Consider the following 144,179-nt stretch of genomic DNA (forward strand, 5'->3'; position numbering starts at 1 on the left):
TGTTTTACTATATTTTTGATTAAATAAATGTGGCCTCGGTGAGCATAAGAGACATTTATTTCAAAAGCATATGATAAAAAAGGGGGTCAAATCAGATCGGTCAGTGTTCATTTGCAGATAATTAGAATAGCCAAATATTGGGCATTTATTTGCCGGACTGATATATCACGATTATGTAAGTAGTTCAAGGTCCACCTAGCTCTACACAGGTTCTTCAGTAGATTTCTTTTTTTGTGGACACTTCATTAAGCTGAGAATCCTGCGAACAAAGAAATGTTTTAGTGTTCTTTTAATGGAATTCGTTGGCTTGAGGAATCGAAATGTTCCTTCAGCTCTTCACACTGGTGTGACCCGCTGTTAGGCTGAAGACTGGGAGGATGATAAGGATATTGAATGGAGCTGTTGCCTGTCAAAGCACCCTGCTGCTTCAACAGGAAGAGACTGATCAATACTACACTCTCTCTCTCTCTCTCTCTCTCTCTCTCTCTCTCTCTCTCTCTCTCTCTCTCTCTCTCGGTGTGTGCACGTGTAACAATCTCACAGAGGCTGGCAAACATCCTGAGGACGAGTTGCCCAGCCTATCCAAATAGTTGTTCATTTGAAAGTGTCGGAATTGATTTCCTTGGAATAAATAAATAGGCTCTCATTAAAGTAATAACGACCACAAGATCAGGAATGAAATGAAATAAAATAGAAAACAAAAAGGAGAAAGGTTCGCTTTGCAGTAAAAGTGCTCAGCATCGATCCAATTTGTGCAGAGCTAAAAGCATTGGAGTGCTTAGACCAGCTATTTGTACAGAAGTTTTATATGTTCAAATAAAAAAAAAAAAAAAAAAAAAAAAGAGAGAGACAACCTTCAATTCTACTGACATTTAAAACACTTAGTTGTCTGGAGGCGTACTTCAAAGTCAGCTCAGCATGGACTCCATCAGAACAATCCTACTAGTCTTGATTACAGGCATGCTCAGGAAATATATTAAACACCCTCCTGAGTACCACTCGCATACTCATTTGAACCACAATCACTGATGGAAAGGTAAAAAAGGGGGTATACCTTATTAGACTATTGCTTTTTACCAGCTAGGCAAGCTTGTGCTGCCATTAACGTGCTTAAACCCACACATTTCTTCTTTTTCTTCTGTCTTTCTCCCCTTCTGTCTCGGTGATTTACCTCACATTATTACTATCTCTCTCTCTCTCTCTCTCTCTCTCTCTCTCTCTCTCTCAAAGCAGCCTGGTGTATGCCAATGTGGTTTTCAATTAAAACGAAGAAGCCTGCAATTGTTCTCATTTCAGTAAGCTGTATGATAGCAATCGCTGAATCCAGTTGCGTAATTCGTGTAATCACATAGCAGTTTGTTAGCGGTGATAAACTGCTAGCAGGTGAAGGCATGCTGAGAGATACACTGAGAGGAGGCACCTATAGCATAACCAGCATCTTGCTTGAGGGATTCTATCAGGTGCACATGGTACATGGCTATAGGATATAGTTGTCACAGTCTGTAAAACAGCACCTGTTACAGATCTAGAGTAGTATGCATTAGTTGTGCCTCTGAAAGACACAGAAGGTAGTGTCATTTCAATGGTAGTAATCAGTTGTATAACTTCATGAAAGATGTTTCTAAAATCTATAATTTAAAAAATATATATATTTCTATACACCAAGGATGCATTAAAGGACTTCTTTCGAAAACATCTTATCAACCCCAAACCTTTGAACCTTATAATCAGGAGTGTCATGTCCTTGTGATTAAGTTTGAGCCATTATCGTTTTGAGTAAAATTTGAGCAAAATGAATAAAATGAGAATTTCTCAATATGAGTCCTGTGGTGCACAACAGAAAATCATCAACAACAACAGTAATCTTAGTAGTATTTATTGCTGTTGTACACCCAAGAACTATCAGAAAAAAAAAATTACATATTTTCATTTTTGTTTCTTTATATATATTCCATTTATTTTGCTTCTCCTTCAAAAGATTACATGGATGACTAGTAATGTGACAGGGCTCCGCTGATGCATATACAAATAGATCATATATGATAGAATAAAATAATACTTCCTCTGATGGCTTTTTTCAGTAAGTATAGCTAATCAACACATTATCATTATCACGTAATCAACACATAGCCTTATATTTGGTTTCTGTATGTGCCGAGCCACATACATGCTGTGAGTTCACCTGTAGGCATGGGATGCTGAAATCTATTCAGATTTTTTTTAAACCCTCTCTTTCCTTCTGCTTTTCACTTTGGCTTGTACCTCATACCCACTGTTTGCTCCATCCCACAGTTTTGATGATTGTTTAGACAGCTGTCCACAAGCTCCACTTCACATGCATCTGGAAACTGGCACGAGAAGCATCAGAGGCCCGTCTCACAGATCCATAAATATTTCATTTGCAGAGATGCAGAATAAATTGACAGTGAAATTGACTCTGAATCCTGCTTTTAATTTTTCAAATGAAGAGAAAGAGAGGGCCTCTCCGTGCTGATGTGACAGGGAGCGTTATGTGAGAAGAGGTCCAGACCTCACCGGCGAGGCAAGGGGAGGAAGGAATTCACTTATCCACAGTCTTGCTGTTACCATCGACACATCACATTCTGATTATTGCCGGGGGCCGAGGCTTTAATTACTAGCCTGTGTGTGGAGGTGAAATTAGACCTCCAGCACTGTAGGTTAATGCGGGAGTGTAGAACACACAGCCTGCAGGAGGATACTTGTGCTGATGCAACACATCTGATCTGCATGCAGAATTCCCTCTCAGCTGTCAGCTCCACTCACTGATAAGAGAACTGAGAGAGTCTGAGTGCCAGTGAAGGTGTGGTGTTAATATACCTAATTTCCATTTGTTTCGTGTCTGTTTGTTTGTGCCTGCTGACGCATGTCTGTGGGCCTGTGTGAGCTCTCACTTGTAGGTGTGTACTGCCACGCAGAATACGTTAACATTCGTTTTGGTTATAAACAAGTCTGGCGACTGTATTCTAGAATTGAACTTAGAGTGAACGTAGGCTATGTCAGGGGTTTTCAGACTGAGGGGCTACAATGGGGTCTGTAGAACATAAAGATTTTAAAGTATGTGTTTTAAGGCCTGCTTGATATTTTATTTAATTTAATGTATTAAACTATTTGCATAATTATTTGAAGATATTCACTGTCAAATAGAAAGTAAATATTCACAGATAAATTTACTTTAGCACAAGGTTTATAGCATAAGTTTAAAACACAAGTTGAAATATTACTGTACATGCATTTAAAGTAGTTGTATAAATTATTATTTTTAAATTACTGAATTTTTTATATCTCCATTTATAAAGTGAAAAGTAGCTAAATAAACTCATATTTTGATTTAGGCATGATTCAAAATGTTTTATTATACAGAGAATAAAGAATGTCAGACCAGTTTGGAATGACATTGGGATGAGTAAGTGATGACAGAATTTTCTATTTTAATCCGAACTATACTTTTAAGATTCTTTGTACACGTTAGAAAGACCCAGAAGCAAAGGCAAGTCAAACAGAGGATTTTATTGTCCACAACAAACTAACTCAGGCAGTCAGCCTTTCACTGGCCATATCAGGTGGTTGCAGATCTGGACATTAAAGGGCTCATATGACATTGCTAAAAATAACATTATTTGGTGTAATGCAATGTGTTTATGCGCTTTAAGAAAAAAAAAAAATAAATCCACATAATATACATTATTGGTGCTCCTCTATGCCCCACCTTTCTGAAACGTGTATATTTTTTTACAAAGCTCATCGAACTGAAACGCATGGTGTACGCTGATTTGCCATCTATCCAGTGCATTTTATTTGGCTGAATACCTCAAGCATGTGATGGAAATTTTACGCCCCTTACTATACTCTGATGCCATCTCCCAGCACGACGAAACAAAACAAATAAAACCACATTACAAACGAGGCATTTGTTGCATCCAATGGGGACATAATTACTGATTATCATGACTTATACGGTCTATGCATTGTGTATCACGCTGTTTAAACAGAAACCTATGTCTGCATTTGTGATCGAAGTAATGACAAACAAGCGCTATTCTACACTGCTCAAAACCGAGTGGCAACCTCCCACTCTCATTTGTGAAGCCAACACGGAAGTGACTGAAACTGTAATTCAGCGACTGGATGCTTGAGGCTGGCTGCAAAAGGGAGTCAGTCCCATGGTACAGGCTATGCTCAAAACTTGCGTTTGAATCATCAGTGGCAAATTCTTCAAATATGTAAACGTACTTACAGGCTGTGAGTCAGAAGTATCAGACGGTCCTTACAAAGTTGGAACTGCCCCACTTTATAGAAACAGCCTTTGTGCACTGAAGTATTGTAAGCTACAGGTTCAGCCAACAGTCCTCGTCCTGTAACATGTGCTGCATCATCTGAATCTTTTGGTTGAACTGTTCTGGAAAAAAAAAAAAAAAAGTGTTGCAAATACTACTTAACCACTGATTTCTAGTTTCTAGTCTTTTTGCAAGGCCAAACAAAGTAGTCTCACTTTCACACACAAAAAAAACACAGCGTCTCCACAACATGGCAGCAGCGGCAACAGTGAGAATAAAAGTTACGCCTCTTTTTTTCGTAAACATTTGGGCAGCATTGTGCAAATCATCCCACTTCATGATGTAAACATGGCATGTTTAAATGAGGCGTTTACCTCTCAGACTGTACGGGCCAGAGGACAGCGTCCAGAGAAGACGCTGGCAGCTAGTAACTGGGAGACTGGATCGACTAGATCACACAATTGACAGAGTAGAGTAGCCAAGAGACTGACATCAAAGCACAATAATCTGGCAAAATACATCGTAACACGCAGAGAAAAAGAGAGGAAAATCAGTGTAAAGAGGGAACAGGTGCAGTCCCAATCAGTGCGAGCGCTGATTGTGAGCGCGAACAGATGAGCATATGAAAGCACAGCAAGAAATAGAAAAGAAAAGCAAACTAGAGTCAAACCAGGCTCATGACATTAACAGTCATTTTTAAATAAAATTATAATAATAGTTGTATACAGTATATTTTAGGAAGGGAGTTCTCAATATGAGATCTTCATATTTTCATATAGTTCTTTTGAGTCTGAAATCCCCTTTCCTATGTGATGGTGTTTTTGTCAGATACATCTAAAAAGCTACCAAGCACAACTAAAAATTATTTTTAACATATCTGGCCGTGAAGTGAATGCGACATTATCTTAGACAAGCAGTCGTCTGTCTACACCGTTGCGCAAAGGCCTCTATTTCATTTCAATTTCAGAGAGAATAATCAATGTGCCTCCTTATCTTGTGTACAATCCAGAACAGGTGAATCAGCAGAAGTATGTATCGTTCTTTTCTTTTCTGCTCCAATATTCCACAGCCACACAAAGTGAGTCATCACAATCTCTATGCTCATCAGCTGCATTACTGCCTGAGCAATTACCTACTTTTCCCCTTGTAAAGAATTAGTTTCAGTCATGGCTGTTCTCATACTGTTCAAATCACCGCATACTAGGCTTGAGTTTCTGTCAATAATATACCATTAATCAGTAGCGTACTCTCCAAATTTTCCAGAGGTACCCTAACAGGGTCTGAGCGAAGGTTTTGATTGAGTTCAGATGCTTGATTGCACGTACAGCTGCACAATATGCCATAATTAGGCATGGAAGAGGCGACAGAGATACTATCTGACAGCCGTGGTTGTGTTGCCAGCTTTTAAGAGCAGACAGGACTGTGATGGTAGCGTCCTGGAAAGACATGTGGCGGGAAGCTTGTCGGAAGGCATTTTGTTGAGCTCCATCCAAGGTGTTGTGCTAATTACTTTGGATGCTGTCCAGAAACCCTCAAAGAATTCAGAGAACTGTGACATTCAATTTGGTACAATTCAAATATTTTTCATGGTTTACAGTGAACCAAACTTTTTTTTTTCTTCTCCAGTGTTTCCATGCAACATATAAAAACTCTTGGGTTCATGAGGTATGGGCTTCTATTATTTTTATTCATGTTTGCCTGAAGGGAAGTATCATTATTTGGCACTCAGATTGTTTCATGGAGATGAATGTTAATGATGCAGCCCTTTATTTTTACTCCTTAAACCATTGAATACTAGGGTTGGGTACCGAACTCTGTATTTTTAAGGGTCCCGACCGAATTGCGCTGTACTACCGAGTACCAATTCCCTTTAAATCAATCAGTGCCAAATTTCATTACCTAAGAATGCATCTGGGCGCAAACACTACAGAGAGAGAAAGAGAGAACCTGTGATGTGATGTTACCCCTGCAACTTGTTCAAACAACTCACAAGGCAAGCTGAAATATTCTGAAGTGTGGTTAAATTTCTAGGCCCATACGGTTTCTGCAAAAAAGTGGACTGGATCCTGGAGTCCATTTATAAAAACGTAATTTACTCTATAGTGTGGATTGCCATGGAATTAGTAAATTTTAGGTCTTCCATTTAATTCGAATTGTGATATGAACTAGTGTCTGTGAATATTAAAATGCAAAAAGACAATATAAATATGAATCCTGCATGTTCCGCTTGCCTTTGTATGTATGAATGGTGGAAACGCGGTTTTATTTACTACACAAAATCACTCGTTGTGATTTTTGGCCTCTACGTTTTCACTATATGATTCATTTGAGAAATCTAGCATTGTCATACTCCAGGGTTCCTCAATAGGGGGCCCGCAGGCTGGAGGAAAATGTTTGGCCCATGCTAATTTCAAATAATATGGCAAGAAAATTCAAACGCAGCATGAGAAAGCGACATTAACTTACATTGTGTCTACACCGGATGCAAATAGCACGGTGTGAAGCAACAAAATACAATAGAACTTATTATAATCAGTGATACCATCTGATACCAGTGGCCCTTGACTTGGTATTGTTGGCAGCATTCGGCCCTCTGCGAAAACTAATTGAGAAACCCTGTCATACACACACAAACTTCATAGCACCCTGTCAAAAAAAGTATGGTTTATGATGTAACAGAAATATATTACTCTTATATTACTTTGGTACAGTATAATCTACATCTTGAAATATTACATTTTCTATGAAATTTAAATAAAACATTTAAATGATAAAAAATAAATATTACAACCAGATGTATCACTTAATTGTAGGGAAAAAAATATAATACAATTATTAGCCTATTAAAAATGTTTTAAAGGAATATTCACACCATCTTCATTACATGTATTAATTTCAACAGTAAACCTCAGTTTATCTGCAAAAAAAAAAAAAAAAATCTGTGAAAAAGAAAGAAATAGTTTGTAGGGCCCTATTGTTCAAAATGTTGAAATTGAGAAATAAATGTTTTTGTAATTCAGAGAGAGTAAAGTAGTGAAAAAAGATACCCTTTGGTACCTGTACCGAATTTCAGTTACCTGTACTGGTTAAAAAGTGATTTAAGAGGGTGGCACTGTTCATTTTCTTTGTCATAAATGATGCAAGTACACAGTAAATGCCATTCAATGATTTAAAGAGATAGTTTACCACAAAATAAAAATTCTCTCTCAGTTTATTTACCATATTTATTTACCAACACAAAATTGTCATATGGCATTGTATGCTGAAACGTTTTTATTTTTGACTGAACTTCAAGGCTTGATTGAAGTATGTACAGTATATATATATATATATATATATATATATATATATATATACACAGTGGGGCTTGAAAGTTTGGGCACCCTTTGCAGAATCTGTGAAAATGCGAGTAATTTTCAAAAAATAAGAGATCATACTAAATGAATGTTATATTTTATTTAGTACTGTCCTGAGTAAGATATTGTACATAAAAGATATTAACATTTAGTCCACAAGACAAAAAAATTGCTGAAATTATTAAAATAACCCCACTCAAAAGTTTGGGAACCCTTGGTTCTTAGTACTGTGTTCTGTTACCTGATGATCCTCGACTGTCTTTCTGTTTTGTGATGGTTGTGCATGAGTCCCTTGTTTGTTCTGAACAGTTAAACTGAGCAGCGTTCTTCAGAAAAATCTTTAAGGTCCTGCAGATTCTTCAGTTTTCCAGCATCTTTACATATTTGAACCCTTTCCAGCAGTGACTTTATGATTTTGAGATACACCTTATCACACTGAGGACATTTGAGGGACTCAAACACAACTATTTAAAAAGATTCAAACATTCACTGATGCTCCAGAAGGAAACACGATGCATTAAGAGCTGTGAACACAATGAAGATGGCCAAATTTGTATTATTTTGTTGAAATATATATTTTTTCCATTTAGTTCTGCCCTTCGTAAGCAACAGAAGATACTTGTATGTTTCCCGGTACACAAATTAAGTATAATTTACCTTGATCTTCAAATTCTTAAAGTTTTCACCCCCCAGCTCTTAATGCATCTTGATTCCTTCTGGAGCATCAGTGAATGTTTGAATCTTTTTAAATAGTTGTGTTTGAGTCCCTCAAATGTCCTCAGTGTGATAAGGTGTATCTCAAAATCATAAAGTCCCTGCTGGAAAGGGTTCAGATATGTAAAGATATTGGAAAACTGAAGAATCTGCAGGACCTTAAAGATTTTTCTGAAGAACGCTGCTCAGTTTAACTGTTCAGAACAAACAAGGGACTCATGCACAACCATCACAAAACAGAAAGACAGTCGAGGATCATCAGGTAACAGCACACAGTATTAAGAACCAAGGGTTCCCAAACTTTTGAGTAGGGTTATTTTAATAATTTCAGCATTTTTTTTTGTCTTGTGGAATAAATGTTAAAATATTTTATGTACAATATCTTACTCAGGACAGTACTAAATAAAAAATAACATGCATTTAGTATTATCTCTCTTATTTTTTGAAAATTACTCATATTTTCACAGATTCTGCAAGGGGTGCCCAAACTTTCGATCCCCACTGTATATATATATATATATATATATATATATATATATAATACACACACACACACAAACATGCCATTAGTTGTCCATAAAAAATAAAAAAGGATGCTTTTCCACCCCATTCTGCTTGGCCGAGTGGTCTAAAGCCATGAATGCAGTCCCTGGTGCTGTCCTGGTGAGATTCGGTCATCTTCCACTCCAAGCTAAGGTGGGATGCATATAGTTTGGCTGTGGGGCTTGAGGGGGAAAGACAATCCACACTAAAAGCTTAGTTGCTGCCTTTCAGCATAGAGCCAAGAGGCACATAGAAAAGCATTAAATAAACATTAATGGAAGTGGGTTAGGGGAGATTTATTAAGGGGGCTTTTTGGCCTTGCCTAAGGGAGCCATGCACCATTTTATTCACTCATACAAGCACACAGGTAAACAAACAAGGTAATTTATTGCAGTCTTCAGCGATGGTAGTGTTCGGAATCTACTTTCTGGTCATTTTTAAGGATAAAACAATTGTTTTCACAACGTTTCACAGAGTTTTAAACATTTATCATATACTGAATGGATGATGTGCAGAATCTCTTCTCCAGGCTTCTCTGTTGGAATTTCATTAAAGTAGTTTTGTGAAGTAAAATACGAAAGAGGATTGGGGCTAAGCAGTAATAAAAAAAATATAACCATCTCAAGATTAATATCATTGTAATGTGAGATTAAACTCAGTAAATTTAAGAAAAAATGCTGCAAAAGAAAATCATGTTTCGAGAAAAAACTTGTTAAATTTAGAGGAAACAAAACTCTAAAATGTTGAGAATAAACAAATTAAATTACGAGAAAAAAAAATGTATTTTGAGAAAAACTCATTCAACTTTGATGTAAAATCTAAATAAAATCTTGAGAATAAGCTAATTAAATTTCAATAATGAAGTGTAAATAAAATGTTGAATATTTCAAGAATAAAAAAATGTCTAAATAAAAAGTTGAAAATAAACACATTTGTGTCATGTTGATTTGAATGTTTCAATCATTGTCTGCAGTGGCATTGGAGCTCCTGAAAGTAGTCTGACATGATCAACTAGAGTTTGAGTCTCATTTTTATGAATTAACTTGCTATTTAGGATCTTTTTCTATTTTACATAGAACTAAAAGAATGTAGCTATCTGTACTGCCATTAATGGCAATGCTGTATGGTTTTAGTTCAGGGCTGCAGCTGTTTGCACTGAGTGAAAATAGCAGAAGATATTGTTTACACTGTAAGTACATTAGCCATAGATGCTATTTTACACTAAGTGAAAATAGTGATTCTATTTATTCTATGTAAAAGTAGAAGATCTTTGCAATAGCATAAATAGTCATTAGATGCTCTTTATTTTTATAAATTGTGACAGATACTATTTGCACCTCAGTATTGTTGTACATTTACAGGATGCAATAATAACAGAGCGTAAATTATTTTATTTATTAAAATGATTAAATAGACGCTGACTTATTGGGACAACAAGTCCTCCCTATTTTCTACCTACCCAATTACTATATAATTATTAAACACTCATTAGCCAATTAATTCCTCAAAAAATGAGAGTTTAATCTTGTTTTATAATGACTTTAATCTCAAGATGGTTTTATTTTTCTTATTATTGCTTGGCCCTAATCCTCTTCCTTGATGTGGTAATGAGGTTAAAGGGACTTTTTACACTTTTTGCTATCCGTTCTGTATAGAGAAATATGGGATGTTGCTGGGGAAACTTGTGTTTCTTGAGAGAGAGACAGAGAGAGAACCAACAGACGGCGAATAATGTTTTATCCAGGAACTTCACTCCACCCCAGCATGTGAAGCAGAGGTGACATAGGTGACAAAGAAGTGTGAAGATTGTACTTTGAAAGTTCTTACAGAGGTAACGGAAAAGAGCGAGATTGAGGCAAAGAAAAAGCAAGAGAAAGAGTTGAAAGTATTGCTTTTGGAGGAGAAGCTGGGACTGATATTGGACTGTGCATGTCAGCCTTTGTCAATGTGACAAAATCTATGATGTGGAAATAATAGCCAGTGAGGGCTTGGCCCAGTCCAGTGGAACTATGTAAGACTGTGATGAGCTGTTGTCAAACACACCCACATATACTAAAAAACGTTCTTTCAGGTACAGGCAGTATTTTTGTCACTGTATCCAATTGAGACTAAACCACAAAGCTCTGTTGCTTTGATTTTGCTATATCCACATTCCTCATCTTAAGCAGAGCTTGCTCAAATACAAGATATTAAAGTATGTGGGGCTGAAAACATTACACAACCTTTTGAGGATTTTTGCTTCATTTTTCGGCTTGAAAGAAACAGGAAGTCATTTTGCACTTGTCAAAGGAGCTCATAAAACTCAGCCCCAAGGACAAGGATGTGTGCACATTCAGAAACTATTGCAGGTATTCAGACTCAAACACAGTTTCCACTTGGGCTTTTAGGGCTCCCGCAGTGAATGGCTGGGATTGTGAGAATAGAGTATAGTTTGTGTAAGCCATAGCAATATAATAGGCCAGCACTGAGTATGCACTATCCCTTATATTTGTATCATGCTCTTCTTATTGTAATCTTTACTCACCATCACAGGCACATATGGCACATATAATTATTCTTAACGGTTGGGTGAAATGGAATGATAAAATTGGTTTAATGAGGTAATAGAATGATAATTACCCCAGCAATCAATGTAATTTATTTATTAATTATTATTATTATTATTATTATTATTATTATTATTATTACTATGAAGCTATGAAAGTTTCATACATTTCGAAATCTGTTGAATTAAAATATGTTGAAATGTAAATTTTTATAAAAAATATTAAGGAGATTGATGAATTTATATTCAAATTAGGTGTTACATTTTCAAATTTACAATTTCTGTTAAACACCTTAATATAATGAATAAAAGTCCTAATATGCATGTTGAAGAAGAATTCAACCTTTTTTACTGCACTTGATGAAACCTCCATAATTTAGCTCTTTACAGGCTGAAATGATGTTTTTGCACCTCTAGTGTCACCAAATGCATTTGTAATGATAAATAATGATCATTTTCATGCAGGTTTCCTGAACTCTCTGCCCATCTGCTATTAGTTGGACAAACAGTCCATCCCCAGATTCAGTGTTTCGGTCTTGGCATGGTGGTCAAACTCAAACAAACAGAACAATATTTTGATAGTGTTGCAGAGCCACAGTATTTACACTTTAATGGGAAATGAATCTACAACTGGCATTGTTGACTCTACATATTCTTTATAAGGGAAACACTTCAGCTTTAATGATAAGGCAAATCCTTTCCTTTCAGTTCAATTTCTCATCAGAAAACACAAGAAGAATAGAATTTGATGGTTCGATTCAACCTGTTGCAGAGAGATGTTTTGGGGACAGGATTCCTATCCCATAATGACTGTTAAACAATCTGACTCACATCTGAGCGGTTGATATGAATTGCTTGAATAAAATGCCATGCATGGCTTTTAAATAGCTTCTCTATTCCTTCAAAAGGCCAGACTCTGGCCATCAGCACTACTTTGAATCCAGGAAACACAATCGCCTGGAAATGGGGGCTGAATACGTGCAGCTAAATCACAGAATGCGAGGCTCTATTGACACATTCTACCTGTTTGTTTGTCTATGTGTGTGCGGTTCATGAGAGCTGCAAGATAGCACATCCCCGACAGGAGCTGTCAATAGCCATTCACTGAGAGAATGTGCCTTCATCTGCTCTTTAAATTACAGAGCGCAACTCTCATAGGGGTTCAGCTCTCGCTGACCCCCACTCTTCTTTTGAAAAACAATGAAACAATGACTGCAATCAGCTATTCCCTCCAGCATCTGTGTTAGTCCCCCAGACTGCGAAACGCTCCTCTATCACTCCTGCACCTGTGCTAATAGCTCAGTGCGCCAATGACTCCAAATTTAGATGGAGAGGTTATTGAATGCCTCTGTTCGTCTCGCTTGACCTCTGCAGAGAAGTGGTGGTTTTTCTCAATTTTCCTGCAGGTGACCTCTTTGTTGAAGGATTGCGGGCAGGATTTGGAGGGCAGCTAGTTGCTTTGTTTGTCGTTGTTTATCCATCACTGTACAAGCCCTTGTGTTTTAACATTTTAACTCTTATCCTTCCTTAACCGTATCCTTCCCACGGCTTCTCCAAGCATTCGCGAGAGCAGTATGAGAAGCTCTCCACCATGCACAAGAATATGCAGAAGCTCTACGAGAGCCTAGGGAGCTACTTTGCCTTCGACCCCCACACCGTCAGCATCGAGGACTTCTTCGGAGACCTGGCTAGCTTCCGCAACCTCTTCATGGTGAGTACAGCAGCACTGTCACTTATTTATCCTCAGAAGAGTGCTTTTATTCTTCTGCTCTTTGCACTCCTCAAGGCTGAAGAGAGTTGAATATTTTGTTCTTTCTCTAATGTGTATAAATCTGACTTTCCAAAAGAGTCCTCGAGAGCAGGTGCAGATAATATTCTAGTTAATACTGCCAATGCTTTCTCCACAGCTAGACAGAACAGGTCAGGGTTGCTGGATGGCTGTATGATTAGGTTTTGGATTGCTTTGGCAACTTCTATCACTTGGAATGTGAGAGCGCAATTCTCTTTCTAACTTCATCACTTACTCTTCTTCATATATATAAACAGTTTTTATCAGTACATAGTTTAAAGTAAGAGCATACTACTCCAAACTAAAGCTGCTGGCCTTGTCTTAAGTGCTTATTTATCACATTTGATAAAAACATTTTCCTCATGGTGCGAGGAGATGGAAGGACAGGCTTACTGGGCAGATTAAAGCATACATAAACTGTATGTATATGAATGTATAATGTATGTATGAATGGAATGTATAATGTATTACCAAACGTGTGGCTCCTATGCAGATAAAAGAGTCTCAGAAGCGTCTTATCCTTTCAGAGTTTCATTACCTTCTGTATTTGGCGGATATCAAGGCAACGCCTCCTTCGTGTCACCAAAAAAAATAAACTTAAACCTGCTTGGGGTTTAAGCAGGTAGGACTAGGTTATTGCTGATAGGATGGGATTTATCAAGACTGAGTGTGAAACCAAGGGAGGCGTTTCAAGTACTTCTCACTGTACAAAGAAGATAGGAGATTTTCAGCCAATTGATATTTTTTTAAGGTACTTAGAGCCCGACTTTGCTTATTACCTATATGGGTTTTAGGGATTATACAAATAAAACGTTATGAAAAATGTTATGCAGAATATTTACCGAATATAAGCTTTATACAGAATATAAGCTTTACAGGAAATGAGTCTTGAATTGTGGGTGTAAAATTGTTATTTCTATTTGTTATTTAATTATAAATATAATTTTTCATAAAATTACGATTTTAAAAAGTGTTTCAAACTTGTATTTAAAATATTAATGTTAATATACATGTTATAATACTTTAATATTGATATTTCATAATAATTAATATAATAGATGTTAATATTATAATAATCATTAAAATTAGTAATTTGTATGTGCACTAGAATCAGTTTTCACCCAGAAATTAAAAGTAAATTAGAAAATAAGTTTTTAATATATTGATTTATTTTGCTGCACATGCTGAGGATTTCTATTGAATGGAGAACATTACATGAAACCATTTCAAAGAACATGTCCACTCTCTCTATATATTTTAATTAATTTATTGGATAATTTCTTAATATTGGCTTGAGTAGGAGAGCACAGCGCCTCAACACAAAACAGTGTTTCTCTTGCTTCTGCCTATATTTTTATTGCTTCTTCTGCTTATGGGATAACATGATGTCCAGAAGGTGTGCTCAAAGTCTCCAAAACCCATTACAGTGAATGGCAAGGTCTCCTTGTCTGTGGCTTCTCGCTCACCCCCTCTCACAAGCAAATATAAAAACCAACTTTCATTCGCCCTGATCAAAGTCTAGCAACACATGACACGATGCTTGAATGCTGGGAAGAGCAGAGCTGGTGGAGAACACAAACATGGCTGGATATCCAGTGGCACCTTCCCCTTTGTGGTATTTTACTCCTCCTGTATGGAAATGACTCTTTCTTTCTTTCTTTCTTTTTCATGTCAAAAATCCATATACATTAGTAAGAGCTGAGGGCTGGTAAGGTTATATTGTGTTATCACATGATAAACTGACAAGCTATAAAAGTTGTTGGCTGTAACTGGCCAATCAGGAACATTTTTTCCCTCACTTGGTTTTGCTGGGAAGGCCATTTGGAACCACTGGTCCAAAAGCCTGCTGCTCATAACTCTACAATAAACCTCAAATATATCTGGATCCATTAAATTGCTTGTCACATCACGTTGCCTTATGACATGATGTTAATCACATATTTCCAAATGTACTTTGTGACTGTTTGTGAAAGAGAAAGGTTATTAAATGTATTTCTATTCATGATAGAGCCCTCCACATAAAATACATCCCACCATAGCATATTTATGGCACCTCTTAGTTTTAGCAACATTTATCCTCAGAAATGACCCGCATTGCTGTATGTTAAATTGCTGTATGAGTGACACATTCATTTGGTAGGACAAAAACAGCGCCCGCCTGCCAGTTCTCATGAAGCGCTCCCTCTCAGATAAAAGAATCTATTAGCTCAATTTCTTTTCAGGGTCAATAGAAATGATATTTGATTTCAGCATGTGAAATTTGTTTCAGATCGTCCTATCAGTTTATCCATTGCGCTGCCAGATTTGAACTAGAGAGAGAGTGAGAGAAACTCCCACTGCGTCATCTTCTTCTGTATGTAATCCTGACTAGCGGCTGTGGATGAATATCAGTATATTAATGCCTTATCAGAGCACAGCAGATGGTGATGAACTAACATTCTCACTTGTTAATTGAGTGAACCACTGATTACACCAATTAAGTCAGCAGAGGTTGAGCCACAGTGATGGTGCATGACAAGCGTGACTCAGCTAATCAATAGAGAGCATGTGTGTGCATTGGTGAGCGTGCATATCTGTCTGAATACGTGCTGCTGGCACAAAACAGTCATCGAGGGCCACTGGCTTTATCTATTATGTCAGCTCTGGAAATAATGATAATGCTAGTAATGGAGATTGTGATATAGTGTGATGTCATCACTGCTGCTTTTTCATTTCCACGGCACAGCTACTGCAAGTAATCACAATCAAACCCAATGGAGTGTCCCTTCAGATTAGTCTAATATTTGAGTCAATTTTGTTGGCCTCTCACAGCCTGTTGAAAACTAATGGGGGATATGATCCAATAAATAAATAACTAACTCAAAAATCATCAAATGTGGTTCAGTTAGTGTACATTTTGTGTTGGCCAAATAGGCCCATCTGTGGTGTGGATTTTTGTCCTCCATTTCACTCACTCTCTTTCTTTCGCTTTCCGGAAGCCAAGTGTGTATGCATTGCATGTAGGGCGATGCATATATGATGATTCCAACCAAAAAAAAAGAAAACTGAATATGAATTATAGAGGCCCTGGCAGTGGGATGAGCCACCCTTTTTTGTCCATGAGTGGAAGACATGGCTATTCAGATATTCTATTCTGAAGCTGGGCAAACAGGAGAGACTACAAAGCCACCTCCACAACACAGGATTGCAGCAAGAGCGTGCTTCCTTAGTGTCACTCCGCTGCACATGTACCCAGCGAATATATTTACAAAGACATCTAGTCCTTAGTGGTTGCCTGGAAGGACACCATCCTATCCTGTGCTTGCCAGCATGCATAAACACACCCGTGGTAGATGGAGTCCATATTGGCAAATTCAATTCCGCAGCAATCCCTCTCCTGGAGTAGTGCAAACACCACTGTGGAAAGCCGAGCATTGCCTTACCAATCTAGAGATTGCACAACAGCGTTTTTCCATAAAATGTGCTTTTGCCAGGCGTGTTGATTGGTGTTAGATGTAAATTGCTTGTTTATCATCATCTTTCATATTAGCAGATAGTTAGTGATTCATCCAGCTGAAACTTGAAATCCTCCCACATTTCTTCACTCAAGACGGGTGTATTTATAAATTGTTAATATTTTGTGTGTCTGGTTTTATTAATATGAATCCTTCTACTAACTTAGGGGTTTAACAAAAATATTCAATCAAATATGAAAACTCACCCTCATGTCGTTCCAAACCTGTATGACTTCTTTTCTTCTTCAGAATACAAAAGAAGAACTCTTTTTGTCCAGACAAATTTTTTTTCTATTTCTTGGTTCCACAAAATAAACAAAGTCATACAGGTTTGAAAAGGCATGAGTGTGAATAAATAATTTTTGTTTGCTACGACGTACTTTTAAAGACAGACAGACTGAGCGCCGTCTCTCTCATTTTTAAATAACCCATCATGAGTACTCCAATTAACCAAAAGACTTTTAAGGAAGACTTCTTCCCCTGTAATCAGCTATCTTAATGACTTTGGATTATTTCGTGTGCAAACACAATTATCCGGCCTAATTTGCCTTAACATATTGATTGGTGGCCACCACTGACAACCACAGGACTTCTTGTGGATTTCAATCCTTCCTGTTTACTTCTATCTATCTTTTTCTTTTTAAACTAACCTTCACCTTTCGTTTGTAAAGAGCATATCTGCAGCCGTGAGATATCAGCTTTCCTAGGCAGGGAGGACCGATGGGGATGCGATTTGAATTACCAACAGTCAGAGGCACTGTGACCACAAGAAACACATTTCCGTGAGACCGTGCGGCTCGGATGAATGCTTTCCAGGGCCATCCATGAGCAAGAACATGATAATGGGCTAAATTGTGCATTTTATTCTCTTAAGCAAACGTACATGCTGCATGTAGAAACACATCCCACCATCATTCTTGCTTTATTCTAATGCGATTCTGTCCTTTGTAGTCAATAGTGGGATCGTTTTGCGCTATGAGAATAAAATTCAGAAGCACTCCCTCTGGGTGTTGTTTATCTCATGTAAAGCTTCTTAATACCTAAAACACAATTAAGAAAATTGATAAAATCATAAATACTGCCCCAGGCTAATTGGATGAGGAAAAGGGTTGAAAGCATGTTTGTTGCCATGATAATTAGGGTTTTTGCATGTTTGATGAGAGTAAGATAATTATCTTGTGTAATCGTGTTTGCAGTCAGAATTGTTTGTTTGTTTATGAAAAACTTTTGCCAGCAGGAATTATTTTTGTCGCTATGAATAAATGATTTTTCAATTAAGGATCCAGCGCTTGACGACGAGTTTGATGCTATCTCCAATTACAAGACTGAGATTGAACTGTCAGTTTTGGAGACCCATAATCCAGTGGCTTCATAATGCTCTGTTTGAAAATGCGAAATCACAATAACAGGAAGAATTGTTTATGCTAATGTTTGTTGTCACACTGTGTCATGAATAGATGAATATAGAATTCTTTTTCGCACTCTTTGAATAGACGGCCATATGCATGCTGACTCAATTAGTTTTTTCTTAGAACAAGTATTGTGTTTATTCATCGCTGACTTATAGTTTTGTAGCATAATGCAAATTTGGAACAGGGGCTTCTCTCTCTCTCTCTCTCTCTCTCATATGTTCATCCTTGTTCTTGTCGTCTCAAGAAAAGACAGTGAGCATGTGGATTGTATTTTCCTGTTCTCGGGTTTGACGGCAATTCCACTATTGACCTCCATGATTAGCTGTACTTTTCTCCTCCCACACTGTACCCATGATCCTTGTGTCTCAACACCAAACACAACACTCACGTCGGAAACCCTAAGGGAGTCTGAAAGGGCCAGACTGTCGACACTTATTATATCATACCAAGAAAGAACAAGACACACATACATATACGCATACACAAAACACTCATTCCTGCCTTTAAGGCAAGGCCTGTCAGGTTAGTGGTGCAGGCTTGGGGTGAAGAGACCTTTGCTGTGCTGGAAAGGTTATGTAGAAGAGGCTTATTCTCTCTTCTCTGCTGTGTTTCCGTGCCCTCTGAGCGTCTCCGTCCTGATCTCTCGCCGTCTTTATACTGCCTGACACCTCTATGACATTTACAGAAGAAGAGAGGAGAAGGACGATATCTCTGTGTCTCTGTAAACAGGCCTCTCTCCCACTCACTGATGCCCTGCCAGCATTGCCGCAGCAGTATCCTGGCATTCAGTCGCTGGAAATATGCCGGATGGACGCCGTGTTATCTGCTTCCATATTAATGTGTATGGATATTGTAGCTCAGTGGGGACAACTGCAGTATCAGGAGCCATCTTGATGTTCAATTAGACAATGTCTATCTGCTTCCTCTTCTCAACACTCATTGTTTCTTTTGCTGTAAGCACAAAGGCTGCAACCGTGTCCCTTTAACTCAAGAGCAGATGAAATCTGGGAACTTTCTTTTCAATTTCCTTGCAGATTTGGGAATTTAAATTTGGTCAAATTAAGTTGTGTGTGTGCGCTCTTATTTTTGTTACATATCAGGACACAACTCTGTATAATGGCGTGTGTGTGTGTGTGTGTGTGTGTGTGTGTGTGCACTTATTTATTTATTTGTACCTTGGGACCAAATTTGTAATCAGAAACCTGATCAAGCCACCCAAATCAAATTTAGGGGACATCCTTATGCTTATTTGTTAAAAGAAAGAAAGAAAGAAAGAAAGAAAGAAAGAAATATATTCTTCTCATTTGTTACAATTTAGAAAGTTTTCTGTTATTGTATTTAGACCTTTATTTTTATCTATCTATCCATCTATCCATCTATCCATCTATCTATCTATCCATCTGTCTGTCTGTCTGTCTGTCTGTCTGTCTGTCTTTCTGTGTGTGTGTGTGTGTGTGTGTATGTATAATATGTTTTATACACTTTAAAAAAACAAGGCAGTGCTATGCATCTCTAATGGCAAAAATTTGCTCTGAATTTTGCAAAATTCCTGACACTTTTGTATTTTAGTATTATTATTTTATTTTTATTTTTTTCTAGCAAATACTTTTCACTAAAGTGTATCAAATGATGTGTTGTTTTCATGTTAAAATGTAAGGCATCCTCCTCAGGCATATTTTCCCTTTCATAAATAACAAGACGTTTGGATTGTGTGGAGTTCAGCAAGTGTAGATTCAGTGTGTGCCTGCAGCTTAGCATTGTCCTCAGTGTGTGTGGACTCACTGTTATTACTAGTGCTGTCTATACTGTTTGTTCAGCGATAGAATTGTGCTGGAATTTTCCTCTCTACTCAATTGCCATCTAATTTCATTGTTTCACTCTCTCTCTGACACTTCAGGATGCTGTGCGGGAGAACCACAAGAAGAGGGAGATGGAGGAGAAGATCAAGAGAGCCAAGCTGGCAAAGGAGAAAGCTGAGCGGGAGAAACTCGAGCGACAGCAGAAGAAGAAACAGCTGATTGACATGAACAAAGGTACGACGCTACTGTCCCGCCGGGGCCCGACTGCAGCCTGGATCACGATTTTAACACGGTGCTAGGCACTGCAGGGGTGGTGATGGTGATGGAGGTACAGGGCCACACTTCATCTGTGAAAAATCTCACTCTTTTCCGCCCGTTCACTCGTACTAAATGTACAGGCACATTAGATGTGGCTGAGAATGTTTTAATGAAAAGTCTCTATTTAGTAGTCGTGTCACAGTTTAAGAAAGTGACAGGAATATGAATCTGTCAAGTAAATGTTGATGACAACGATAGTAATTACAGTGCCAAACACAATAGTGTGAAATCGAGCTAGAACCAAAGGAATTTCAGCAGCGATAACCATTAAAACTGTTACGAGAAAGTATAAAATAAATCAATTATGTGAATGTGCCTAAAACTACATTTTGCCGCACCTGCCAAAGGCGGGTATCTTTAAAAGAATTACACGCCATAAATATTTTTTTACCAGACAGAAAACTTCACGTGCATTGTTTAGTTAAAAACATGCAGAATAAACTGGGCAAACACATTTAATTGCTTTTATTGTTGTTGTTTTTTAATTCATAAAATTATTGAAATTAAGCAAACCAATGACGATTGTTAATTATAGGCCCTGTGTGTATGTGTTTTGTTAGCTAGAGCATTTGTAACATTGCTACATGAAGGTGTAGTTCAACTCAGCAGTATGAGGCTGTGCTGCTGATAGGCCCCCGCCAGACAAGATGTAGGTCACATGTAAAGATGAGCATCTAAGGTTCACTGCTTTTGTAGAGCAGACAGATAATGGATTGGCAGACTGCCATTTGCCTAGTAAATGGAGATGAGAGTTAACTATTAAGTTTTTGCAAGCTTGCTCAGTTTATTTCAAAAATGAAAAGAGACCATCAACAATATCTTAATTCAGTTTAGATTACAACAAAACTGGTTGGATGTGAAGAACAAATTGTTCTCTGTGCACCATATTTCAATATGTACGTGCATAAAAACATGAAAATTGTGTGTTTTGAAAAGAAATGTGCAGTTTAGTTGAAAAGTCTGAAATCTACAGTGTCAAGATGTCTCACGCAGCTTGCAAATTCAGGGCAAATTCTTGCCATGAGAGATATGAAGTACTTACTGCACTGCACTATTCTAATCCTTACAATGAGACAGAAATTCCTGCCTCTGGCCAAAAGCCTTTTTCACGAGCTCCAACTTAAAATGTCATACTGAGCCCAGCACTTACATTTGAGAAAATGACATATAGAACTTCGTCTCTGTGTGCTTCTGCAGGATGACTGATACATGCTACTGTAGTTTCCTAAGAAGTGACCGCATTGAATGCTGAGCTTGTAATAATGCGGATGAAAAGAGAGTGGATAACAAACCCTCTAGTGCAGTCAAGAATACCTTATCTTTAGTTAGCTCTTTCTCCCTATCAGAGCCTATAAAAAACGTTATCATTGACCTGCTGTAGTCATCACTAGATTTAAAGAGTGAATGTCAGTGAGTTCTGTTGTGCATTTGGCTCTGTAGACATTCAGATGCGTTATATAATGATTAACAGATCAGCCTTTCTTTTGCATTCAAATATGAATATGAAACTATAGCGCCGTTTTACCGTTTGAGGTTGCTAAATTGATATCGAAGGTTTTTTTTATTTTTCTTGTTTTTTTTAATAAGTCTATTATGCTCACCAAGGCTACATTTATTTGATCAAAAATGCAGTAATATTGTGGAATATTGTTACAAGTTAATGTAACTGTTTTCTATGTATTATTACCTATTTCTTTTTTAATGTATTTTAAAAGGAATTTTAAAATTAATTAATTGATTCAGCTGATTATCACGCTATCCAGAACAATCATTATACCTTTATTTATTTACATTTTTAATAAGAATGCTATATAGATATATACATACACACACATACAGTACTATGCAAAAGTCTTAGGCCACTAGTATTTTCACCAACAAAGAATGGTTTTAAGGCAATTATTTCTATTTTTGCTGTAGTGTGTCAGTAGGAAATATCAGTTTACATGTCCAAACATTATTTTTGCCATTGATTGTAATAACCCAGTGTGATTTTTGTTTGCACAAGTAGTCTGACAGCAGCCAGTGCTCCACACAGAGATCTGATCTCACCATCATCAGTCTGTCTGGAAAAACATGAAGAAACAGAACAAACTGAGACAGACTCAATCCAGAAGAACTGTGGCATTGTCTCCGAAACACTTCAAGAAACGTGCAAAGCTACAGTACTGTGCAAAGTTTTAGGCACTTTTCTAAAAATGCAGTAAAGTGAGGATGCCGTCAAAAATAAAGCCATAAATAGATTTTATTAATTAACTGAAACAGGGGTTTATCCAAGAGTAGGAAGGGTCAAACTTCTATTAACTTGGTTAATGGTATGGCCCACACTCTGCGTTAAAAAGCTTTTGTCCTAGGTACACTTGCGCATTGTTTTTCAGGTAGCTTTGCAGGTCGATTTCTTGAAGCATTTTGGAGACTCTGCCACAGTTCTTCTGGATTGAGTCTGTCTCAGTATATTCTGTTTCTTCATGTTATTCCAGACAGACTGGATGATGATGAGATCAGATCTCTGTGCGAAGCCCTGGCTGCTGTCAGACTACTTGTGTAAAAAGAAAAAAAAAATCTTAATGGATTATTAAAATTAATGGCAACAAATTATGTTTGGAAATGAAAACTGATATTTACTACTGATACACTACGGCAAAAGATAGAAATAACTGACTTAAAACCATTTTTTGTTGATGGAAATAGAAACCAGAAATACTTTTACATAGAACTGTATATATTGTTATTCCAATCAATCCAGCCTTGATTGATAATGCCATATCATAGCTTTGTGTTCAGAAGTGTTCAGAAATGTTTTATTAGACAGACAAAACATTAATTAATCCAATAACACTATAATTAAACATCATTCAGCAGCTCCGTTGGGCAGAAAATAAATCATAAACAGTAAAAATAGTGCAAATAATGTTCTGTTGTGTTGCATGTTCTCTCCATATATATGTGAAGGGCAGAAGATATCGATTTGCAAAATAACTTCAAAAATCTCTTTATGATTCACCCTGATGAAAGGGGGTTGTGTGCCAAAAAAAGAGGATATTATATATATATATATATATATATATATATATATATATATATATATATATATATATATATATATATATATATATATATATATATATATATATATATATATATATATATATATATACACACAGTACAGACCAAAAGTTTGGAAACATTACTATTTTTAATGTTTTTGAAAGAAGTTTGTTCTGCTCATCAAGCCTGCATTTATTTGATCAAAAATACAGAAAAAAAGTAATATTGTGATATATTATTACAATTTAAAATAATTGTTTTTAAATTTATTATACTTTAAATTATCATTTATTTCTGTGATGCAAAGCTGAATTTTTAGGATTTTTTTGGTGGGGAAATGTGTCCTTGCAAGGTTTTACAAGCAATTTTGAGTGCCATGTGATTGATGTGTATGGCAAGTGGGGCAAAATCTGTTTTTCTTGTAAAGTATTAGAAATCCTAATATGGGAGATTGCTCATGAAATCATTACCCGGCCCCCCATTTGTTTTAATTTCCTCTAAATGGATTTCCATATTCTCTTAGACTGACCAGATGTTCAGCATTCACCACATTGCTTAACCCACTGAAAGTAAATGTGGAATGATGTAAAATAGCCTTAAATCCTCCTAATCCTTCTATCTTTATTAGAAAAATCTATTTTGTCCTAGTGGGGCAGCCATTTTGCCGTAGGATATGTTGTGTACAGGGTGTCTTACTCATTGCAAAACATCACTGAGGGATGATGTGACTTCCTGTGTGCATGTCTATCCTGTCTCTCAGCCTCTGGCTTTTTCAGGGTCACAGTTGCGGGTCACTACAAGTGTTTGTGGCCACATGTGGCATTTGAGATGAAAGAGGTGAGGCGTAAGGGCTTCCATAAAACACAGGAATCCTTCTTGCCATATTTTTAATGAAGTGTAGCTTCTGTATATCCCAAACCCCCTTTGTGGGTTTGACCCTTCCTACTCTTGGATAAACCCCCACACTGAATGTGAGTGCTACTCTCCAACATTTACCCAGCTGTTTCAGGTCTTTTTATACAGATGTAATGTTACAGATTTGGCTCAGTCGAGACATGTTTTGACTGAGCACAAAAATAGACATGACCCTGTCCAATAATTCTGTTCATCTGACCCAGTTCAGTAACAAACACAATACAGGCAGAGGAGAAAATCTGTCCACTCATTCTGTTCGATTACTGGCCTCTAAAAATCTTCTGAAGTTCTAGTTGTGTTGAATGTTGTAATTTTTCCCCATTGCTGGTGTTTCAAATCTGTAGGTCAATTTGAAAACGGAGAAAGTTGTTTTTGTTGTTTGCGGTCACTTTCTGAGTCATCGTAAATAACATCTTTCATGCGCCATATAAAAACCAGACGGTACAATAAATGATGTTGTTAAATAAGACTGGCACACATCTGCTAGTCAGGAAGAAAGTAGCTTCACTTTCAAGGATGACAGTACAAATGATCCCTTTAAAGGTTTAGAAAAAGAAAAAAAATTGTGTAGGATTAAAGGGCTAAAAGGAAGATTAGTGTGTTCTTTTGAATATTTTTTCTTTATGTGATGATAGCTGTCATTATCTATGTGGTTGAGCTCAGTTTTGTAAGGTCTGTCCGCCAGTGGGTTTCAGAATGAATACAGCTTTTTATCTCTGAATATTTTCTATAACCCATTACTATTCATTCAATTCTTTCTGTGCGTAGATTTGTGTTCACCTTTATTTTTAGGCATCTTTATATAGTTATATAAATGTGAAGTGTAATTTTTTGCACCAACAAAGGTACCAAATTGTTAGGATAATGTTTTCAGACATATTTGAAACACCTCCTCACAACTAATCAGACTTGATTGTCCTGTCCAAATCTTACAGTATTGGTTGAGGCAATGTTTAGCCAGTTGAGTCACTCAAAAAACAAATGAAACTTCATAAACAGACTTTGAATAATTCCTTCAAATAAATTGATTTGTTAAAAAATTCAGATTTATTAAGGAAATAAGTTAGCGATGTACACATTCATCCAAATGTTTGGGAGTTTTTTTTTTTTTTTTTTTTTTTTTTTTTATAAAATACCTTTTTATAGAGAAAAACATTGAAAAATATAAATTGGCCCTAAACTTTAAACTTAAGTGTATGCTGAAAAATAAATATCCCTCAAATGAAGAAAATTCAGAAAGCACATATATATGACAATACACATGTGTCAGTCAGTCAGCAGGTGACTATGTGCAGGTCTCCTGGCTGAAAGGTCATTCTGATAAAGTTCTTGACTTTAGAATATGTTCATCTGTGTGACGCAAACAGAGAACCATGAGAAGTCACACACCCCACTGTCTCTCCTCTAATTATCATTACACTTTTTAATTAGTCATTGAGATATTCCATCTACCTCGTTGGTCATTATGAATAAGTGGACCAGATAAGTACTGTTGCATAATGCTGAGCTGACTATGGCATGTCATTATTTGTATTTTAACTATCATATTAAATCTGGGCTGTCTGCAGGCTTCAGTGTCGGTACTGAGAAATGAGTGTCTGTCCTATATGCATATCAGCTCTCCCCATCAGCTCTTCAATGTTATTTACACCCACTGTCAAGGAGCTCAGTCCTCTTTTTAAAGAATGCCACATTACATCTCAAAGCCTGCTGGTTCCCAAGCTTTAGCAAACTCCACTCAGGAAATCTTAGAGCATGCGACTGCTGGCATTGTGATTTATTTTATTTTTTTTCATTACCTTGAAAGACACCAAGAAGGGCGCCAAGCTTATCTGCTGTAGTGCATCAATTCTAATAAATAACCGCATATTCGCTTGTGCCATATCAGCAGCCAGATGCCCGTGAGCCTTAAGGCGATGATAGCATGGTGAATTTTGCCATCAGTCTGGCCAGAGACGCGTTAGCCGTCTCTAAATATCTAATGTGCGAGGAGTGAAGTCATTGATTTACGGAGATAAGCATCTGTGTAAGTCATGGTGACATCCAGGAAACCCAACATATTCCCATTAATATGTTCCCGTCTGACTCCACGTTCTGAAATGAATAGATACACAGGCCATGATTATTCCATGATAATATGTTCATTTTCATCTCCCTGGCTATTTCAATCTTCAAATATATGTATTTTTTCCCCCCTTTTTTTTCTTCTTTTTGTAATGCTGTTTTTGGTAACCATTCCTAATTAGGGTAACACTTAATGTCCTAATCACTTTAAGCCTCTTTAACTTAATTTAGCCCACTCTCCCTCAGGTCATAGCAAAAATGAGCGAATACATCTGAGAATCCCTCCACCGCCAGCACCCTCCCACTCTCCGAGCGCACATTTGCGCTGTTGCATGTCATTAATTTACAGCCATGGGTGGTCTACATTCTGATAATTCCTCGTCAAGAGTTTGGACCTGGAGAGCCACTCCACAGTCACTCAAAAATAATTAAGCATGCAGCACTGAGCCCGGACATCGCATTTTCAAAGCCTGAATCCTCAGAGAAGAAAACTAATGACAGATTTTGGAAAGGACGAGAACAGTGCTTGAAACACAGGTGTTTTGTTTGTCATACATGGGGATTACACTATTGTGAGGAAGGCAGTGATCTCTTTGTCTCGTTCCTTATGAGATACAGTAAGTGTCCGACTCGCTGGATGATTTATGAAGTGTATTTTCAGATAAGCCTGGCTCATGTGGTCTGTGATCTCAGCAAGCAGATGGCAAGGAGAGCAGGGAACAATCACTAAGCATCACCAACCTGATAAACCACTGCAGAGATTCATTAGCATACGGAAGATGGCAAGAAAAATGTGGAGCACGTACAACAGATCTCAGCTATCTTATATATCTCCTTGTGAGCTGAATATGCAAATGACTTGGCCTCTCAAAAGACAGACCTGTTGTATGATAGTCTATTCCTGTAGTTTACACTCTAGCCTTTCTCTCTGCTCTGTCATTTTCCTGCTCCCAAACCAAACATGGCTGACATCCTCTAATTCAGAGCCATACAGCATCCGTCCACTTTATTTTGTTTTCATTTCTTCATGTATGCATGCAGCTTTCTGGGGCATTGTAGCTGTACTTTCTGTCTCTGTGATGCATGCAAAATAGCCACGACATCTAATCCTCTGCCATCTCCAATCAACTGCCATGAACGAGGGATGGAGATAACCTGGGTGGCCTAGTTATCTGCTTTGGCCACCTCTAAACGCCAATCTCATTGGACCCCTGTTCCACTTCTCATTGTCTAAGACCCAGACCCCTTGGCGCCTATGTGAACTCGAAGAGGGAGCGCCCCGCTCAAGGAAGGGATGTGTGAGCATCCCTAATTAAATTACACACAGACATAAGTGGGTTTTCACATCAAGCTGTTCCAGCAAAACGCTCCAAAATGTCTGTCTGGTGCCACATCCATCTTCTTCATTACTCCGGAGTCCGGGCTCATTCTCTCTGAGTGCTTTGGAGCTCGCACTCCAGCAGGCCAGCTGACAGGTCACAGTGTCATATCTCGTGTCAGATCCTCCAAAGAGACAGCACCTCGTAACAGGTGCGAGGTTGGAACTGGCAGGACTGTTGACTGCTGCTGATGCACACTCACTGGCTGCGGTGAAAGGGACTCTCTCAGACAAAGAGTGGCAGGAGGGAAACAAGCCCAAGATGCACCTGGCTTCTCGACGCAGGGCTTTGTTTGCGACGCAGGCACAAGGTTAATTGCACAGGTGCCTTTTTCCAGGGTAACAGATAGATGAACATGTTTTCCAAAAAAAAAAAAAAAAAACCTGAAGGACAGGAAGGGACAAAGATGGTGAAAACTTCTAATATTTTTTAAAGCAGGGAGCTGTAAGATGCTTTTTAGCTTCTTTTAATGTGGAAATGAGAGCTGGGGGGTCTATGGCTGTTGGCCGGTCACTGGGAGGACACAGTAATGGATATAATGTCCTCTGGATGGGTCTTTGTTGTTTAGATTTAAGAGGTAAAAGTTCTGTTGTGTGTTTTAACCTCACTGTAGCAATCGTCTTCATGAGAACCAACAGAAAATAAGGATCAATCGATCCATGGACAGATAGCAGGTTGAATTTATAAACAGGTGTTGTTGACAATACTGCATAATTACTTTAAAAAGAAAAAGAGCGAGAGAGAGAAAGAAAAGCTATTTTCACAAAAAAAAAAAAAAAAAAAAAAATATATATATATATATATATATATATATATATATATATATATATATATATATACATACATACACACACACACACGCATACACACAAACACACACACTGTGTATATATAGTCTCATCTCGTGTTTCCATCCACATATTTTATGAAATTTTTAACTAAAATGTACAATTTAACAATGTGCATAAAAAATCTAAAATCGTACCCTAATACATATATACCCTAACAGGTTCTACCCCTTTTTTTTATATAAATAAATAAATTAGCGATTTAGCTAAAACATAGCACCTAATCTCAATATTTCAGTGGTCATACTGCTTCATTTTGTTTATTTATAAGAATTTATGTTCTTCAAAGCTTGTTTGGCATTTGATGGGCAGTTTAGTGACACAAAAGGCATCTGGCTCTTTTAAGTGTCTCTGTTCGACTGGCGTTAATGTGTGATGAATACATCACTGTAACCTTTTATCCTCAGCCCACCTCACTCTTTAATAGATTGAACTCTGGTCGTGCCGTTATGGCACAGCAGAAGAAAACAGTTTCTGCTTCTTTTAACACACTGGTGAATGAGGCAATTTCATATACACCGTAATCTCCTAATCCTGATGATTTGCTGCAAAGTCAATGTTCTAGCAAAGCTCACTTACATAAACAGTGGTACACAAGCATTACTAGACGCATGGCATGGATACCAGCTACAAGAAAGGAAGAGTGCGAGTCTAAGCGTGCATGTGCATACGTTGTAGAAATAATTAAATGTCAGCCAGTCCGCTCCATTGAGTGTCTCACTGGGGGTTTTACGACCTGCGCAGTCTCGCTTCGACAGCCCTTCTCCATGACTCTGTCCTCCAGATGTTGTGATGCCACACTTGCGCACACACTATGAGAATACACAAGCCTGAGTTTTAACACACTAACCCTTCTCCCCCACTGCTTCTTCTTACTCATTGTGACACTTGACTTTGTTTCTCTCCTCCCCCGTTCCTCTCCCCCTGTGCCGTGGAAGATTAGCTCCTACCCTCTGACAGGGTGCATGTTGGGGAAGCTAATCTGATGTGTGAAGTTCACAAATCCGGCAGAGGGCTGTACTTGTTATCCCTCTAATTAAAAATGTGATAGTGCACCCATAAATATATTGGAGAGACTGAACAGGGCCCCAGGGCATTCTGGTACATTTGACAAGAGCCTGAGGGGCAGAGAACCACCTGATACCCAGACAGTAAAGAGATAGGTAACAGAAAGGGACAGACAACAGAGGATATACAGATAGAAGGCTAGCTGTTATAAGAGTTCACTTTATGTTGCTGAAGTTAATAGTCTGAAACATTTCTTTGCAAATAAGCCTGGGTGGTATAGCTAAGCATTTTTGTATTTAATCTAAACAGCATGTTGCTTATATCTCAGTAATTATATGGCCTAAAGAATAAGAGTAACCATAACTTAAACCTGAAACAAAATTTAGTTAATCGAAACATGTTTTTCACACATGAAAAAATAAATCTATTTAATATTTTAAATGCATCAATGCAGCAATAAATATTAATAAGCAGCAATGTTTACATATATATATATATATTTTTTTTAATAAATTGCTATTTTATTTTTGAATATAACCTTCATAATTAATAACTTTTCAATTCATTGTTGCAAAATATGTACACTGGTGTGATACCCTTGCGGAACTAGTTTGGAAATTGTCTAAAAATTGCTGTAAAACTGGATGTTTGGACATGGAGGAGTAAAACTTAGGAGTGAGTCATTGTATCATTCACTGAACTGATTCATTCAAAAACACTGATTGATTCAGGAAACAAATCTAGAGACTGGTTTTAATTAGTGAACCACTTAAGCATTATACTTTGAATCATTCTCGTTTATTCAGAAACTAATCAACACTACACAGAAGCACAACAGAGTTTTCACTGGTGTCATGTGAAATGTTTATTGATAAATGAATTGATAAAAATAAGAAATAAAATAAAATAAAAACTGTTGTGTATAAAATGTGTTACTCATTATTAATCTCGTTTATTGGACTGTCTTTAGGAAAGTAGCATGTAAATTAAAAAGCCCTAATTTTGATAATGACAATGGTGATTTTGGTGGTTGTTGTTGTGTAATTTCACACTCCCACAACAATATTACATATTTCTGTACATTTTTAGTATATTATGCAGTGCTGTTTGAAAGGGTGTTTATTCAGTTGTTTTAATTGCGTTGTTGCTGTTTCCTTGAAGATGGATTGTCAAAAATGCAGAAAACAAAAAAAGGATTGGAAGTTTTGTCAAAATGGCAGAAAACAAAAAAGGCACAGTATTGTTGGTTAATCTTAATAAGAGTTAAATGCATTCCTTGAATAATATTGCATTAGAAATCTTCTGTTTTCTAGTTGTTTGGTTCTTTCAATAGATTCTCTGCTTTTACTACACCCTGCAATGATGATACTGTAGACCACATGCTCTGGCAGTTCCTCTCAGATCCGTGTGGAGAGACCAAAAGTCCAGCTGGTTCTTGTGGAAGCATGGCCCAACAGGACATTGTTAATGGAGCAGTCATGGTTTGCTTGGGAGCATGATTCCCATTGTAGTCATTTTGCTTTCTCGTGTCTGAGATCCCGTGAACCCAGCCTTCCCAGCTCTCCTGTCCCCGGCCAGTGCAGATGATGAATTGCGTTACAGTTAAGCAAGCAAGAAGTAGGACAAATTGATCAAAGTGTCAGGAGCCCCTTGTGATGTCTAGGTCTCCAAAACGAAGGAAATGAGGGAGCTGTCAAGAAGTTTCCGGATTCATGGTGCCTCTAATAAATGTTTACCTGCCCTCTGAACACCCAGCTTGAGGGTCAGATGGATGTGGGTGTGTTTTGGGGAGGCAAACTTTGAGATGCAGCTACTTTAGGAAGTGTCATTGCTTTCAGAGGACGTTGGCAGGCTCCGTGGAAGGAGCCAGGGAGAAGCATGTCCTGGTTTAAACCAATGAGCAAAGCTATCAGCCAAGGTGTTGAAGAGCAATTAGAGATAAGACATGCTTGTTCTGCTCTGGTTTGTTCTGGAACAGCTAGTTTAATTAGCTTGATTTAATCTGGGTGGCTGTTAAATACAACACACTGTTTGAACCGCTTATTTGATTTTTGAGTAATGGTCTCGAGTATAAAGTGATACAGTACAATCAAGGCTTGAAAAAAGCATAAATCGTTTTCATTTGATCCCACTGCTACTGTTTGTTTATTCTTTTTAACTGTAGCATTTTGCCTTTGTTAAATGTGTACAGTTATATCCCATATAATTATTCATGCTGCTGCTTCCAGCGGAAAATGAACTTGTGCAGTTCTGCCTCAGTGTAGCCAGTGTGTGGCATTTTCTGAAATTAATTTTGTAGCCGTGTCAACTTTCTTCCTCTTTATAAATTCAATTTGCTGACTGTCATCTACTTTGAATGTGCGAGAAAACAAAAGATTGATTAACACGCCTGAAACTGCTGCCTAAAGCTACCGGCGTCTCCGCCACGGACGTTTTCTCTCTGCCAAGGCAGACGTCAAATCCCAACCCATTCACTAAATATTTCCACAGAACGACTCGATCATGCACACAAAAGAATTGAAACGCGATCCCACATGCAACAATAAGTCACCGTAACGATTCTAGTTTAAAATAATGCCTCTGCTGGACCACTATGATATAGTGGGGAGCCTCAGTCTCATTAATGCTGGGTAAAGACAGATGACCCAGATAAAAGACCAAAAGATTATTTCTGAGCCCCATCGTTGACCGATGCCTTAGATGTTCTGTGCCATATGCCCATCCAAGTAAAAAAAAAAAAAAAAAAAGAAAAAAAAAATGCTTTAAAAGGAAATACAGTATATTAAGTCATGGAAGAATGTGAATTCATATTAAGGAATGAGGTAACAAATGTAATTTGAGAAAAAAATATTTATTGATTTATTATTAATTATATAACAATATTTTGAATGAATAATAATGAATTAATAGTATATGTAATTATATCTTAATGTTATTTATTTATTATTTACTTTTTTATTTATTAGATGATTAAAGGGCTCTTATTCCTCCATATTATGCTCAGAAAAATAAAAATCTAAAATCCGATTGTTTCTTCCAGGGATTTGTCCTTGCAGTAAGTGAGTCGCACGTCTTACTGTCTTTTAGAAGTCAAACCCCGTTTGCAGTAGAGACGTGTTGCACTTCGGTGGTATGACCACTTTCAAAGCACATCCTACTGTCATCGAACAATGACAAAAAGCCCCTGTATTGACCGGCTCCACACTAAATCTTGGTAAAGAGCACTTAGCTCCCCTGTGCAAGCCGCAGAGCGAATACCTGTCAATGGCCATCAGTGAACACTTTCATCCTCTGGCTCCTCTCCATATGTTAGCTGCTGCCACCGCTGCCTCGGAGTGCTTGTGCATGTAGGGAGTCGCGCTGTTCTCTTTGCCCTCTGCCCCATTTGCTTTACCCTACTGCTGTTCTGTTTTCCCTTTTCCTTTTACTGCCACACTTCGTTTTTGTAGCCTGACCACAGTGTGTGGAATTGTGTATATGAATGGAGTCTATGTGGATGTGTTGTGCATGAAACTGAGCTCAGACAGGCAATTTTGTCCTTTCTACAGAAGGTGATGAGATGGGCGTGATGGACAACCTGATGGAGGCCTTGCAGTCTGGAGCAGCCTTCCGTGACCGCAGGAAACGAACCCCACGCAACGGTAAGACTGCTTATACCTCCTGTTGCTTTACATTTCACGATGCCTTCAAATGAATAGTTCACCCACAAATAACAATTTTGTCATCACTTACTCACCCTCGTTTTCTTACAAAGCTGCATAACCTTTCTTGCGTGGAAGTGGAACACAAAAGGAGATGTTTGGAAATATGTACCACCATAAAAGTATCTTCAGTTTTAGTCTGTTCTGTAATGCACTATTCATATGAACTACTTTTATGATATTTTAATGGTGCTATTGCATACTTTTTAAAACATGGAAGCATTTCCTATGCTTAGTAATTGCTGAAAAAAAAAATATATATATATATATACTACCTTTTTTTGGTGTGGGGTTGGTATTTTTTCTTTCTTTCTTTTTTTCTTTTCTTCTTTTATGATCACCAAGGCTGCATGTATTTGTATAAAAATACAGTGAAAATATTATTAAAATAAAAAAATATTCATGTGATCTCACAGCTGTATCCTTACCCCTAACCCCAAATTATGAACAGTAGTGTACTTTCCTCAATAATTAGTTTTCTGTGTTCCACAGAACAAAAAGTCATAAATTGTTTGGTGTGTGAAAAAGAAAATATTCATTTTGGGGTAAACTATTCCTTCAACAACATAAAACCTGAAGTAACACTTATTGCCCTTCTTAGAGGGTTTCCCCCTCTAAACTAATTTAGTATTGGATTCAATTCCACATTATCTTTCATAAGTCACTGGTTACAGAAATTGACTGTAGACTCTGGGTCCTTAGAGGATGGTTTAACATAATCTTAATGTCAACATATTCCATCCTGCCATGATGAATCGCTCTGACCCAAGGGAGGAGAAGTGGACCACCTGCTGTAGGTGCCATGTTGAATTGAAATGCCAAAGAAAGGCAGACGAGTGTCTATAACTGCTGTAGATTTTCAGAACAGCCTCGCACGATGTCCCCAATAAGTCACTCTTTTCCCAAAGTCCTTGTCCGTGCATGCTTACGGTGCATAAACCTGCTTCTGTCATTAGAAATTTGCCTGAGATGTAGTGAGATATAGGTTTTGTACAGACTGACAAGAAAACAAAACAAAACAAAAAACCTCAGCATCATTAGAAAAGCCACCTAAGAAAAACATGCCAAAAGACATCAGGAGGAAATACATGGGGGAAACGTAGATCGATACATCAATGTACCTAATATCCATATACCAGCATGCTCAGCAGCACTGATTTGTCCCTGCACTGTTTTTCTGGCTTTACTTCGTCTCGTCTTACAAAAAAGTTCTTTCCATGATCCCCTGTGTCAGTGTGGAGGTCTAATAAGAGGGCATGAATAACTAAGGTGTCATGGTGTATCAAACCTGTCTCCCACTCAGCGGGGTTGCGAGGCCCCCAAGCGCTGCCCCCTGACAGAGCCTGCCAAGCAGCCGCCGCCAGGAAGAGAGCGCCGCATGCTCAGAGCTCACCGACTCCATCCAGCTCTGTGGCCCGGTCTCCCTGACATCTGTTTGAATAAGACTGACATTTAGGAGAGAAGAGAGTGTGTAGATTAAACTTCTCTCTCTCTCTCTTCTGTCTCATACTCTGTCTCTTTCTTGCCGCTCGCTTTCTTGTGCTGAGTGCCGCTCACCTTCTCTCTCTCTCTCTCTCTCTCTTTCAGCCTCTCTTTCTTTTACTGATGAGTGTGTGGGCTGAGAGTTTCAGAGTGGATAATTGGTTACGAACTCCTGAAATACTTCTTGTTTGACATCTCTCCCTCTTTTTCTTTCTCTCTCTCTTTTTCTCTTTGTCGATTTCCACTTTGTCATTGTTGCAGGTGATCAAAGCCCTTCCTGTTCTGCACCTTGGTGGCCGGGTGCTAACCATGGTAACGAAATGAACCTATGTTTACCCCACTTGCCCTGCTGTTCTGTCTAACACTTGCTTATAGCCTGGACTTATAAAATAAAATACTTTGGTTGAACTCTTAAAAAAAAAAAAAAAAAAAAAAAAAACTATACTGAGCTCCACAACTGGATGTGTGGGTTAGAAGAAGATGGCTTTCTCTCTTAGGCTTTGTTCAGACAGGCTGCCTGAAATCAGATTTTTTTTGTTGTTGTATTTTTAACTCATAACATTTTATAGTTTGTAGTTTGAATATTAGAATCTGATTTTTACAAACTTGAATCAAAACATATGCACATGCATTTTTTTTTTTAAGTTTTAGCTAATTTTTATTCTCGTTTTGTTTCATTTTTAAAAACTTTTTATCATTTTGAGGCCCCCTAGTGGACCCCATCCCTCTAGTTGAGAACCCCTGATATAGTCATTGTATGTCAAGATATGCAAATGTGATATATATAAGTAACTATATATGAGTAACAAGCTAAAATTAGTGAACTTGGGGGCATGAGCAGAGGGAAAGATTGTCTGAAAGTTCTGATTTGATTTATTTATTTCAACATGTCGGTGTGTTTAAAGAATACATTTGAAAAATCTGATTTTAGTGCAGACTGAACAAAGCCTTAGAAATATTTGACTCCCAATAAGATTTCCATTAGTGCATTGATTTGAGCATCATCTAAAAGAGTGTGACGGGTTGTTTTGTTCACATATATTAGGTAAGATTCATTTAGAGGAACTTTTGATTTAGGAGAACAGTGGCTTCTTTGTGTCCTATCCAGTAGCTGGAGCTCAGGCTAGTTTCTCGCCATAGATGACCTAACTAGAGCACCCTTGCAGTGATGAAGCATGGCAGCACGTCCACGCCTGTGAACGGCGAATAGAAATTATCTGTCTGAAGGGTCATTGCGTTCCTTAATTCCCTTTCATGGATTTTTTTTTTCTCTCTTTCTCTATTTACTCTTTCTGTAAAGCTTGCCATTCTGTTTAAGTGTCATCCTATGCACAGAGCACCAAAAGTGCTCACTTTTTTAATAGATTCTAGCCTTTCTCTGCCCTGGCCTACTTTAGAAAGGCTATGACAGAGCTTTATTGCACACAGAGTCTTGTGCGATAGTGTGTGGGTCTTTAAAGCGCATGAATGCCAGCTTCTTATATTCTATATGCCTGAAATGACTTTTTAATGTGTGCACGACATAGAATCTCCTCTCCATTATGCTTTGCACGCCTGTGAATGACACTGCTACAGAAATGCCGGTGAAAAGCATATTCAGTACCACACTGAGCCCTTTGGTGAATATGTACATTATTTATGATGTTGGTGAATGTGTTTTATTTTGTAGCTTTCTGTTGTTTTACTGATATGCTTCATGAACCATTCAAAATATCATTATGAATTCAGCGTCTGGATCAGTGGGGTTTGTACATGTCATAATGCTTTTGGGCTACAGATTCAGTGACCTGATCCTAAACATAGCTTTTGTAAGAATCAGAGATTGTCTCAGCTTTTAAGAGGACTAACTTCAACCCTCTATGCAAATGTAGGCAATTGAATCAGCTTTTTGTATGATAGAACTTTAGTAATGGAATTAAAATATGACATGAATAATGGTGTAATAATGCACATTTGTCATATTAAATAAAACAGAGAATTAAGAATTGGAGAATTGTTTCTGTAAAAAGACTAGCAATAATCCTAAAATAATAATAATAATAAAAAAAAATACAAATACAATGAATAATAATATAAAATTCCCTAAGGTCTGACAGGCTGCTATGCTCATGAATATTTATCACATTTTCTGTGTTCACTTGAAGTGCTTTGCTGAAATCAGTGTGGACAGTGATCGGTGAGAGTTAGCGAATAGGATTATTACTTCTCCATCAATCCCACCCACTGCCAATGGAACCAGCAGGAAGAGTCTTAAAGATGCAAAAGGCTGAAATATTGATTCCTAAGAATTCTGTTATTTTGACAGTAAAAAAAGTTATAGTAAAATAACAAATACCACTTACATGTAGAATGCCAATTCTACATTGCATGTAGCTATTTAACTTTCTCTTTTTTATGTGCATTTGAGATAAATAGAAAGCTCTAGCAGGTTGAGTAAAACTACTGTGAGTTGTGCACAAATACACTAGAGGGTACGCAACACTGCAAATCCATTGATATCAATGGGAATCAAGAGGTAAAACGCAACTGTCTGTGGTCCAGTTCACTGTTTTTCTACTTTATTTAAATATCAAACAGCCCTTCCCATGCCTTCATAAATCCAGGGTATTTATTTTCAATATAAATGTCCTTGCAATTTTTGTAAAAATAATTTTTAGCTGATCTATTCATTTAAAATGCAGCTTTAGATTAGCAAAACCCTTCAACAAAATAGCATACCCATCATCTCCAGCCAAATAATTTAGTGATAGTCATTTAGCATTTGCAGCTTTTGCAGTATACTGTAGTTGCATTAATCATGCATGTAACAATACAGAAACCAGCCAGACATGACAAAACGCTAGGTTTACAAGTTCTGCTAATTAGGCTCTGAAGCATTAGTGCATTGATGTAGGTCAACGTGCTACAGCCTTAGGGCAGCAGACAGCCATTTTACTTGGGTAATATGGTAACACAACCGTGAGCATTGTAGCCAATTCAGCTCTAGATCAGGCCCTAGCACTGTGACAGTAGAGATACGGTACATAGTTATTCCATTTTAAATAGTGTCACAAATTTTAAACCCAGGGGATGTAAAAGAGGCCTGATTTAATGCAGGATCGCTGGTCAGATCTGACCTATATTTTGCTATCAGGTTTGGTAAATGCTGTCAGTACGCCTAGCTTTGCTCACCAGAAGTATAACAAAGATGGAGTGGCTTACACAGTAGCATGAATTGACTAAGTAGCATTGGCTTTCTGCGATTTAATGGCCTTCGGTTGTTGCTTTGATGTGGAGCTGTACAGTCTTCGAGTGCATGTATTCTTGTTTGGAAACTCAAATCGGTTTATCTCATTTGTTTGTTCCACTATTTTTTTGAATTGATTTGGCAAACATGGTTTTCCTAGTTGTTACAGCCAATGCGTTTAGAAATTTGTGATGGTTTCCATCACAATATGTTTTTGCTTATGTTAAGGTTCTGCACTGATCTCAGAGGTAACCTTGAAAGGGGTATTTTGTGATGAAGTCTTCCACCGGTTCACTCTACACTGAAAAAAATCTTCTGTTTGAATGCCAAGGGTACTCTAAGAGATTGTTGGATAGAGACAGGTAACTGCTCATACATCCTTGGCATCGATTTCTCTGGTCGCAGATGAAAGCCACAGGCTGAGTAGCTCTTTCATATGGGGCATCCCAAAAGGCACATCAATCAGATTTCTGAGGGAGGCAATTTTATTTATTTACTGCCTTTCCAAGTCATTAAAACCTCTAACCTTCCCTTCCTGGGCTTTCACCTTCATTCTTTCGTCCATCAAAAGTTTCCTAGGGTTCAAGGATTCCTGTTTAACTTTGATTTGTGGAGAAATGGCTTATTAAAAACAGATACACTGATATAATGTGTGCTAGGGTTATGGGATTTGAACCCCAGTACCTATTCTGCCGCTGGTCTACTAGTTAATTCACTCAGGCAGAGGAGAAAGAGCCTTGTATGTTTAATGAAGATTAAATTACCTATTTTCAGTCATTAAATTTTAAAAGCAGAAAAGGGATGAATCTGTGAAGTAGCAAATGAGAAAGACAGGAGGAAGACGGCAGTGAATACGAAAGCTGGACAAAGATTAATTTTTTTTCTCCTTCCCTTCCCCTATCACATAGTAAATCATTGCTCCATAATTTGTTCCTTACCTCTGCCTCTTAATGAAGCAAGACCATTTTTTCTACTTCCTCCGTCTTTCCCCCCATTGTTTTTGCTGTCATATTACTTCCTCGCAATATTGACAAACACATTCTTTGTTACTGCAATAATTAATCTGTGCTATCATATTACATGCATGAAACTGTGATTGTAAATCCCTGAGCAATTAATCCCTGGTCCTTCACTTCATTTTTACACACACACAACCAACCATCTACACACTTTATCTTCACTCTCACACCCACAGCCGTTAGATAGAAGTGTTGTCTGTAACACTTTTCGATCCCTACTTCCCCAAACCTCAAGCTTTCCACTTCAGGGTGTTGATAGATGTTATTCATGTAGCTCACCCCAGGGCGCTCCTGCAGGAAGAAGGGCTAACGTGATTTGCTCAGGGCTGAAGGGACCAGAGGGTAGTGCACTCAGCAATGGCGTGGATGACTTGAGTAGATCCCAGATATCAATAAAGAGAAGTGCTGCACAGTGACGCTTTCTGGAGACTTATCACCTGCTCGTGAGAGATAAGGATATTTTTATTCAGAAGAAAGGGTGGAGCCGTGTGGAACGGGGATGAGGGGCTGAGAGGCCATGGAAAAATGGTGAAAAAAAGTTTCAATCCCAAAGTAAAGATGTGTTCTGTCGAAGTTTAGATGGATAGAGAGGAACGCAGGACCCTATGAGGGTCATCTGTCGATGTGGGTGAGGAACCATGATAGAGATAAAGATGAGGATTTTATGTAGCGTTTGAACAACCACAGAGCATTTTTCTGATGTGAGGTTTTATCGAGGCACTTAAACAAGCTGACCATGTGACACACATCCATTCTTAAAGAATAAATCACATCTTGGTAAAACGCTACAGTCCTGTCTGGCTCCTCTCTCCATTTGTCATTGTGTGTCGGCCTGAGCCATTTGATTTCTAACAAGAGCCTTTCGACCTCTAAAGTCTGCTAAAAAGAAACTGGGGGCTGCTTGTTACACTCACACTGAGCACACAGCATTGGCAGTGGATTCAAGGAGCTTGTGCTCTGTGTGTGTGTGTGTGTGACGAAGGCCAGGACGGCTCCCGGCGACAGCCCATTCAGGAGGAAGTCAATTGCACAGCACCATAAAGGACCTCAGGCTTGGCCGCTTTTGTCAACTGCCTTCTCCCCCAGTGTGAGGGGAGCTTCAATTGATGCAAGTAGAGACCAAGACTGAAACATAGGCCAAAAAAGCATTCTGGTGTCACCTTTACATTGCTATTGTAAAGGCTTTTAGTCTTGAAGGGTTTATGTTTTGTTTTTACCCATCTCTTTTTGTCACTTGCAGAAAGCGGAAACAAATGGCCCTTTTGAAAGGTCACCTTAAGTGCTTATTGTCAATACTGAGTCAATTTGCCAGGGCAGATATTCCTCAGCAGTGCATAATTGAGAGTTTGATCTGATTTTATCCCCACATATTTTCACTACGGAATTGATTTTACTCCTGGCTTAAGATGTTCTTAATATAGTCATAACTCACTTTGGGGAAAAAGTGAAAGCTGTATCTTTCAAATCAGATCCATTGAGCTTTTAAACGCAGCCCTCACTTCTCCCATCCTTAAAATATTGGTTTGATAATACTCTGAAGGGACGTCCAAAGTCGAAAACCTTGGCAGAGTGAATTAAGCCGTAGTCATGATGAATTGGAGAGAGAGCGTTCCAATAACGATCAGTCTAGGCCTAAATAAATAAAACCGTGTTCAGCAGAAATTCGCTTCTGCTAGAGGAGAATAAAGGACAATGCTTGCTTTCAATGGCGTTTTTGGTGGCACCCCACAATTAAACGGTGTGAGGTATCTATTACCACAGACAAAAAGCGGCTGAAGAGCCATCTGTGTTTGTGTGTCCTTACTATCTGGGATCTGTCAGGTGCTGCAATGGGAATTAATATTTTACCTTTCCATTTGCAGAGGTGGATGTATGTAATAATTAGGTATGGAGAATTATAGGAGTAAGTAGGCAGCTAGTGCGCTTTTCACAAATGTCTTCATGGGCTTTGACAAGTGCTCTACGTGCTACCAGAACACACAAGTTTGTGTTTGATGCATTAAATAGCACGTACATCCCATAGGCAGAGATTCACAGTACCTGTTTGACTGAATTACTGTCAGATTGTCAAAGTACTATACACTTTAATTTCCCCCTCACTTCAGTATACAGTAGAAGAATGTGTTGCGCTTTGTGTGAGGAATATATTTATTCAAGATGATGTAGCCTAAGGGGGAGTAAAAACTATACTTTCTGAAGCTCAAATGTAGAGTTGGGCAGTCAAGCTCAGTATTGTGGAAAGAAGTCATTAACTAATAAACAGCTCAGCACTGTGAAACGCTATATATGAAGATACTCCAGAGACACACTCTTGTCTGCTGAAATGTGACCCATCACAGCTGAATGTAGAGTAAGTGTCTGGTAATTGTCCTTTTGGAAAGGAAAATATACACTGCAGTGTGAGTGGGGGTTGGGGCGGGGGTGGGGGTCTTGCAGACCTAAAGTACAGTCTGAGCTCCACACTGCCCCTGGTGTATTCTGCTGTGTATTGCACTCATCTCAGACCTTATTGTGCTGCAGTTATTTGAGAAGTAACAGTGGTCTGCATCTTCCCTCCCATAGTTTCATTAGAATCACTTCTGGACTATATTTGTTTATTTATTTATTTTGTTTAAATTAAAGATATTAATTCATTCATTTAAAAATATTTAGGATGGATGGTGTGGTGTACTGATCATTGTCATTGATAAGCACTTTACATAAAGGTTCAGTTCGATGACATATTGATTGCATTATGACACAACAATGAACCATTTTTAACAGCATTTTTAATTAATCTAGGTTAATGTTCATTTGTAAAATGTATGATTTATTATTAGTAATGTATGTTTGCTTAGTAATGTGTGTGTGTATATATATATTTATATATCACAATAGTAATAATAGCCAATGCTAGTCTAAGGTTTAGTTGTTTTTTGTTTGTGTTGCCTAAGGGAGCAGACGGTTCAGAGATGTGCTGAATGGGGCAGAAGCTGATGATGGCACATAGCTGTAGGGACACACAAGAAATTCCATCAGACCTGTGGCTTTCAAAGCACTGACACAGCACAAAGACACACAGCTCCACTAACACCACTGCCTCTCAGTGCAGTCCTCTTGAAAGAAGCAGAGAGGAGGGAGAGAGAGACTCTTGAAAGAAGGAGAGAGGAGGTAGAGATAGTTTGTAAAAGAAAGACAAAAATATGATGTAAGGAAAGAGGCAGAACACAGCTGAGGGCACCAAGAGGGCAAAATCTGGAAGCCTAGCGAGGGGGAGGAGACAGGGAAGAAGTAAAGGGAGAGAGAAAGAAACAGACAGAGCTTGAATAAAGCGGAAGAGGCTTGTGTGTCTGGTCAAAAGCTGATCTCAGGGGGAATTGTGCGTGCGTATGCGTGTGTGTATGCAATCAGCAGGAATCTTCCCTCGCACAGGCACTTCCCCTCTAGTGAAGCGTGGTCCTGGCTCGCTCCATCACTAATGCTGACGGATGCCCATTTGCCATTCGTCTCATATTTATTTATTTATCTGTTTATTTGCGTCTGGTTTATTTATTGATGAAGCTCAAAGATGTGACGGCAAATTTCCATTTGCTAAAAAAAAATAAAAAATAAAAGTTGAACAGTGTGTAACATTTACACTTGAATGAACATCCACACTAAAGCTGTGCTCCACCTTTTCATTTAGATTTCTGCCATCCGAATAACTATTCCTCTCTGGTAATGGAAAAGTGATATGGTCCATTTAGTTACTTAGCACTGATCCCACTGGTTTCATTGCTCCAGTGCCCTTCTCTGTCCTCCTGTTCTGGCTCAGAGGAAGTTGTGATATGTGACTGTGTGCTGTGTTCTTTTCATCTTTACCTGAAAAGCAGCAAAAGTGTCAATTTTTTTTTTGTTTTAAATACTCTTTAACAACACTAACATCACCCAAACATTCCCACTGTCTGTCATTGGTTAATTAACCACATAATCCGGCCAAAACTCACAACATTGGCTGAACCAGTGTTGTTCAAACAAACAGAGCAATGATTTCACAGTGCATTTTATTTCAAGAGAATCAACCTACGAATGTCTCATTTACAGTCTTTGCATACTAATCTGGAATTGCAGAGTATTTTCACATCGAAAAATCATGCATATCACCATTAAAGTTTAATATGGGCTTAAAAGTACATCAAACATCAATGATCGTGATGATATCTTATGCTCTCTATTACCTCCCTAGAGTTCTCAAATCTAGGTTTAATATCTCTGCAGTGATGCAATGTGTGCACAACATGTGTCAGTGTAATTGTTTTTCATTTTCACAACATCCGCAACATTTACTCTCCTTAGAAGGAAGGCTCACCCACACGATATTAATCTTCACATGACCATTTTGGAGCTCTTAAAGAACAAATGAAATGACACCTTCGCACTTTTACCAAGAACCCAAGCTTGTGTAGACACATTAGACACATTTATACTTGATGTTATGTGGCAAAATTAACCTGAAGTCACTTAGTAAGAATGTTATTTGGATGTATATTTGGAAGTATGTTGTATATTTTTCATTGCATCAATTCTGGACCAAGATGTCATATTTAATATATTAATACTTGAAATAGAATAAATAGGCTGTCTTGTACTTTTACAACAATGTTCCAAAGTGTTGTTATGGAGACGTCTAGACTTTGAATATTTTTTAACCTTTTTTGGTTAATCTTTCCCAAAAGCAGTATGCATTTTGTCATGTTTTCCTTTGCTTGAATCTATAGTGCTATGCTAAGGGTAATATTGTGATGTGTTTCCCGACCCAAGCAATGTTGACATTAACAATGTTTACAGCGGTTCTGCTCAATAGTGAAACTCATGCATAAACACTGTGCAAAAATATAATGCAGAAATGTTTCCGCTACATTTGCCCCTAGTTGAGAGCAAAGGAAACAGAGACAGATTACTCCCCAGCAAGGGATAAATGCACATGTACCATTTATCTGCCGTTTTCTGTTTGTGAGCAAATGTTTAAGAGCGTAAGTGTCACTGAACTGCAGACATGGTAATTGATCAAGAGAAGTTCCACTCCAACGTTGGCGTCCAAGTGCTCTCTGGAATTGCAAATGAGCTTTTATTTTATTCAAATTCAATTTCATTAATGCTCTTGCAGACCATGACGTTTTCGAGTAGGTCAAGAGGTTCCCACTAAGTAGTCTGAATTTGTTTAACAGGCCACATAGGTTAGTAAGAGGATACAAGCTGGTATCATTTCAACCCCGCTGTAAGTGATCTCAGAGCCCTGAATTGGACTTATGCTAAATATACAGCTATGGGTGAATATCACCAGTTATCAAAGGTTATGGGTTTTAGCCAGTATTTATCCTTGTGCCTCAGTTTTGGCTCGGTTAACTCACTGACTTGATAGACCAATTGATGAATGACTAATGTCATGTTTGGAGTGCCAAACCACTATTAGTAGTAAGTAGAATATAGACTCTGCATTAAACCATTGTGATGGGTTGATAGCAATACTTTTGAACAGCACAAACCATGAACAGAACGTCATCTCGTTTGTTCCAAAATTCAAAGGGGCATAAACAAGGATGATAACAACTGTAGCAAACCTCCAAGAGATGCCTTTGGTATTTATGAATTCCATAAATGACTATTTTTGTGGCTCCCCTGTAAGAGATGACTAATGTGTGGGTTTAAAAATAGATGGTGGGCTTGAACAAACCCAGTCTTTAGAAACGACAAATTGAGAATAGGAAGCGTGGATGCATGCGTGAGGCTGTTGTGCAATGGGAACACAAGGCAGGGGTTCGCGGACAGTGAATCAGCCAGAATCGGTGTAGCTAAGTAACCTCTCTGCCCTGGAGGGAAAATAACTGCAGGATGAAGAGATGCACTACATTACCTCAACTACAGAGCTCTTTTCCCAGCGGATGCGCTTTCTTCATTGGGTCAGGTCACCTTTTTTCCCCATAGTCCTGCACAATGGCTGAGGAATGAGGAGGTTGTGCCCACTGAAACATGTGTTCATGTTGTTTATTGTGGCACAACCGTCTCTTTATGTGATATGACAACCTGGAGGTGGCTGCACTTAAGAAAAATGCTGTTAATCGAACTCATGCCCTCCGTCAGCCTCTGTGACAGGTATAAACATACTTACAAACGCTCACAGTAATGCTCATTTGCACTTTGCATACGTTTTGATTAGCTTAAAAGCATGTAAAAATCTCTGGAGCTGCATGTTGTAAACTTGAGTTTTAAAGGCATATCATATTCCGTCTTAGTTATTTTCATTAATATGTTTATAGTGGTGCTAACCAGCTGCTTGAAGGATGGCTTTTTCTTATGCCTATTATAAAACTTTTATGACTGTCGATAAGGCTGATGGGGCAGTTATTCATTTTTTACGGGATCTTTTAGTAACAGAATAGATGGTTTGTGCCTATGAATCCTAAATAATTGAAGAAAGGAAACAGTGGGTGAAAGGGGGCTTTTACTGAAGGCGATGTCTTTGGTGCACAATGAGTGCCATGAGCTTCATGCAATGAAAGTTAAACGTTTTACACTCTTACACTGACTTGTCTTCTATCTGTTCCCATATCTGTACCCGTATCTATTATTCCTACGGGTGGACGTTGGCTTTGTCACATTAAAAAGGGAATATTTTTGTGGTGCTTTAGACCCCCAGTGGTTCACTCTACCAGTCGCCATGCTTTCTGGCTGTGCAATGGAGCAGATCCTTACTAAAGAAGAGCCCCTGCTCTAATGTGTGTTACATTAATTATATTAAGATCTGACATCTGACCCAAACGTTCACTTAGCATGTCTGCCGTGCCCTGACCTATTTAAATGGCTGATCAGTCACCCCGACCACAAGGAACAAGGAGATGACAATGACTGATATTGTAACTGAAAAGCGGCAATGTTTTGCAGCATGCATTTTGTTTATATATCACTATTTGCAGAGCTGCCAATGAGGAACAAGCTTTCAGATCTAATAAATTAGAGCCAAGTGCCATCCATCCTCAACCGTCCCGCTGTTGTCAGTCATCGCCCCTCATAATAGGAAAGCGGGTCTCTACAATAATTGCTTTGATGGTCCAGTCTGAACAAATCACTTCTGGGCATAGAAAGAGGCCTTGGAGATGGCAGCCAGATAGAAAAGGTGGGAATAAATTAAAGCACTTTATGTTCTTTAGGGGCATGTGTCCCAGATTTCTTCAAAGAATAATATATATATATATATATATATATATATATATATATATATATATATATATATATATATATATATATATATATATATATATATATATATATATATATTATGAGGTGGGGGGGTATGCTTCTTTCTTTGCTTTAGGAATAAATGTAGCAATACACATTCATCGGCCATCGTAGTGAAATGGGTTATTCACAAAGAGACAAAAGACACTAGTTAACTGACCTGTGAAGAAAGGGGGATTTGAGTGGAAATAATCTGATTTTGTATGGGGTTTGCTTTATAGAAGTACCTCTGGTTGGCTCTTTGTATGGCAACAAAAGTTGTTCTCTCTAAATAGAAGGCTTTGAATGTTTGAAGGCTTGTGAAAGGGAGACTAGTGGATGTTCCAGGCTAAACTTTGTAAGGGTCCCCACTGCTAGGCCTTAGTCCAGGATTTAGCCCGGGCCATTAAGATGGTACTAAAATGGATTGATGCTGATTTCCATTTTGTGTCTTCAGTGCCCGATCTCAGTGGCAGATTTGAAAGGGGTTGTCACAAAAAACACTGCATAAAAAAAAATAATAATAATTGTGACATTTAATAATACCCTTGTATTTGTGTGTGTGTTGGATGCAAAAGTGTTTTTAGTTGTGTGTGTGTGTGTGTGTGTGTGCGCATATATATATATATATTAAGTATTGTGTTATGTTCTAAAGAACACACATTTAGTTTATTTTAACTACTGCTACTTATTTTAATATATTCAAAAATGTCAATTATCCCTGTGATGGCAAAGCTGAATTTTCATTACTCCATTAATTTTTTTGCCAGTCTTCTGTTACTTCTGAAACTTTCAGTTATTTGGTGCTTATTTATTATCAAGTATTATTACACGGCCCTGTGTAATACTTGATTCTGATTGGTCAGTCGCGACATTCCGAGTGTTTTCCCTCTATAACAACCGGTGACAGCTGATAACACAGGCTCATTCGGGTAACAACAGTTGGTGCTGTACTCTTGCTAGGGACAAGCAAGAGTACAGAGTAAGAGTTTTTCTTGGTGGAAGCTTTGCGTTTGTTTAGCTAATAAAATATTACAACTCGATTCAAAATGGTGTACAGTTATTTAATTTATGTCATCCTGGTATTGCGGACTCTCTCTCGTTTCATACAAACGCAGCTGCTGCAATTTTGCTACGATTGTTTTGTACGTTGTAATGGATTTTAAAATAACTAATAAGCTGGTAAGGTTTTAAAACATTTCCGTCTTAAATCTTTTATTGACTTAATTATTCCACTGTTTCCCTTAAATGTCCATCTAGTTTGAACTTGGTTTTGCAGGATTCTTTGATGAATGGATACTTCAAAACAGCAGCATTTATTTGAATTTTGTAACATTATAAATGTCTTTACCGTCACTTTTGATCAATTTAATGCAATCTTGCTGAATTTTAACTTTTAAAAGGTATAATGGTTTCCATAAAAAGCATTGGTAATAATACAAATGTTTTATTGTAAGCCAAAATCAGCATATATTATATTTTATAGTTTAATTCATATTCTGTATTTTTCATACTGCAAACTAACATTGTGGCAGTGAGTGTTGCAAGGGCATTAACAAATTAAATTTTCTTCAGGAAATGTAAAACTATCACACAGAGCCATAATCCAATTGTGTGTTTGAGAATTACTTCCAAGAATATCATTAGAGTGGAGATTGAAGGAACTGAGGGGCATTGTTCGAAATGGGCGGAGGAGTCATCACATTGTGGCGAGATGCCAGTGCATAGGGCAAACTCTATAAAAGTTTCACACATGACCTCTTAATTACAGCTGCTGGGTTCAGTGTGCATGGCATCATCAATCCACAGCACCACACAATGCTGCCTCCCTCTGCCTCCGGCCCAGCATGCGAATGTCATCCAGAATGACTAGACTTCCCTGGGGCAGAATTGTTTCCCAAGCTCTGGAGGCACACCCCTCTTTAGTTCCAGCAGTGCTCCCACCAGCCCCCACCCCAACACTGACTTGCTTGCTTTTGCTTTTATACACTTATTTTCATCCCCAGTCCCACTGGCAGTCCATTACAATTCTTTGGAAGTCCAGGTGCTGCCAATGTCCTGCCTTTTTAAGAGAAAATTTATTTTAAGTCAGTTATTTCTGAAATTAGTTGTTTATTATTGTCTTGGAATTGCTCTGTTTATTATTTTTCTTTATTTTCTTTTTTTCTCCAAAGTGAATTATATTTTTGAGGGCCTAAACATGAAAATTCACGAAGCTTTGCACACGCGTTAAAAATGGAAAAAATTTACATCTGATATGGGTTTCAGAATTGGGTGTGGCAAAATGGCTCAATAGCACCACCTATAAAATTTCAACGAAGCACAAATGCCGCTGCATTTCACGTACATTTACGAAATGCAGTACATGCATGTATTGTCCCAGTACCTACAAAAAAGTCCTTAACGCAACATGAAGTCAGTCATTCTGAATTTCCTCTACATTTTTGTGCAGTTTTTGTTGTTGTAATTCATAAGTTGTTGTAATTCATGGATACAATGTCCAATCTGCCCCAAACGTAACATGTTTGATAAGAGTCTTTCTCTGAACACATCTAAAGGGCAATATTCAGTTACAGTTATAGCGCCACCTGCTTGCTGTAGGAAGTGACATGTTTTACATTGTAATTTATACTCTCAGCAACATAATAAAATATACCAACAACTACAAAACTTGCTAGCAACATGGTAGAAACGTTAAACCATGTTAGCAACAATTAGATAACTGTTAAAACGTGATTAATGTAATGAAACTGGAAGTTGTTGTAACTCAAACATCTATTGTCCAATCTGCCCCAAATTTTAACAAGTTTTAGGTCTGTTGGCAACAGGAAATGGCATGTTTTACACAAACTCAATGAAGCAATGTCAAATCTTCCCCAAACTTCACATGTTTTATAAGAGTCCTGATGCCTTGAATTATACCCCCTATTTATCACAACATGGGGAGAAGGTATAGGTTTTTAGTTGTGTTTTTCAGTTCATATATTAAAATAAATAGGAAAGTGACTTTCATTAAGTGTTTGTAATAGTAACTTGAATAGAGTGCAACAGTGCCTGTCAACTTTTTCAGTGGCCTTGGTCCTGTAAGTATTAATTTTTAAAGTTTTAATTTAAGAGTTATTTGCCATGAACCTTCAAATTTGATTTGAAGCAAAAAAAGTATTTGAACATTTTACAAAAAGGCAAAGGTGCAAGACTGTGAATGTGTAATGGCTTTGATTAAGGAAAATATTCTCTATTGGTGATTTCTCTGCAAAATTGTGGGTTAAAGTAGTTTTTCACCAGAGATACAATTGTTAAACTCGATTATAAAAATAAAATAAAAAAATAAATAAAAACGTTGAAATACTGCAACAAAAGCTAATACCATTTATTAATCAACCTCATAGCTCACAGTACGTCTGTGTTTAAAAATTTATAAGCAATTGTTAAAAAGTTATTGGGAGGTTGTTTTTTTTTTTTATTCAGAACCAACTGTTGCACTGTATTGTAGTGTAAAATGACATTTTTTAATTTGTTTATTTATTTTAATTGAGAATGTAATAAGATTCCATAGCAGGACATGGGTAATAAAAAAATCCTGTCCATGTATCACTAACGAAGAAATGTTAAAAACTTAATGAAAAGCTGCATCACTCTCAGGGTCCCCCTTAATCAGTACTTGGCTTATTTCCTCTTTTGACTAATCATTGCAGCATCTGTCTCAGCTGTCAATTACGGATATGCCCTTAAGGGTGAGGTGTGATCATATCTTCTTGCATCATAATTCTGTCTCATCCTGGTTTCAGACTTACTTTTCACTGTCATTCTTTAAGAAAACAGCTAACAAGTATAGCCAAATTGCTGCTTTTCTCGTGAAATAGAAAAATCTGATTTAGCATGCAGATGCTAATTAAGGCAGCAAAGCATCTCGCAGCAAAGGACAAGCTGTGTCTCCAGACGCTGAAACAGCCATGTGTCTCAGGTAAGCGTCAAAGCCTTTGCCTCTCCCCATCCATAATTAACTCTCTTCTCCATAATTCAGCTTTTTTTCTCCTCTATCCTGTGATACAACATCACTCCATGCTAGTTAGCTAAGCAGACGTGTGTGCCCAATCCCCTTGACATCCCGCTGACACACTTCTCCAGGACTGACTGTTTCAGACACATGACCGGTGTGGTGGGGAGGAGTGTTATGGTTTTGAAACCAAACCACACATCTGTTGTCGCATCACATGATCCGCTCTTATATATTGTTGTGGTCGTCTCATAACCATAATCTCCAAGGAGAATTGTGTTACTTTTCCTTCTCAGTGTTGCGTCGTAATAAAGCCTGAGGGCTGTGAGCAATTAATAAAGTCTGGTTTTGTGTGTTTATATGTCTTGTGATAAACAAAGTTTAGAGCATCCTGAAGTGCCTGGCCTAGGAGAAGAGTTTCAATCCTCCTGCTGCTGTTGAGCATCAAATTGAATATATTAGAATTAGTGCAGACTTAACTTGGCCTTGCTAATGTAGGATGTTGTCCATGATTCAGAGGAAGAGAGATAGAAAGAGCGAGTGAGCTGAGTGGCTTTAGAGTACTCAAGACCATACATCATTGTCAGCGCACCTTCTCTCTTCACTGCCAGCTTATTTACTGCTCATGGCTGAGGTTTAGAGAGACAGAGAAGAGAGATGGGCCTCCCTTTCCACAGCTCATGCTGCTGCTGCTGTTGTTTAGGTTAATTCGTGGCACAAACCTTAGGTGGATACATCTCCTGTATCTGTTTATTCATGTCTTTTTTGTTGTTGTTGTAACACTTCAAAATTGGTGATTTCACATGTGCGTTCCCTGTGTTCACTGATTAAACTCAAGCACATGGATTGTACCACTTCTAACCAGAGAGGGAACCAACTTAACATTGGCTTATAGCCTCACTTTGATAAATATCACGCATTGTCCATTACACTGAGATGTGTTCAAACACAGCTGACAGACACTGGGTCCTCCAGTGTTATATTGGTAAGCTGGCATTTATAGTGTCTTCCAGACTGTCTTTATGACTAAAAAAAATAATAGCTCTAGTATCTATAGTTTTTTTCTTTGTGTTCACCTTGAAGCCTGTGTTTCACAAATTGAGCATACCAGCCAACCAATGGATCAGCCCTGGAGAAAACAAACTGTTGGTACTAGCCTTTTTTTTTCCATGGCTGACAACCTGTTGTTTTTGGCTAAATCTGATAAGGTGATGGCAATGGCTCAGCATGACACTGTTGCTACACTGTTGCACCTTTGGTGTTTCGGAAAATGTGAGAAACTTTGCCTTATATTGAAGATGCTTGTTCTTTTCTTGGTCATGTCATTTGCATAGCCAGTGTTTAGGACAGGTTATGAAGCATTCTTGATTCACATGCAAATTCGGTGGTTATCTGCTGCAGGAGCTGATGAACAATGGGGTGTTCAAAACATACAGCCCACAAGAGGAAATGAAAGTCCACATTTTTCAGCTCTGCTGATTCCATTATAGACACTATTATTGGCTTAGAATGGCAACATCTATTATCTGAAGCCATTTCATTGGACAGGGATATTCTTTTATTAATGCCAGCAAGTAGATAGCATGATAGTACAAGGTCACTCCTTCCTGTCATGTGGTTGTCACTTCATCTAACCCCAACCCAGAGAGCTCACAATTATTAGGTACAGTTGTCATTCAGGAGTAAATAAGAAGTGAACACTACCTGAGGCCATCTCCTTGTTCGCTTTTATCCACTGCTGCATCTTTTTATAGGGACATTTGTGATTTGCTTTTAGCCAAGCAAGGTTGAGTATACTTACCCCCTGTTTTAGTCGCCCCCTCACCTATGTTGACATACAGTTCACTAATTGCACTGGCAATTACCCTGAAGAAGCCTTGGATACAGTACGTTTTCTCAAGCGCACAGGCTTGTGATGTCAAACCACTTGAAACAGAACCTGCAACCAGCACCTGTTGGTAGCCCAGGTCTTCAAAAAACTATGCTTCCATCGAGGTTGAATAGGAATTTACTGGAAGTCAAAGAAATAGAGCACAGCTAATGCATTCTAGGAACGATTTTAGATATAAAACACAATGTGCCTAAATAAATAAATAGATGTCATTATTGCTTGAATGAAATTTTACACATGGCCTGTGACAAAACTATGGTTGGACGCCCTCAACCTGGCATTCCCTCTCTTACAAGATAACTGGGATAAAAAATGCATACCTTTGAAACTAATCATGAACCAACGAGTTTCTCTGACAACTGCCAGAATCCATTCAAATGATCCAATCATCTTCTTAATTTTTTTCAGTTTAGGTGTTTCCTGTCTCTTTTCCATCTTTACTTTAAATGTCACAACATTTGTGATTATCAGTATTCATAGTGTAATTGTAAGAAATTTATAGTATGTTTAAATGAGAAAGTAGAGCAGTTTTTTGCAAGGAGCTAAGAATAGAGTAGAGCCTGTGGCAGAGGGCAGGAAGGGGAGGAGGAGGAGAGCAACTGGAGTGTTTGAATAAGAAGCCTTGTCAATTAAATGCTAATATAAAGCTCTGGGGAGATACAGTTGTGTTCTCACAGGTAATGTCTGTTTTCTCTCTCTCTCTCTAGTCCCTCATGGTTTCTGATTTCATCTTGACAGGAATTTATAATCCCCTGTAAAGTTTACAGCATACTGTTGTCCACAGTCTCACCTCCTTATTCAGATGAGTAGCTGCACAACCAGAAATGGAGGTGTCAGGAATCGTATAAATGATGATGTATTCTACGATCCCATAATGTTTATTCTTTCTCCTTTGGCTGTGGTTACGGTGGATAATTTTAGTGTATATTAATTTTTGGCTGAAGGATAAAGCTGGTCAGAAAATTCATTTTCTTGTGCCCCTCCTCAATGTCAAACAGACCCTAAATAATGAGATAAATAAATATGTCTGTGCAATCTGCTGACTAAATATGCCATTTTCATTGCTTGGGGGGTGGGGGTGTACTTTAATCATGGGTAAGTTTAAATCTAAAAATAAATATGAATATTGCTGTGCTTTAGTCTGAAGTTGTTTATACACACATACCCGAATTTTACATCAGGATACCTGTCACAGAACCAAGGAGCGGGGGCTTGTGTTCACAAAAAAATGTTTTTAGTTGCCCATCATTTGAATGACAGCTCTGTTTGATTAGAAAGATCAAATTCTAAGGCATTGATTTGTGTGATGTTGATAGGTTGATGTCTCGAGGAGAGTCAAAGGAGGAAGCAAAAGTTCCAAGTTAAGGATAGTGCAGTTGCAATTGATAAAGATAGTATATTTTGTATTTTATATTTTTAGTATATTTTTATACATAGTGTTTTTATATTGACAAATCCATTAGATATACATTTAATATAGCCTGATTGCTAAGAAATGTGTACTGTACTGAGGGGTGGAAAATGGATCAGCTCTTTGCAGAAAACTGTTACCATTAGTATATATATAACACCATTAGTATATATAAGGATTTTATGCTACTCAGAGTACCTCTTTCCCTGATAAACTGTTTTCACCCTTTTGTCGGGTCTTTGAGAGGAAAGCTCATTTCCGGCCTTGTCTTTACACGGTTCATTCTTTCCACTGTCATTTCTAGTGACACGAGGAAACCTCAGGAGTCCAGGCTCCCTTCAGCCCATATGTAGGCTTGTGATTGTATGAATAATCTCCAGGTCCCATATGGCTGAATGTCCTGGTGTATTTGATAAGAGCAGTGATGAAGGGGTGCAGGCGTCACAGTGTGTTTGTTCTGCCATGTTTGTCACGCGCTCCCGTGGCATGCCTTCACTGGGCAGACGCTCGCAATTTACCTCGTCAGGAGCGTGTGGGTATCCGCCGCAGGGCCCCCTGGCACGTCGACATGCAAACAGATCAGAGCACAGGCCACAAAGCAGTCTTCCTCTGCCATGCTCCCTTGACTCTAGCCTTCCTCAGCAATCAAGAGCAACACTACTGTCATTTATAAACTTTTAATATCTGCTCCTGTGGGTAATGGGTAATTTCTCCCAGCACATGGCTCTTCATTAAAAGTTGATTTCTGTCTGAGAGGATCCCTATCACATTAGCTCCAGTCAGTTGGATGGGTATAGGTTTTATTCATTTATTTATATTTATTTAATCTGCTGTGCAATTTCTATTTTTAATCACCACAACCGTTGAATGGCTGGAAGATCTCTCTCCCATTCTCTCTCTCTCTCTCTCTCTCTCTCTCTCTCTCTCTCTCTCTCTCTCTCTCTCTTTCTCTTTCTCCTCCTCATCTCCATATATTTTTCTCCCACTTTTTGTATCATGTGTGTTGTGTGTTCCTGCTTATTACACAGTTGAGGGACTTGTAGCAAGAAGGAAATTATTGATAAACTAAGGATAGAGTGTGAAACAGCATCATGAAATTTATCAATTTGGATTGGAGTGCAGCTGGTGTGCTCAGAGAGAGGCTCACTTTGCTGGCACTTAGCTGCTAGTTTAGTGCTTCAAGATGAGAAAAATCAATGCGTTTCCAGCAGTTTTTTCTCTCCCTTTCAGCCTGTTCTTTCAGGAACATGAAAGGCTTTCCATGTTCACCTGCTCCTCTCTTTGTATTCCTTGAGACAACCACCCTTATTGGTGTTTTTTCCCCCCTCTGATAAAGATCAATGTTTTCTTTTCTTCTCCTGCTACAAGAGTACCTACTGAAACTTACTGAAAAAGTTCTGTTACCAACTGAACCTGGCAGCGGTGACATCATCGACAGGTCTTGTGCAGATGCCCTACAATTACTCCAACTCGGCCCAGGCTGCGCCTACAGCAGCAGCTATCATTAGCTCCATCATTACAGATGCTGAGGGACGATGAGCCTTGCTTAACACAACCACGGCCTGGCTCTCAACATGGCACACAAGGTCAGCCCAGGTCGACAGCATGTGATGAGTGAGTTTGTGGAGCTGGGCAGCACGCTTGTTGTACTGACCCTTCCACCTTCTCACAGCCTGTGTCTTGGTTTTGTCTCTCCCTCTCACTTTTATGCCTTTCGTTGGCAAGGAATCAACATTAATGAAGCTCTTGCATCTCAGGGTTCACTCAGGGTTCCTGTATAGCTATATCAGACCATGTGTTTGTTTGTGTCTTTAGCTCTGAGCCGAGAGACCCGTCGCCAGTGTTTTATTAGGCAAACATGCAGGTTGTTAAGGATCAGCCTTGCTACAGCAGGAAATTACTTTTGTGTTGACAGGGTGAACATTGCTCATATTCTCAACTTATTCATTAGGGCCTTGAGGAGTATTCAGATCTTCTTTCTCCATCTCTGCAGCCAATGGCATGAAAGGTATGGGAATCATCCCGCATGAGAGACCAGTGGAGGAAGTAGAGGAGCAGCAATCTCTGCCAACAATGACATTTTCCTCTCACTGTATATAGAGCATCGGTTTCACCTTGAATGAGGTTGCACTTTCATGTCTTATTTTAAACCACATGGAAGACCATGTTGTATGGCAGTGTTGTGTGTAGCAAAATTATTTTTAGTCAAACTTGGAGCCTTGACAGCAACAGTACAGTGCTGTGCACGAGTAGTTTTCTGTAATACAATGAAACCCTTCTAACTAGAAGCATTCTGTGTGTGTGCGTAGGCCGCTTGGGGTAGCGTGTTAACCAGAGGAACAGCCGGTCCACCAGATGTTCCCTCCCACAGTGGAATTGTCACAGAGGGACCTTTAGTCTCTTACCTGCCCTCTGCTCCAGACCTTAAGCACTGGAGGTTTGCTCTGCCCTCTTTTCAGTCCTGAAACTCTCAGGAACCTCTCAGGTCTGACTGATCACTGTCCAGCTTCTGTTTTATCTACCTGACCGAGAGGTCAAATACTTTATTATTTCTCTTTTTAGATATTTTAAATGCAATATTTATGGTTATCTTAGGTTATCTATAGGGTTACCTGTAAAACGGAAGGAGACTTTTTACTGTCCCACAACCATTTTATTTTTTTACCATAACCCTAACATACAAGGTACAGCTGCCCCTCATTTTTAAAATTTACTTTTTAAGTTTAACTTGTTTTAAAACTCAAAGATTTAATTTCATAAACATTTTAAGGAAGAGAATGCCTTAGATTACATATCAGTAATGTTGAAATCACTGGAAATCATTGTGCAACAGTATTGCTTCGTTTGAGGTTGCAAAGCCTTAACCCTTCTAATTCTGCATATTGTATGGAAAGTGGTAAGTGTAAAAAGTAATTCATTGTTGTTCACAGTGAAAAAAAATAAAAAAATACTATTAGAGAAAAAAGATAATTTGAAAGATAACTTATACCTAAGAATGTTAACAGATTCTGATTCCTAATAAATATTCTAAATTACAGTTTGTTCACTGGATGTCCACGCCGAGGACATTTTCTTTTGCTTTTGTAAATATTTTTTATTTACAACATGCTGTTACTCTATTTTTATTCGAAACCAAAAAAGTTATCTCCATGCGCCAACAATCGCTCAGCCATTTGTAAACAAACTTGTACCAATTTACACTTATTTTGAATGATGATCTTTCTTTATGTACAGCTTAGTATGAAAAAGAATCAGAAATGCGTGTACAGACAAAGAGGACGAGAGGAAAATAAGGGTTCGATTATCAAACCAGTTCAGGGCATTCTGACATATTCGTATGACTTTTAAAATGCAAGTGACGAGCCCTCTCCCAGGCTTTTTGAAACACAAATAGCTCCCATCCACAAAAGAAAACGAAATGACGTACAAATTGCCGGTAAATTATTTCCTGTTCTTGTGGATAATAGGCTACCTTGTATGGCTTTTGATTTTCTCTCTTTTTGTCTCCTTCCCTCTGTGTTTATTCAGCCATCTCTCTGCAGCTCTGCTGGAATCCATATTGATAGCTGTCAGGCAGTGTCGCTGGGCAGCAGGCAAAGGGGGTTGTGAAAGTAGGGGTAGGGGAGATGTTGTGTGGAGGGCACATCTGTCAGATCTCATGTCTCAACCCATGCCGTGATGCGAAGGGAACTGGCAGGAGATGGGGGAGAGCCAGCACAGGTATGCCCAGTACATGCACTGTCCTCGGGCTGGAACTGGCTGTGACACCCTGGTGGAATGGTGGAAAAGAAAGCACCCTCATGTACATGAGCTGACAGGGAAGATCTGTTCACAGCAGAGTCCTCTCGTGAAGGCCATTCCTAATTCAATCAACTCCCAAATGCGTTTTCTAGTTGGCAGTAATTGTTAATGAGGATCTTGCAGACTTCTTCTTTTTTTATTAATTGTGGGCAAAGATGGAGATATGACTGTTGCTCAAACTTTAATACTAATTGATCCCAGGGAAGGCTTGTGGACACAGGTGTGTAGCCGCAAGGAAGGTTTTCCCAAGGAGGCAGGGGAGAGGGGTAAACGGTAAGATCCGATTTTTAGTGCCATCCCCTGCACAGCGCTATTGGTTTTGACCATTAATGGTCAACAGCGGTTCATGCAAATTCGTGTTTTTTGGTCAAACTATGGTAATTTTGCTTTGAAATCAAATGGCAAGAGAAAAAACACTGGACATTGCAGGTCGGTGGGAGGTTTAGAATGTGTGCAGCAGATTTTTTACTCTGTAGGTACATGTGTTTTGAGCTGACAGGACGGTGTGCTCATTGCCGGCAGGTGTTAGTCTCGCATTTTATCTCACCTGCTCCCCTGCAGCATATTTCATGTAACAACGTTATTACCTAGAGACTTAATCAAACTCAATAACAATATCTCACACTGACAGACGTCCAGGCAGCTGGTGCATAATGTGAATGCGAATATTCACAGTGCCCCAGCAACCCCGTCTGCCCGCTTAATCAAGTTCTCTCAGTCACCCGGGGAACGGGAGAGAGAAAAGGTTGACTGGGACAGTGCTGCTTTTTGAAACTACAGCCATTCACTGAGGAAGAATAGGGACATGAAGACACTGGGGAACTATATAAGGTCTTTTTTAGTGCTAAAAGAAATATGAATGAAAATTCTGCCATTATTTACTCACTCTCATGTCATCTCATACCTATATGAATAGTCTGGCCACTCTTTTCAATATAATGAAAATTAATTAGGACAGAAACTGTTGTTCACTGTCCTACATGGATATCATGGATGTCGTGGCCTAGTGGTTAGAGAGTTTGACTCCTAACCCTAATGTTGTGGGTTCAAGTCTCGAGCTGGCAATACCACGACTGAGGTGCCCTTGAGTAAGGCACCGAACCCCGAACTGCTCCCCGGGTGCCGCAGCATAAATGGCTGCCCAATGCTCTGGGTGTGTGTTCACGGTGTGTGTGTGTGTGTGTGTGTTCACTGCTGTGTGTGTGCACTTTGGATGAGGTTAAATGCAGAGCACAAATTATGAATATGGGTCACTTTTTGCATCTGATATCTATACATTTCTCTTGGTCTAGTCACAAAAGATCCAGTTGCAGCAAATAACGACTTAAATTTTGGTCTTTTTATCACATAGAGGTATAATATGACTTGAACCATATCACGTTTTCAACTGTTATGGTCCTCTTATTGTGCTATTGTATACTTTTTTTGTGGTTAAAGAGCCCCAGTTCACTAATTGCATGTAAAAATAAACCAACTACATTATGCAAAATGTCCCCTTTTGTGTTTCATGGCAGGAATAAATGTATACTGGTTTGGACAAACACAAGGGTGAACAATTTTTTTTTTTTTTTTTTTTTTTTTGAACTATCCTTTTATGATGCCACATATATGTACAGAATAGCCACGAAACAGAGTGTTGCATCTTGCATAGCATCATGGCCATATTCATGCTAGCTTAGTTGTTGTCCTGTTTTTATCGTCCTGTTTAGGCATGCTCGGGCCCATGCAGCTCTATAAAAGAATGATGTAGAGCCTTAGAGAGACCCAGTGTACAGCACTTTATTCAGTAATGCTGACTTATTTATAGGTGTTGGAATCATGTTGTTTGCTTGTTTTATTGAAAAGCTTGCGGGTAAAGTGGCGACAGGCTGGCATGTGAGTGTGATCTCTTGAGGGCCCCCTCTGCAGAAATCTTCTTCCCAATAAATAAGTCAGCGTTGATGAATATTTCATTCACATGAAATCCATTGTCGCCCGCAGGTCTATGGGGACGTGTCATTGCTCCACGCACACAGCAGAACAACCTCCCCCCAGGTCAACAAATCCCTCTTTGTTGGCATTCTTAAAGAGATGCTGTTGCAATCCCCAATAATTATCTCAGCTCACACTTTTATGGTTCTGACTGATAATATGAGAAAAACTTTATAAGACCTGTAGTCATGTGACATCAGGCTGCATTGTATTTCACCTTCGCAACTGCTACTGAGCATCAATCAAACTGATTAAGTGTTGCACTTGTCACTTTTCATATGCTGTAACCTATGGTTTGGAGACGAACACACAAGAAAAGTTTAACCCCCCTCCCTCCCAGTTAGTGAGAAAATGGATTGTATTTTTATGCCCCGTGGGGGTGGGAGCAATAAATAGCAAGAACTGCAGCAAGAAGCAGAGAGGTAAAATGAGGGAACGCAAGCGAAAGAGAGTCAAAATAGGAAGTGACCAGATTAGAAGTCAAACATTAATTCAGGGTGTTAAAGATAGCAGTAGAGGTATGGACAGCCTTTAGATAAGAATAGTAGAGGAAGACGATGAACATGGACCATCAGTGGGCGAATTTGCTCTACACAAGCAAGTTTTTTCAAATCAATATTTCAAGACGCAAGCTCACTCCATTCCTAAAACACATCACTCAGTCCAGACTTTTCAACAAATAGGTTAGAGGTGTTTTTATTTATTTATTTATTTATTATGAAAATGGCCCTCCTGGTCTTTTGGTGAGAGAAGACATCCACAAAAAGATAAGTAAATAAAGAAAGAAAGAGCAAGCAGACTGTTTTATTTAAGTGAAGGTCTGCATTGAATATTCTCAGACAGAGTGAGTCATAAGCAATCCCAGGCCCTGATTAAGAGAGGGCGACTTTTGTTTGGTTGCTTGGAAAGATGTTAATGGATTCGCTGTAACTGTTTTTTAGTGTGTGCCTACTTGGAACCTGTTTGAGTTTCATTTGAGATTCTAAGTGTTTGCTTTCACATGCTTCCTTTTTTATCTCAACGTGAGGTAGTAAACAGACCACAACTGTGGTAATGGTCTATTTTCCCCCCTTGTATATTTCATCAAGAAAAGTGTCTGTTGGACACGATTCCCTTGGCATCTTTAAAAGTCTCATTGTGACCACCTGAGCTGCTCCAGGTGGTGCACTTTCTTACCATTCTTACCCACAAATTGAGATTCTGTCATTATTACTACAAATTAAGATTCTGTCATCATACTCATTCTCATGTTGTTCCAAGCCTGTATTTCTTTTGTGGAAAACAAAATGTGAACTCTCCCAGAATAGATAAATGTACGGATTGCTCATTTCTATGCATTTAGTCCCAATGATTCATGATTCAAAAATGACATAAAAGCATCATAAATTATGATAGAATTAGTCCATATAACTTTTTTAATGCAAAAGTGATGTCACTCCGCCAAGACTAATTAAGATGTAGAAATAGCATCTTGAGAACAGAGCTTTATCACTTCAATCCCTCTATTTTCCCACACTTCCAACATGTATCACTACTCCATCAGCGTTATTCAGGGTAACCTGTTGACTTCATTCTAGGACAATCTCACCCACTGATTTACTGCACAGCTTCCATCTTGTGTTTGCGTATGTATCCATGTGTGTTTGCTCAACATATATTCAATGTGATGTTTATCATGTGAATTTATCGAGCTCTCCCCCCTCATTCAGTGCTTATGACGAAAGAGAAGACGAAGGCTTAATGTCTGTTCTGGTCACCATGCTGTTTCTCATTCACTTATTTTACATTCATCCAGAAAAGAAATAGGATTGAAGAATCTATTGATCTATGTCATATCAACACTATCCATCTGTGTTTATCTTTCTGTGTGGTTTCCCCATCATAGATGATTATTTTTTTTTTTTTGCAACCACACTGGCCATTTTCTTCCTCTATTTGTTTAGTTATCCATCAGTCTATTTACCTTATCATGCTGCCAAACCATCCATTTACGCTTCCATCTGTCTGTCAAACAATATCGTGGTATCCATTTGTCTAACTATCTTCTTTGTCTACTCACCCCACTGTCCATCAAAGCTTCTCCCTAACTGTGCAGTTTTCTTTAGCTGGGGAATAGCATTGGTTTGGTTAAGCTTGTCTTAAAGGGGGGGTGAAATGCTCGTTTTCACTCAATATCCTGTTAATCTTGAGTACCTATAGAGTAGTACTGCATCCTATATAACTCCAAAAAGTCTTTGGTTTTATTATATTCATAAGAGAAAGATAGTCTGTACCGATTTTTCCCGGAAAAACACGACCGGCTGGAGGCGTGACGTGTGGGCGGAGCTAAAGAATCACGAGCGCCAGTAGGCTTTTGCGTTGAGAGCGTTTGGAAGCTGAGGAAAAAAACCAACCAAAACAAACCATGGCTAACAGTCAGATTCAGCGTATGTTTATGATCCAGAATCAGATCCAGAGGCTGAAATTTAACAAGAGCAGCCTCAGCAACAACGTCTCTATGTGGTATGTACTTAAACTGTATATATTTGCTTAGCGGTTTTGGAAAATGACTAAGTTCCACTTTTTTTTTTTTTTTTTTTTAAGCTGTACATGTGGAAAGTGCAGTTTGATGACAACATCGCATGTTGTTTACTTGATGTGCTTACACGCCGATAGCTAAGTTAACAACACAAGAAATATTTGAAGCAGTTTTACTCGTGCAGTTTGATGCCAACATCGCATGTTGTTTACTTGATGTGCTTACACGCCGATAGCTAAGTTAACAACACAGAGATATTTGAAGCAGTTTTACTCACCGCCTGCGGTTCCAACACACGATTGTGACCCTTGTTCGTTGGGACTGCATTATCCTTAAGAAATAAACGATATGCAAATCCGGCATCAAACTGGGCCTTGTTTGTAAAACAAGCATCTTCGAAATGCAGGGAACAAACACAAACACTTGCACAACTCCGTTGATGCTCTGTAAAAATAAACTCCATCCACTGGTCCCTTAATGCTGTTTCTCTTTTGGTAATCTGTGCAGGGTTGCTTGCCCTGGCAACCAAAAACACACTTCTTTTGTGACATTCCGCGACGCTCTCGCTCTGGTCAGTGGATGTCTCGTCTCTGCTCTGCTATACGGGAGCGCGCGCTCTTCCGGCAGACGTGCCCGTAGGACCCATATAAGGAAATTCCGCTCCATCTAACGTCACACAGAGCCATACTCGGAAAAAAACTTTCCGAAACTTGTGACAAACCGGAAGGAGTATTTTTGGAACAGAAATACTCCTTCAAACGTACCACTTAATTTTTGAAACTTCGTCCATGTTTAGCATGGGAATCCAACTCTTTAACAGTGTAAAAAACTCAGTATGCATGAAATAGCATTTCACCCCCCCCCCCCCCCCCCCCTTTAACTTCTGATTCATGTGCCCACCTCCAAGTACATGCATAATCACAGCTGCGTGTTATGGATAAATGGCATTTTCATTTGTGCTTGTAATGTTGTATGTCAAGACATGGGTCATTGTCCAGGAAACTCAACCATGCCTGGTTTTTTAATAGGAGCCCATCCAAATGCTCATTCCACTGGCAAGCCAGATCTCTGCTGGGTCACTGTCAGTTTAGAAGGATCAGTATGGTGCTTTGGGGCCTCGCACACATGGTAATAACAGATTAGCCACTCACCTTTCCTGAGTTGAACTTGGGGGGCAATGTTCCTGCCAGAGGCCTCATCTGCCCCTCATGTTTTAGCCATGATGCTAACACAGTCCACCAAGAATGGCCAATTTTTGCATCTCAGTTTCTTAATGCACTTCAGCTTTTGAGGTTAAATTGTGTTATGTATTTATTTATTTTTTTATTTTTTTATTGAATGATAGTGATCCATCATTATTTTATTTCTGTTGTTAATAGTGGTTAATATACAAAGTAATTCATTTAGATTTTTAAGTCACTATTTTGTCAACTGCATGAATTTACATATATTTAATTGAGCTTTAGTATTTTAGCCTGGTTTTAATGGCTCATTTTAGGACTTGTACACACTGATGGCTTGTACATAAAGTAGTGTAATCACATTCAAGGTGAAAGCATGGAAGCACAAGCTGTATTTCTGTTACTGCGTATGTGCATTCCTCTTTCACTGCTGAAGTCTGCCTCCCTACAGAGCTGCAGAGGTGATGATTAGCACTGTAGATTAGCCTTGGGCTGCGATCTATTGGAAAGTTTTTTTCTCATCTGATGGTTTGATACGCATGTGTGCCTTTGCTTCCCTGCACATTTCTTCTACGTTTCTTTTTTGTTTTATATCTTAAATTCTGCCATCTCTTTTGAAATCCAAGCTGGTCCACAACTCTGTCTTGTCCGTCTTGAGGATCCCAGTGAGAAATCTTGGCAACTGTGACCAGCAGCCATTTGATATCCCATCAAACATGGTCCTACTGTTGTGCCTGTAAAAGGGAAAGATACTTGGCCTGCCGGCACTGGACACCAATCGTAGTTTCTCATCCTTTCCCTTGTTTGTCCCGGTAACAGATCTGTCAGGGCCTTCCTGCTGCAGAGATAAACTAGTGCCCCGCTCTCTCCTCTAAAAATAAGCATTTGTTTATCGACATGTGTAGTGATTTCCAGCTCTCCTGTGCCGTATTGTGTGCCGAGCTGTCAAGAAACATTATTCTAAAGCCTGGCTCTTCTTTCAGCTCTGACCAGCTGAGAGAGTGCAGCCGAGCAGGACAATGAAGAGTGCTGGGGGGCAACAGGCTAGCAAGCTTTCGGAGAAATCTGCAAAGACGTCACCTTTTCACCAAGGCTGTGGACCTTGATCATTATCGAGAGCTTGAAACTTTAATGTAATCTTTAAGGTACAATTGTGGAAAGTGAAGGGCAATGCTGGTATTGAATATCTGGGTCAAATATCCAAGGTAGCTAGCATCTAAATGGAGCCTGGCTTTGATTGAAAGCCCTATAAGATGAAAGGGCAACAAACTCAGATCTGTGCTTACCAATTTTGGCATATTTTAATTGCTGCTTTACTTCATTATTTTCATTAGTCTGAGTCTTAACAAACTGTCATATTACACGTTACACATCTCCCATCTTTGTTTAGAAATGGCTCAGAGAGAGATTTAGGGAGAATGCAGACCAGACCTCCAGCTTATCTGAGCTCTCATCCATCTTAGTTTGATGAGGAAAGCTCATGTTTGCACGCTCTGCTAGTGCATCTGCGGTGGCTGAGTTTGACAAATGCCCCGCACTCGCTCTAAACATCCGTAATTTCAGCAGAGCGTGGTTACTTAAAGCAGGATTTCAGAGTCTTGTCTCACTTGTTTCTGGTGTCTTTCTTGCTTTAGTCAGGGTAGAGAATGCACTTAAGAGCTCACATCTCAATGTGGAAAACGAACCAGGATATCAGCCAGTACTTAAAGGATTAGTTCATCCTAAAAAGAAAATACTGTCAGCATTTACTCCCTCATGTCCAAATCCATACGACTTTCTTTTCACAAAAGGAGAAATTTTGAATAATGCAGTTGGATTTTCTTTTACATATTTTACATGTTATGATGAATGGTCACTGGAGCATTCAAGCTCTCAAAATTATGCAAAAGTGGCATTGAATGTAGTGGTCCATAGGACTTTTGTACTGACTTCTGAAATCCTAGAAGAGTGACTGTGAGTGAAATGTTCAATATTTACTGACAATGTTCTATAGAGTATGACAGAATAAATTAGTTGACCTTGAAAACTGGATCAGTCTAATTTGTTAATAAATCTGTTTTTAATCTGCTTTCCTGTTTTGAAAAGTGAATCACCACATTTATTTAAAAGATAAGACTCCAAAGAACAATTCATTTGCAAATCAGGAATCACTAATTATCATATCACTCTCATGAACATGCCAAGGATGTCAAGATTATTTGTCAGTTTTTACTTATTATTGAATTTCATGTTTTCCTCAAAGATACTGTGTGCCTTTAGAAGAAGAATTATAGTGCACAGATCGAATGAACCATATCCATGGTGCTTTTTAGCCCCAGTCCTTTCATTATATAGTAAATAATCTACTTTTTTTTTTCTGAAGGATAATGGTCATAGTTTGATCTTTGTTAGACGTTTTTGAGTAAACATTATTCTAGTTTTTTTTTTTTTTATTAAATTACTTGTGGTTGGACATTTGTTTTTTTCTCTCTCTCCACAAATGCAACATTGATGGGACATTAAAGGGATCTTTTATACAGAATCTTTTTTTTTATTATTATTATTATTTAACACAGCATTTTCAGTATCAAATCATTTTTCCTTTCTGCTTTTTTTTCCAGTGTTGAGCAACAATGTATTTGTATTTTTACTCTTTGAAATGACTCATGCCCAGGGTTCTGCATTTGATTAAGATACAGAAGTTATTTTTATATTTTATTTTTTTTTTATGCACACTAACACATATAGCTTGGTGTGACAAACAACCTCAAATTAGACCCTGTTGTGTGTCGTGTGTGTGTGTGTGTGTGTGTGTGTGTATGGCTGGTTATTTAGAAGTTTGTACAAAAAGTTTCATCTAAATGATCTGAAACTAATTCTGCTTCCATGACGTTCTACATTACAGATTTTTTTTTTCTTAAGCAAACAAGCCAACATGCAAAAATACTTTTTGCAATAACACATATGCCCATTTATATTTTAGTTTTTACCGTCTTGCCACATCAGATCAAGGTTGCAATGCTTTAAAGTATCGATTGACTTGCCGACCGATTAGCTTAGCTGCCCACCAGTGTGCCTGCCTATAAATCGAATTTGCAGCACAATCGGTCGGCCGATTAATTTAATTAATTAATTTAAACTTCTACTTTAAAGCACACTTTTCAACTGTCTCAGGGTCAGGCACTGAAAGTCTGACTGTCCATTCGCCATTTCTGCAGCTGGAGTAACCTTCCCAACTTACTCTGCTACTGCCTCAAAACAATTACTCTCAGCTTTGTAGCAAACCTTGGTTTGTGCAACTGTAGGTTTTATTCTCCTAGCCCCATAACTTACAAATAAAGATATAACCATCCCCACCATCACAACCTCTTTATATTTCCTTTTTCTGGTGCTGGTGCTCAATTACCCATGGAGCTTGAGTCTAGCAAAGACATGCTGAAGATGAGAAGAAATAGCTACTTCTGTTGCTAGTGTGTGTTCTCTCTTTCTCTCTCTCTCTGCCTCACCTCCCTCTATGGCCCACAAGAGGTAAACATTGTGTGTTGACATATGGCCTTCACAGATTTAATCATCTTTATTACATTTTGTTGCTGGAAAAATATGAAGTGATACAAGTTTGCACATTATGGTATGTGTATGTGTGTGTGTGTTTTCTTGGCACAAAAGTCAAATGCATAACAAAAAGTGTTTATTTGAAATGATTGCCTCAGCGCATTTAATATTTTTTTCATACATATTGAATATTTGAAGTGCATCAAACATGTAAATTATTCCCTGTCATAATTACCTGTGTTTATTCAAATAGTTAATACTCAACTGTTGATTGAGGCTTATTTGTTATTCACGGAGCAAACCTTGTGCCAAAGGACTCTCCTGATGATGTAACTTCATGTAATTACAGGCAGATGACAGTAATGTAAAATCCATTATGTCGTTTAATCTCTTTAGAAGAATGCACAGGGGGCCATGCGGGGCCTATCACTCAATCATACAGTGAAAGTGTTGGATAGGCATACAAGCCTACGACGTCTCCTCAGTCCTTTGTGAGTGTCGTGTGCTTTTTAGTAATGTGTTGTTCACCAGTCTGTGCTAATCCCATGATCCCCCACTCCTCTGCAATGTATTATGATGTTTCGACCATGTTTCACTCCCCCTTCTCCATCAACACTCACTAAGCACTGAGAAACAATAGCTTCATTTAATTAAGTCCTGGAATACAGACATTTCTCATGCGTAAAACCAAATGTTCTTATTTTTTCATCAATCTTTTTCACTCCCATTCTGTTTCTTTGTGCATCCAACCCCAAAGACGTTGCCTCCGGGAAAAACAGGTAAAAAAGCCATCAAACCCAAAAGCACTTGACAGATTTTTGATCAGTGGCTCAGTTCTCCTGAAATTGTCTAGTGGTGTATTTTTATTGTGGAAGTGAATGCTCACCCTTAGAGAATAGCTTCATTATGTGTCCCCCAATAGAAATCGCTGGCGGTTGGTGTGATTTTTGCTGTAGATTGGGTATTTTAGACTGAAGTGCCTGAGATAGAAACTTAGAGAGATTTTCAGCCCAAATTAAGAGAAGGAGGAAGGTCTGTTTTGGTGGTCGGTATGTCTTTTCTGCCTATTTGGTTGAAGCATATACTTTTTTCCCCACCTAAATCTCCTCTTCAATCTGATGAGCACAAAGCAATTATCTCGAGTATTGTTCTCTAGAAGTTATTTTCCCTGTCTGACCAAATGCTCCAAACCTCCCTATGTTCCACTCTCAAACAAGCCATAATACTTTCATCCATTTTCAATTTGGACCCCAAATTTGAAGAACTGCCACTAGCCCTCTCAGATCCCAACAAGTCTTTGTGGCACCTTCAACTATACTTACAAAGTAGGCATCTTGGAAGCAATTGGCAAAACAATGGCCGTGTTTGGACTAGGCCTTTGTTGCCCATCTTTTCTGTCATCCACTCCCTCTCTCTCATTTTGTGTACTTCCTCTGTTTATTTTTTGTTCTTCATCCTACATGGTGTCACATTGAGGTTGTAGTCATGAAATGAGGAACCATATTACCAAACCAATCTTTTTAATGCTGGTTTGAGTGGATTTTCTTTTCTGCTGACACAGATTATTAGTTTGGATTTTTAATTGCCCAGCTCACATTTTATTAGTAGTAGTATCACTAGTAGTAGTATAGTTGTTATTTTAGTGGCATGTATATGTAGATCGTGACAGACACTTTTATCCAAAGTAAGCTATACTGTACGTGTATCAGTATTCCACCTTGCATATTGTTGAGCCCTGCTAAAGAGACCCCTTTGTGGAAATTGCAAATAAAATTTGAAATAACAGCCAATGCTCTGACAAGTTATAGAAAGTTCTTTGTTTTGTATCACTGCTGTCAATGTGCAATGCCCATTCAGTTCAGAGAGAAAGAGACTGGAGGCCTTCAGGCGCTTGGCTTTTTGAAGTGGAAGTGGATGAAAGACTCAGCCATCATTTCAACTCATATTGTGTTTTCCATGCAGAGTTCAAAGTTCAGCATCCTCAACTTTCACCAATGCCAGAGGAAGTTGTCCTGCAGAGAAATGTGGATTTCCTCTCACCATTTGTGCTCTGTTTTTCATTTATCCATTCCTCTCTCTACCTTAACCACATCTCTTCCATCTCTTTGTATTACCCTCTTGTTATTAGCATTGTCCCTCCCCTGTGGTGAGTATCCTTGTTAGGACAGATTTATATGTCTACTGAAGCTTGAATTAAAAGGCTCTAGGCAAACTCAAAAAAGGGATTTGTTAGCACAGAACACTTGCTCTTATAATCAACCAACACTGAGCTTTCAACTGCACTGTAACTGTAGTAATAACAGCAACAACAACCTGGCTACTGTGACTGTTTTATTTCACCTTTGTCTTTTTAGAAAAATTCCCTTGCCCAGACGAAGCCATAAAACAGTTTTTTCAAAATGATTTCCAGCTTGTTTTCTCATTGGCCCCATGACTAACCTTGGCAAACGAGCTGGGCTTCAATTTCGTTTGAAGTATGAATCCACCTTTAGTGGGAGCCCACTTGCTCCTAACTCATTGCCTGACATGATGAATGGGGCCTGTTCCATTAAACTATGCCCAGCCCATGGTGGCATGGGCACCTGGCACTGAGTAATGGCAGTTGCACGGGTAGACCTGCCAGGGTAGGTAGGAAAGGTGTGGCGGCTTAAGCATGGAGTTGGCTCTCAAATCTGCAGGGGAAAGAGGAAGGTTGTCCACTCCACCTGCCACATGGCCCCCACCCAGCCCCTCACTACACCATGTTTGTAGTGGAAAGGGCCTTTTGTGTGATCCCATAATGGGCTGGCCTTAGTTGCCAAGTTCAGCTTGCACATTTAGTACTTGTTTCCATCATATTCTTACTGGCCTAGTTTCAAAAAAAGAATTAGCTTAAAACATAGAATCTCATAGGGGCAGTTCATCATTTACTCACCTTCATGTTGTTCCAAACCTGTATCATGACTTTCTTTGTCCAGTGAAACTCAAAAGGAATTGTCTAAATAACATTGGATCCTATTCATTGCATGATGACAGAATTAAATTTTTTGAATGAAATATCTCTTTAAATGCTACCCAAACCTCCTGTGAGTGTTTAGATACGTTTTGTGCTTGTGTATGGGTGCGTCCCATTAAATGTCTCTTCTCCAACATCTCCAAGCTGTGTTATTATAGGTGGTGAGACCGGATAAGGAGCTGTGGTGTTACTATGACTCCAGACAAGAAGCAGCCGACTTCAGACCATCTTATGTTGCTCTCTTTTTAATCAGTTTGCCTTTGTTGTCTCTGTTGTTGTTTCCTGTCATCTTTCTAACTATTAACCACACTCCTGTTTCTCCCCGTGTGCGTTTTCTCTCTCATATTTGTCTGCTGCTGTTGTGAAAACAACTAACTGTCCCTTTTTGCTTGTTCCCTCTTTGAACAGACAACCGTCGCACTGGTTTGGAAAGATCCCGTTCGCGCCACAATGCAAACCCTATGGTCCGATGATCGCTTGCCGGCTAAGGACGTTTGCCAAGTGCCAAAGACCCAAGAGTGGGGACAACACTGAGGAGGGCTGAAAAGGGATGGAGAGAGAGCCCGCACCCACACGTACATGCATACAGAACGCAGAACAAACCTCAAGATGTGTCACCGCTCCAAACACGTCATCACAGGATCACTTGACCCTCACTCCTCTCTGAAGCCTTATATACTACTTGCTCTTTGTGCATAGGGCCTATTCAATTTAGCCGTGTTTGTTTGTTATTTTCATGATTACACCGGTTCTGTTTATATCTCAGAACACCTCACAACGCTAACTCCCCTGATCTGGCTCACGTCCACCTCGCTATCTGCAAACAATCAATGATTGGCTGCTGTTTGATCTCTCGCTATTGGATTTTTTTCAACATACAAACACACTCTTGATGAAAAAAGGCCTAAAGCCACCATAAAGGACTGCGTGATTCTGTATGCATATCAGCAAAGGGACTTCATTTTGCTGTTGATTGAACAAAACCTTGACGAGACTGATTCTGCCTGCCCCTTTTTCTTTCTTTTTTTCCTGTTTCCAGTCCCACCATCCGCCGTATAATCTCCGACCACCCCCTCTCTTTATATATTACAGATCCTATATATGTAGCAACATGAAAAAGCTGCTGATATAAGCTTCAGAGCTACCGTGTGTACGCATTTGTGCTGTGTAAGAGCTGCCAGTGCCACAAGGTACCTGAGGTGGTTGAAAGATATTGCTCTTTATCTACGGTAAACACTTCAAACATTCGTCGACGTTTCTCTTGCAGAGTCAAAGGTTTTATTAAGTGAGGTATGTGAAGCAAATGCGAATCAAAGAGGTGCCATTCATTTCGGTTTTCAAAAATGTCACAGGTTTTCTTTGCGATTTCTTTGTAAGTCACTGTGCTTTTAGCTTTAAGCCCTCTCGTAGAAGAGTATTTTAGTGAACTGTAGCTTAGTGTTTTTTTTTTTTTTCAAGATCCACCGGTCATCTTTAAGAGCTCTCTCTCACTGACCTAGCGCATTTACCTCACCATCTCAGTGCTGTCTGATGTTTGAAACATTACAAAGTATCGAAGTTCATCTTTCACAATTTGCTAAATATGTATTTATTCACAGTTTGACAGATTTTGCCCGAAGCCTTTTATATGTGAACAGTAACCCTATTCCAGTGAGGAGTCTTGGATACGAAGAGGACATACACCCGTAGACAATGTTCACAATATGGTGACTATCTTCATGTGAAATCCATTAGAAATCCATTTTCCATAATGTTTTCTGCCCCCCATGTCCATAACACTGCAGTCTGTTGTGGGTATACTGGTACATGCCACATTGAAATCTTCCACATTTGTAAATGAGGGAAAACTGTTAAGTTTGCACACCCAATACAAGCATATACAGTACAGCCATAGTGTGGTGCAGAACACAGTACTGTTAAACAAACCACTGTTAGCCAGGCTTTCTCCTCACACTGTGTTTGTCATACATTCTCTCAGGAGAGAGAGGAAAGGTCGAGATGCAACGAAACACAATCCATTGATTTGCTTTTCTAATTAAAACTGCCCTTTGAATGGTTTCCAACACAACACAACAGAAGCTGTGCTCGGCTCTCATGGCTCTCACTATTGGTTATTTTAAACTTATGTTAAGGGTAATTACAGCATCCACACACTGTCAGTGCAGACACCTCCAACATGCATTGTTATTTCCCAGTCGGACTCCAGGTACATACATTATGAGTCACTGGCAGTCACTGGCACCAGATAATTCATAATCTTTCTGGGTAGAAATATAGGTTTTTTTAGGACTTTTGATAAATGTGCAAAACGTTCCTTTCACAAGGAAAAAAAGTTACTTTACTAAGATTTCATCCATTAAATCACAGTAATATTTTCAATATGAAAGTAAATTGATAAACCACATTCACAAGACTGAAACTTGCAGCAATGCAGCCGTTCAAGACTCTGAAGAGAAATAGGGCTTAGGGATGTCATTTTTTTACAGCGCTAATGTCAAATGTTTATAAAACATTGTTCAAAATTTTTACAATGTAAGTTTTTTTTTTTTTTTTTCTGCTAGTGATATTCCCCTCCTCCTGTGATATTGGTGTTAAACTTGTGCATTACTATAGGCTAATATATATGTGTCGTGTATTTGATAGAATATATCCTAATGCAGGTTAGAGTCTGCAGGTGACTGACTGATTTTAAATCTGATCCAATATTTTAATTGGATGTTAGGCAGAGACCAGAAGCAGGCAAGAAAATCAGATTTTACTAGTGCCAATTCGGGTCCTCTGCTGTATCATTTATTCACATTTGTTCGTTATTCTCGGTTGTATGATGGTGCACTTTAACTTGTTAAATATAGACCTGGAGCGATCTTTTAATTTGTGATTTCTTTGCATTTCATTGCCAAAAGAGACGGCTTGCATGTACAGTAACCATTCCTGACAAGTGATTCAATCTCCATTCTCTCCAAAGTCTCCTCCAGTTCTCTCTTATTCCCTCTCACTGTAATTGGCATTTAAAACAAGTTCAAAGATAAATGGGTGAGAAAAACTGTCTCAGGACATTGTTTTATTTTTTTGGTAAAGTAGGACTCCATAACCCTGCCTTCTTCTTCTTCTTCTTCTTCTTCTTTTATTTTTTCTTGACATTTGTTTATTGTTGTATAAGCAGTTTATATTTGTAACATCTTTTATGTTTATTTTTATCTGTGACAAAAAAATGGAAAATGGTTATGCACACTGCACTTCAGTATGTAACATAATATCATACTAAATAATAACCACTTTCTCAAAAAAAAAAAGAAAAAAAAGTGTCTCTTTTTTTTTAGTATTATTTCCATAATGAGTTAAGAATTATGCCTTCTCTTGATGCAGACTCAGTCTGTGTCCTAACCAGCCCCTAAAGCACTGAACACTGTCTCTGAAAATCAGTGGTTTTGTCCAAACTGAACTCCAAACAGCAAACGTCAGGACGTTTGGTCAGTCAGATGATTTCGAATGACTTGTGCAGTCAGGTGAACAGTCAATAAAGAACCAGTCTTGCCAGTTTTCATTTCTTGTAGTGGAACAGAAAACTACTCAGGCAAGTAGAAGATAGTCTTTGTTGCCGATGTGGATAAATACAGCGGGTAAAGAAAAGAATCACCCCCTATAAAATATTCACATTTTGTTACTTTGCAGCCTGAAATGAAAATGGACACAATTTAAATTCTCTTTAATTACAGCCCTTTAATTCCTTGGGATATGTCTCTACCATCTTTGCACATCTAAACTTTGCAATATTTATAGAATATGAAACTGCAGAACACTGTACCTAATATTTCATTCCACCAACATACCTTTTTATCAATTTTTTGTCAAAAAAATAAAAAATAAAAGAGTTATTAGACTTACATTTTGCCTGACTCTGAAAACTATATTCAAATATCACATAGAGTTCATCAATAACTGATTCTGTGCAGAACTTACTAATTGTTCTAAAAATATAAGATTCTGAATTTGATAGATTTTTTTTCTTTTTTTCAAAAATGGTTCTTCTATGGCATTGCTGTTAAAATCCGCTTTTGAAGCATTTATTTTTAAGAGACTGATCTCCAGTGGGTTTGGTTACAAATAAAACTTACTTTTTTGCCAATATATAGAGTAATAACTCAGTGTAGCTTCGATGCATCTTGCACTCAATACACAAACAGAAACTGGTTTTATTTGCTTTTTGTCATAAGAATAGCATTTATTCAGTTACTGGATTGATGGGTTTGCAAAGTAAAGCCACTGTCAGAAGGAGATAAGAGCACTGTCGTTTGTTCAAAGTGCTCTTTTGTACTGTCTGCTCTCTCTGTCTTTCCTTCATTTCACAGTAAGCACACACATGTAATTTTGCTGCTTGAATTTAACTGAATTATACTGAAATCATCATTTACAAAGCTAAATATATAAACTGCTCTATAATATGCAACATTATTTTCATTGTTCGTTTGACAACTGGTTTCACTGTGGTTAGAGATGGAGAAGGCAGTGATGCCCCTTTGTTATTTCTGCATCACTCTGTCACCATCCTCACTTTCTGTATGTCAGTCTGTCTCTTAGAGAATAGAAAGAGACTTTCTTTTTTCAAATTCTGAACTGTGAGCATCTCTGGCCTTGTTTAGAGTGTACCGCTGCCACTGGGGAGCCGTCCGCTGGGTACCACTAAAATGAAATGGTAGAAATGTTCCTGTCCCTGCCTCTCTCAAGAGTGTGCGCACGTGTACAGGCGTGCATGCATGCATCTGTCCATTCCTCTTTGCATCCGTGCATTTGGAGGGAGATTTGTTAGGATGTGTTCCTGCTTTTACTAGCAGACCAGGCCATGTGCATTTTGTTTGTTAGAGTAAGTGATCATGTCTGCTTCTGTTCTGTGTATGCTCGCTAAATCACTCACACAGATGGAGGATTTAAACACACACACACACACACACACACAAAGACGAGCATAAGATGCAATGGCCAAAAAGTGACATGGCATGGTAGTGTTTTCTGTTTTGAGCACTGATGCATTTGTAGTGAACCAGTCATTAAAGACAGGCTAATTTTACAAGACGCTCTGTTTTATGCAGACGTCTGATTCATTTCTCTATCTCTTCAGCTTTGAAAGCTCATTAGATGTCAAGGCACTGTTGAAATCGATTTATCGGTTGCCTTGTTTCGTTTTCTGGCACAAATGCAGATTCGCTAGTTCGCCTAACCTTGAGGTGAAGAATGGAGGGCTTTATGTATGTTTGTGTTGAAAAAGAGGGCTGTAGATCAGAATCTTGGGAGATAATGAGACCAGTGGCTGATTATTTTTTTATTTTTTTGGTAATGTATTATCCTTATTATTTTGTGCTCCCATAAGTAGCCCTGTCGGAGATCTGAAAGATGAACCAAGACCACACGCACACTTCATCTGTTTTTGCTCTCACGTCTTGCTCTATTTCTCTATAAACCCAGGGCGTGTGTACAGCCACCCACACCAATTTACACTCTGATGGATCGGCCTTCGACGGGAATGCAACATAATAATGATGTATTTTGCATCCTGAAGTATGGAAACTGAGATGAAATACAGAGTCGGGTGTCTGTGCCCATTCTGTCTGCCACTGCTCTCAACTCAACTTTTTTTAGTGTGCGTGTGTGTTCGTCTTTATGAATCGTTGCAGTTCACCAATGTTGGCTTGAAGCGCAAGTGTTCCAGATCTGAATCGTTTCATAATCAGACTGCTGACACATCCATCTCCCCAGATCTGTGCAAGTGTCTGTCTGTCATCTGTGAGAGAGTGCAGTGTTGAGTGTTCCAGACCCTTTTTGTGCTCTGCAATGTAAAAAAATGTATTGAACTGTTGAAAAAAGGAGAAAAAAAGTCTACAAAATACCACTTTGTTTTTGATTGTTCATTAAAAGTTCATACAAAATTTCTCGTTCAGACAATAAATTCCTGTCTGTCCATCTGTAAATATAACTGTTAAAATAACTAAATTTACAGAGGCAGTAAAGCATGACAAGTTGACACTAGTCACACTAGTCTAATGTTTATTTCTTAGCTATAACTAAGCTATATGTGTACCCAGATATATATATTTTTAAAGCATGTATTTGAGAATTTGCTTTGTACAGCGCACGTTCATTGTAAATCCCTTGCTGTAACCAGAAATTTTGCTTTATTAAAATCTAGGAGGGACTAGTCAAAATGAACTTCTGAGATACAAGTAATCACAGTTAAGCTGTAAATTTCATCGATCGAACTTAACCCTACATTGCTTTAAGATAACCTTATGTGAAAAGTTCAGCTCAGCTTGACTCATCTTAAACAGCAGCTAAAGGGTTAAACCCTGCTGATATAGGCCAGGTTGAAAGAGAGGACTCTCATAATAGAGTTAGTGCCCCCCTGGAAATGGATGCGAGAATAAAATGAGTTTTTATAAAAGCTTTTCTGTGGATCGTTTTACTCAAAAGTACATAAAAGCCTCCTCGAAGTTTTTTGCTTCTCTTGCCCTCAGCTGAAGTATTCCCAGTGGATCACAAACACCGACGCACACAGCACTAACCCACCAGAATAAAAGTGTTGACCATTCGAGCAGGGATGCACACTCTGTCTGTACTCTTTTTTTGTGAACACGCATTCACATCTGCGTTCATGAAAAAATAACGCAGGTGTTCCATTCAGGCCTGCATGCTATCGCTCTAAAACCTTCACCTCAACCCTGGGTCATTAATAATGCTTCAGCTGTGAGGAAACAAGACTTAGTTTGCACTTACGAGATCAGAGCGTGCGAGTGTGCAACAAACAGCCAGGTCAAAGATGCATATTTTTCTTGTACTCCTTTAGCAAACCCTGACCTGTAAGCAGTTGGCTAGATTTTTATTTTCTTTACTTTTTTCAAAAAGTCTTGGCACATCAAATTTTGTATAGCTCTTTTTTTTTTTTTAAGTACTGACATTGATGTAATTCTCTTAACAATAACTGCATAACCTTTTGTACTACATCAGATTAGAGACGGATGCTACCTCAGCATGACATTAATGCATTAATCCAAATGGTTTGGTGTCTGTATGTCCAGACACCGAATGTCTTTGGACGGGACTGATTGATGGATGGATTGACAAGGATATTATGAATGTGAGGATTGCAAATGGCCTAAAATCTGTGGAGGATCAGGCAGAGTCAGCCATGGAAGTGAGGAGCAGATGAGTCACAGGCTGTCTGATTGACTCACCACAAGACTGCCTCTGCTTTAGCAAACACACAATCAAGCATGTCAACATTACTGGTGCAAATGCCAGGACTGATCCCCCAGCATACAGCCAATGTGTGGTGACAAGACTCTGACCACTGCTCGCTGCTGTTCTGTAGAGGCATTGTGAGGTTTTGAAAACCAGATATCATGACGTAACAGCCATGAAGTGGACCTGAAATGCATTTGATCATTTAAGCATTACATATATTATTAATTTTTTTAGTGTAAATTTAATTTGTAAATGTAATACATTTATTTATTTTTTATTTGTGATTGCTGTGATCCTTAATATGAAAGTGTAATCAGATGTGCTGAATTGCTCAGTGTATATGACTCTTTTGTGACTTATGCTCATGATAATTGCACTGTATTAGTTAAAGTCATTTATTATTCATCATAACCCCTAAGTAACCAGACCTGTCTGAGGTAAATTCAGCTTCATAAAATTCAAAACTGTGAACCACATTTATTCATTTCCCTCTCTGTGTGCTGCGTCAATTAATGTTTTCTACCAGGGGCCTCAATTCATAATTACGTATTTTCCGGACTATAAGTCACACTTTTTTTTCATAGTTTGGCTGGTCCTGCGACTTATAGTCAGGTGCGACTTATTTATAAAAATTAATTTGACATGAACCAAGAGAAATGAGCCAAAAGAAAAGAACCAAGAGAAAACATTACCGTCTACAGCCACGAGAGGGCGGTAGACGGTAATGTTTTCTCTTGGTTCTTGGTGCTATAAAAATAAATAAAAAATAAATGCGACTTATAGTCCGGTGCGACTTATATATGTTTTTTTCCTCATCATGACATATTTTCGGACTGATGCGACTTATACTCAGGTGCGACTTATAGTCCGAAAAAGACGGTATTTAAAGGTGCCATAAAATGCAAAAATCACTTTAAAAGGTGTTTGAACAGTTATGTGGCTGCAGTGTGAAAACAACAGGCCTGTAATAGTAAAAATCCACTTACTCATTGTTTTAGAATAAAAAAAAAGAAAAATCATAAACAGTCTCGCCCATTTGTGACACTCATTGCCCTATTAACATATGCACAGACCTGAGAAGCTGCGGTCTGCCATTACTTTTCTCTTGCTGTAGCTGCAGGAGACACAATGTCAGCGCCAAAGAGCCTTTAAAAGTGTTGTGTGTTGGGATGCACCAACGAAAATAGGAGTCTCTATGGACTGCTGAGGACACAGTGGTTAACTTCCACTTTTGAAGGAAATTTCCCAGAAAAAATAACGGAAAAGTCCTATACTTTGTGCTAACATTTTGACACCAGACTAACTGCTTTGAATGAAAAACAAACGAGGGTCAGTTCAGCGCTGGAGTGTTCAATACCAACTCAATACCAATACAGACTCCAGACAAAGTAAGCATCACGCATCATATTTTGTTTTCCAAAAGAGCTTCTTGGCTCCCTGTAAGGCTAATGTTGCTAAAGCTACCATTGTCTCTGCCTGTTTTCACTAATGCTGCCTTCACGTGCTATCAGAATGATCGCGAATAGGGATGTGGTTGTTAAAAATTGCATTTAGAATCAATGTGTGAGGTCAGTAACATGGTCATGGTAAATTATTTTATTAACCATATGCCTTGGCTACCGAACAATATTACGTGGCGGTGCTAAGGCGGAGCTTGACGGGGCTGTCCTCCTTTTTCCTCAAGGTGGAAGTAAGCCTATGGGTGAGACTTCCATTTCATTAGATGCTATAGTTAAATAACGAGGAGAATAACAACGTGCAGTAAACACTAATACTGTTTGCACTACAAACCAGTGTGTTCTTAATTAAGATAACAGATTAAAATAATATGATAGGACACATCAATTGCCAATATCAAGCAGCAAAACATTTTGTACAGCTAAAAATAGCTGGACGCAAATGAGACCGGAAGCTAGACCCATAGCATTTACAAATGGCCCCGCCCATTTTTACAGCATGAGAAAGGTTGATAGCCCCATCAGAAACTTGCTTAGCCCCGGCACAGCCCCCCACCAAGGATTCCCTAATAAATGATAAATAAATTCATAATAAATGATATTCCTGTTTTTTGGTGTCACTTTCATTAACATTGAAAAATTTACATTAAAAACCTATTAATAATAATAAGTGCCTAATACTTTGCCTATGAACAGTTTATATTATGGAGTAGGGCTCAGACAAGCACCATGTAAACTCTGCAAGAGTTATGCCGGAGAACATCAGTCAATTCACTATAGAAAAAGAAAGTGTAAGCACTTTCTAACACTGCTGATATTCTCTGAGACAATGAGACGAAAGATAAAATTATAGTACTTCAACATATGCTTATAACGATATATAACTGGCTTAAATTATCTCCTTAATATTTCTCTTGTGGCCCGTATAGTGAAAAACATGAGAAGCTAATATTGTTAAACAGTTTTTTTTTTACATCAGTGCACGAAATAAAGCTGCTCTTAATTTTCATTGATGATTGCAGAGTTAATCTTTTTTTAATTATAGGTCTATAATTAATTGCATAAATTAATAGACCTGTAAAAAAAAAAAAAAAAAATAGGAGTAAGCTAATAGCCTAAGCATTTATTAACCTCACAGTGCATCATGTGTTGATTATTTCTGGGCATTATCATTCTCATTTAAAGGGAAAATACACTTAAACAGAGCATTTTAGCTCATAACCTAAAAGTGGCAATTCAACAAGCTATAAGAAAATTATCAGTTGGGTATTTTGAGATAAAAATCTGGGGACATCTGAGAGGAATTTAAAATATTTTATCAATGCATTCTATGGCACCTTTAAAATAAAGATTGAGCAAGCATTAAAATCAGCACTGTATTAGGCTTTCACTCTTTCTCTGTCCTTCATTTGGAGCATCACAAGGTGACTCCTGATATTAAGCGCTGCTCTGCTGCGGCATGCCAGCACCCTGATGGCTGTTTCATGTAGCTGTAGACAGCTTTCGCCACGTTCCATAAACTTGCTTATTATTCAGCCGCCCAATGTGATTGTGTCTTGTTGTTTCCAGTGGAGAGGCAAACAGAGCTATACTCTCTCCCCATAAACACCATCCATGCTGCTAAAACATGCAGTTAGACAGATCTATCGATCAGAAGCAGGAATGTCTGAGGAAACGCGGCTCCGTAACCACACGTACACATTTACATGCATGGCAGCCTCAGCCAATCTGGACAGGTGATGTGGCGTGACTGTTAGAACACAGCTGGTATGTGTGTGTAAGTGTGGTAAACGACTGGCATCCTGGAGGTTAGGCAAACAAAGATGTCAAGGGATGACAAGGGCCCATTATGGGAGGAAGTGATGGGGAAAGACAGCGAGATAGAGGGAGATCCATCAGTGGCTACGTAAACCAAGCAGCTTAGCTTCCCGCAGCTTTGTCACCACAAAAACAGAGATCTGTTTGAGTTAGATGAATGTCCTCGGAGAGCAATGTGAGAAGATTCTGTGTGTGTTTGTGGGCTTGCTATACACACCAGCCTCAGTAAGTCTTAACTGTATGAAAACAGAAATGTAGAGAACCAGCCACAATATTTTGCAAAGGCCAGATGGCCAAGATGCTCTGGCCAAAGAAATTAAAAAAAAAAAAAAAAGTCTCTCCAGCTTTCCCACCAGCTGTGTTGTAATAAAACACATTTATATCATGATGGCTGCACCATCCCAGTAGTGTTTTTCCAGTATGCTCCATTCATGTGGCAGTATGGTCCACAGGGCAGAATAAAACATAGAAAGCCGATGCCTGCTGCCACTCCAGTCTGTCAAACTCCTATTCAGTGTTTTGTTGAAATAGTTTCCTTTTCTAATAGTAGCCTAAAATTGATGAGGATTCTTCCTCTTCTCCTTATTATTATTAAATATTATTAATATTATTATTAAAAGTAGCAGCAGGGTTATCAGTAATTATGTGACTCTCCTGATTCTAGTATTGATATTTAACATTTAAAAAAATATATATATCATCTATTTATAGATGTAGACAGTTTTTTTGTTTTGTTTAGTTTTTTTTATATTTATGTCACTTGTGTCGACATATTTATATATACACACACACACACACACACGCACACACACACACACACACACACTGTTAGAATAGGTAATATGTAGTAAGAATGTCGGCAAAGGCATTCCACACCAAGTACTTTATAAAGTTGCAAAATTCGTTCTAATTCTATGAGACTAGGGAACAGTATCAACCCGATCACTTTATTAAACGTTCATCCAAACGCTACGTTCGGATGCGTCAATCAGAATCAATTCATTCCGATGGAAGCAAAAAGTGTCCATGTAAACGCACCTAATGACACAGTGGAACAATATCACTGGAATTATATTTCCCAGCTGATAAATGATAAAACATATCATGTTCTGTTGTTAGGCTGTCTAAAATTTTAAAAGTGACATTAAGCTGGTCGATCTCAGCGATATGGCCAATCAAATCAAAGTAGGCGGGGTTTACTTTACGCAGAAGCACTGAAGCAGAGCGTGTATGATTCAAGCTCAAGCATGAAGTGTTAATTTGATGTTGAAAGAGAGCGAGGTAAGATGAAGGTTACAATTCAGGTAATATTAGTGAACTGTTTTACAATATAAATGTTAAATGACCGACAGCTGTCCAGTGATGCAAACTACTCAATGTTTTTCTCAAATATGGCCATTTTGAGAGAGAGAGAGAGAGAGAGAAAAATTTGCGTGCGTACTGTTTAATGACCTGCAGCTTGTGAGTCTCTTTCTACAAACAATGAAGCTGAATGTTTAGTTACTTTAGTAACAGCTATTTTACCACCTCGTTCATGAGAAATATAATATAGGCTATTGATTCAGTAACAAAGCTATTGTATTAATAAAAGTCACTGGGCAACGCTGTCAAGAAGTGTTTTGTGCTCCTGAATGTTTCGGGTTTTAATGCACACCTGCCAGCCAATCATGTATTATATAGGCAGTATGTAATGTGGTAACAGATGACTGGACATTATCAAACATTTTACTGGTATTATTTCAATGAGTATATATTTTTTCTTCTCTATTTATGGGTATTTATATAGAAATTAGCCTCCTCCATAGCCACTAGGGCACACCCCACATCAGTATGCGGATATGACCTGTGCAGTTGTGAGGTCAGCAGCGAGGTAAGCTCGCCACCTTCGTAAATCCTGTCCCCAGGTTTCTCCTCTGCCGTCAACTTGCAGCCCACGGGAGCCGTTAATGGAATGTCAAATCAGAAGCGGGCTGTACGGGTGACAGAGTAGTCAATAAGGCTGGGATGTTCCGTCTGGTTGAGGTCACGGCCGCCCTGTCTGTGCCCTTGTTGCTTCTAACAACAAACATGGAATAATTTAGCTTTTCTGGGATTGGAGACAGGTAGAATTACAAAGTCACAACACACTGTCCTGTGAAACATAAGGTTTGTTTACTTGTGCAAAATGTCGTCAGTTACAGCGAATCTAATCCGATTTTAGATTCATACATTTCTGTTTATGTGAACACTCCATGTTGCAATCAGATTAACATAGCTTTCCGTAAAAATCTTTAGCACATGCACATTGCTCAGTCATGTTTCTGATCATCAGAAACCACCTAAAAAATGTCACTAAAAGATTACTAAAATATGTCAAGGGGACTTTTTTTATTTATTTATTTTTTATTTTTTAATATTCACACTCTTCCACTGACCAGTTGGAAGATGTGAGATAAATAAACATAAAAAAGAATGCTGAGTTATGTAAGGAGGCTGCTTTATTTTATTTTTTTAAAGCAAATATTTAATAGCTAAACATTGACACTCCTCCGCTAACCAGTTTTAGAGATGTGAATGTAGATGTGAGATGTAAATAAACACAAAAAAGAAAGCTGATATTTACTTCAATAGCTGTTTGGAAGTTATGCGAGAAAGTAGTTGGATTTAAGTGCCAACATGCTATTTCCTGTTGATGGAATTATTTCAGGTCTGCACTGTCCCCTTAAAATTGATCAAAATTTAATTCAGATTGAATGCAATCAGATCGACTGGGGCAAGGAGCCATCAGTCCAATCATAAATATTATTTGGGTTTGTGTAAACATTTTTATATATATATATATATATATATATATATATATATATATATATATATATATATATGTATATGTATATATGTATGTATGTATATATTGCCAATAGGCCTATCTAAAATAAAAATAAAAAAAGCATCAACTTCATGTTTTAATGAAGCTAGTATTGAGTTGAAAGAATGGATTAATTTTCTAAATTGTAATTCCCCAAAGGTATTATATTATATTATTGAAATAGTTATTTTTAATATTAGTATTAGTATTGTTGTCCTGGAAACTGGACTCTTTCTCCATGTGTTTGCTACCCCTTCTGTAATGCCATTTAATAGTAGCAGGCTTTGGTACAACCGTTTCCTCAGTCATAAAAGCCTCCTGGGGATTTACGAATTGTTGAAAATCACACAGATAAAAGGCAGCTTTTGCAGACTCTGTGCTGTGCCATGTGATCTTCAGATACTCCCAGGCTTTCATTCGTTTGGCACCTCTCTTTGTTTCCCCATCAGATCTGTCATTCAGTTTGATTCTCTATTCACATTTAACTCTGCTCGATCACCAGCCACTATTCGAATTACGCCACTTTTTAAAAACTTAATTATAGATGGTAACTTCTGAGATGCTCAACGAAACTGTATAAATGTTTACGAAATGCAGAGGTGATTTATCATCAGCCTTGCTATTGTATTGTTTTCACGTTCTCAGTCTGCGGTGCTCAAGGTTAAAAGAGGACTGAGCCGAATGTGTATTTACACAGACCTGAGGAAGACCATCACTCAAAGTCACCTGCTTCAGTTTATTCTCAGTGCTGGAGTGTCTGGGGTCAGTGGCATCAGTGTTATGTATTAGATCCTGTGTCCATGTTAAGGAAACTCAATAGAAAATGTTTAAATAATGCATCTGAAAGGCCAGAGGTTTGCATGTATTTTCGGAATGATGATGACATGATCCCTGCCTCAAAGTGTATGTTGTAGATCCTGAATGATAATATTCCTGCTCGCCTTTGATGAATTATTTAAGCAAAAATTGTCTCGCAAACAGAACATATTTGTGAGTGGCAACTAAAACGAGAAGCTTATCGAGACAGCATTCCTCTCAAATAAAAAAAATATATAAAAATAAAAACAATATGTGTAATACGTGTGTAGCCTTTAAGCCGTCATGTTTTCAGAAGAACTGTTTTGTCAAAAAAAAAAAAGCGATAGTTCTCATTTGCAACATCCGTGAATTGTTTGGCTCAATGAGTGTCAAAAATAATGAGCAGTTCAGATCACATCACAGTGAATAAAGTTCAGCTTTATGGAACACAGCCTCATCTTAGTCAGAAAACTGTGAGTGGACCTCTGTTTTGCTCAGCGATTCTTGTGAATTCTGTGATCTGTCAGGTTCTTGCTTACTGATAGCTGTATATGACATAATTAAATGTGTTTTTGAGGTCATCAGAAGTTATTACTGGGTGGAAAATATGAATTCACATGCTCATTAAAGAAATAATATATGCTCTGTTCCATGCACAGAAGACTTATGAGTCCTTAAAGGGATAATGAAACTGTTTTTTTTCTTTTTTCTTTTTTTTTTGGATCCCAATGTCATTGTAAGGACAAAAGCTCAGAAATACATTTTTACAAAATGTTTCTGTTTTCCACAGAAGAAGGTAAGTTTTACAGGTTTGGGAGTGTAAATGATGACATAATTGCATTTTTGTGTGAACTATCCCTTTAATAAAAGATGTAAAAGTAGTTTAGTTACCAGGTGAAATTCCCTATATCTAATATACCTTGTTAATCTCTCACTGAAAGGTGTCTTCTCCTCTGGCTGCTGTGGAACATCGAGCAGAGTTGTGGAGGTTGTCATGTGCCACCTACACTGGCACCCAACAGTGGGAGATCTTCAGAACCATCTCCTCTCCCCACTGTGGGGCCTGTCACTCAACCCTTACTCGCTCAATTCATCTCTGTCAGGACACTGCTGACAACGCTGTTTGATGATCTCTGTTGGCTCCTCAGGTGTCACATCACAAAGCCCCAATGGTCTGTATGCAGTATCATTGTTCTCAATGAGAATCGTCAACTCAATGGAGACCCGCTAGTGCCATGCTCTCGTGCAGATGTAAGGGTGAACACAAGGCTGTTTTTCGTGCATTTCATATTGAGGGTTTGTTTTAAATACTATGAAATGGTATAGTTTGAGTGATTACACATCATGTGTTTAGCAGTAAAGGTCAAAAGCTATTTGTCATTAAGAGCTCTGCTTAATAGATGGTTTTGAAAAGGCTGTTTGGCACATTCAAAAAGGTAGCAAACATTACCAAGGACACTGTGATCTAGTAGAGTTTTCTGTGGTCTATGCCCATCTAAGGTAAAGCGTGAAGCCGGTATTATACGATTACTGTTGCCATGAGGATGTGGGCAGAGTGGTGCATCTTTAGTAGAGCTCCATACAGGACAATCACGAGGGGAGAGCGAGAGGTGCAAGGAGGCAGCCACTGAAGCAGAACAACATCTGCACACAGTACGCAGGCCTTCTGCATTAACACAAGGCTCCTGCCGTGCAGCGCATCGCGGCCTAGCAGGCTGTGACCTCCTACAGGCTCAAGAGGAGCTCTTCCTCTTAAAAGCCAGCTGTGCCCTTCTCTCTGCTAGCCAAACACTCCACAGTCCAGCTGTTCAACTGAGCCCGACAGAGGATGCCTGGCTAGCTGTTTAATTCCTACAGTGCTGGTCTAAAGGTACATGGAAAAAAGTGGAGAGCAGTTGACTATTTGAATAAATGATTACCTTGATAAGTGTTTACTTTCTATTGAAATATTTTACTCTCCTTCAGTGTGCTATAGCATGATGGAACGGGCTGATGACGTATCATGTCTGCACAAATGGTGCTGTAAGGTCCAGACATTCGGCCCAAGGAAGGTATCCGGTGCTGGATGAAGGTTTCCTGCGTGTTCTGTCTTTCAGCGCGTAGAGTTATTCATTTTAGGTTAAACTCAAATCTGACTCCATTTTAGTATGACCTCGAATTTAGGTTGAAATGCAAATTGGTTGTATGCCTTTTTAATTAATATTCTTCTGACATTTGATTATTCTAGTTAACTCTATTTTTATATTAACTCATTCATTCGGGTGCTCATGTTGCTAACAAGGATACAAAGTAATCTACTAGTCAATAATTACAGAGTAAGACAGAATAGAATCAAAATGTAACAATTTATTTACAGTCAGGTAGATATATATTTTGCCAATTACATATCCAATTGAAACACATCAAGTCATATCAATATAAAACATCAAATTCTCAAAGATGAATCTACAAGTAAAATATGCATACCTGACCTTAGAAAATACATAGTATGAAGTGAAGAGACACACAACACACTACGGGCTTTCTGGCTACAGAAATCGCCCTGATCCTCTTGCTGCAATCGTTTAAATACCTCAGACCAAGACAAACATCCCCCGAGATGAAGATAGAAACTAACAATTGGAATTTGCATTAACTCAGGTCCCAAGCCTGGGTGGTTTTACAACTCAATGGGAATAGCGGTTAATTTACATGGAGGGCCCTAGGTAAGGGCATTCCCATCACAGTAATCAAGATATCTCTTGACTCTTCAGATCTGTATTATCTTCTAATCTACTTTTGTTAGAGTGAGACCATTGTACCAGTTGCACTGAGACATTTCCAATGGTACTAGACATGAATGTTAGTTCACTTGCATTGACATTTTCATGTAATCTTTTTGAGCAGACTGAGTAGATTGAAGAATGGGTGAAGGGATTTAAAATGAAACAAATGGCCAGAAGGGGAGGAGGTCTCCTGCTCCTCCACTCTGTGGGGTGTCTCGAAGATGCTCGTGTATGTTTGTATTGTCTGTTTCTCAGGAGATCAAAGTATCTCAGGTTCTTTCGTCCTTACAGTGCACAGAGGTATGTAAATACATTCTTTGACAGGCAGATAGGAAAGCATGTCATAGCCCTTGAGGTATATGAGTATTACGCCTTCTACAGATTTTATAAATGCAGTATAAATACAGTTGGCCCACTTAACTTAGTGATCGCTTTCAAGATGTAAAGAGACTTTCAAACTGCATAAGATTTTTGTTTTTGTTTTAACCAAATCACCTACTCTGTCTTTAATAAATAAAAAGGTATGATTTTATTTTGCATAATTACGTGCAGCTATCCCTAAACCAAACCCTAATTCTAACCCAAGCATGATGGTAGGTGCATGTTGTTAATTAATTTTGGTCAGTAGTTCATTGCATTATTACTCAATAAAAACACACAAAGACATGATCACTGGACATTTTCTTACTTTGAGCTTGTGGTTTATAAATGTTATAATGAAATCAGAAGAAAAAAAAAAAAACTGCCTGTTATAGACAAAGTGAGTATAATCAAAAGATGTTGAAATGGAGGATGTTCAAGGAGGCATGAGAGTGTCTGTTTGCTTAACTGCTTTCATTTAGTCAGACTTAACTTATAATATCTTCCTCTTATAGAAAACAACGCAAATATTACTGCAAATCTGAAGAATGTACCGAAGGGAAAGTGTTTTAATAGGTGGTTTTCTATACCAGAAAATTGTTAGGTGATGAATTGAATAAACATCTAATTTTCTCTGGCAGAAATGATAGAATAATGAATGGGAACTCCTACACGTAATGCTCCAGTCAAACAGACCTTGAGCTGAAGAAGACACACTGATCCAGAGAAAAGCACACATGCTCTGGTATGTATCTCTCAGTAACACATACAAAATACCCTTACTGAGCACACAGATGCCGACCACAGGCAAATATTAACACCACGCACAGAGTTGGACCAGGGACAACCACAACACCTACTTGCAAAGCCACTGACACACAGGCAGTATATCTCTCGTTGACAAACAGCAACACATACCCAAAAATTTACCACTAAGGAGTGAATGTACTCACACGTGGTAATCAAGCATCATGCCCGTTCAAACTAAGGAGCCTGAGTCATTACAACGTACACAACAGAACATATTCTGTCTTTGAAAATTAAGTTGTAAATACAATTTTAGGCATTATTGTATCTTTTCATGCTAAAATAAGAACTGTACCACCAGACGATCCTGTTTTACACCTGTATAAAGAACAACAAAGTCACTAAAATCCTTTTTTTTTTATTCCTGTGTTCATGTTTTATCTTCACCAGGACACCAAGCAAGCTAGGACTGCCACTCAAAGCAGGAGTGCATGATGCCCTTGATGGTCCTCCAGATGATCTGAAGATGCTGGGTCTGTTTTATCGTCAGACTCTTTGAGGGCCCAGAGGCAGGTATGTGGAATTGTCCTGTCCTCGTCTCTCTCGTGAGACATAAATGAGCACACGACTGAACATGAAAGACAGGAACATCATGGTTCAGTTCAGGGTGCAGGAGCTGATTGATGATTAATGTGGCACTGATTTATGACCTCACTCCTCATAATTGATGAGGGAGCTCATTGAAGCTGTCTGTAGGCCAGCTCAGCATGCTGTGTACGAATAATGTAGGGTAAGTAATGAGATCTGGTAATAGTCTGAATGGACTGAACATGTCCTTTGGCTCTGACACCCCTCACTGTCATCTGGCCCAGCTACATAAGCAGACATTTAAGCCAATAAGTTAGAATAGCACCATTTCAGTTTAGTTTTAATGAGCAGCATGGAGAGAACAACTCTCCTTCACCTCACAGATGATGATGACTGGATCTGGAGTCAGAGTAAGGTGTGAATGTTTAATGAATATTTTAAGTCTTTTAAATATCAGTGGTGTTTGGTGGATTCTCTTCATTTGTCACATCAAGGTCTCAACAGTATATATACTTTGCTTGAAACTACAATTATGCTATACAAAGCATATCACATGCAGGTTAATTTGCAGACTAAATTACCTTAGGTAAACAGCAAATCACAGAAATGTAAATGCATTACTTTTGTTTACATCACATTCACTTATCAGTCATTGGATCTTTGAAACTTCATCTGCAAGTGTAAAAAAAAATAGTTATTTCTTCTTACAATTTAAATAATATTTTAAAAATATATTATTTCTCACTTGCCAGTGACCCTGATCCCTAAAAAGCAACAGTGAAAACACGGAGATGTTGTTGTTCAAATGGAAGAAACGGAATGGAATTAAATTGCATGAAAACTGTATGCAGAAATTAAATCAGTCCATCTGCAAAGAATATACATATACATATATTAATAGACTTTCCTCTTTCTCAAACTTACATTTTTCTTGTCTGATATGCATTAATTTATTTTCAGTAGCTGTTTTTTTTTAATAGTAGAGGACCCCCTCCTTAAATACGTACTCACAGTTGAGTTACACTAAATTTGCATTGCTCCATTTAGGGATGTTTTGAATCATTTTAATATTTCTTTTGAGTGCATTTTGCTAAAAGTACTTTTTAAGGCCAAGATAGGGTAAACCTAATTTTTATTGTTTTTATTTATTTATTCATTTTTGACCACACACCACTTTAAGAAAAGTGAGATCCAGATATCAGACATGCATGTGGGATGCTTCTCATTACTCATCCATCCCCTAGTAACACTAAGCCTGGGCTTTACTGCGTCTCCTACCTCACAGTCCCACTGTCCTCTATTGTATGTAAAGACTCCCTAATAGACCCCAATGGGGCAAAATTTCTATTCTGCTCATGATGAAGTCATCGCTCCCTCTTCTCTCTCTTCTTTCCTCTCTTTCATTCTCTGACTCTATGGAGAGAATATTTCTCCCGGAGGATGCCATTACAGAACCTTTATGAATACATGCTGAAAGGCCTCTTTTTGGAAAGATAACACACTGTGCTCTCTCCTGTGCTCACAGCTGCCAAACTCAGGCCAGCATGGTGGAGTTCTGCGTGTGGTCCATGCCACTATCAGTTTGTCTGATGTGTTTGAGGGGCAGTGGAGGGATAGGAGGTTGATAGATTGCTCATTGGGTGAATGTAAACAAATTACAAATAAATTGATTTCAACATTTGCATAGTTTGCATAGTTTGTGACTATTTTTGTAAGGGCTCTTTGGACTGCTAAATACACCAGAATGTTCATACATAATTTGTTTATGAAAAATAGCAAAGTGACTGCCTATACACGATGCAGTCAAAAGATTAAAAATATAAATAAATTGAAGCAAAACTGAACCGGAGTGTTTTTGACCATGTTCCTAGGAATGAAAATGCCATGGAGTTGGACTTAACATTCTTATCCCAGTTTGTAACACTGAGCATGATTTCATACGCATTTTTTAATCTTTTTTTTTCAGATTCCAGAATAATAAAAAAAGGAAAATAAGAACAACTGTATATTTTTACTTATAAAGATGATTAAAAAAATAGCATACTGTTTAGAATACATTCTTTTTTATATAGGTTGTCTATTTGCATTTCAATTGGATGAATAGGCATGAATTAAATTTAAATATATTTACAGAATGAATTCCTCAATGTGCAACAAAAAGTCTGCCTAAATAAGTCATGTGTCTGAATCTTTTGCATAAATAAAATTGCCAAATTAGATGGAAACAGTTTATGTGAATGTGTGATATCTCTATTTAACCTGATAACTGTCACTCACGTTTTTGAAGATAGACTTGAATGTGCATGATACAAACCTAAATTTTTATATTTCATGACTGAAAACATTTTGTAACATGATTTTGATGTGCCATTTACATTGTAATGCAATGTCTGATTTTAAAATGGGTTTTAAAGGATGAATTTTGAGATTTTGTGTTTTCAAGTGATATATAACTTCTGATGATTTCTAAAATGTGATAGAGAAAAAGGCAACGAGGAAGTCTTTTTTTTAAACAAAGGTCAAAACTCCTTTTGTAATGTAGATTTCTGAGGGTGCACTCTTTTCATAAATTGATCTATTACTTTTCCTACATAATTTTTAACAAAAAATATTGGTATAATATATATTTGGGAGACTTAGACCTTTCCAACGATATATAGTTTGTCAAGATTAGATTAAATTTGATTGTAAAATAGTATAGTCAACGTAGGCGTCCCGTATACGGGACGGGGTGACATTTAACAGGTTAATACTCCATAACACCAGTTGTTCTCAAGAGTGCAATTATGAGGTTAACTGCTCCATTCTGCAGTCTTTTGTTGTCATTCCATGTAGCTTTCAAGTAAAAGTAAAGGTGGATGGCACAGCTGCAGGGGCACGCAGCTCAAACTTGTTGTGTTCTTAAGTGCCGCTCGGCCAAAGTGTAATACAGAAATGGCGGGAATGCAACAGGGCTGCTTGTAGGGGTTTTAAGGCATTCTGTCCCCATGAAATAAAGATCACACATTTAAAACCCTGCATGCAATCTTAGGCTTCACTGAAATATTTAGCACACCCTGAGAGCTGTGGCAGTTGAGGAGCACAGAGCCTAGAGATCGTCTCCACTCAGTGAGAGCATCAAGGGTAAATCATGTTGGTTAGCATGTAGGCTCCCCATGTATGCCTGCAGGGATTTGTGTCCAGACATGAATGGCAAGCGTTTAGATAAATCAACACCAACACATTTTTTTCCCGGTCTCCTCCACCTCCTCTTTTTGTCTCTTCCTTGTTGATCAGTGTCTCACTGCATAAAGCTATGACCCTGATGAGCTTGTGTGGGTTGTATGGTTGGCCTCTCTCACTTAAAGATGAAAGCAGCTTTGAAGAGAGAGGGAGGGAGTGTGTTTGTATGTGATAGCAGAGGAGAGAGAGAGCGAGAGCACCACATCTCCGCCCTGTACTGGGTTCGCTCATTAATCTTGAAGGGTGCAATTGTTTTGAGTTGTACCTGATGGTTTGTGCTGCAGGGCTGCCAGGGTCAGGAGAAAAGCAACAGTCTCATGAATCATGCTGGGGACAAAGCCGACTTCTGGGGGAGAGAGAGAGGTATGCAAAAAAAGTGTCTGGCACGTCCCACAGGCTTCCGCCATCAATCTGCAATTACTAGGCACTAAGCCGCACCATCTTCGGTCATCCTTTCTCTCGATCCACCCTTCCTCTGAACGTCTTCTAGTGCCGTTTACCCTCCTTTTTGACTTCCTGCTCTCACCTTCACCGCTCCCTCATGCTCACCCGTTCGTTCTCTTGCTGCTGCGTTGAACGAGGGACTGCAGGGTGAGCTGTGTGTGGATAAAGTAATGATTTCTCCTTCACACCTCCCTTGCTAATTAGCGCTGCCTGCCTGCCGACTTGCAGGGGGTAGTGTCTGGGGAGCCATGCTATTTGTCTTGAAGAATTACTGACAAGGACTCTGTGCCAGTCTAATCCCAGAGATGCTGGATGGAATTCAGTGCCTGCCTCTCTCTGTGTCCGTCTGTCAATTCCCTTTAATGATTGTAATGATCATTTTTAGCTTTCTGCTGAAGACCGGGAAAGCCGCTGCCTCTCCCTCTGGAGTCTTCAATAAGGGGTATTTATGTGCCCCGCTCTGCACAGTCACCCAGTCACAGATGTGTCTGCCACATCACCCCCTACCTCTCATGTGCACACTGCGGTTTATTGGAACTGTGCTGACAGTGTTATTGAACACTGTCAGCACAGCGGTGATGCAACCGTTTAGACCTTTGTTGAGCACTGGGCAAACAGCTGTAGCCTGTAAACATGATATTCTTTTTTATTTTGGTAAATCCACAATCTATTAACCTTAGCTGTATCTGTGGATGCCAGTCTGAGCTTCTCCATGCTGGAGTCGACCGCTTGCTGTCCTTTGATGCCTTTCTCTTTTCTGTAAAAATGGTGGGGGGACAACAGACCAAAGAGGTGTGGAGAAAGACACAGAGCTATTTGTCACAGTATGAATAATGTGCCCCTTGTGTGTGTGTGTCTTCAATAGTCATTTTAATAGAGTAACTTCCTTTTTAGTAGTCATTTAGCAGACACTTTTATCCAAAGTGACTTAGCAATCAAAATCAACAATGCCAGTTAATTCTATACTAATTATTACTGCAATATATTAGCTTACCTTAAAACCTCAATGCCCCGGTCCAAATCATCATCAAAGCAGTGTTTCAAGAGGAGAGTATTATGTGCTGTTACACCTGGCATGTTTTGTTTTATATCTTTTGGTTTGGTGTTAGAAATGGCAGTGTATGCTAAATAAACTAGGCCTAAATGTAACAGATTTCTTTTTTTTTTCTTTTTTTTTTTGGTCCAGAAAAAAGAACCAAGAAAACTGAACTACAAGTGTAAATACACCCTAATATAAAAAAAGCACAGTGTGTTTTCTTTGTTCCAGGCAGCAGTAGTGTGGCAATGAGATAATTACCCGCTTTCTCTACCAAACTAACACTTAGCAGGCTGTAATGGGTTTGCAGCAGTTTTTCGTTAGGGGTGAGCCCCTCTGTTATGCAGATGCACTGGAAATACTCTGGAAGCTAAACACATGCTTTGCTAAGAGGCTTTAGTAAAGCCGCAGCCTACCAGGTGTTAATGTCTGTTTGCTTGCTGACTGCGCTGGAGGATATCAGCTCTGGCCTCCACTCTCCCATCCCCATCTCTCTTCAATTATCCTTCTTTTCCACCTGCACATCAGTCCCATTTCTCATTCAGTCTTCCCCCCCTGGTTTCCCTTGTCCTGCTGCATTTTTACTCTGTTACCGTGTTGTCCTGTTTCTATATCTCTCAGTCTCTGATTTATTTGTATTCTGGTTGTTCCTGACACATTTAGCTTCTCTCTGAGGGAGATGTAAAGAGTAAGAAAATAGAGACGGACAGAGAGAGAAAGCCTGAGGGTGGCTGGGTTTTAGAGGACAGAGTTGGCCTGTTGCTGGGATGCAGTGAGGCTGAGATGTGATGCTAAGATACAGGTGGGTGTGGCTGTTGACCTCCGCTGGAGAACTGGGCAGAGCTGGACTCAGTGTGGAAGCGGCTTTGTGAAGAGCTATATAGAGATGTGCTCAGACAGAGGAAACTGTTGGAAATCAGTGTTGGGATGAAGCTTATAACCTAATTACATTTTTCAGTTTTTTTTTATCCATTATAAAAGTACTGTTGCTTTTCCTGTAACAACCTATTATTTTTGCTACAAAATGCTATTTAATCACTTTTTAGATTTTATTGCACCCGCAGCTTTACAGAAGAACCAAGTTGAAGCAATAATCCAATTCACCCTAGACAGTCCATTTTCTCATATGTAGCATTTGGATTCATTTTAGTGAATCCGTTCATAAGCATATTTCTGGACTAAGGAACAATCCATTAATTAAGTGTGTGTGTTATGTTCGTTTACAAGTTCATAATTTTATTATTGGGGTCTGGTAGAATACATTTGCATGATTAAAGTAAAAAACAAAACAAAAAAAACAAAAAAAAATATTGGAAGTAGAATGTTCCAAATTCCCCAACATTATATAAACTATATTGCAACCAAGACCAAATTATAAGACACAGAAATTATTAATTAATTCATTGCTTAGCTGGCTATGCAGTCTGTTAGTTCACCTCACCTCCCGAGTCTTTGGGTCTTTTGTTCTTTTGTCATTTCACATCCCCGTAAGGTCATGCATTCATGCAGTCTTTACAGGAAAGAGAAATGATTAGTTCCTTTTTCTGAGTCTTCAAGTTTGAGTCGGTCATTCATCACGTGACAGCCCCGTTGACTATAGAGGATATGCAGTCTTTACAGGAAATAGAATTGATTAGTTAATCTCCACAGTCTTTGGGTCTGAGAACGTTTGTTCTTTTATCATGTGACTGCTTTCTAGGGGTGCATTTCCCAAAGCATAGTTGCTAACTAAGTTTGTTGGTTGCAATAGGTTAGCAACTATGCTTTTTGGAAACGCACCCCAGATTTGATCTTGTAATTTTGAGTAATATTTAGGAATTATCAAAGTGATTTCCCCCATCAAACAGATAAAGTTTAAAGCATTAACCAACTCTTTATTACCACATTTGTTATGGAAAAGAACCATAATAGAAATTCACAAATTTATAAATTACAAGAAATAAATAGCTATAAAGGTCTAATAAAATTTAAAATCTGAAAAAATACGTAACTGTAAGAGCAAAAAGAAACAAACTATGCACTTGTTTGTAAGGAAGGTTGGAAATTATCAATTAACTTCTGTATACACTGCTGCTTTCACGTCTCGTGACAAAAGAACGAATGACTCGTACCCGAAGACTTGGTTCCCCACAGTCAGCAGAAGTGAGAATAAAAGTGTTTATATCGTTTGAAATCTGGATATTTATCTTACAAAAAATGCATGGATATGCTACAAGGGGCCTCTATTCACCCCCCGGAGCCATGTGAGGGATGTTTTATTACAGATGTGCACACTTTATTTCACATCTTCTGAACAGTTGTCAACAAACACCCGCTTACCCCCACTGAAAGACTTGGAAGAGCAAGGACAGTTTTTTATATAACTTCGATTGGATTTTTCTGAAAGAGGAAAGTCACATACACCTAGGATGCTTTGAGGGAAATTTTCATTCTCGGGTGAACTATCCCTTTAAAGATTAACAAATCTTTCAAGAACGACCCATAACTAGTACGTAGACATGCAAAAATGTAAGACAGTGACGTAGCCAAGTCACAGATCTTTGACAGGGCTACAAACAATTTCAGGCAAGTGTTTTGTGTCATTAAATAGCATCAGTATATTTATCTGCTACATGTTAGTAGCTTACTTGTTAATACAGTTGAAAGTATTGTAGCTAACTACTTTTTCTAAAAGGTAGCTTGACTGTAGTTCAATTGTTTAAATTATGATTATCTTGTTGCTTGGCAAGCTACAGTTTCAAAGTAGCTTCGTCAACACTGGTGGAAAACCACAATATGCTTCACACTAGATTGCTGGTGAAAATTTTGATGTTGCCCTTTAAATTTGTAGTTTCCTCTTCCACCATCATTCACAGTGTCGTATTTAGTGTGAAACATACAGATCTGTCACACATTCCCACACACTGGCCATTTGTCCTGAACTTCATATGCCTCACTCGCTGTTTTCTCACTTTCTCTCTCAGTATTTTCACAGCCCTCTCTTTTGCTTTCTGGTCCACTCCCTATAGCTTAGTGTTTTCTCTTCTTGCAGGATGTAAAAAGATCCATCCTTTTATGCAGTCCAGATTCTCCTTCGAGTGTGATACATTATTTTGTAGAAATGGTGAACTGGGAATCATTCATGAGGAAAACAACGAGGAGAGGGATTTTCTGCACTAGGATGATGGACAGGCTTACACACAGGGTGTTTCTTTTTTTCTTTTTTTCAAAAAAATATTTTTCTTTCTTTCTTTTTTTGGGGGGATTTGCCTTTTATTTTGATGCTTCTGCCCTTTATGGACTCTGATTTTTTATTTTGTTGTCATAGTTGAAAGTGGAGACGGGAGTTGCAGCAGACTTACAACATACACCAAAGACACTTTTGTGGGTGTCCACAGCTGTGTTTACTTCCATTTCATGCTGGTCCACATGCAACACTGCACCACTTTTTGTAAGATAAAACACTGTGGCTACAGCATTGAGCATGTATCTGCACAACATTTTGTCCACACATTGTGTATTCACAGCAAACTGTGTATAATCATTCAACGTAGTGACCTTCACCTCAGTAAGGATATATGCCATTTTTGGTTTTAAAGTGTGCTCGCAAATTCAGTAATTCCTTGAAACTGTAAAATTGATAAGGGATTATTATACAAAATGTGATTATATAAAGTAGAATTGTATTATACTTTGTTAAATGTATTAAGTAACACACACACACACACACACAACAATATAATCAGGTAATAATCAAAATGCCAGTTTTACGCAGTAAAGGGGGGTGGGGGGTAATAAACCTGTTAATAGTTTAACAAATATTACATGTTTATGGCCCTATAAATTGTTTTATTTTTAAATCCTTATGTTTTATTGTTTATTGTCTAATTATTTGAAAGCGTAAAACCAAGTTTAATTTATTCTTACAATAGTCTTATGATTTCTTGCTCAGAAATCATAAGGCTATAGTTTTTCCCCATAAGCGTCTAGCGTTGCAGTTCTCATTCAAGTTGCTCAGGGAACACTGTAGTATATATTCCATATGCAAAATAATAAGAACTTAATTTACACAAATTTTATTAAATGTGAAGATAATGCTGGGAAACCACAGACAGCAACTGGTAGTTTTTATATTTATTTATTTATTTTGTCAAAAACTTTGTAAGGTAATGTAATCTACTGAACAGGATATTTATTTTGTGTGTAAAAGTGTGAAAATTCAGTTACTTTTGGACAGGTGGAATGTATGCAAATATCTGTCAGATATCTAACAGCTTAAAGGGATAGTACACCCCAAAATGAAATATTTGTCATTATTTACTCACTCTCAATGTTTTTATAAACATTTGTGAAGAAGACACATTAAAGAATGTTGGTAACCTACCTTTAAATACTATGGAAGTCAGTGTCTGCCAGCAACTGCTTGGTTATCAACATTCTTTGAAATATTTTCTTTTACATTCAACAGAATAAAGAAACTCATATAGGTTTGGAACTTGATGGTGAGGAAATGATGACAGATTTTTCTTTTTTGGTTGAACTATCTCTTTAATCAGGGGCTAATACATTTTGGTAATATACATTTTTAGTTTAAAAACATAAACAGCATACAGATTCTACTAGAGAAACGACTAAACTGTACTGCATACTCATGCATTTTGTTATGTATAGAAAGGTTTTGATGTACCTGGGCATGAGGTGATCATTCATTCTTGTGGTTAATGAAAATAAATGAACACTGTATAGTTTATGCTGTGAATTGTATATTGCAGCTACTAATTGTATAGCATTATAATACCGCACCTGCTATCCCTTCAGCTTTGCATAATTTCCAAATGGTTACATACTGTTGTATATGAGTGCAATGGATCACCGTCTCCATTTTGTCACTGCTTTATTCTTAGAACAGTAGTCCATATGTTGTTGCACCTTTCTCTCTCCTCTTGGCTCTGAAGGTGAATGAGAATATCAGAGTATCCAGGCGGCATTGCCTTTGCCCAGCACGCCTGTGGAGAGGCAACGCAGGGAAGCTGGAGTGCAAAGTCACTCCCACGTATCTGTTGTGATGGCAGGGTTGTGCCAAACTCAATTCAGTAGAAGCAGTAATTAGTTGTAATTTACGGGCGACTCCTCCCCGGTGACCCCACTACTAAGAATTCCTTGGCCACTTAGAGAGATCATGTTTTCCTCTCACAGTGTGCACCACTCAAATGAACCACAACATTGCCATAATGGCCCACTCCCCACTGGTTTGCCCACCTTCTGCAAGGTAGCTGAAAGTCACTTGGTGGAAGCTCAGTGGAGCATGCACACTCCTATTTCCATCTATTAAAATGTTAGGAGAAGAGCACACAAAGTCCAATAAACACTGTAATGGCAGCAATTCATGGCAATGTCAAGAGTTCAACTGGAAATGGGTGAGACTAGGAGGTGAATTGACAGATATTTGTTTTCCGTATATCACGGCTCACATTATTATATATCATTTTTAATCTGACATTAGCACACTTTGTGTACTGGTATATCAGTGTAAATGGGATGTAGGTAATTTTGCATTTCAGACGGGGTATTACATTGGCCACTAATGGGCCAAAAAGCAAAATGGAAATAGCTTCCTAATGACCTGAGTGAGGCCTATCTGTGAAGCTAAATACATTATCCAGCTACAGCAAAAGCAGTGTGCGCTATATGAAAAGTGCTAGCATGTCGTTTTGCCACCATAACTAGCGTAATGATCTAGACTGTTTTACAAAATGTTCATCCCCTTTTTTGTGTGTAGTAAACAACTAGGATCAATTTGCACTTTCACTAGCTGCAGAGGAGTGAATTACACCCTCAACCAGGGAGGAATAGAAAAGAGAGAAACCTCTAACATTGATAAATTAGGAAGTTTCTATGGCTAACATCTCTCTACAGGTCATACGCCTGCAGCTGTGTTGTCTGCTGGATGTTTGCAGTATGGGACTATAAAATGCTTCTGGTGCTCCTAAATATCCAGACCCTAATCTATGCCGTCAAACAAAATGTGTAAAAAATAACTTTAACACAGCTGATAAAACTGTTTATTCCTTTCTTTCTTTTTTGTCTTATGATATCTTAATGTGCCCCAGCCTTTCTGCATTGGCTTGTGTGTGTGTGTATATATATATATATATATATATATATATATATATGAATTTTCTTTTTAATGTATTTTAGAATTTAGTTATACAAGAGATTATTTAAAAAATCAAGGCTATCTGCCTATTAATTTTCTCTTTCTTTTTAAAAGTAATTTACTGTTTTAATATTCCAACTATCTAATGAAAAAGTAGATATTTGTTGAAATATCAGAAACGTGTAGTTTGACTTTTTTGAGCACGATGTAATTTATTCCCACTTTTTCTCTGACAGAATGTTTAATGAGTCATTCAAAAAATGCACTTTATAAATCATCTTATCAAGTTGCAAAAGGCTCTTGTTTCATAGGATGACCCTCAACTGGGCGAGTTATTTTGATTAGTCTCTTAATGCAACGATTTGTCACAACCTGGAACTTCAGAAACTGCGATTTTTCTGAAAACTGAGAAATGACCTATGCTTGTCTTATTTAAACATTGGTTAAATGTAGAAAGAAAAACAGATTTTTATGGACACTGAATGTGACTTTCAGAGTTTTTTTGTGCTTTCTTTCTGTCTAGTGGTTTCTATGTCTCTCTCAGGTGAGTTTGACACGTATTGACCCTCACTGTAGTCCTGCGGGGGAGAGGGGCGAGTGAGCGGACACGCTGAGGTTAGCAGTATTTTAGTGTGACGACTGGATCTGTGAGTGATCTCTCTCTTCCACTGGCCTCTGTTTCTCCCTCCTCTCCTCTTTCGGTCTACCCTTGGCAGCATTCACCTCACTGAGGATGAATAATTAATGTGAATAGACGCAGGGGTCATGGGTGACGTGTCTGTGAGGGAGCGAATTCCTCCTTGATTAGTACATAAAAAGCAGGCCCCATCTGCCACTGTGTGGGGATGTGACAGGCGAGCCAGTATAACGGGAGGGGGGAACCGGTGAAGGAAGTTGTAACGCAAACACAAGGAGAGCCACGGCAGGTGTGTTCACTTCATCACCGTCACATATGCACACTTCTCTGTTTAACACTAATTTTGTTACTGTCACCTACTACGTGCCACTTTTAAAAATGCTTTGTTTGACTTTCTGTTGTGCTATTACAAAGGTGAACCTAAGTGACCCAGAAAGTTTTAATGTGTTTCAAACATCTAAGCAAGAGGAAAATCAGTGTCTGGAAATCATTACCTGAAAGTAGCTAAATTATTATTTTTTATTTTTAAAAAAAAAAGGGGGGGGTGGGGGGGCGTTGTTCAACAGTAAATTCAAGCACACTGTATCAATCAACACTCTGTCCCTGTAACAGTTTATTTTGGTTAATTGGTTAATTCAGTTAGTGTCAGGGAACCTATAATAATAATAATAATCACAGATTCATTCAAATCCCTGTACAAAAAGTCTATTGGTATTTTAAGTCTTATTTGGATTTTTTTAAGCTATATTTACTAAATTACAATATATTAAAAAATCGGACATTGATTAGTTTGTGAAAATAATGTCCATATAGCAGTAATGTACTTCTATAAGATAATATGGGTTATGTGGTTAGTCAATATCATGTAAATTAAGCATAATGATAAATAATTAAAGTTTGTGATTTATAAAAAAAAAAAAAAAAAAAAAAGTTTAATGCTTGACTTAGTTTTTAGTACTGTTTAGTACTCATTGCAAAAGTAAATTATACACTGAAAAAAAAAACTATATTGTTAATATAACAAAGATTATATGACTACATTTTACAGGAAAATACTATTTCAGTCTTTAAAAAAATTGCATGTGTGATTCTGTGTTAATTGCTTTTTCTTTGTAACTAATTCTGAAAATCAGAAACATTTTTTCCACACCCTTTTTTTTACTGTACAACAATTTATTCAAAATGATTTAGATTATATGTTAAAGTATATTGTCACAGTAAATAATGTCAGTATACTTACTAATTTTTCCTAACTGCATCACTTTTACAGATGAGAAGTTCTTACTTTGGGAAGTTACTGTTTCGAAAGAGCTTCCCCAACACTGCAAGTAATACCTCAATAACTTCACATCTCTCACCCAGCCCTGCAGCACATCACTGATCTTATCATCCCTTTTTAAAGAATAATTTGGGTATATATATATTGGGGATATATTCCCACTGCGATGGCCACTCATTTACACTAAGTTCCTGGGGCAACATGATGCAAATTATAGTTACTGATTAGATAACTACATCCCAGTTTACAATACAATGCAAACATGCTAAAGAGGTACCAGATAAGCAAACATATACTGTGGGACGGGGGGCAGTGGCTCATCAATTTCAGTCTACCTAAAAGAGAAAATACCCTTTGTCTCTGGCTATAATTAATATGCTAAATTGAATTGCAGTAATCAGCGAAGGAACTAGCCTTGTGCACTGATTAAAATGTTAGGCTTAGGCACAGGACTGACTGAGGCTCTCCCGAATAGAGGAGAGGATACTTGGATTTACAGTGCGCTCTTCATTTTATCTCTAATTAGTACCAGGTCCCTAATAACAATAAATGGCCTAATTTGTATGACCACACATAAGCCTGACGGCCAATTATTTCTAATGCTCATTTAGGTTGGTCTCCTCCTACATTGGTTAATTACATGCAAGTTGAGTTGAGCCAAAGTTGCATTGGTTAATTTGAGAATTTGTAGTTGGATGTAGTCTTCCTTAGGGCCTTCATTAATCTGTTGGGGACAGATAAGAGGATAATCTTCACGGAAAGTGTGGCAGCCTCGCATAAGAGGGTAAAAGTCTAGCCAGATGCTTTGTTTTTGTTTTGACATTCAAATTTGATGTGCCAAGAAAATAAGGAGTCCTTGTACTGACCGTGTGCCTCGGTACTTCCTATTGCTGCTATTAAGCAATACAGAGATTGTTGTTAAGATACTTGTGTTGTTCAGAAGGCTTTTTCCTCCCTGTGTGTGTGGTAGTATGTTTTTATGAGTGAAAATGGTCACGGAGGTGGTACCAGTGCACTTTTACCCCACAATAATGTGTTGCATGCACAAACAGCCACACAAACTCTGTACAACAACATATGATATGCATTCAACTTGTTGAATTGACATCCTGAGCTCAGTTCACTGGGCTACAAACTGATCTTCATTGCATGCTTATTAAAAATGGTGCACTATTGATTTATAGTGGGAGTAAACACAGCAGGATAATGTCACATGCCAGTCTGACATATTTCTACTGACATGCCAGATTACATATACGCCATGGAAAGGAGTTCTCTGACAAAGCATGCACTCTCCCCTTATTTTCTTTTGTATTATTAAGCCACTGAGCAGTGCTTCTCTCTCATATGTCAGTTAGCAGGTTAAATGGGTGGTGAATGCTGATATTTGTATTGTAAGAGATGCTAAATTGCTTCATTTGGTTGCTTACCATTCATGTGTCTATGCCAATATCTGTCACTTTCATGCTTCCAATATCACTTTTATGGACTGAATGTCCTCCCATGAACTGTTCTGTGAAGTCATGTTTTTCTTTCATATACATTTTTTTCATATACATTTTTAGCAACTCTGGAATGTCGCCAATCAGGTCAGTGCTGCAGGGCGCATATTTTTTTTTTTTTAAACTGCATGCTTATGATTTCCATCTACAGGCCACAGGAGAAGAGCAGGCTGACATAATTTAGTCATGTTGTGGATGGTTGTGCTCTTGGGATGTAGAGGGTGCACGCAACAACACATTTAGAACATAGAAGAGAGCTTTACTCAATCCCTTGCCATTACTTTTTGCCGGCTCTCATTACACATCCTTTTAACACTTAGCTGATGTTATATAATGTACACTACCATTCAAAAGCCATGTTAATGTTTTTGTGTTTAAAAAAAAAATAGTTTACTTCACCTACTATGAAACTCTGTTCATCACAGCTTATGCTTTCTATAAGTCAGTTTATTAAAATATTCAGCTGATGTTTCATCTCATGCGTTCTGCAGCATTTTAGGTAGGTGTTACTTAACGCTTCTCACCATCAAACTGTGCCCACAACAACTCACCAGCTCAAACCTTAAAATTATACTTCTGTAATTCTCGTTTCTAATTGTTTACAATCAAATCTTTCTTTTATAACTGCTAATAAGAAACTTTTTCTTAAGTACAAGTTCAACACAGTCAAAGAAAATGGGATGATAAATAATAGTCCTCTTAGTAGACTGAAGCAATATATATATATATATATATATATATATATATATATATATATATATATATATATATATATATATATATAGCATCAATATCATGAGATATGTTTTAGGTAGATAAAATATCTATAAATATATTAGATTGTCTCTCAAATATATTTGTGTTTTCACTGATACCCAACTCAACTGCTTCCCAAAGGTCTGATGTTGTTACTGAATCTGGGCTGTGGAGGTCAAGATTATCACCCAGCAATACAGGAATATCATAACGGAGGGGCATTTGCAGCACAGAACGCACCTGCTCTTGTAAAATGGCCTCATATCTTTTGCCCATTATACAACTGTGCAGTGAAATCACTGGACCTAATGGCTCCCATGAGGTGACAACCCATACCATTACAGATACCCACTCTGTTTAACAGTTGGATATTTGGTCCAGGTTTTGTCCAAGTGGTTTACCAATAGCATTACTGCCAAAAAATGTAACATTGTGAAGTTGTTGACATGCAGATTTTGTTGTGACAGGGTCACAGAGCTGCTGATGTAATTCTGTGGTAATTTATGAGGTTGTACATTGGTGCCATTTAGCACCTTTTCTGGTCGTCAGGTCATATGTTCCTGTTAGTGAGCATAGACATTTTTTTGCCAACACAGTTTGTTCGTGCTTGGCATATGCTCACATTGCTGTTGAGATTGTTCCAAACATTAAATAACTTTGCCTTTTTTCAAGATTGTTTGGTCTGGAGTTTAGATAGTGCTAACCTGTGGTTAAAACCCCCACATCAAACTGGCAGTGGTCAGAACTCTTTTATATCTGATCTAAATGCTAATTGCCAATCAAGCAAGGGTGTCTCACCTCTGCAGCTGGGTTTTTAATAGTGATTAAACCTGGTTAAACTTGTCTACCCCCTCTTTGACTCTTTGGTTCTTCTAGTGTTTCTTATGCCGCTCCATTAAAGTAAATAATAATATACAGTCAGTCAGTCATTAATGCAAAATAAACTAAGAGTAATCAGGTGGTATCTTATCATATTTATATACAGCTCTTCAGAAGTGCATGCTTTATTATTCCATGTGTGTGTGTGTGTGTGTGTGCGTGTGTGTGTGTGTGTGTGTTTATGCATGTCTATTCACACACACACACACACACACACACACACACACACACACACACACACACGTTTGTTTTTGTGAAAAGTGGGGACATCCCATAGGCGTAATGGTTTTTATTCTGTACAAACTGTATATTCTATGGCCCTACACCAACCCTACACCCCCCCCCCCCCCCCCCCTGACACACACACACACACACACACAGTATTATTGCATAAATAGACTGTCCTGACATGGAGTATCAACATCAGGCAGGAAGGGAGCTCAGTTTTCAATCGTCAGCCCTCCCTCTGCCACCTGCACCCCTTTTAAATGAATTTGTCATAGCTCTCTGTTTGTGTCTTGCCAGACTGGGGGCTTCAGCTGGGGAACTTCCATCATTTCAATGATATCTTAAATAGTGTCAGGCTGAAGTCAATTTTTCACCAACTTACCAAAATGTTTTGAAAGTAAAACCATCCTGGAATGGCATTGTTATTACATTCATTATTTCCTCTCCTTTTTGTATCAAGCTCTGAAAAACACAATCTATTTTGCTGTCCTGGTTTCCTGGCAGTCATGATGTGGCAAAGCATTCTTGTTGACACCCAGGCTGAGCGTGCCACTGACAGTCACCTGTTCGCTTGTGTCCTTACTGTTTCAGCAGCCGATAAGTAACCCCAAAATGAATTCCATTAGGAAACAAATCTCAGGCCAATTCCCCTCTATCACACTCTGGGTCAAACGGCATAATACCTGAGGTCAGGGGAGAAATGGCTTACAGCGTATTAGGGCTGAAATCTTTTCACTGGCTGGTGACACACGTGTAGAATAACACTCTCACAATAATGGGATTTCCCAAGAGATCTCCCATTTTGGTTCAGAACTCTCTGGCCCTTCACAGATTAATAACTCAATGGATTACCTGCTGCACTTTCCAAGGGCATTAAACCAAGTTCTTGCCCTAATCAATCGGTTGAGGCTATTCCGCCATCAACACAGTTCGATACTGTACACTTCATTTCCCTCACAGAAGGGGGACTGCACTTAATTATTCTCCATTGCCAAGCATTTTTCAACATCAGTCTACACTCACAGGACAGACAAAGGCATGAAAGGAGGATTAAATTTCTCTGTACGCTTTAATGAGAGTGATGTAAATGGCTAGTCAAATAACTTTCAAAGCCGAATAGTGGAACCAGACTGACCAGTGAGTCAGGTCACACCACAGAACAAAATCAATAAGGTGGCAGTTTTAAATTAGTTTAGAGCTGGTTGCTGAGTAAAAGAAAAGAAAAAAAAATACATTAACATCACCTCTCTTCCAGAGAAAGCATACCTCCGTCAGGGTATGGAGTTATTGACGTAAATTAGATAGAAAGATGCTGTTTACAAAGATATATGAGCCCAGACTATTATTGCCATATATTTCTTTGACACTTAGCCATCATTTACAGTGCAAGGGAGGATGTTTATGAAGGGCATTTGCTATTTAGATGAGGTGTTACCAGGGATTCTTGGTGACCATACACTGTGTCAAGGTCATGAAAGGCCTCCGTCAGCAGTGACAGTCAGTGTAGGCCTGTTTACCTGGATCACAGTTTTATTTATCACAAGGTTCTATGCCATTCATTTCCTAAGGCCTTGAGGATTGTAAATTTCCCTAATGCAGTTCTGCAGTCCCTGTCTGCTATCCGAAAACCAGTGAAGCCACACACTGTACTTTTAATGTCATTTATAGTTGAGCGAACTAAGTTGAAACATTTTCTAAGCAGATTGGCAGTATATCTTTGACATCATATTTTATAAGTGAGCTATTTTAAAACTTATCACAGTGCTCTGCAGATCTGTTTACTCACTACCTTAAACACAGAAAATCAATTAATTACTAACAGAAGCGTATGGAGGCACATGTTTAATTTAGTGTGTTTGTGTTTTCCCATATATTTACATAATTTATAAACAAATGACATTTACATATGACATTTAAATATTATATATACTAATTGCATATGGCATTAAATATCAAAATATATACTGTATATTCTATATGGACTGGTGTTTTCATGTCTTGTTCATATACAATTGCTTAGTTGACAAACAATTATAATAATAATTATATAAATAAATAAATTTCTATGTGTACACTCTTTTTAAACTTCTTGAAATAATATCTTGAAAGTTTATCAAAGTTTATTTGCATCAGTGTTTATAAAAGACAAAACACTCACAATTGGAATGGGACAATTGTGGTTTGGTATATTAATGGGTAATTAAAATGATATTAGAGTAAACATGTACATCTAAACCCATCTGTCTTTGAAGTAAAGGAACTAACAAATGCTTCAATTTCAAAACTCTGGCAGCCTCCCACAATGAAACAATTTAATTATCCAAGAAAATAAATCTGTGTTATTGTAGTACTGGCACTTACAAGCAGTTTTGTATCTTTGGAGGTGTTAAAGCAGAACAAAGAGAGACATTTTACAGGACATTCTTCTACATGCGGTGCAGCCCCCCGCCCTCTCGCTCTTCCCTCCCGCAGAGATGAAGAATGTTGAGAAGCCCACCTATTAGACAGCATGCTAGCCTCCCTGGGCTCCTTCCCAGGAAACAGGTCCGGGGGCGTTCTGTCAGCAAGTTCCTCTGGGAGTAGTCACACTTTTCAAAAGACGGAAATTAAGTGGAAAAATGTCTGTTCCCTCACTGATGTAATTATCTGTCCTGGATTAACATCTGTTCACTGGTACAAGTGCCAAGTCCACTTCAACATGTTCCAACTCCTTCTGCTAAGGCTGGATGTATACCTGTATCTGTTCCTAATGTCGTGTACCTTGGCACACATTTCTCCCTCTGACATTAACAAACTATTCAACATCTGCCCCCCTCATCATTCCAGCATCTATTTGCACAACAATTTTTCATTCTAACCTTGTAAAAGTTTGTTCCCAACAGGTAGAAAACTAGTTCTATACACTATAAATCTATCCCATCTGTCTATCTATAGATGCTATTTTTGGAAAATGGATGAGTATTTAGTTTTTTGTTTTCTATTGTTGATTTAACAGATGGTATTGTGGTTCATTTGACAGTCAGAAGAGCCTCGAATACAATGATGTCGCACTCTGTCTGTTTCCACATATTTACATTCACACAAGCATTTAATTCATCCCAGTGGAAGTACAGGAAAGTCTACTGTCTTTGGATAATCGCAGACTTCCTACGTTGAGCCTTTAGATAACACATTATCATGCATCATTTATCTTCATTATGTGTGTCAGTGCTTGTGTCATAGTGGGCGTACTTCATGAATTCCAGCTGCTAGTATAATCACATGCACACACTATTCATAAAATGCAGGTGAATCGTGAAGATACCTGATTTAATTTCTTGCACAGCACCAATAAAAAAAATGGTGCCAAATACAGATTTCACCATGGAGAGTGGGCACTGACAGGTTGGTAAATTAATTTGGTGGTTGAAAATGTCACCTCACCTGTTGTGCCATTAGAGTTAGGCAGGACTATGAGTAGTGAGATGACCTGAAGGACTAGCCTGTCACACTTCATAATAATGTTATGCCCAGAGGGAGCAAATTAAATCTGAACTATGCAGTGGAAAAGTACATCTACATCTCTCTTTTGCTTGCTGCTAATTATCGTTATTTTTTAGTTATAGGAGCAGGGAAGGCACACCGCCATGTCCTTTCCATTAGGCTAAATGTCTCGGGAGTTTTTAGGGATAGGTTAACGAACTGCAGAATTTCTTGGAAAGTGCAATCAAAACCTAGTGATTATGGAAGAGTATGTAACATTTCAGTTTCAGTCTCAGGCGTGGGCCTCAAGCACTCTTGGGTATACCGCCAATGTTGTTTCAGAAAACCGTAATTAGGCACAACACTGAAGGTTTTTCATGCTGCAATCCCAGTATCCTCTGACCATCCTCCTCAGAGCTGTACACGTAAATGGGCTCTGCTGGGCGATGGTTTCAGCGGCGCTAATTGCGATGCAGACCGCATCGTGAGCCGAGTCTGGCTAAGATTTGCTTAGCCTCTGGATCGTCAAATGATTATAAAATTGATTGAATTAATAATGATCGGTATTAACATAGAGCATAGGTTTGTGTGAAGGAAATTAGTGAGAGCACAGACACAATGAATACATTATGAGTCTTTTTAATGAGTGAAATTTGAATGAGGTTGAAGAATAGTGTATACACTAAATGCCAGCCTCAAAGAGATAATCCAATTTTATACATTCATGTCAGGTGTGCTACATTTGAGTGTTTGTCTGTATGTGTGTGCGCATGTGTGCCTTTTTTTTCCCTCTTTTGTAAAAAAAAAAAAAATGTTATTGTAAAAATACAGTAAACATTCTGTTTAGGTTTGTGTGTGTGTCTGTGTTAGAGCTGCAACTAACGATTATTTTTTCTGTCGTCTAATCTAATGATTATTTTTTCGATTAGTCGACTACTCTAACAATTATTTATTTTACAATAAATAATTAATGTTCTTTTTTGATTAGCTAATGAATCCTTTGGATAACTTTACAAAAAAATTACAACTTCTAATATAATATTTCAACCTTTATTCATTTTCAACCAATGTGGTTTTAAGTTTTTACAGTATACAAAGATAAAGAGGTAAATAAAATTATTTTACTATGGTAAATATGGGTTTACGATAGCATTTATAATTAAACCACAGTAGCCACAAATTTACAGTTGTCTGAGACGTCATGAAATGTTTATTAATGGTTTTATTAATGTATTTAAAAAGGTATATTTAAAGACAGGGTAATATATATATTTTAAATAAAATAAACTAAATAATAAAGTGTGATAATGAATATTGCATTAAAAAAGGGGAGTATTAAAATACAATTATTTTATAGTAAACTTAAAAATAAAATGCTAATGCTTACTTTTTTAAATATGAACTTTCATTATTTTCAAACTTAAAATCAGCAAGCTTTTATTTTGGCATGTTGCTGGCAAGTATATGTGCTGGAGGGTTTAGTGCTGCCTAGTGAAGAGCGTAAGTGAGTGAAATGTCACAGTAATGCTCTCAGTTCGAATTGAAATCTTATACAGTATTTTGTTAGTAGTTTGTTGGTCTAAAATGGTTGTGCATTTACAGCTGTCGTCCATGTCGGTATGCAAATGAGCGGTCTGAACTTATTTACACAGGGCATGTGTACCACTTATGTGCACTCCTGTTTATTGAAGCATTAACACTGTTGGATACAGTTTTTCACTAAACAGGAAAACTAATTCAGTTCTCTACCGCAGAGCGAAAATATGATTTGAAAATATGTCAGATTTGTTTTTAAGCAAGCAACACTATTAAAATACTCTTTGGAGTATGGCTTTGATTATCCAGCCGTGTCCTTAGTTTAGAATGGATAGATATCTATAATAGATGTCTCTTCAAAGTGGGAACCATTTAAATTCCTTTGAACAGTAGCCGACTCGGTTGGGATTAAAGAGGTGACATTGGTTAGTAAAGGCTCATTCCATTTCTGAAGCTGTTTTGAGTTTGATAAATCTACCTGCCAAACAGTTCAGCTGTTGTGGATGTCAGCAAACTGCCAATTTAGGTTTTTGCATGCACATCTTCACATTTTAGACTTTAAGGTGTGAAAGTGATTTTCTTAGATTCCTGCCGGAGACAGCCTCTGATTTTGCACGAAACCATTTTTTTTTCTGTCTCCACGACACTGTATAATTTATGGTGGCACTTCATTAGTGAGTTTTGGAGAAACTTGTCAACATACGATGCATAGCTTTGTATTATCTTAAGTTTAACGTATGGTTTGGGTGATTTAGACAATTCAGTCTGAGCAAATGTGATTTGTTTTTTAAACCCAGCTCATCCAGCTGTGTTTGTAGTGCAAGCTGTTTTTCCTAATAATCTGTGTGTTTGTAGCTCATTTGATTAGAATAAGCTTTCTAGCATGTCCAGTTTTGTTTTCATTATTTCTTTAGCCTGTCAGTTTTGTTTAAAGATGATGGTCAGCTAGTGAACTGCAGGTGTTTTTCAGCATGTTTCAGTGATTCACACGACTGGGTGTCTTTGTGGGTTCAGCCTCTCATCAGTGTTGTTTTTTTGGACGGTTGTCACCTGTTGACAAGCTTCACTCTGTTATGTATTTGCATAAGTCAGAAAACTATATGAGAATGATTTTTTCTTCTCAACATTTTTTGTGGTAAGGATAAAGCTGGCAGTGGTTAAAGATCTGGGCACAGAAAACCCATAATAATATTACTCTTACAGTTTTTTTTTTAATGGGTTACATGCAACCTGTATAGCTTGTCAACTGAAAGGTTATGGGTTTCCAACAGCATTCCAACAGAGAAGTGATCCAACAGCTTCATCCCCATTAATAATCACTTTAATAATTGCTGTGGATATAAACATTCACTAAAATAACTTCTTGTTTACTGTTTTCCATTGCCAGCATTCAGAGACAATAATGATGCCTGATGGAAACTTCTCTTTATTGATTTCTTTAACCCATTTTTACCACTCTTTGTATGCTCTCCCTTTGAGTTCTGTTTTTCAAACACATAGCATTTCTTGATGTATAACATCTTTTATATTGATGACACGCAGTTGTGCTAATCATTACTATAAATCTTTTTGATTGCCCTGTGAGCAATAAATGGCTAAAAGCTTTTTTCCATACGAGAGTGACAGAAGGTATTATATTCCTCAAGCTCCTACTTAATCCAATAATTAAGGGTCCTTGTCACTCATGCCAAAAACCTGGGTATTATCTTCACTAAGGTTTTGGCATGGATTCAGTGCTAAAATCTGACAAATAAGTGCTACTATGAAAGCAGATTTTTGCAACTCAGGGCCATTGCTAAATTAAAGCAGATGAATTAAATAGATGTACAGTTTTTAACCACTATGTCTGAACATGATGATAATATACATTATCTTAAATATTATTTTTAATACTAATATGATTTTACTATGTTTACTATATTATACAAAATACATTTTTATCAGCATTTTTTGTTCAAATAATTTTATATTATCGAAAAAAAAGTATATATATATATATATATATATATATATATATATATATATATATATATATATATATATATATATATATATATTTTTTTTTTTTTTTTTTTTAAGATACAGTTTACATTATATGTAGGCATTTGATACATAAAATCATATGATACATCAATTTCCATAAGTTTTGCTGTTGATATTATTATTATTATTATTATTATTATTATTATTATTATTATTATAAATTTATTTACTGGCCAAATGAGTCAAAAGGTCTTCACAGAAACAGCACATTTCTTCCATGAATCTCTGTTCTTATACCATTAGCTTTTGTCCACCCTCTGACTGTGCATTGGAAGGTAACAATTTTGATTCTTTCCATTTAAATCCGTAAATAATCTTAGCTTTCATGTATGTATTGGAGCTAAAGTGTGAATTTGCTTTTTTTTTGAGTCGGTCTTTGGTTTGTAATATATGCTGCTTACCTTATTTTCACATATTTGCTAAACAGCACTGAGCTCTATAAATAAACGTGAATTGACTTTCTAAATATATGAGAAAGAATGGAAGAGAGGCAGAAATAATAGGTAGTTGGCTGGCATTTGCAAGTTTTGCTAAACCCTGCTCCTGCTGGCTAAGCCAGCCTGCCTCTCTCTGAGTGAGATGAGACGCTTCCAGCTCCCCACCTGTGCTCTCTCCCCGTCCCACCAGCCCTGCATCTTTGTGGGGACGGATCAACTTCAGCATGGGGTTGACAGGCTCACCACTCATTCCACACCAATGGCCAGAGGATCATTCTGGTTTAGGTACAAGTCATGGCTTCTAGCCATTTGTGGGGAATGTTTTGCTACTTGAATATAAATAATTTAGAAAATAAAAATAAAAATTTGAGTGCTTTTAGACCTTGTCAACAACACACTTCTAAGATCCAAAATGCTGCAAACCTGTCTGTTTTTATTTATTTTTGTTTTCTTTTATGTTATATCTTTCACTTTTCCATTCTGTAAAGATGCTCCTGAAGATCTGAACATTTGTATAGTAGTTTTTATACAAGTTAAAAAGGCTTTTCATAAGGCTTGCTTTTTAAGCCTGTGCATTTGATGCATTTCTCTTTGGGATTTTCTCTCAAAAGTATCTGAGTTGTGTTGTCGATTTGTTTTTTCATGATACTAAAATGTCATTTAAAAATGTCTTTGTAGTGACTCAGCTCATTGCACAAAAAAAGAAAGTTCCCATTTTCAATGCCAATAGGCCAGTTCAGCTCACAGAGAAGAGCATTGCTGCATATCAGCCGAGATGCGTGTCAGCAACTTTACAGACATGGTTGACATTTTCTCTTCAGCGAGAGAAAACAGTAACCTATATTATACCACATAGCTCTGCCTGCTCCGTTTTAATCTGATAATGTTTCCACGCTTGCAGTTCCAATCTGTGCCTGTCCTTGGCAGCAGATACACTTCCTTGTGTCTCTCTTTCGGGAGAGATTTTCAATAAAAACATATCCACTGACAGATAAAAAATAAATAAATATAAATAAAAAACTACACACACACACACACACACACACACATATAAAATGTCTGTAATTATCATTAGTGTTATGCTAGCTTTGATTGTTGTTTTGAGAACAGTAAATATCACTTTAAAATGCTGCAAATATTATGATGCCTTGATTTTTGGGTCCTCCTCGATTCCCAGATGAAGGCTATTTTAAAATAAATCTTCTTCACTGCATCTCAAACACTATTAAAGTCAACAAAATCATTTTACAGCACAAATTCTCTGTCGGAGGCTTTGAATAAACTAAAGTCGCATGCAGACTCAAATATACTGTAGTCTTGGTTGCTTGATTTTCTTACACTGGTGATTTTTGTGGACAATACATATACATTTTGTAACTTACCCTCGTCAGTTCATGTTTGTCAAATCTAAAATGAATATATTTTTTTAACTTTCCACCCCTAGTCATGTTGCTGGACTGACAGTTACAGTGTGTGCCACAGGGGACAAGCTTGTGTGCCATAAATCGGTCATGGGCGACTTGGCAGGCCAGTTTAGAATAACAACAGCATAATGCTGAGACAGTCAAATACAGAGGGAACTTCATACTCCCTTTGGACAATGAGATTATAAGCAAATTGTGAAATTCAATCTTAGTAGCTCCCCCATGGACTAGAAAGACCAGACCATTTCTGTGTATGACAACTGAAGCTTTCTGTTTGACCACAGTGATGTCTGCATTTCAAAAAACACAGAACTTGTGCTCAAAGCCTTGTGATAGTTCAGATTTATGAGTTGTGTGTGATGTTTGTGAGAATATACTGTATGCGTGTAAGTGTCTGTAGTGACAGCTGTGATGGAGCCTTCAGTTACATTTGTTCTTGAACCCTTCTGCACTTAATGTCCAGAAGCAACATTTCTCAGGGCTTAAATTTCACAACTAACAGCTGAAGAAAGTGATTTACTGATTTAGTATAATCTGCCCAACTCCTGCATCTGTCAGCTACCCAGAAGCTCATTAGCAGATCATGATGCTTTTGTGTGAAATTTGCTTCATTATCATGCACAATGCCGAGTACAAAACCACTAATGATTTCTACCACTTTGTGGTAAACTGTAATTTCTCTGATTCATTGATTTAAAGCTCAGATGAACTATTAGTTAGCTGAAGAAAGTCATTTTGCATTTATTCCATAGTGGGGTTATTTTAAGGTTTGTAACTAAAAAACAAGTGACACAATGTGTTGATTAAGTAGTGGGTTTGTATGTTGGTTATCCAGAATAATAATCAGTATAATCATATTTTTTTGCTATAGCTTTTGGGTAAACATGTGAACACAAAACCACATTCATACAATGTCAGGTATATAATTTTAACTTTGACCTGTGTTTTCAATGTAAAGATATTTTTCATATGTTTGTCAGCTTGGTGCAAAATGTTAGCAATATAGGAAATGATATGATAATTTTGCCAATTTCTCTCTCTTGATCTCTCTCTGTCTTTTTTTATTTTATTTTTAGGTGAAAACATTTTAGATGTTATGGAGTTATGTTCATAAACAAAATATTTACTTGATTAGAAAGTGTGAAAAGCTACCTTTGATTTCCCATGCCATGTTTTAAAAAAAAAGTATTTCTGTATGTTTTGTGCTATTTTCTTTGTACACAGCTGAGCTGCAATGCTTTGGCACAGGAATGTACAATTATTCGGTATGCCAATAAAGCCCATTAAAACCGAAAGTGAGAAAGAGAGTACAATGACATATTGGAGATACAGGTGCAAAAAGCACTCTAAATTATATCTGTGTGAAACCTGGTTTAATTTTCCTCAGAATAGCCAGTGGAAATGCAGGTGGACTACGAAGGTCAATGTCAATGAGACATCAGGGGCTCACGCTCACAGTCGTTTTACACAGATCACCAACATTTTCTAAAGACCTCTTTCTCTTGATTTTCTGCATGGCCAGCCGTTGTGAGCAGCATGAATAGCCCTTTGTTGTCCTGTGCTATGATCGTCACATACAGACATTGAATGTGATGGATGAGCTTGTACAGCACTCCACCTCATTACCCGATACTGAGGAGAGCTGAACAGTGCTTTAAGTCTCAATGGTGTAACAAAGAAGTAAATTTATTCATTTAACATAAGGAAGTGCCATTAATGAATAGAGTTCTGTTCTTAGCCATTTTAAGATGAAGAATATAATGTTTAATTCTCATCTGCTGAGGATGAAACACAACTACTATCAATTGCACCTGGTTCTTGTGCCCTGCAGATACATTCCCTGAATTGCTACAGCTGGAGGACAAGCCAGCCACATCAGCCACTGTCAGCATCAGTGGCAGTTATAAATTTAAGCATTCTGTGCAGGCTGTCCAATGCAATTCCCCTCTCTCAGTTTATCTACACGTCTACACTTGATAACACCCTTGAGGAACACCATGGATAGTCGTTTCAGATATCTTCAATGTTTTTTGTTTGTTTGTTTGTTTGTTTTTGAGAACCATGAGTAGCCTATTACTGTGAAATTGCTGTGGTGCACAATAAAAATACAGTGCTACGCATTTAAAAATACTACCATCCTCAATTTAGAATCACATAAATATTATATATTATATTTAATATATTAAAGATACATATATATATATATATCTTTAAAACTCTTAAAAGATAAAAGGCAATAGAGGTTTTAGAATTGTTAATGAATGTTCCATGACTATTTGTGGACTGCAAGTTGTTTTGAACTCAATATTCTGTAAAATAACTAGCTGTCTATGCTTACTGTATGAGAAGCCTATTTTACGATTTATAACATTCGTAATAATGTCTGATTGAGTTTATACCTATTTAAGCACTGTCCACTGTCTGTATTTCTAGGTCATTAGACCAATTACTGTTTAACCCTCTGGGGTCTTGGGGTGTTTTGGGGCCCCCACGTTTTGACAAGTTTTTTTTTTCTTTTTAATTTCTTTTTTTTTTCAGTATCTTAAATAAATATCAATGGCTAAAGTCTGATAACACCGTATATACCAGCACAAACTGGGCTACAATAATATGTGAGCGGCATGAAAGTATATGTTTGTGTTTTTGAGAAAACAACGCTCATGTATAGTTAGTGGAAAACTATGTTTTTAAGTCACTGAAATAAGGCCATAAAACACATACTGTACAGAAAGTTTGTTCACAAGATATTTGAGAACTGGATGTGGTAGACTAGAGTTTTTGCTACAAAATTATTCTGTTCACTCATTTACAGAAAACAATACATTGATATACATTTCTTAACACATGTTTAGTGATCGAATGCCCTTATGTGTGACATTGGCCATATACATTTAGTGATTCACACCTGAAAGACAAAGGGCCTTCCATAATGGGCCATCAATATGAATGTGACTGAGGCAGGTGAGAAAGAGTGTGAGGAGAGTAAAATAATGTGGAATTTTGACTATTATTTGTATTTTATTTGCAATATAATGTAATAAAATATACACATTGAATATCAAGGACACATGATTGAACATACTGATCTGAGCACTGAGACTTGAACAGTAACACACATTTGTGCCAAACATTCATTCATTGTGTTAACACTCACACTACTTTTATGTCTTGTGGCTTTATATGTCAGAACATTAAACAAGCATCCTGGTATTGTTAGACATTTAGACAATGAAATTATATTTCAAAATGTTTCACATGATTTCATACATATAGTCAGGAATTAGAAAAGCCTAACTATTAAAATGTGTACAAATTATGTCACAATAACAATAGATGCAAGTAATCTTAGGCTACTCATCATAATGATTTTCTCCACTGGATGCAGTTGCGCGACGAATCACGTTGTGTTGAGGTAAATTCAGGGTTATTTCTGAAATTATCTTCTTTCAGAAACAAAAAGTAGCCGGGATGAACTCCTCACATTTTTTCATAGATGATGTGGGCGTTTACATGTGCGTGCATTTCGTGTCGACGTTTAGAAACGGAAAAACGCTATCGGCACAAGGAGCATGACCACATTAAAGATAATGAGTTGAGAGAAGAAAACTGCACACCGCATTGGTTTCATACAGATTACTTTAACAGAGAATATTTGTTAAAACTATTGTCTAAAAGTAGTAATTTCAAGCTTTCTATACATATATTTCTTGTGTCTTTGAGGCAAGTATTCGCGGAGATTCAGGTTGTTATATTTACGTGTCTGTGTGAAGAGAGGCGACAGAGACAGAGATGGTGGATAAGGCACGGTTATTTTTTTTATTTTACAAAAGCACATTATTTTGTTGTTATTATGACTATACACAAATAAAAGTAGACCCTTTGCAGTTTCAAATGTTAATTTTATTCTTATCTGTACGATCAAATCAAACAGAGTATTTTTAGTTCTTTTCACGGTCATAAAGAAAATACGAGACGAAATATATATATATATATATATATATATATATATTACACATTTTATACATCCCCTGTTTTATGCTTTGAAATGGCTGCAAAATGAAAGCCAGGTTAGAAGCAGCACATCTCTAGCAGCTGTTTTGGAGGTGAAGTGTGCAGTGTGAGGGTGCAGAGGTCACAACCTCTATGTCTGGGTTTCAGACTGTGGCAGTGGCACGTTTTACAACCCCCTGCTGAATCTCATCCTGTCTAGCTTATCCCTTTCTTCTCATCTTCTACCTACATGCCACATTACATTTTGAAGGTGAATCCCATAAATACGAAAATTATGAAGCAGGCTGAATTACCCAGGAGGCTGCCTATCTGTGAGCCTGCCAGATATTTTTGTATGATGGCTTCCGTTTGGGAAGATGCCGAATGACCAGCAGCAGGAGCCCTGCAGCTGGCTGCACTAGTATTTTGCTGGAAATGGCCCTTAAATCATTGCTTTCTTCTTCCTAAAATAAATGATGCCTGATGACACAAGGAGAATTGAGAGGTAGAGAGATATGATTGAAGTAATCCCTGAGAGGCCCTATCATTGCAGGTTTGTTCCTTATGTCTATAGCTTCTACTTCCCTCTCCATCTTTTTTGATCTGTACAAATGGGATGAGAAAATTAGCCTAATCTCTATGAGGATTCAGATGGGTTCATGCATAGGCATGCATATACTCAGCAGGGGCACTGACCTTCTCTTTGGTTGCCTACTTTACTTTTCTTTTTGCTTCTTTTTCCATTTTTCTTTCCAAAGTGTGTATGCAGTATAAGCCATTTACAGAGATCTTTCTTGCTTCCTTCCTTTCGACCTTCCTTCTAACCTTCCTTCCCTTTACCACACATTTTAGTTATCATATTATTCAAGACATAGAACATCAGAAAATTAATGTGATATTTAAAATAAAAATAATAATTCACAGCAATTGAATAAGAGGTCAAACTTGATGACAGCCAATTAAGAAACATTTTATTTCTATTAGAATGTTTGCCCATAAGAACAGCATGCATAAAGGCCTTAATGTAACACAAAGAAGCATTTCTGTTTTGGCTATCAATTTATTTGGCTGAAATGCAAGTGCAAGGACAGGGGACAGCAGCGAGCCTTTGGAACATACTGTTGAAAGCCAGTTTATAAATACCTGAAAGGCACAGGATAAATCTGGTCAGCTGGTACTGTGTCTTAAAATCATTAACTTAGAAAAATATTGCCATTCCATAACCAAACTGTTTTATACATTTAATTAAACCATTACAGTATTTATAGTTAGCAGTACAGAGCTTTTATGAATTGAAAACCTTTATTTACTTAATTACTAATCTTCTTTCTTTCTTTCTTTCTTTCTTTCTTTCTTTCTTTCTTTTCTTTTGCTTTCTCTTTCTCATCCTGCATTCAATCTGTGCAGTTTTATTTTATAGCTTCTTATTTCGACATGCTATATTTGTAGATGATCATAACATATCTCATGACTGTTATCGATCTTCATAATGAACTATTGTGTGTTTTCTTAAGGGATTTGCCTTATATTGAAACGGTAACCAGAGAAGTATGATTCAAAGACCAAATACACTGGCACTGAGTTTGGTCTGATTTTTACATGTCTTTTGGATAGCTTCCCTCCGCTCCCATGTCAGTCAGTGGAGAGGGAGAAGGGAGAAACGAGCCAGGAACGACCACAGCTGCTGGATGATGGGACTTGGCCAAGGCCCCTTACTTCCGCTCTCATTTTCCAGCGCTGAGGAATGGAGCGTGCTCAATAAGAGCAGAGTGAACTAGGCCTCAGGGGCAGTGGGGGCACAACCTGTGAGAAGCGGCAGTGCCAACCCACTGAGCCATTTGGAGGTTCTGATGACTCAAAGTGACTTTCATATGCTCCACTCTGAGAGATATCATTGACCGGTCCAGCCCGCAGTAAACATGCACATCATTTTACCATAGTTTCAAAGGTCCAGAGGGAGTCAACATGGTGCAAAAGATAATACAAGATTGTCTGTCTTTATAGGCTGTCAGGGACAAAGTAAATGAATTCCTGTACCTGTAGAGGCACTAGTAATGCCAAGGTCAAGATGCAAGGGCCTAAGCTGCTTTGGTTAAAGATGACTACAAAATGTAAATTGTTTAAATATATTCATTTTACCATATTGGCAAGCTTTACCTTTTATAAATAATAGTGATTGATAAATAACACGGACATGACCTTTTTTGGGATTGGCCATCTGTCCAGGGTGCTGCTGCCCAAGACACTGGGATAGACTCCAGCACCCCCGTGACTTTACAGAGGACAAGTGGTTTGGAGAATGGATAGATGGATGGAAGAATTACCTCTATATTATCAAACTTTAGTGTAAAATGTAAATTAGTAAAAGTAAATAATAGTATCTAAAGTGTACACACAGAACTAGTACCCAAATTTTCATTTTAATACCGTTTGAAAAGGTACCGCGCCAGTGACAACATTGTGTAATGGTAAGGAAAAGTATATATTTCAAGTACATGTGACTCCACTCTATTTTAATCCCCTTTTAGATTTTTTGCATTTACTGAAATAGTTGTGCCATGCGACAAATTCATTTAAAAATATTCCATATACACGTCTCTCAAATGATATGAGGTCTGCATGTATAAATGATTCCTCACTAATTTGAAAAATGTTGTTTAAAATAGTTTTAGATCAATTAAAGCATTTTACTCTGCTGATACTGCTTGACATTGAATAGGCCGATTTGAAATGCCTCCAATTTTTGTTTTTAGCAGCAATTTGGTATGCATCTGAAGGTGGTTGTGGGGGGAAATGGTGTTACATTCAACTAACTGAAGCTCTAAGCTAGATTGAAGTTAACAAAGTCACCCATGGATGGCAGAGACCCTTGAGGATTGACAGGCTGTCGACAGTTTTGAAATAAGTGAAGAAAGATGACAGCGTTACAAAAGGGCTGCGGGGACCTAGGTGTTCAATGGAGACTGTGAGACAGGTAATTCACTGGTAGGAACCCTGGGGAAAGCATGGTTTCTTATCATTCCCCAGTCCCCTCTTTGTTCTGCTGGAGCACCCAGTGCTGTGATTCACCAGACGCGCTGGAATAAATGTGGGTTTTCTGTGCTTCTTTATTATTTTTGCAAAAGTGACTAGAGATGAATATTGTTGTTGATAACAGCTATTCCATCTGCGGCACCGCAGATGCCGAGTTCATCTACTACATCTAATTTGAGATCAAATTCCTGCTGTTGTGTCTCGGCTGTGACATCTCTGTCTAAACCTTCCCTAGAAGGCTGGAGGGGGGCTTTGCCTATCTGATTGCGATTGTAATTGCATGCGGCAGAAAACCACCACAAAGTCATCAATCAGCTGATATCCATGGGAGGTTTAACCAAATTTCATTTTCCCATTTTGCAAGACTTATAGCTAGTGTGAGTGCCAGTCTACGGCAGCGAAAATTAGTTTAATGGGGAATGTCATATGCACTGCGTGGCGTGGAAGCATCCATCAGTGCACTGGCCGCATGTAGTCTTTTGTCAAGAGTTTGCCACCTGTATACACTAAAATAACCTCAGTAGTTGTACATGCAGAAATATGTGTGCATAAGAAGTTTTAAATGTAAAAAAATAAATAAATAAACAAACAAAAAAATCTATCTTGCATTTTTAATCTTGCATTAGTTAACTTTGCATTAAGAAAATCTTTCCTTTTTTTTGTAAAGCTACCCACTCAGTTGTTTTTCTGTCTTTCAGCTATCTTTCTTTTACACATGAGCACACGTATAAGTAGAAAGAAAAGATCCACAAATTATGCTTTTTTTGGACTCCTACTTTCTTACCTTTTAATCAAGTGAAGGACTTGTATCATCAAGCAATATAAATCACATCACATTCGTAATTAGCTGTCAAAATACAGCTAAGAGAGGTTTTGCAAGTAATGGTTTCATTGTCACAATATACGAATTAGGTTTGTATTTGAGGCTGTCTGGAAGCTGCTGTAAGGTGTCTCCTGCGGTTTGCCGAGCTTTCGCCTCCTGGGGTCCACTTCATCATGTTAGGGAAATAAAAGCATGCTAGAAGAGAAGTTGTTAAGAGATACATTGGAGGCATTAAACAACCTGTCAGGAAGGATGTTTCTCACGGGCAGTTTTTATGCACCCTTACAAGAAACCAAAAAGTCCTTGCAAAATGAGCATTAAATACATAGAAATTCTTGATCTCTTCAAATGTTTTGGGTCGGTAACATGTTTTGAAGTATCACATAGCTGCCCCAGGCTTGAACCCACAACCTTAGGGTTAGGAGTCAAACTCTCTAACCATTAGGCCATGATTTTTTTTTTCTTACTTTTGGTCAATGTAATCGTTCAATCTTTTCTGAATAAAGGAGTCAATAGAAACATTATTGTGGCCAGCCTAAGGCACACCTGTTCAATAATCATGCTGTCTGATCAGCATCTTGATATGCCACACCTCTGAGGTGGATGGATTATCTCGGCAAAGGAGATGTGCTCACTAACACAGATTTAGACAGATTTGTGAGCAATATTCGAGAGAAATGGGCCTTTTGTGTACATCTAAAAAGTCTTAGATCTTTGTATTCAGCTCATGAAAAATTGGGGAAAAAACAAAAGTGTTGCGTTTATAATGTTGTTCAGTGTATACATAGTTTTTGAAATATTTGAGATTTGATGTTTGCTTTTAAATTCGATCCATGTTGCTTTTTTTTCTATCTTTTTGCAGTTTGAATTGTGATTGATCTTCCTTTTTTGCATCTGCTTTACACTGTTGTAATGTTGATTCCAATAAAACAATGTTAGACAATAAGACGTGTTTTAAGTATGACAACTGCAAAGAGATATATATAAAATGTGGTTCTTCCTTTACACACAAACAAATCCTAAAGACATACTTGAAACACTGTTCTGTTGCTGCCATGCAAGTACTGATGTTGTCTTCCAGGAAATGCAGATCTAGTTAAAATGTTGCCATTTAATTTTTGCCTTTGTTTTGATTAAAATTGCAGACTGTTTTTTTGTTGTAGTTCTCAGGGGAAGACAAATCAGTATATCCTGTAGCGCCAAGGGTCTTTGTGGTCCCTTTTTGTTGGTATCCTTCCATTACAGGAATCAGCCTCATTTCTTCTGCCTCATTTACAGGCTGATTGGAGCTGGCCAGGAGGATAAAGGCCAAAGCACTACAGCCTGATTCACTCAGATAATGAACGAGATCCATAATTAGTAAGAAGAAAGCTTCTGTCTTTCATATGGCATGAGTAGATTTGGAGAGAGGGAGCGAGCGTGTGTACATATCCAGTGATTTGTGACTGAGACCTTTGTGTCATTGCTAATTGCCGCTAATGAGTTGTCTGTTCAGGCTGTGTGTCAATGGAATGAGAGCTTTACTTCCATATATCAGTGTTCTTGTTGCATCCTCATGTCCTTTCATCAGTTATTTTTTATGACTATACTGTACCTCCATCATCATCAGGTACATCATTCTGACTTTGAGCATAGCCATAGCATCTGGACTCTTAGAGGTTAATTGTTAGCATGCTTCTCTATAGCGGATTAAGATTTTTGCCCCAGGCGAGGACATCATTGCACATCTGTGTGGTTTCTTATCGTGATCTACAAAAGAACTAGTGCCATACTGCTCCCAAGGAAGCCGAAGTTGCCTTTTTGCCATATGAGGCAGTGGAGTGAGTCTTATGTGAAGTTTATTACTCATTAGTGCTGGCTCTAAAGAGGAGATATTTCCCTCTCACAGTAATTGCTAATTGGGTAAGAGGTAAAAAGCTAACTGTGGCTGTGATTGACTTAAATTCATGGCCCCTTTGCACTGAGGCTCAATTACAAATACTTGATCTCTAACATCTTGGCAGGGAGTATTGACTCTTAAAAGAGCATAACCAGAAATTATGGCAAAGCTTTGTATGAATGCACCCTCTGGATGATACTTAAGCTCAGGTTCACTGTAGTTCTCTCTTTTTTTTCTGTAATCCTGTTGGAAATATTTTATAACACCTTTAAAATCACAGTCACTGTGTAAAATAAAGGTAGACGGTGAACATTTTAATATCATCTACCGTAAAATATATTTTTATAGATAATTATCCTTTTTCTTCATCGAGTTTTTCCTATCTATTTATGATGCCCAAGAAAATTTGAAAGCAATTACTGATTAAAGCACTTGAGGCATTAAGTGACCTCAGCCTTTTGCATTTGTAGATTTAGCGGGTGTAAAAGGTGGTGTCATATAGACATTAGGTCAAGGAGAAGTGGCTACCTAGTGCATATGTGAAGCTCTCCTAACACAGAGACAAAGGTTTTGAGCCACAAAAGCCATTATGGTGTCAAGGCTGGGCCTGTGGGTGGCGAAGAGAGAGAATTCACTGCAGAACGAGTAGTCTGATCTGGCTCTGACATGGCTGAGTGGAGATGACTATGCTGCAGTCATTTAGACATGTGCTGGAATTGAGATGTGACAGACTTCTAATAGATGTGTAAATTAGTAATAGGCGTATGCTTGACATATTTGAATCTGGCACTGACATGCAATTGTATTTCTGAAAATTGATGCATGGGGTTGAAATTGACTGTGATTTCATACCATTAACTTTTGTACTGGAACATCTCATTATTCCTAGTAGCAGAATACATGCTCTTCACATAGAAGGTCCTGTGACTGTGGTTTTAAAATTGTTTTGGCTTACTAAAACACAATTTGCAAGACTAGTTAAGTAAATGGAAATGATGTGGGATCCCCAAAACAATTATAAATGTTTATTAATGAATTTAGTTCTGAATAAACTGCAGTAGTATTAAAAAATAAATATATAAATAAATTATGAATTTGCATTTTGCATAAATGCTTTCTTTTAAAATGGATTACTTACTGGAAAAAACCATGGTTGAGCAAACTTTGGAACTAAAAATTACTAATATATTATCCATCCATCCATCACTCCATCCTTAAAAAAAGAAAGGAAAAAACATTTGAACAAAGATTGTTTATAGGTACAACTAGTTTGAATCTCTTTGAATTGTAATGTACTTCATTAACATGTGAAACTTCATTAACCTATTCGTTAACCTTCAAATGTAATAATTCCCAGGTCATTTCTGAATGAAACACATACTTTAAACTGTTTGACTCTCTAAAATCAATATCGTTTTACAGTGAACTTACATGAACTATTTCAGTCTCAGCTTATTTGTGTAATTTTGTGTAATTAATGTATGTGTAATGTAAAGTGATTGACAGTCTTTGCAAGTTTCCCTTGACTGATACTTGAACCGAGACTTCATCTATATTTCAGAAAGCAGGTTATGCAAAAAAAAAAAAAAAAAAAAAAGTACTGTACTTTATTTTATTTTTTTCCCTGCTTATTTCCTTGTGTGATTAATCACCATTTCTTGTTTCTTCAGGGAATCAGTAATGAAGTTTAAGTTAATGTTCTCTTTCTGAGCCCTGCTGTATGCATATATTCCGCTTTAATTGCCTCCTTCCTAGCGTGCATTCATCTCAGGGAAAAGTTGACCTTTAGTGTATAATTGGTGAGTAAAATATATTGACCCTTTTGAGAAAAAAGATGACTAGAGTGGGTGGTATGACAAAGATGTGTTTCAGTGTTTTTACATCCATAGAGTGGCAATGAATCTTGTTAATGATGAATTTCTCCCCCATTTTAAAATCTGTTTTCTCTGTGTGTGTGTGTGTGTGTGTGTGTGTGTGTGTATATATATATATATATATATATATATATATATATATATATATATATATATATATATATATATATATATATATATACTTTTTTTTTTTTTTTTTAACTGACTGATAATATATCGAACCGCTGATATTTTTTCAAAACTTCCAAGCCAGTGACGTCTTATTTGGCCACTGAATTCTTAAAATACAAGATTACAATAGTAAAAGATTAAGATATTGTTTTACTGTGAAATTAGAGTTCAAATAATGGCAGAGGGTTTTTTTGTTTTGTTTGTGTGTGTGTGTGTGTTTTATCTCTCTCTATAACCTGATCACTTCTTGTCACAGCGAGCTGTGTGATGGGTCAGATGCTGGACAGTAGGCAGTGATGCTCATCATAGCAGCTACTGTACAACCACTGGCATGCTGGACACCCCCACAACCCCCGGAGTGCAGCATGGCATTATGGTTAAATATATCTGTCAGGAGTGCTTTTGCCCACATAGAAGCCATGTCAAAACAGTAAATATATTTACACATTGTTTGATGAGCCAAACAGAGAGTCTTTACTTGGTCACTTTTAAAGTTATGTTGGAGTAAGGCAAGTTATTTTAATGTTTTTGAAGAAGTCTCTTTTAGTCTAATCAGTCATTAATCCAGTTTTCAGTCCTGTGCTGCCTATATATAACAGTATCAGAATTCTTTGAGAAATAAAAGAACAGCATTTATTTTAAATGGATTTCAATTTTGTAACAATGCAAATGTATTTCCTGTCAAATACGGTTAATGTCTCCTTTCTTACTGACCCCAAACTTTTGAACATATTTTTTTGAACTTTTGTACTTTTTAAACAATGTTTTATGCAAAAAAAAAAGAAAAAAAAGAGAAAAAAAAGCATTTTTAGCTATTTTGGAAGTTGGTAGAAAGAAATCAACTTTTTTATCCCAATCACTTGTTTATATCGTCACTTGTGATCAGGGCTCTATTTTATTTTGTGAGGCTCCTAAGATATGTGTTAATCAAATAAATACAACCATGTGCCACATTGTTTTTGAAAAGTATGCCATAAAAGCTAGGTCAGGAAACTAGCTTAGAAAACTTCTTAAAGTTATGAAGTCTCCATTACAGGAGAAAAAAATATATATTTTCTTGGCCTTTTGTTCCAAATGGACAATTCACTAAGGAACAGGAAGAGTTGAAAGCTGCCATTGTTCTGTCAGAATTTCAAAAGTACTTGCATTATAGCTGAGCCGGTGGTTTGTTTTGGTGAAGGAAATACTTTAGATTATTTCTGAGGGACTGAGTTCAGGTAAAGGGCGGTCATAGTGCTTCAATTACTTTTTCCCCCTCATTGTTCTACTAAAATAACATTGAGAATCACAGCCTTCTAAAAACTACCCAGAGTGCTGTACGCTGTTCCCCACATGGAGGTCATATATGTGTTCCTATTTGCCTCTAATTGAAACCCATGAGCCCAGGACTCTACTGAGACATGGACAAGTATCGTATGAAAAGCAGATTTTATAGAATGTCTTTGTGTGTTTTACACTAATAATTTATCAGACAAACAAGGATGACAGTCAATGAGGCTCCAGAGCTCTGTGACTTCAGTCTAACAGTGTAGGATGTACAAAACAACATCATATCGGCTTGTATTTCATTGCTTCCAGGTTTAATTTGTTGCAAGTGAAATACTACTGCTTACTATATGAGTAGCTTAGGCATTTATCAAACATTTCCTCTGGATTAAATCTTCAGTTTCATTCTAACATCATTAAACAACTTTCAATAATTATGAGTAGAGTATGAATAATGTGGAGAACACTAACAGTTGTGTTATCAAGCAATGCTGTACTTACAGTGTAAGACATCACTGAAGGAGATCATTCAAACCAAGTTTCAAAAGAAAGCTTTTCTCACCTGTTTAAGAAACGAAAGCCTTTCATGGATAATTGCAGTGCTCTCTGCATGTAAAAAAAACCCTGAACATTTTTTTCCACAACCCAATCAAAAGTTTTATTGGAGGTCTTCACTTTGTATTTGAAAGATTGCTTGTGTTACTGTAAAAGTCCAACAAAAATAAGAGATCTGAAAAGTGCGTGTTTAACAACAGACTCTGCACAATGAAACATTCACTCAAATTAAAAAAGATCTCAGAGCCATACAACCTTGAAATGCAAGGGCGAAACTAATATAAGTTCATAAAAGATCACAAAAGCAGTGTGACTCGGTGCTACATTTTTTAAACTCTCAGACTTTAGTTTAGACACATTGCTGGCTAGTAATAAGCACTCCTGGCCAGTCAAATACTGACCAGTGTCAAGGAGAAAGAAGAGTCTCTGTCACTCTTTATTTCTTTCTAATTTCATATATATATATATATATATATATATATATATATATATATATATATATATATATATATATATATATAACCACGATATTTTCACTAATATGTACAGTACTGGTTTAAAAATATATCAGATAAGTTATTTTGTTTGCATTAGTTACAAAGTGGGTGGATAAATATCACAGGATTGTGAAGAGAGAAAAAGCCAAAAAAAAAAAGCAAAAGGAGAAGAGAGAGATGTTTCATCCAATATCTCTCACCTGAATTGCAAGGTCAAGTGTATGATTACTGGGTTTTGTAGAGCTGCTGCGTTTACTGTTCAGAGTTCTCTGTATGTTTTGAGTATCTATACATGTTCTCATGATTACATTGTGGAAGAACTAAAGACCCACTCAACAGATGTTACTTAATCATTATTAAATGATCTGACAATTGTCCTTCTCTCCATGTTGAAGATTATTTCAAAAAGCCTTTCCTTCTGTGCTTCATTATCCTCATTGGCACAACATTGAAGACCCCTTACAAAGGGGGCATTCATTCTTTACTAATTTAGAATTAGAATTGCTTCCTTGATTCACCCAATAATTTTCATCAGAGGGGTTAAAGTGTCTCCCTCTTCATGAACCCCCTGTTCTCTGAGCATTATTAATCTTTCAGGAATGCACCACTGCATTATGGGAAGAGGGGGGAGAGTAGTCTGATAATTGCAGATATTTTGAGGACTTTTTCTTACTTTTTCAGAGTGTTTTCCCTATTTTGTTTGAGCAAAACTTATTGATATACAATAGAACATAATACAACATTTCTGGCTGATTTAATAATATATTTAATTGGTGGATCATTATTTTCATGTGAACCAATACATGGCCAGTATTAAAATCCTATACTGTTTTGTGTAAATAAATTAAAAAGAAAATACTAGAAATTAAAATTTGAAAGTGATTTGGGGCATCACAGAATTATGAAAAAATAAATATTTATTTGCAAATCGATGATATACATTTTTTTTTAGGTGCTGGTTTGATTGAATGGTCTGAATTAGATTTATTATTTTTTTCTCACTTTCTCCCTTTCATTCTCACTTTGACTTGTAACGCTATAGATATTGCTCTTCCGTAATCTCAGCAGACACACGCACATTTAGTAAATGAGCTGTGCTTAAATGAACTGCAATTTGATGGTAAAATGTGGTGATTTCAATGTGATGACTTGGTTAGTCTGTTGGAGTCAGCACTGTTTTACAGAATTGCAACTTTGACTTTCTCGGCTTGCTTTAACAAACTCTTGAAGTTTTATTTCATATAGTTCCAGTCTTCAGTTTCCTTTACTTACCATTATGTTCAGTGCCATTGGAGGGCTTCAAAAGACTCACAGCTCTTTGAAAAGGCTGTTTTTGTGCAAAACTTGTCACTAATTTTGAATAAAAAGGGACATTTGCCATCATTCAAATAGATGAAAGTAAAAACAATAGTAAGTACTCCCAAAGCTGTGCTACAGCTTGTGTATGAGGTTTAATTTTTTGTAAGGAAGTTATAATAATAATAATATTAATAATAATAGCAATAACATGGAATTATGAGAACCATGTTAATGCATCTTTATAAACAAATCGATATACAAGCTACTTTTTTTTTAGATGATTATTGTTCTTTACAGGAAGAGTTACATAAAAACACTTACATAAAATTACTTTTTTATCATTCTGTTTTTACTTTAAGTTCTGTTTGTTTTTAAATTATTATTCACTTTGTATTTTACTAATTCTTTTCATACAATCGGAACCATCATGCTACACGAAAAGGAAGAAAAATCATAACGTAAACAGGTAAAAAAAAATCTAGCTTCTTTTGTCTAATTTGATGCACAAATTAAACAGACACTTTATTAATTCTGACAAGTAATAACAGATCACATTCATACATGCACACGCTGCTAAATTCAGTTCATACATATAACTCATCTATTATTGATTTATGGAAAATTGTACATGTGCACAACATGCTTCTCCAGTCTATAAATAATCTCTGCACTGACACTGATATAATTAATCTGATATCCCTGTAGATGAGAAGAGATCAGATTGTTCAGTTGAGTAAGGGGTTAAACGTAATGTATTTTCTGTTTCATGTCATTCATACCTCTGAGAACTCAAGACAGGCACTGAGTGTTTCCCAAGGTGGATTGTTTACTAGAGTTTGAACCACAGCAGTTGAGCTGTGTTCATAAAATTACATAGAATAACCAATTATCTATCTTTGGCTCTGTTGGCTCTGCTATCTCAGTACCCCAGAGAGAGGCTGTTGTCTTTATACTCATAGAGAAGAAACAACCTTAGTCATTGCTTCTAAATATAGACCCCCCCCCCTCTCTCTCTCTCTCTCTCTCTCTCTCTAGATAGATAGATAGATAGATAGATAGAAATAATTATTCCCACCTAGGTAATGTTGTTTTACATTGAAACGCTACAGAAAAAAATGGCTCAGTTTATTATTTCACCCTAACTTTTGATTGATACTCACTGGCATATACAAGATATAATCTATATCCATTGATGGATACCTCCATGTAGTGATAAGTCAGGCACAGAGTGCATTGATTAAACCGCAAACGAGCGTAAGGAAGCCAGTTCTAGTGGAGAGTGTCTGTCTTGGTGTGAGTTGAAGGAACATCTCAGAGCAGCGGGAACCACACCTGCCTGTCTGGGTGAAGAGGAGTAGAAGAGACGGGGGAGCTGACAGGTTGCCATGGGTCATGAGGGGAAACCTCTCCACTCGCATTCAGCTCAGTGCACACACTCCCCCAACAAGCAATCTATTTTTTACACACTTGCTTCTCCTCTTAGCAATCCAAGGACTTTCTAAAGTGCAGGCTTTCTAAATGAACAAATGAAAGTATACATCCGTCTTTAACCAGGAGCAAATGTTGCAAAGTCATATTTTGCCAAAAGATTCTACGTGGGTCTGTTTGTGTTTACCTCACAAAAGTTTTAGGTCTAATGCACCAAGTCTAGAATTTGTTCACCATTAGAACACACTCTACCTCCACGGTAGTCTTACTATCTCGGACAGTAATGAGGTCAACTAATACAGAGAGAATTGCAGCAACATTATTATAATGAAAACACACACACACACACAAATCTAAACAAAACCAAAATGGCTATGTAATTATATCTGACCCCAACATCTTATCCCGAGGGTAAGCCGGTGTTTCCAGCATCAAGTACAGTATCAGGAATATTCTCATTTGTTTTGAGCTGAAGATTCAGTGCCTTACAGCTCTTGGTTCAAATACATTGCTGAACAACTGAACTGAGCGAGAAATAAAAAAGCTTTCATATTTTTATGGGGTACCAGATTTCTATTGGTCTCGGTACCAGATGTGGCTTAACAGCTATCAATCTTAATATTGAATTGTGAGTGGAAATCGCCTAGAGAGATAGAGAGAGAGAGAGAGAGAGGGGGGACACAGAATTATATGGTACAAAGATGTACAACACAGAAGCATAACTCTGGAATTGTGAGAAGAAGCTGAAATTGGCACTGGTTTGAAGAATTCCACTGGGCTACCTTTTAATTAGGTCTCTTAGCCCCAGGCTGTGCATTGCCACTGCCCTGTCAGTAAGCAAAGTTCCTGGAAGTCCTTAATAGGATGATTGACCACTATAGCAAGGAAACTGATGATAGCCTTCATAACCATTGCGCTTGTTTAATTACCCTGGGGTTTACAGCACATGATGAATTACTGCCTCATAACCACATGCATAAAGATCGATAATTGGCATAGCCTGTTAAGAATATTAACGATAACACTTTTTTTCCCCTCGTTGCTTGCTCATGACTCACTCTTGCAAATAGTCATCTGGCATATTTCTCAACCGATTGTTAATTGCACCAGTACGGATCAATGTACTGTTTCAGTCTTCTCTTTTCCTGTCTAAATTGCAGTTGGTTCCTGTCAGTGTGCTGTAGAATCCGTGGCCGGAGATAGCATGTCTTTTGAAAGAATGAGCTCAAATTGTCCAAGGCACTTCTTTATGAGACGTATTAATCACACTGTAGGTGTTCACCTTGGCAGTTTGGTCTGCAGTGTTTTCATTTTGTTTTTGGAAGAAGAGAGGGCCGAGGCCATTACTATAATCTTTTGTGCCCCACCTAATTGACCAGCTGGGGAAATCAGCTGTTGAAATGGCGTCACAAGGGGCATGTGCTGTAAAGATGAGCTTTTGTTTTGCAGGACCTGTCACGGGCCAACATTAACAACATGCATAATAAGTACCTTCAGCTCTCCTGCAGGACTGGCCATTTCAACCGGGTAAAAATGGCTTACAGGACTTCACCACACAGAGAGAGAGGCGACATCTCCATAATTAGGTATTTCCTGAAAGGTATTCTTAGGTGTATTTTACTTTTTTCTATGTAAACTTATGGGTTACTTTGCAGTGCAGTTTGTGACACAGAGATATTTTCAGTCCACATATATTTTTAATAAAACTAATTGATTTTGAATGTGTAAAGAAGTTGTTTTGTTATCAAATGGGTGGAAATCTGTAAAAGTCGTCTATGATGTGACCTCATTCATTCAGATTAGGTTTACACCTTTTGGTTTTCTCTTCTCCCACCTCTTTCTTTCTTTGCCTCTGAATATGCTGTATCACTGCTTTCACTCTTTCATTTAACCCCTGTTCCATTGCTAATAACCTGTCCGTGAGCAAATGTGGACTTTATTTCCCTTTCTCCGCGTCACTTCCAGAGTGTGGTACATTCCCTTTCCGTTAAGAATCTGTCATTGTAAATTTGTTTCGGGACTGGTAAAAGTGTTTTGCGTCTTGTTAATTTGCTTTCTAAAATGTAAATTTGTTTTATCCTTGGTAAAAGCATTTTTCCCATGTAATTGTGATTTATGATTAGTAAAAAAAATTCAAAAATTTAAATTTGTCTGTAGCTTCGTAAAAGTGTTTTACATCTGAGTCATAGTAGACCAGGGGTGGGGAACGTTGATCCTGGAGGGCCAACTGCAGAGTTTAGCTCCAACCCTAATCAAACCTGAACAAGCTAATCAAGGTCTTCAGGATACAGGTAGGTTTTTTTTTTTTTTCAGGGTTGGAGCTAAACTCTGCAGGGACACAGGCGCTCCAGGACCAATGTACCCCACCCCTGTAGTAGACACTAGAAAGACAGACAAGAATGTCAAACACAACTTGTGTTTGGCCAGCTAATCAAAGTTCTGCACAATTATACCGAAATACAGTGTGTGCATTAGCTGCAAATTGCAATGAAATTCAGTGGGTTTTTCAGAATGCGTTATTGATTTAATACTTAAACAATATTTTCTCAAGGTTATTTTCTATTTAATTATATTGCATAGTATCTTTAGTGCTGTTAAAAAAAATAGCATAAAATATCCTATAATATATCCATATATTATATTATATAATGATTACCACTAGGGGTGTAACCGTTTCGGTACAGGGCTTTTGGTACGGTGCAGGTATGCACCGAATGACCGAATGCAATATTTTGTCTGCGGAACACGAACATATTAAGTGGCGGAAGTCTCCGCGTTCAGCGCAAATCCCGCCCTGCAGCTGATTCTAAAGTTTTCAAAAGGCAACACACGAGTCACTACAACTAGGAAAAAAACTACTGTGTCACCGTAATTCAAACGCAGCTGCCATCGGCATTTAAACAGGCCTTAATTCCAATCAGGCCAACGCAATAACGAAATCTGAGCAGGTCTAAAAACTGAAACTGTTGTTGCTGCACTTTACACTTTGGAAAAGTTATATATTTTAAATATGAGCAGGCCTACAAGCTGGGATTGGTAATGCTGCACTGTAATCATAGTTGTTTATTTATATTTTTCATTATATTTTATTATGTGATATTGGTTTGAGACTGAGTATTTTATTTAGTGGAGAACTTTGCAGCATTATTTTATTTTATTTCCTATTCTTTTTTTATTATATAACATTATATATTTTATCACATTTTATTAAAAAGTGTTTAAAAAAGTGTAAACACATTGTTAAAAAAAAGTTTATAGTAATAAACAACCTGCAGTTTAATGTTTGCATTTCTTTCCCTTACTGTGCCGAAAATGAACTGAACCGTGGCTTTAAACCCGAGGTACGTACCGAACCGTGATTTTTGCGTACCGTTACACCCCTAATTACCACAAAAATATTAAGCGGCATACAGCTATTTTCGACATTGATAATCATCAGAAATGTTTCTTGAGCAACAAATCTATATATTATTAGAATGGATTCTGAAGGCTCATGTTACTGAAGATTGAAGTAATGGCTTTTGAAAATGCAGCTTTGCCATCACAGCAATAAATTACATTAAAAAAAAAATGTTAATGATGATGATGAAATAATATTACTGTTTTTATAATATTTCTGATTTAATAATTTCAAGCTTGGGATGCAAAATAGATTTTCTTTAAAATAATAAAAATAATAATAATGATAATAGTCAGAGACTACAAGTTTTTGATTGGTACTGTATATAGCTATAAAAAACATTTTCAGAAAGACATCTGAATTTACAGTGCAAATATAATTCCCAAAGCTTGTACATGACCAAAGAGTTGATATTATCTGAAGTAGCCTGTCAAAATGATAAATGCAGAAAGAAGCAGAAATTTCATTATAATCTCTCCTTTTACATGCTGTAGCAGATATTGGCTTTTTATGCAAATGATAGAATCTGAATACAGATTATACTTGGTTAATTTACTGAAGAGTGAAATTTGAAGGGACTTTTTTGAGTTTGTTGGAATGAATACTCTCTCTTTTCTCCAAAGTCCTTCGTTAACACATTTTCTTTTATTATTATTTTTATAAATGATATTGAGAGAGCAGGATCAGTGAAGGAGCCGGGTTTTTTTTTCTTGATATTAAATATGAGCCTTTATTAGGTTTATATAATCTGGCGGCAACGACATTCATTCTCTTCTGTTGTCACCTTTCACCACAGACTGATTTACTATGCATTATTTGAAGTTTGATTAAAGCAGCCGAAATCAGAGAATTTGCAGCACATTGAGTTTCAGGCTGCGGTCTGTGAAAGACAGAAACCTTATAGTCACAGGAGAGTGTTTGTCACTTAAGTCAGTGAAGCTGTCCACTGGCCAATTTAAAAACAGGAAAAAAGGTATAAACGGTGATGGAAAACCCTTAGACTTCTAACTATTATTCTTAACTATCTTACTATTAAATAGTCACAGAGAGATCTGTATGTGCTGTTAGTATTTTTATTGTGCCTCCACTGTTAAGGCCATGCAGCCTACCTTAATATTCAGAGAAAATTGTCTCTCTTATTGGTTGCCTGAAGCTTATGTGTGAGTTAGTAAATCCACTTGGTTAGGGTGGAATGAGAACAGTTACTGTGGTAACAAGTTCATTCAGCTCCATATCCTGTATCCACCGTTTAGCTCATTACAGAAGGGAAAATACATTTGGAAAGCAATTCGCCTCAATGAGAAAGCACTGATAACTTTCTTTGAAATTGACATGGACTCCACATTTCAGATCTGCACTTTTTATGACCCTTTCAAGGTTAAATCCTTTAGCCACAACCCCATGGCAGTCTAATGGAAGAGAAAAAAGGTATCATTTTAGGTACAGTTGGTCTGAATATGGTAAAAACTCGGTGAGCATGATTTCAATAAGTACAACATGTTTAACATGTATAAATCAATCAATTGGAATTGAGATATAACTTTTCAGGAAATATCCGTTTCAGCTATCATTTCTCACTGATTTTAGGAATAAATTATGGGTAGTAGTAGGGTTAGGTTTAGGGGTAGGGATTGGGTTAAGTGTATTTTTGGATAATAATGTTGATCCAGGGTCATTAAAAGATGGTGATCCAGGAACATGTCTTACTTGGCAAAATCATGGTGACTGTAAACACCCTTACAGCATGTCATCTTCATGTTCATGAGGGGCTTTTGGTTGCACACTCCTGATGTTTCTAAGCTTCATTTAAGCCAGGATCTCTAATCCCCAGGCTCACATAATGAGGGAGGTAATGAAAAGTTAATCCACATAGTTCTACTTTATGTTGCCTTTGGATAATGCTGCTTTTAACTCAGCTCTCATTAACTTTTAAATCACAGGCCATTAACAACAGGTTGTGAGGCTACCCTACAGTTTGCCTCCCGAGCACTTTGTTACCACTAGTGGGGGATGTCAAAGCACAATTAAGCTGAGAAATTCTCACTGCATGTTGACCACTAATTAGGATACAGCCTGGACTTTCTGGAGTTCAGCTGTAAGGCTATTGATTTAACTGCAGCTCGACACTTCTCCTGGGTACACTCGGATGGGTGGCATTTTTACCTTCAGAGGAAACGAAAGAGATTGAAGGGGCATGCTCTCCTTCACCGAACACAGGAATAACTTGTTGATCCTTTGCTTCTCTGTGCAGGCTTTTACAGTTAGAGCTTATAGAAACATTCCATGCTTATGTAATACCGGAACTGCTTGCCTATACATACTTTCCTTCCCTATCTGTCGGTCACAATGAGTTATATCGAACGACATAAGGGGTCTCCATATGTCGTTCGACATAATGTCTCCGTTCCCTCTATCAGGGAACAAGGGTTATGTATGTAACTGAGACGTTCTTTAGTGAATTAAATAAATTAAGTGTAGTCTAAACTATTCCCGAATGAATGATTCCTATGAGCCGCTTCTTTGTGAATCTAAAACATACAGTGCAACTAGTGTAGTCTTAACTATTTTCGCTATAGCTCACGGTTCTTTTTAGTGAATCAAATAAACTCTTATAACATAAGATGAGAGACTTGATGCAATTTTTGACTGTGACAATGTGTACTGTAATTAAGGACACACATTATGAGATTTATCGGTGAAATTTTATACAAATAAGTTAATGGCTAAAATATGTTAGCATATGTTGTTTTTTTGTTTTTGTTTTTGCTCATTTAGCATTGTTTAGTGTTTTTTTGTTGTTGCTATATTAAGGACAATTATCAGATGATAATTATGCAGCATCTAAAAGCAGTGAAAAGTCATTAAAAACTGTCTATTTTATGAAAACAAATTAAATTGAATTATATACTTTTTCAATCTTAGTATTATTTAGGATGTAATTAAGGCCAGTTATTGGATTAGTTATGATGCCTCTTAATAGACTGTGAAAGGTCACTACAAGGCCTGTGCAAATGCAAGTTTTTTTAAATTTATTTACTGTTGAATTAATCTCATTATTTGTCAATGGATTTGCATATCTGTTCAGATTTTCTTCCTGAAAACAAATCTGCTAATCTACTTTTTTTCCTACCTAACAAATTGTTAATGAAATCATTATTAAGGAACTAGAACCATTAATAGAAGTTGGAACCGGAAATGGGCTCATTAAATAACTTATGATTATCATACCCAATGATAAAGATTTTACCACTGTAATGAGTTGGAAGTTGATTTAAAATCCATTATCATTATTATTTTACAGAGGTGATTGAAACAAATGGCTTGATTTCAAACATTATGATATGATGCTTTGGCTTCTCACCTAATATCTCCCTGCAGGAAATAAGAAACACTTCCATTCTCTTGATGACTTGCACATGTGACAACGCCAACTCAAATACCACGTCTGACCGAGCCAACAATAAATAGTGATTTGATTACAAATGGTTAATGCAGGAGCAAACAAGTGTGTAAATCGCACATTCCTGGGGCTTTCTTGACAGCTCTCAGCTGATTAGCAATTCATCATCTTCCAGGCATGGTGACACACAGCTCTACGGCTCTGTTGCTCTGTAGAATGTGAATGAGGTTAATGAATGTGAATGAGGCTAATTCTGCCGTCCTTGCCAGACCACCAGCCACATTAAACCTCGCTTGGAGATATTTTATTGCCAATGTAAATTCTGATCTGTCTCAACATAGAATGAATGTGTTTCTTGTGTGAAGGGTACTCTAGATGTCAGATTGTAGTTATGACCTTCGCTATCCCAATCTTGCCCTGTGTCTGAATATGCACACTTGCCTACTACACATAAGTCCTCATATAATGAAAGTACAAGAATTCTCAACTGATTATGTTCTTAACTGATAATATAGATACAATCATAGTGAAAGACAAAATATGTTGACAGGGTGTTCAAATTAAATTATATTTAAATAGCCAAGAAGTTGTCAGAAGTGCAAGTTATTTGCTGTTCATTTGGAGCAGGCACACTGTTGTGTCCATGTTTAAAGTTGAATCAAATGCAGATCAGATAGGCAGTAAGTGGCTTGGTCTCTGTTAGGGCCTTTGTCTGGGATTCAGGAATTCCCTGCATCTCAGTTTGGGCACTACCTGTGTCTCCATATGCCTTTTTGTGCCAGTCAAAATAGCCTTTTCCCCTCTGGAGGCTCAGTAGTACAAATCTGTCCCGGTCTGAGAGATAGGTGTCTTATCACTTGATCAGTTGCTCTTGTTTACATCTCTGGAGGAAAAAATAAATAAAATAAAGACACCTTCAGAGTTATTACCATGAAGCCAATCTGAATCTCTCATAATGTGTGATCAGTTCATTATTATTGCATTCTGCTCTGTTATTTCAAACAAAGAAGGGCAATAAATGTGATGCCTCCAATTCAAATTGCACTGACAAGTATGCATTTTGGAGAGAGAGACGTAAACTGCACAACAGATTGTCTTTTGTGGACCTATGTAATAGTTTATCCGATGGATGCATGAGAGGGTTTTGAATTATGCTTGTTCTCTACATTATCTGCAGCAGGGATTGAGTTAGATGAAGCATGGACATAGATTTGCATTCATTGAGTATTGATGTCTGTAATGGATCTCAGATGGCACAGGATAAGTAAAATGTGAAAAATGGCTGATATAAAGCAATTATAAAAACTATATATGGGAGGGAGGGAGGGATGGATGGATGGATGGATGGATGGATGGATAGACAGACAGACAGACAGACTGATGGATAGATAGATAGATAGATAGATAGATAGATAGATAGATAGATAGATAGATAGATAGATAGATAGATAGATAGATATCGATTGATCTTTTTGGTCCGGTCTGCCCTCGGTCCGCGATTTTTTTTCAGAGGGAAGGGGTGTGTGATATGAAGTTTTTTGATCGTGGATGATAAAAATGTCTCCACGATCTTATTTTGAAGAAATATTGTTGTATTGTTCTGCAGCACACGTTCTATCAGCTGCAGTTCTGCCGCTGCTGAATAAATATACTGCAACATATCCAGTACCAGACATATCCAGAACTAAGTCATGTTTTGTGTTAATGCTGTCAAAACAAGGTTTATGTATAGCCTCAGCTGGTTATGTATAAAATGAAAGAAATGGATGCATGTTTGTATATTAGATGCACGCAGGGACGGTATGAACATGCTGCCATTGTAATAGAAGAGATAGTTCACCCTAAAATGTAATTTCTGTCTTTGTTTATTCACTCACATGTTGTCCCAAACCCTTTCTTGTGCTGCACACTAAAGAAGATATTTTGAAGAAGCTGATAACCAAACAGTTGCTGGTCCACATTAATTTTGATAGTAGGGGGAAAAATACTCTGGAAGTCACTTTGAACCAGCAACTGTTTGGTTTTCCACCTTCTTCAAAATAGTGTTTATGCTTACCAAAAGAAGAAAACTCATTCAGGTTTAAAACTATTTTTGTGTGGGTACATGAAGATATAAAAACACAAAACACTAACCTATTTTAATTTTTGGGTGAATATTTTTTTTTAATTTTAATAAAACACCAAACACACAGAGAAAAATCTCTCAATCCTCTTGACTGAACAACTTTAAAACAGTTGCTTTAATAGGATCAATGTATATTGTGTTTTATTTGTACTCTTTCATTCAATTTTTTGAATGCTCCTGCTAAATACTATTGTACCTGAAAATAAAACACTGTTTATTTTTATTTGTGTATTATGTGTATTTGTAATGTGTTTCTTTGTTCTATTTATTTTTTTATTTTTTTATAACAAAGATAAAATAATGACCAAGATTTTTATCTTCTCCCACATTGGCCTAAATATCCATACTTTTTCAAATTTGTTACCTTAATGTAACAAGCTTTGTCTTTATTATAGGGATATTAGTTTGGCTGTGATGCTCAAACAGCTTGCAAAATAGTTAAACCAACATGACAAACAATCATGATATAAAAAATATTTTGCCATATTGCCAACATTGTCTTCTCTTCCGGGTCTGTTGTGAGCGCGTTCACAAGACTGCAGTGACGCTGCTGACTTACTATCTTTGTTATTGGGTGCACCAGAAATCATGTCAGCAGCATCGTACATTAACTGTCACAGCAGTTGCACTCACAACAGACCCGGAAGAGAAGACAATGCTGAATAGTCGTAATTTTTGTTATATTTGGAACAAAATGTTTTTCAACAAATTCTAACTGACCATCTGATGTCACATGGACTACTTTGAAGATGTTTTTAATACCTTTCTGGACATGGACAGTATACAGTACATACATTTTCAATGGAGGGACAGAAAGCTGGTGTGGCTGCTCAGCCCGTGACAAGCAGGTGCAGGTGTGACTGCTCTGTTTCCAGGGCGACACTGATGAGAGCTCGGGACACGTGTCACACCCAAACTCGGAGACTTCAGTAAGGCTGCGGAAGTCATTGCAGAAGTGGAGGGTGCCGTCGGGCTTTGGTACCATGACGATGGGGCTGGACCGTGGGCTGCATGATGGTTCAATGACCGAGAATGAGTTAGTCTTTTGTTCATTATTTGGCTCGGCTCGGTGTTCATCTTCAGTTCTCTCTTCACAGCAGTTCAGTCAGTGTACTGTTTGAGTACATGAATTACTCCGGGATATTGGTTTGTTTGAACTCAGAGGGAGTGTCAGCCACATTAAATAAGTTAACAGCTTAAGTCATTTGTGGATTAATGATTATTGGAGATGCAAACCGTTTAAAACGATTCAGTTTGATTTGGTTAACTGGTTTAAAAAGATTCGGTTACATCGAATGATTCGTTCGCGAACCGGATATCACAAACTGCTTTGTTTTGAACTGTCTCACAACAAACCCGGAAGAGAAGACAATGCTGAATAAAGTCGTAGTTTTTACTATTTTTGGACCAAAATGTATTTTCAATGCTTCAAAAAATTCTAACTGACCCTCTGATGTCACATGGACTACTTTGATGATGTTTTTCTTACCTTTCTTACAGCTTCAATGGAGGGACTGAGAGCTCTCGGACTAAATCTAAAATATTTTAAACTGTGTTCCGAAGATAAACGGAGGTCTCATGGGTTTGGAACGACATTAGGGTTATTAATTACATAATTTAGATTTTTGGGGGAACTTTCCCTTTAAGAGGAGCCTTTATAGATGAAACACTGTCCAGCTTTCAAACAGTTTTAATTGCAAGTTCTCTGTATGGTTTCTCTAACGTTACTTTCTCTCCCACATTTTTTTTTTCTTTCTTCTCCAAGCTGGTTCGATACAGCACTGACATTCTCTGGAGATTTAATATTGACAGATATTAATTTACTTTTTTGGAAAGTAATTTATTTGCTCTTTGCAAATATTTCTGTTGAGATGTATTATTTAGGATCTGCACAGTACATTAAAACGAGACAAATGTTAATTGCTTACAGGTAGTAATAGATTATTTACTGCATGTATGCCAGCCTTTTTTGATCTGCCAGCCAGATTGCTGTATACATAACATCTTGTGTGATTTATGCACCACCTCGTGAATCGTGGATGATTCACATTACAGTACTTGATAAAACAACTTTATCAACAAATGTATGTAACAAGAATTATAGAAGACCACCAGTACTGTAGCCTTTCATTGCAAGTTACAGCTGATCGAGAGAGAAAGAGAATAACTCATTCACAATGTGCTCATATTTAACAGAAGATTATTAAACAGGAAGTGCTGTGACTGTGTTTACAATTTTTTTTTTTTTTTTTTTTTTTTTTTTTGCAGCCTGTATGGGCCTTGGTCAGGTAGTGTCAATATGTACATCCAAGGTGGAGTCCATAACCAAGGGGTTGATCTGGGTAGAGTATGGGCTGCACTCCATGATTAATTAATTATAATTTCCTGCTCAACAGGCCTCTGTGGAATGTAGTGCAATGTCAGCAGTTTCTGCTCTATTAGGAAGTATGCAGCGCAAGTCACACAGCAGACTGCGTCATTTTACAAATTAGTACGAGTAATTTAATAGCAAATCTTTAATTGGCAGATTCATTACACTCAATATTAAACCAATATTAAAATAAATTAATAAACAAAAACCCATACGCTGTTAGGGTAATATTGGACATGCTATCTTGAATGCAGTGCTTAATTACAATTTAAGAATCAACTGAGAATTCATCATTTTTAAATGAGGGTAATTTATTCACATTGTTAATATATTTAGAAATGGATTTAAAGGCTGTGGGTGCTGATTACTATTGCTGCTTTTAATCATATTGGTCAAAGGGAAGGTTTTATGAGTCAAACATGGAACATCTTAATTACTTTGAGGTTTCTAACATGCTACAACATTTCCTTCATGCCACTTTTTCAGTAATGAAACATGTTCACATTAAAGCTGCCGATTTATTATTATCATTATTGATTTTTTTTTTTTCCATTTCATTATGAATTAAATATATTGATTAAGATATGGATATTTATTTTAATATAAAAAGTTCTGATTTGTGAACTGCTTATGAATTGAATATTAATAAATAAATACATTTAATTTTTTGTATTTATTTTTATTTGTATGTTAACAAGATATTTTTTTTTTCTCCCAGCACTGATATTGTATTCTTTCTCAAATGTTTTATTGCTGTCTGTTTAACATGGGTCACACTGCTCAGCAGAATATCATTATGTCCTGTATGTTATGATGAGATTATTTATGAGAACATTTGAGTGCTTTTGTTCTTTGCAAATTTGTGCTAATAAAAACTAAATCTAAGCCCCTGATCAGACGGTTTTCAGGTTTTTTTTTTTTTTTTTAGAAAAGAGCAGTATGCGTTTTATTATTATTATTTTTTTAAACAAGAATTGCTCTGATCGCAGGTGCTCTGAAATCTTTGGTTTGCTGTAAACTGTCATATTAGCAAAAACTTTTAAAAAAGAAAAATGCAGCTCTGGGTAACCTGCAACAGCCACCAAAAGTTTCTCATCCTTTGCTGCAAAATTCGGGAATTTTCAAGACTAGGAAATTTTCCATTTGAATTAACGGGAATATATGGGAATTAATTGGGGGGGAATGAAATTTTGATAAAATTGCAGGAACTGGGGACTCGTTGTTGAGAAGAAATTATTGCAGCATAATCTTGGGTAAAACAACCCTACACATTCCACCCTACACATTGTTCAATCACATGCACAGAAAACACTGCATATAATGCAAGGCTACTGAGGCCACACCCCATAAATCCACTCTGCTTTCCTCAATAACATGAGCAGATCTCATATACTCCAGATATTTAAGATATTTCTTAAATCCCGTACACAAAATACCATAATGTCCGTCTTGGTAAATATTCATGTTAATTACATATATATACACACACAGTCCCCTCAATGAGGATTCCCCTTAATTTTCTCTGAAGCCACACTTGCTGCTTTTGTGCCCAAACACCACATCTAAGATCTAATATTCTAAATATATTTGATCTATGAGATTCACTTTTAACTAGTGCATACCAAAAAGTGTTTAAACAGAAGCTAGCTCAACTTCATACGCTCAGAGCAGTCCTGCAAAAACATCATAAGGCACAGCGGGCAGTTAAAATGCAAGGAACCTAGAATGCATAAACAATGTCACAAGACATCAAATCACCAGTGCTGTAAATAGAGACACGGTTTAAAGTTTTTGTAAATCACATTTTTTTCTCCACATCATTCACCTCATTTTTCAACATTCCCAATACCATCAGATTTTCTGTCACATTTAAAGTTGATGTCAAAACATGAAGTATACTACCATGCCTAATCCTATAATCCTTTCTTTCCAATAACAAATTGTAAATGGTGGCTTATTTGGGTGAATCCCGCTAGGTTTGTTTAAAGCTTTATGTTGTGTTAGCATGTCAAATCTCTGTGTTAAATTTCCATATGCAGTGTTGTCCTAGCATTTGAATTACTGGCCAGCTGAAATACTGGAGTTTTTGCTAGGCCCCGGCTTGAAAGCTGTGCCTGTTTTCATCAATTCGTCCCTGTTGGAAGCACTTTGGCACGGATAAGACATTCTTCTCGCAGCCTAATTCAATCCATTTCACCCAAACAGCCATCTAAACAATCTAAAATGCCCCCAGTGGAAGTGCTAGACCAGAGTCTGCTAACTAGAGGAGAGAGAGCGTGTGCTCTCTCTGGACATCTGTGGCAGCCCAGTCAGTTTTCTCTGACATTCTATATTGTTGACGGTATTTTGGAATGTGGCATGTATGGAGGAAAGTTTTATACATATTTTATACATATGCAGTTTATTGCTGCATAAGAGATAAAAAGAAAAAAAAAAATAGTGGCAAAGCTGCTGGTGCACAAAAGGTCGAAGGACACCACCACTTGGACTGATAGTAGTTGATGATGCCTGCTCATTCCAAACTGAAATGGAAAACTGCTGTGGTGCAATATGTTCAAAAGCTAAAGCCTGTAGCCTGAGCTATGTTTTATTTTTCTGCCTGACGTTACTTTTGTGTTTTAGCAATTTTGAGTATGCTAGACTGATCAATAACGTGCACAGACAAAACACCGTGATTGCTTTGTGAAACTCTATTCCGGCTGCGTTTTTTAAAAGCATTGTATTCCTGTGTAGATAGTACAGACCATTGGTTCCAGCAGTTTCGACTGTGTTTTGGGAAACATGGCCCAAATCTGTGTAGACCAGTGGTTTCCAACTCCTGTTGCACTGTGTTGCACTAATCAAACACACTTGATTCAACTTATCGGTTTGTTAGTAGAGACTCCAAAACCTGAAATGGTTGTCATATATATGAACTAAACAAACAAAATGTCTACTGTTGTGAGAGAATTC

General features: G+C 37.7%; 1 protein-coding gene across 2 annotated transcripts; it reads left to right on the plus strand.

Moving 5' to 3' along the window:
• Positions 1-12,816: 12,816 nt before the first annotated feature.
• Positions 12,817-70,310, plus strand: LOC113075437 (protein diaphanous homolog 2-like). 2 transcript variants are annotated; one of them, XM_026248143.1, is made up of 5 exons: positions 12,817-13,164; positions 20,046-20,181; positions 33,076-33,168; positions 34,972-35,022; positions 69,893-70,310. In XM_026248143.1, exons 1-5 carry the CDS (start codon positions 13,045-13,047, stop codon positions 69,955-69,957), a joined length of 465 nt encoding a protein of 154 aa, XP_026103928.1. In that variant the 5' UTR covers positions 12,817-13,044; the 3' UTR covers positions 69,958-70,310. The 2 variants fall into 2 exon arrangements, with proteins under 2 accessions (XP_026103928.1, XP_026103929.1); XM_026248144.1 differs by lacking the exon at positions 34,972-35,022 and having other exon boundaries at positions 12,819-13,164; positions 69,893-70,023.
• The last annotated feature ends 73,869 nt before the right edge of the window (positions 70,311-144,179 follow it).

This window comes from Carassius auratus, unplaced genomic scaffold, assembly GCF_003368295.1.
Source record: "Carassius auratus strain Wakin unplaced genomic scaffold, ASM336829v1 scaf_tig00017060, whole genome shotgun sequence".
NCBI lineage: Eukaryota > Metazoa > Chordata > Actinopteri > Cypriniformes > Cyprinidae > Carassius > Carassius auratus.

Bases quoted from the DNA above. Each gene is read 5' to 3' on its own strand.
- LOC113075437 (XM_026248143.1), top strand. From the start codon at position 13,045: ATGCACAAGAATATGCAGAAGCTCTACGAGAGCCTAGGGAGCTACTTT. The intron at 13,165-20,045 runs GTGAGTACAGCA...CTGACACTTCAG, and splicing joins GCTTCCGCAACCTCTTCATG to GATGCTGTGCGGGAGAACCA. The intron at 35,023-69,892 runs GTAACGAAATGA...CTCTTTGAACAG, and splicing joins GTGGCCGGGTGCTAACCATG to ACAACCGTCGCACTGGTTTG.